Here is a 144,179-nt window from a genome sequence, read left to right on the forward strand (position 1 = left end):
CCCCCTCTCGTTCACTGACAGCCCTTTTGCCTTCTCTTATCTTTCCTGCTTTCTCACTGTGTCCCTCTGCCATCCCTTTTATCTGCTGTGAAGCTCCAAACCAAAAAAGCTGTTGATTCTGAAGATGAGATTTGCTTTGATTAGAGGACTTTCAGTACTCACTAATGGAGAAGAAGACGCCAGTGCTGAAGTTCCCTAAATGGGGAAGGTCAAGGAAAAGAGGATGGGTTAACCTGGGCAGGGTGAGCGGGCTCTGGAAAGCATGGATTTTGACTCTATCCTGGCTCTACCTAGAGACAGGCCTGGTCAGGGAGCAGTCCTGCTGCCCATTTTCCCTAAAGCCCCTCTTTCCTCTCTGTTCAGACAGTGGTTGCCCTTTCTTTCCCCTGCAGAGGGAGGCTGCTACTGCTGCCCATGTTGTTCCCAGACTCCTTTGCTGCTCCCCTCTCATTGGCTCCCATTTTATCCCTGAGGTTTCAGACCTCTCCCTGCACGTCTTGCTTCTCAGATTCCATCCTGACCACAGCCTTGCTTAGCTTCCAGCTCATAGTTGGAAGGGGTAGCCCCTGCCTCCATGTCAACCTTTCTAAGCCTCTTCTTGGTATTGGAACCACGCCTTATTTAGATACCACTATCCCTAGTAAAACCACCTCAGGGACTGATCAGGGGAGCCAGTTGATTCACACTGAATGTAAATGGAATTTCGAGACTCCTTAGGAGGCCTCAGTACCACTAGTGCAGGAGGCAGAGTACAGAGAAGGAAGGGAGCAAGCTTCAGTTCCTCAGCTGCATGGTGGGCATCAGATTCCCCTGGCTCTGGTCTAGCTCACCTGATGACTACCTTCTGCCCTCCTTCCTACCCTCCGGACTGTTAAGGAGACTTCTAGTGGAGTTCATTTGTTCACAGTAATTATTTCCAAGTGGCTAGGAAGGAAGAGAAAAAGGAACAAACCAACAAAGCAAAAAAAGTCCGAATCTCCTGAAATTTTCTCCAAGCTTATGAAAAGACTAACTGAAATGTGAATGAAACCTACTTGTTCAGAAAATCATGAATGCATCTATCATCTTCAATTTTAACATTTAAATTCCTTTGTACATAGTTTATGATAATTTTTTTTAGCTGCAAAATTGTAGCTAAACCAAGGGCTGGCTCAGCTAAGAAACCATGAAAGGCTATGAACCAACAGTGTAAGGTGCTCTTCCGGTGGCCCATTGAGCCATGTGTAGGGCCCAGGTTAACTAAAGTTGGGGAAAATAGAAATGCTGACATTTCTTTAAACAATAAAAATTACAAGTGATTGCCAAAGTGTCACGAGCTGACATTTACAGAGATTGTTCACCGATTATATATATGAAATATCATAAGTAATTAGCTCATAGCAATTACCTGCCCCTCGTTATTTTGCTTTTAGAATATTTTTAAAGCTTAGGTTACTAAAATTTCAAATAATCCTGGGCTATGCTGTCATGGGTCTTTATCCAAATGAATCGTGGTCTCTTGTAAACAGTCCTATGATCTGATTTCCATTGGGACAGGAGTTGTAAAAGGCCGGGGATTTTCGATGGATTTGCACATATACAGTTTCAGTTAAGTTACCAAGGTCGACTTAACAGCCCTTTTCCTCGGAGTCTTAAATACACTTGCCACCCAGTCTCTTTCTACCATGTTCGAGGGAATGGGTGATGAGATTAAGAGGGGCTTGAGGTGGGGGCGGGGGGAGGAGTCTGCCTCTGTGAAATTTCCAACTAGAATTTCTTTTACAGTTGGCGGTCTCAGTTAACTAGCTTGGTGGCATTTGTTGCTGGAGAGCAGACTCTTAAAGATCTGTCAATATGGAGGAAGTCGCTGGAGCATTCTCTGGAAAGCTTGTTCTACTGGTACCATTTTGCAAAGAAGGAGATGCTTGGGAAGAAAGCTGTTGACGAATTTGGTTGTCCCAGAAGGCATTGAAGCAGGGCGGCCTAGATCCTCCAACTTGGTTTCTCCCCACTTCCCAAACACAAAAGGAGATAGGCTGGCCTCCTTAAGATATGCTCAGCCCAGGCTGGAATCGTTACAAACAAATATTAATGACACTCCATTACTGGCTACATTTTCAATGAAGTTTAAATAGTCTGAGTTATGATGATTAGCGAGAAATGTACAGATAATAAAGGTAAATGAGATTCATACTTAATCCCCAACTCTAAATGACTGGTTTGATTGTCTCATTCACTTGGCAAACAATTTCGTTTCTAAATGTTATTTCAGCCCCAGATATAATTTCTTTAACACAGCAGAAAGGAGGAGATTAAAATATGAGATAGAGGCAGCACTTACCTTAGACTGATTAATAGGCTCAGGGTGGTCCCCTGCTGCCATGCTTAAAAGCATCAAGACATGCTTGCTATCCTAGCGATATATATTGATACTTACTGGGTGCCAGGAAAACCTCTTTGATCAGTCATACTAAACCATCACTTAAGTGGTGTGCATGCCGTGGACCTACACTCTCCTTAATCAAGTCATAAATTTGGGGACTCTCAGGAGCAGCATCCCCTGCCCTAAGGAGGGATGGAGGAGTCAGGTTCACTGGGACTACTCTCACCCTTAACCTGCCGTTCTCTCCTGACCTGACTGGCTGTATGGGCCAAATCATAGAGCAATTGGAATAAAAAGTCTATAGAATTTCATCCATATGGCTTGATGAAGCCAATGATTCAGACTAAAAAACCACCTTTGCGTTGATAGCAGAAGGGAGGTGAAGAGTTGGGGAATTCTAGATTTATCTTAAGTTTTACCTAAATTTTGCTGAAGTCACGGACACTGGGACCATTACTTATTGCTTAGAATCAGAAAGTTTGACAATGGTTTTCTAGCAAAACAAAATGATATGAGTGCTATGAGGTCTAATTCCTATCTTAGGGGAACTTCTAAACAACCTCATTTGTATTTACTGAGGCATGCCTTTCTAGGGCCTGTAGAAAGAAAATGCCTTTTAAAAAATTTCCTTGGAGCTTGCCTTTCCCTTTGGCTCCTAATCCTTAAAGTATAACAAGAGAGGAAGCTGGCTTTTTCCATCTCCCCACCCCCTCTCCTCTGTTTCTCTCCATGAAATTTTCCCATCAAGAGTATCTTTCCCTCCCATTTGGCATCTCTGAGAACAAAACATCAGCTCTGAGTAATCGTGACGTGCAAATAGAGCTTTGAACTCCCTTTGAGTATGAGAAGAGGGGGAAAACTATAAAGTATTCCTCAACCCCATGGTCAAAAATGACAACATTCTTTAAAACTCTGAATGAAATTCAATCTAATTCTTCCTTTCTCAGATTACAGGATCCATGGTGTAAAATATTACATTTTTTTAGCAAAAGTGCAAAGTTAATCTATTATAGTGCACCTCTAGGTGAGATTTATTACAGATTGCTTCTAAAAATGGTGTGCTCTCTCTGCATATGTGGGCCATATTCATTTTAGTATTATCCAGTTGAAAAATCCCCAGCGTATGCAACGCCTGAGATATAGGAGTAGGCAAGCCTACAGAATATGACACTTATGCTAATCTGTGCCCTGCTGTGGAAAAACATACACAAGGATTTCATTACCACATTCATTAGGCTGCAGCACACTCCATCCTGAATAGGGATTACGAACCACAATAGACTGAAAGCAGTTGATTGAGCCCACTTAGCCAAATCGTTCTGACATTGGCCAAAAATGTTGGCACCAGGAAGATCATCAGCTCAGACTTTGCAGAGGATGTTACTGGTTGAAAGTTTGTCTTTCCCTGTCACTGTAACATCAGTCAGCTCATGGCTTATACCCTGAGCTCAGACAGTCAAAGCTGGAACCTGCAATATATTTATGATTGGAGTCTGGAACGACAGTTTGAAAGGTGCTACCCGACTCACTCCATGCACCTGTTGTATGGTGCCTCTGACCCTCCCCATCCACACTTCTTTCCTGATTACATTCAGAGAATGAGTTGTGTGGTGAGAAAATTGTAGAGCTGGAAAAGAAATGAGAATCAGATGGAATGCCCGTGCAGCACGCAGCTTGCCCAAGTCTCTATCTGGGTTCCTGGCCTATTGGACGCAGTTGGTGCCTATCAGCCTGACCTTTCTGCAGGGGCAGAAATATTTGCCACTGGTGAGCTAAAAATATTTTAAATATTGTCAGAAATAATAAAGAAAGGAATACAAGTTATCACTCAGGAGATATCATGGAATCCGGCTACACAAGCAGAGGGAAAAGATTGAAATCACGTCCATGTACATCATTAAGAAGATAATAATAAAAACCTTCTGTGTGAAACAGGTTTGCAGCCTTAGGTTCTAGGGAACTTTTGTGTAGGCTTTTCTTTTTCAATTTGGGTGTTTCACAGGAAGTTAAGAGTAGTTGTACTCAACAACTTGATTTATATCGTTGATGCATTTCTGAAAAGCTGCAGATAAATCAAACTTTGTTTTGTAAACGGAATCTTATACATGCATCAGGTAGCTCCTTTTGGCCAAAGTGACTCTGCAGTGACTCCTTACGTGTGTAAAGTGAAGGATATAATCTTATGCTTGAAATGCAAATAATGACGACTGGGTCTACCATCCATTGGATATATTCCAAGTTTACCTTATTGAGCTTTCCAAAAGAGGAGTCACCCAGAAGAATGGAATCGGAATGAGGGGGCACTCGAAAAGAACTGAAATGATCGCAACTTTTAATTTTTTTCCCCTCTTGAGAAAACGGAAATGTCAGAGAGCGGCGAGCCTCATTTTTCTTTGCATGTTTAGGTTGCATCATGTATTTTGGAAAGGCATAACTAACCTCTGGAGTTTTCTAAACACAAACTCCATCAATACTGGCTTATGATGCCCATAAATCCAGGGGAGGAAATACGGCTGGCACACAGGCACCCTGTCTGCTTCTACAGCAGGGCCGGGGCATTGCTGAGAAGCTGCCGGCTCCGCCGTGCTCCTGCTGCCGCTCCCATTTTGGAAGTCTGTCCACACTTGGCCCTGAAAGCAGCTCTCGAACAGAACCAGACACACGTGGATAGGCGAAAAGAGGAGCTCCTGGAAAGGCTTTGGGGCTTTTCTCTTCCACGTGGTGCAGCTGCACAGTCCCGCTTTTCTGGACCATTCTCTTCATGGAGTCCTGCCCTGCATCTTCCAGCTCCCTAAGATGCCAGGATGCATCAAACAGGTTGAAGGAGGCTCTGTTTTCTTGCTAGGGGAACATGGCCCTTTGCACCGCGATTGTAATACAATCTTTCCTCTCTGGGGCTGGGAATGCTACAGTGCAAAACCGTGTTTGAAAACCTCTTTTATCATTCATCGTCTCCAGACTGAAATCATTTTTGACAACCTCTGCAGAAAACAAGCAGCTTTCTGGCTACTGGCGAGTCGATTAAAGGGAGGAAACACATGTTCACTGTCAGACGAAGCCCCTGGAGAAAGCACTGACAACCTTTTAACCCCCTTTCCCAGGGAAAGGGCCCAAATGTTTCTCTGGAACAAAATCACCACATTGTCTTAAGCATCTTTTCATTTCATGAATCTTTTTATTTCTTCCTAAGGCGAGACACGTAAGAATAATAATCTTTGGCACCTCCATTTTTATTTTGGGTGTTAACAGATCTGTTTCATACCCTACTCAGGAAGACAGGGAAAGAGTATCATTAATGAATGTCTTTTATGAACTAACCCCTCTCTTCATTTTTTTCACTGTCTGAACGCAGTTTAAATACCAACACACTGACGAGTTCACTCACCTCTTATAGCAATTCCTAGAAACCAGCCAAGAAGCCACAGGAGTGAAATTTTCTGAACAGTAGGAAGGCCCGGCTGGCCGATGTTATTAACAAGCTGAGCAATCGGACCGGGCTGTGGAAACTTTTGTGCAGCTCAAGATCCTGAGCCAGAGATACCCAGACATCACTCAGGCACGTGTTCTCAGCAGAGCCATTTCCATCGTGCCTAATGAGAAGGAACCAGGGCGGGAGGAGGAAGCTCTATGTAAGACTGAACGTGAGTGTTAGGTGCATGGGTTTGCTCCTTAAAAAAAGAAAAAAAAGGTAATAATTGTTTTTAAATGCCAGCCTTATAATCATCACAATTACAAAAAGTACCTAGCTCTCAGTTCCTTAACCTATAACCTTAATACTTTCTACCTCAGTATCAGTGGCCTGGGTGGTTTAGTCTGTTGTGAGAAAATGATCCACCTCACCCGCTCCCTCCTCAAGATTGCGTTTTGTTTTTGTTTTTTTTTTTAGGAAAATTAGCTCTGAGCTAACATCTGCTGCAATCTTCCTCTTTTGCTGAGGAAGACTGGCCCTGAGCTAACATCTGTGTCCACCTTCCTCTACTGTATATGTGGGATGCCTGCCACAGCATGGCTTGACAAGCGGTCTATAGGTCTGTACCTGGGATCCAAACTGGTGAACCCCAGGCCACTGAAGTGGAATGTAGGAACTTAACCACTGTGCCACCAGGCCGGCCCCAAGATTGCATATTTTTTTTTGCAGTCAAAAGACAGTTTTGGGGCTGGGGAGGGCAAGCTTTAAAGTTGCTGCCTGAGAAGCTGGCTGGGAGAGGAGGCTGTGCAGGGACCACCATGACCATAGAGGGCGTCTCCAATGAAAGGCCAGAGAGGAACAGCGCCACCCATAGGAACTGATACATGGGGCCTCGTGTCCGCCACATTCTACCAGCCCCCTTTTTGTTATTATTATTATTAGTTGTTTCTAAATTGATTTTTATTTATTTAATTATTGTTTGTATTGAGGTGAAATTTGCATAACATAAAATTAACATTTTAGAGTGAAGCATTCAATGACATTTAGTACAACTCGTAATGTTGTGCAAATACCACCTCTATCTAGTTCTGAAATATTTTCATCACCCCAAAATAAAACCTTGTACCTATTAAGCAGTTAATCCCTATTTCCCCCTACCCCAGCCCCTGGCAACACCAGTCCACTTTCTATGTCTATGGATTTATCTATTCTAGATATTTCCTATGGATAGAATCATACAGTGTCTAACCTTTCATGTCTGGTTTCTTTCACTTAGCATAATGTTTTTGAGGCTTGTCCACATTGTAGCTTGCATCAGTACTTCATTCCTTTTTATAGCGGAATTAATATTCCATTGCATGCGTATACCACAATTTGTTTATCCCTTCACTCAGTAATGAACATTTAGGCTGGCTATCGTGAACAGCATTCCTATGAACATTCACGTACAAATATTTATTTGAGAACAAATTGAAAATAGATGTTTTCAATTCTTTTTGGGATATACCTAGAAGTAGAATTGCTAGGTCATTGATCCCATGTTTCACTTTTTGAGGAGCTGCCAAAATGTTTCCCACGGTGGCTGAACCGTTTTATATTCCCACCAGCAACACGCAATTCCTCTACACCCTCACCAACACTTGTTACTTTTCTTTCTTTTTCTTTTTTTATTATAGCCATCCCAGAGGACATGAAGTGGTATCTCACAGTGGTTTGGATTCGCATTTTCCTAGTGACTAATAATGTTGAGCATCTTTTCGCATGCTTGTTGGCCATTTGTATATCTTCTCTGGAGAAATGTCTATTCAAGTCCTTTGCCCATGTTTGAAAAAAGTTGTTTGTCTTCTTGTTGTTGAGTTGCAAGAGTTATATATTCTGGATACTAGAGCCTTATCAGATGTATGATATTTTCTTCCATACAGCAGGTTGACCTTTCACTTTCTTGAGAATATCCTTTGATGCACAAAATTCTTAATTTTGAGTAAGTCCAATTTACTTATTTCTGCTCCTGCTTTGGAGATGTCATATGTAAGAATCTGTTGCCATATCCAAGGTCATGAAAATTTACCCCTATGGTTTCTTCTAAGTGTTTGATAATTTTAGCTCTTCTACTTAGATCTTTGATCCATTTTGAGTTAAACTTTGTACCTGGTCTGAGATAGGGGTCCTGCTTTATTCTATTGTGTGTGGATATCTAGCTGTCCCAGCACCCTTTGTTGAAAGTTCGGTTATTTTCCCACTAAACGGTTTTGACACTGCTGTTGAAAATCAATTGGCCATACATGTAAAGAGTCTCAATTCTATTCCATTGGTCTATATGTCTACCTTTATGCTAGTATCACACTTTTTTGATCACTCTAGCTTTGTAATAAGTTTTGTAATAAGTTTTGAAATCGAGAAGTGTGAGTCCTCCAACTTTCTACTAGCCTTCTCAATGAGCCTGACATTCAGGCCCAGACCTTTCACTCCTTCTCTGCTTCCCTGGAAAGTCTTTAGACCTAAACCTTGAATACATCTCCAAACATATTATCTTTAGTATATCATTAAAAAAATGTCTTTGACCCTTTAAAATTTTACAACCACACAATACTTCCTCACTAGAGGTTCTTTTTGTCTTCTTATAATTCTAAAGTGATATTTGTTAAGGAGTAGCTTCAAGAGCAGTTGACTTTCTATTATTTGAAAAATACATGCCCCAATTTTTTTCTAACACCACACTCAGGTTGCTTCCCTGAATGGCTTCAAAGAAACATTACTGGTGTTGGTCACTAGGAGCCTGCAGACATACTGATGGTTGTTTGGGAATGAACTATGTTGTAATGTTTTTACTATAATACTATTTTCTGCTCTCTCTATTGTCAGACAAACTGGGTATATCCCACTGTCTATGCTGAACTTAGCAAAAATTTCCTGGCTATGTGTCACATCACGTCCTGTAAAAATGTGCCATACATGCTCCACCGTGTTCTGGGTCTCCATTGGATTGCTCATGGACAGACCTCAAGGGCGTCTTGGCTTTGTTTCTGTCACGTCATTTGTGTCTCCAGAATTTGTGTACTCGTCCTCCTAGAAAGGGAATGAGGACCAACATTTCATCTCTCATATGTTGATGATGACTGAAATTACTCATAAAGCGCAAAGCCTCTTCCATAGTAAAAGATCAGCCTTAAAATACAGGCTTAAAACATTACCTTAGAGAGGTAGTATGTTGGCTTAGAGGGAAAAACAGAATAACTTCAACCACCACATAGAATATTCCAGGAGGAAGTAACATTACATCCTCCAAGCCCTGGTTTCACCCGAGGAAATGCGGCCCCGGGAACTGGAGTATGCTGCGCCCTCCGTTACTGTTGTTATCTGGCTAACAGACAATGTTTTCGAAGAGAGTTAGATGAAAGAGAAAGATATAAGTTCAGAGGGGGCCCACAAGAATTCAAGCCCTAGCGGTAGTTCAAATTCCTGGAATGAGATGGTCGACTGAAACCTTAGCCAAGGTTTGCTTGAGAAAAGCTGTGAGTGGTGAAGGGGAGACTGCCCAACTGTGAGGACAGAGTCAGTACATCAGAGGACGTGGATCCAGTTTCCAAACTCACTGATGCCAGGAGAAGTATGGGTGGCTGGTAATTCCTTTTCTTCTTCTTCTTTATTTTTGGTGAGGAAGATTGTCCCTGAGCTAACATCTGTGCCAATCTTCCTCCACTTTATGTGGGATGCCGCCACAGTGTGGCTTGATGAGCAGTGCTAGGTCCATACCTGGGATCCAAACCCACAAACTGCGGGCTGCTGAAGCAGAATGCGCAAACTTAACTGCTACGCCACGGGGCTGGCCCCTCTTTTTACTTCTCTCAGAAAAAACACCTAGGAAGTAAAGTTTGAGAAAGTGGCAAAGGTTGGAAGGAAGACCAAAGTGAGAAGAAGGACCTCTCTGATGGCATGCTTGGTCTTTTAGTGAACCTATTTCTTCTCCCTAGCTTCTTGAAAACTAAGAGGTCATTTTTATGATACTACAACAATAACCATTTGTTGTTTACTATATGCTTAAAAGTGTGCCTGTTTCTTTATAACTGCTATAGAACTCTGACGGTATATTAATCCCCCTCCTACAGATGAAGCAACTAAGGCACAAAGAAAGCACAACTGATAAGTGACAGGACCTTTTTTATTTTTTTGGACTAATATAAGTAACACATGCTGATTACAGAAAAATTGGAAAATGGAGGGAAAAAAGTAAGGATTGCAATAAAAATCAACCATAATACCACCATCCATGAATAACCCAAATTATCTCTTTTGATAAGGTTAACATGCTTTGAGCTCCAAAATGTCCAAGCGGTGGCAAACTGCTACGTGTGGAAGTCTCATCGTAATGCCTGTGAGTTCGTGTTGTTTTCTTCCTCTTTTGCTGTTCTCATTCTTTCTGTTCCCAAGTTTTCTTTTTCTTTCTGCATTTTCTACCCCTTGCCCCCAATTATTCTTCTCTTTATATCACCTCTTTAAAGTGGAAGCTGAAAGGAGTGTTCCAGTGGGTGGTAGGAAAGGCATTGCACTTCTTCCCCCCAGCTCTGTCCTCCGAGGTGCGTCAGTGTTCCTTCCCATCCTTGCCATAGTCCCCACGCTCTGCACCCTGGTTGGCCTATCAATAAATGACATGGAGGCTGTGCAAGATGGACTGACAGGGCTGTGTACGCATGTTTACAAGCAACAGACAATGGAAGTAAACACAGCCAAACCATCTTTCATCTATATCACATATTCTTGGTTTTCCTCTAATTAAAACAGTCACAGCTGTCATTGTTGTCATGCCCATGTTTCTCATCTTTTATGCTTTTAAATAGGAACCAGCTTGTGTGGTAAGAACCCAGCAATCCTCTTTCTTTCCTCCCTCTCCCTTCCTCTTGAAGACCGTCTCTTCTTAAGCGGTCTTTTTTGGATCTCTGGCACTTTTCTGAGGTAAATAGCTCCACTCTTGTCAATCTCCATTAAGTCTTCAGACTGTAGGCTTCCTCAGCAAAGCAAAGGGTGAATTGCGGGCCTTGGCACTGAACCCCCTTCACAGTCACCATAACTGGGAGCTTGAGGCATCTGTTTCTGTGATTCCTCCTTGTTGACTGTTATTCGCGTTAACAGCTGGCCTTGCAATCTGGGAGATTTCTTCATCAGCAGCGATGCCACAGGCTCTTCCCTGTCATCCCCTGTCCCCTGGTGGCCCAAAGAGAGCCAGAGACAATGGCGGAGGACAGAGAATTTCTGTCCCAGTCTGGAGAACAGGAGTGGAGTAGTTGGTCTCCAGCTCCTTTGGGAAATAAATGGTTCTGGGTGGAGACCTCGGAAAGGCACCTGATACCATATCTTTATATGAGACTGGAAATAATGGACCTGGGGGCTGGGCGCCAGGGACAAGCATGTTAAAAAGGAACTAATTTCCTGTTTGACGCATTAGGAAATAGAAAGAGTCCCTGAGGAATGGATTCATCTGCTGGTGAAGGCCTCTTGGTGGTTTGGCAGAGTGGAAAGAACACCAGAAACAGAGCCCTGGTATCCTTGCCACTAACTGGCTTTGTGGCCTTAGACCAACGCTAAACATTTCTGACCTTCGGTTTTGTCCTCTGTGAGAGGAAAAGATAGCACCTGTGAGCAGTTTTTAGCATTCCATAGAGTCCTTGGAGGATGGAGGAAAGGAAATGAGCAGACAGAAGGTTCTGGATCCTATAATGCTATAATCTGCAACAGTTTTATGCATAATTTCTAGGCCCTGGGTGTATATTGGTGAATGAGAGACATAAAATCCATAACTTGAAGGAGTTTACATCCTAGTGGGTGAGACAGACAATAGACAAAGAAACAAATATATAATATAATGTCAGGAAGTAATAAGCGACACACAGAAAGAAAGAACTGTTGGAGCCATCTCTGGGGCATGTAGAGCTCAGAGAAAATCATATTCTGTGAGCCCCACCTCCACACCTACCACCCAGCAGACATTTTTATAAATGAAAGACAGACTTGAGAGCAAAACTGCAGTGTATAAAGATCACGTGCACGATGAGTACATATGATTAGAACAGGGGAGCTGGTCCATCTGCTTTGCCCTGGAGACCAGAGGAAGTCGACAGTGATTTCAGGCTGAAGATACAGCAGCCTCAGGTGTCACCATATAGATAGCTCTCCTTTTTACTAAGGACTGTGTTTCTAAGCTACTGCCTTGTATGAGGTCCCCAATGTTTGGAGCCTGAGGCAATTGCCCATATTCCATGATGATTTATCACAAAAAGGTTAGATTAACAAGTTGTGATAGTTCAGGTCAAATCCATAAATTTGAGCAGAAATAACCACGTGTACTATCAGAAGGCAAAATATATTGAAGATCAGAAGTGCCTTTAACTCATCTCTTCCAATCTTTGTCTTTGAGCTGAAGACCTTGAAGGGCACAGGAGTTGGAGAAGCAAAGCCAAGATTCCACAGGTGCTTGGTCATTTCAGAGCTGAGCGACTCCAGGCCTAGCTGCTGACATTATCACGCCACTCAGTCATGGCCCTGGCTATTGACTTACATATCAGTTACACAAATAGCTAGAATCAAAGTTTTTTCCTAGGTGACTGGCCTGCTCAATTATCCAACAAGAATCAGTGGCTATTCACCCAAGCTTGGATCTCTAATACTCACCTAATTTAATTCTCTTCTGATTATTCACATTTGGGCTATTTGTTCCTCTTTACAATGGAATCTAAATTGTACATTCAGACCCATCTCATGAGTAGGACCGGGATCTGAGGCATTGAAGAATAGCGTGGCACTCACCTGGTACAATTGGACTATAAAGATTTTACATTTAAATGATGCAGAAAGAAAGAGAGAAAAATGCCTCTGGATGAATCAGGTACAGCAGACAGCCTTGATTTCAACTCTTCAGTTTACGGAGTTGAATCCTTTAAATATGCAAAACAAGCCGTGTTGAGATAATCTGTGCTTGGAAGGCTCCCAATTCTCTCTCTAACTGAAAAGAAGGGATATGGATCTTCTGGAGGGAGCGAAGACCCACCGCAAGAGATTACATGGACCGCTGAATTTAAATTCAGAAAACAATCCCTTATACGTACATGATCCTTTACAGTTTAGAAGACGCTTTATGGTCTCTTCAGTCCTTAGAATGGGGTGAGGATGTTTCTAGGGATGTAAGTGGCACATAGAAGTCCAAGAAACATTTATCCGAAATACAAGAGGCACATGTCAGAGGCTGAAGCCTAGAATGGTAAGATTTTTACTTTTGGAAAAGACCTCATAAATTGTTTGGTTAAAAACCCCTGAACCCCAGCAGTAACAGTGATTGCTTCACAACGTCTCTGACAGCTGCAGACATCTAGTCCGAACATGAGGGTCGCTCAGAATCCTGCAAAGCAGGTCATTCCACTTAAAACATAGTTCAATTTTTAAAGTTTTTAAAAAATTTGACCTCAACTCTAGCTCTTTGTGGCTCTTACTCATCGGTCAGGCGTTGAGTGTTATGCGGGGTAATAATACTAGCTACGACAAGGAAAGGGTTGACTATTTGCCAAGTATCGCATACATTGCTTCCAATTCTTATAACCTCTCTCAAGTTGGGTATTATCTTCCAGTTTTTAAAAATAAGGAAAAGGATGACCAAAGAGGTTAAATTAAGGTAAAAAGACACAAAACTGGTGGCAAAGCTAGCATTTGAACCCAGGTCTGTCTTGCTCTATGAGAACGCATTGCTCCAGTTAGGTCTAACCCTTTTATACAGTGTTGCTCCCCAATATTTGAAGACAATTTAGGAAATCCTGTCAACATCTCTGTCTCAAGTTGGATGGAGTACCCCTTTGTTTGTGGTAGTTTTTTGGTTTTTTTGGTGGGGAATCAGAAAAATGCACACTTGCACTTAAGTGTCCCTCATTTTATGTGGCGCCCAGAAGTGAGCACACTGCTCGAGGATACCTGTGCAGCCTACTGGATGGGAAGGTACTCCAAATTAGCACCACCACCGCTGCTGTTCCACAGTCTGTTCCCTTGAGCTCATCAAAGCTAAGTGACTTGAGCAAGGGCGTCTGTAATTCGTGCTTCCCTGGAAGACTCGACCTTTCAATTCCAGCTCCAGGGCTTTTCCCTCTAATAGGACGAAGTTCACACCTGGCTAATAAGTCTCCTTCTCAAGTAATATCCAAAGTCACGTAGAAATTTTCCTTGAATGCAGTGGAAATGGTTTTGGTTTATACTATTCCCTGATACTGCGGAAGAAAGATGCCTGTAGTAAACAAGCCCCCACGGAATCAAACCCCAAATTTTGCTGTAAATCCTGAAGGCTAGGAGCTTATCTCTCATTACTAAGTTTTCTTGGACTGACTGGTGTCTCACCTTTAGACAGATCCTGCTAGGATGGTTTTACTCACCTCTGTGCTCCTCACCAGGATGGGGAGAAGAAAGGAAGAGCAGAAAGAGGATGGAGTCCGTTTTCTTAGACAGATGAAACAATGCTGTTGGGTCTCATTCAAGAACTCAGTTGATCCCGACGTCACTCTCTCTTCCTTTCTTTACTTGGTTTCCAATACAACACTCTCTCTTGGTTTTCCCTCTATCTCACTGATTTTTCTTTCTCATTTTCTGTTAGTTTCTCCTGTTATTCCCAACGTTTCACTGCTGGAGTGCCTTGGGGTTTAGTCTCTGCTCCTCTCCTCTCTCTGTACTCATTCCCGTGGGGATTTCTTCCAATCTCATGGTTTTAAACACTATGCATATGCAGGTGACTCCCCAAATTATATCTTAAGTCCAGACCTCTCTCTTAAACTCCAGACACACGTACTCAACTGCCTACCTAAAATTTCCACTGGGATGTCTAACAGACTTCTCAAACTCAACATGTTCAAGACTGAATTCCTGATGTTACCACTAAAACGTGTGTCACTTGTAGCCTTCCCCACCTCAGCTCATCTTGACTTCACTCTTTCTCTTTCTCTCCAAGCCAACACGAAATTGTGAGCAAATCGGATTTGTTCTACCTTCAAAATATAAGCAGAATCTGACCCCTTCCCACCATTTTGTTCTATGTCACCATCATTTCTTGCTTGGAATATTTCAATACTCTCCTAACCAGTTTTCCTGCTCCTCCATGGCTCTCCCTTTAGTCTACTCTTAACCCAGCAGTTGGTGTGTTCTTCTTGAAACATTAAATCAGATCATGTCACTCTTCTGCTCAAAAGCCCTCAACAGCTCCCCATTTCACTCGGAGTAAAAGTCAAAGTCCTTACATTGATTTATATGATCTGCCCCCAAATTGCCTCTTGGTTTCCTATTTTACTCCTTTTCCTCGCTCGTTCTCCTCCAGGCACACTTGCCTCCTAATCCACTCCCTCAGCACCTTCACGTATTTGCTGAAATGTCACCTTGCCCCTGAAGTCTGCCATTCCTCCAAACAGTGCCTACACATCCCACACTCCTGATCCCCTCTCTCATCATTCTCTTTTCTTTTTGGTTTCCGATATGCCTAAAATTTGCTTGTCTGTTATGCTTATTGCTTATTGTCTGTCTTTCTCCACTAGAATGTAAACTCCACAAGGGCAGGGATATTTATCTGATTAGTTCATTTACATATCTGGGTAATGAGAACAGTGCCTGGTCCAGAGGAGACAATCAATAAATACTTATTGAATAAAGTAATTAACGAATAAATGGACAAAGATTTTGTAAACAAAGAGCAAGAGGGTCCAATTTCACTATTATTGGATATGCAAATTAGAAACTGCAATAGCACATCTGATTAAAAAAATAGTTGTCTGTATACTGTGGTGCTGTTTATGATGTGTGGTGTACCCATTCCATGCTTTCAAACTGGGGTACAAGTGTCCCCAGGTGACTATGGCAGTGTGCTCGAGATACCAAAGCCAAGAATAAGTATGGCATGTCTCCCTTTAGTTTCTAATTTTCTCAAAGATTTGGGCAAAAAATATTTCTTTCACGTTAATACAAACATGAAAAAAATGGAATACAAACTTTGCATGAATCCTAAAGATGAAATCCAAGATATCATAGAAACAGCTCTGCTCTAGATTCCTCCATCACATATGTTTGATTTCCTCTGCCCTAAATGGTAACATATGGAGAAATGCTGAATAGTATTTTAATATTAAGCCAAAGTCTCAACAGAGTAGTTGTCCCTATGTTCAAGACATTCACTGAGTTCCCCAAATACTTTGCAAAGCATCTTCTTCTCAGTCCTAAGGATCACAGAGCTTCCTATCATAACAATTAGCTTAGTATCCTCTTGGAAACATTCCTACTATAGGAAACCAAGGCCACGCCAAGGGCTGAACACCATTCAGTAAATCAGTAAAGGAGAACGCAAGCTCCCCCACTACTCAATGTTCTGAATCTTATACAGGACTCACGTCTGATTCTTTAACTTTTTCCCATCTGAAAAAAATGCAAGGTTTTTAAAATCTTTATTACATGAGGAATCCATACAAATCGTGAATTACAGCACAGAGTTCTTTTTTAAAATTATTTTATTAAGATCGTATTGGCTTATAACATTGTGTAAATTTCAGGTGTACATTATTATATATCGATTTCTATATAAACAGAATCATGTTTACCGCCAATAATCTAGTTTTTATCCATCACCATACATAAGTGCCCCTTTACCCCTTTCACCCTCCCCCAACACCCTTCCCCTCTGGTAACCACTAATCTGTTCTCATTCATGTGTTTGTTTATCTTCCACATATGAGTGAAGTCATCTAGTGTTTATCTTTCTTTGTCTGGCTAATTTTGCTTAGCATAATACCCTCAAGGTCCATCCATCTTGTTGCAAATGGCATGATTTTGTCTTTTTTATGGATGAGTAGTATTCCATTGTATACCACATCATCTTTATCCATTCATCCATTGATGGGCACTTGGTTGGCACTGTTGATGAGACTTCCATGTCTTGACTGCTGTGGTTAATGCTGCAATGAACACAGGGGTGCATAAATCTCTTTGAATTGTTGATTTCATCTTCTTCGGATAAATACCCAGTAGAGGGATAGCTGGATCCTATGGTATTTCTATTTTTAATTTTTTGAGAAATCTCCATACTGTTTTCTATAGTGGATGCACCAGTTTGCATTCCCACCAGCAGTATGTAGGTGTTCCCTTTTCTCCACATCCTCTCCAACATTTACTTCTTGTCTTGTTAATTATAGCCGTTCTGACGGATGTGAGGTAGTATCTCACTGTAGTTTTGATTTGCATTTCCCTAATAATTAGTGATGTTGAACATCTTTTCAGGTGCCTGTTGGCCATCTGTGTATTTTCTTAGGAAAAATGTCTGTTCATATCCTCTGGCCATTTTTCGGTCGGTTTGTTTGTTTGTTTGTTGTTAAGTTGTATGTGTTCTTTACATATTTTGGAAATTAGTCCCTTGTTGGATTTACGAATTGCAAGTATTTTTTCCCAATTTGTGGGTTGTCTTTTTGTTTTGTTCATGGTTTCCTTTGCCTTGCAGACATTTTTTATTCTGATGTCCCATTTATTTTTTCTTTTGTTTCCCTTGCCTGAGTAGACATGGTGTTCAAAAAGATACTGCTAGGACCAATGTCAAAGAGTGTACTACCTATATGTTCTTTGAGGAGCTTTATGGTTTCAGGTCTTATGTTCAAGTTTTTAATCATTTTGAGTTCATTTTCGTGTATAGTGAAAGACAGTGGTCTACTTTTGTTCTTTTGCATGTGGCTGTCCATTTTTCCCAAACACCATCTGTTGAAGAGACTTTCCTTTCTCCGTTGTATGTTCTTGGCTCCTTTGTCAAAGATTAGCTATCCTTAGATGTGTAGTCTTATTTCTGGGCTTCCAATTCAATTCTATTGATCTGTATGTCTGTTTTTCTGCCAGTACCATGCTATTTTGATTACCATAGCTTTGTAGTATATTTTGAAGTCTGGGATTGTGATATCTCCAGCTTTGTTCTTTTTTTCTCAGGATTGCTTTGGCTATTCGGGGTCTTTTGCTGTGCCATATAAATTTTAGGATTGTTTGTTCTATTGCCATGAAGAGTGTCATTGGGATTCTGATTGGGATCACACTGAATCTGTAGATTGCTTTAGATAATATGGACATTTTAACTATGTTTGATCTTCCAATCCATGAGCATGGAATATCTTTCCATGTCTTCATGTCTTCTTCAACTTCTTTCAATAATGTCTCATAGTTTTTAGTATATAGGTCTTTCACCTCCTTGGTTAAATTTATTCCTAGATATTTTATTCTTTTTACTGTGATTGTAAATGGGATTGTATTCGTGATTTCTCTTTCTGCTAGTTTGTTATTAGCATATAGAAATGCAACTGATTTTTGTATGTTGATTTTTGTACCCTGCAACTTTGCTACAGTTGTTGATTATTTCTAATAGTTTTCTAGTGGATTCTTTAGTGTTTTCTATGTATAGAATCATATTATATGCAAACAGCAAGAGTTTTACTTCTTCCTTAGAAATTTGGAAGCACAATTTGGAAGTTCTTAAAATGTAAAGGGGCAATAGATAGGAACCATTAAAAGTCCCACAGAAGAAACACAGCCAGTTAACTTATACGGAGGAAAAAAAGTTTGGCTGCCCCAAAACATAGGAAAGTAATGCAGTATTTTTCAGTAATCAAATCGGCAAAGATTTTTGCAGATGGTGACCTTGGGTGCAGGTATAGGTACAGTGAAACAGCCAATTTCACACATCGCTAGTGGTACTGTCAGGTGATGTTCCTACAGGTACTTTTGTTGGGAAACAATCACCCCACAACAACAATCATTTTATTATCTCTCACGGTTTCTGTGAGTCACGAAGGACACAACAGTAACAGTTTGCCCTTGCTACATGAAGGCTGAAGTCTGGAATCATCCGGAGGCGTCTCCACTCACACGTCTGTGGTCAATACTGTCTGTCGGTTGGGGCCTGGGCTGGGCCGTGGCCTCTCCATGTGGGTTCTCTGCATTGGCTCATTGCCTTAGAGAGCTATTTTCTTTTACACTTTTGAGTTTAATTATAACACATACCTTAAGAGCACAAATCTCAAGTGTACAGTTACATGAGATTTTATAGTGATGTAATTAGATACATCAGTAGTATCTAGTTCAAGATCAAGATCAAGATACAGAACATTGTCAGCAAACACAGAAGCCCCCCTCGTGCCTCCATTTCAGTCATTACCCCCACAGGTAGGTACTCTAATGATGTCTATCACCATAATTGTTTTTTTTAAGATTGGCCCCTGAGCTAACATCTGTTGCTAGTCTTCTTTTGCTTTTCCTTCTTCTTCTTCTTCTCCCCAAAGCCTCCCAGTACATAGCTGTATACTCTAGTTGTGAGTGCCTCTGGTTGTGCGATGTGGGACATTGCCTCAGCATGGCCTGACGGGCAGGGACATGTCTGCGCCCAGGATCCAAAACTGTGAAGCCCTGGGCAGCCAAAGTGGATCGTGTGAACTTCACCACTTGGCCACGGAGCTAGCCCCTATCATCATAATTTAGTGTTGCCTTTTCTGAACTTTATATAAAAAAGATATATGCACATGTACTCTTTAATGTCTGGCTTCTTTAGTTTAACCTTATGTCTATTTCTGTGACAAGTGGCAGAAGGTTATTCTTTTTCATGGCTGTGTAGTATTCCTTTGTATGAGTATCCCACAATTTATTTGTTCATTCTCCTGTTGTTTTTTTTGTTTTAGGCCACGTACTTAGATCTTTTTAAATTGCATTTAGCAATGTTTATAGCTTTCAAAGTAATGGCTTACACTCCCTTTGTTAAATTTATCCCTAAATAATTTCACATGTTTTAAAAAATTTGATTAACTGTGGCATTGTACTTTGAATTTCATTTTCTAAATATTTGTTGCCACTAAATACAAATACAATCTATTTTCACATATTAACCTTATAAGCTGTGACATTGCTAAATTCACTTCTTTGTTCTAGTAGTTTTTTTTTTGGAAATTTTTAAATATTTTCTTCATAAGTAATCTTGTAACCTGTGAAAAAGATAATTTTACTTTTTTCTCCTCAATTTTAATATTATTTTTTATTTATTATTTCAAAAATGTATGTCCTTGTTTATTTGCAGTGGTGAGAACAGACTTTCTTACCTTGTTCTCTCTCTTATGGAAAACATATTCAATGTTTTACCATTAATTATGGGTTTTAAAATGTGTGTATATATCCAAATACACACGCACACACACATACCAGAGTCTTTATCATACTGAGGAAATTTCCTTCCACTCCTTGTTTTCTGAGAGGTTTTGTTATGAATGGATGTTGACCCTTGTCAAATACTCTTTCTACATCTGTTGAAATTGACATGTTTTTCTTCTTTATGCTATTAATATGATGAATGACAGTGACTAATTTTTTAATATTAGGCCAACCTTGTGTTCCTGGAATAAACCCCACTTGTCATGACATATTATCTTCTTTGTATATTACAGAATTCATTTTGCTAATATTTAAAAAATATTTTTGCACCTAAGTTCCTGAGAAATAATACCCTGTGTGTTTTTTTTTTCTTGTAATGTTCTCATCATCCGTTGGTATCAGGTTTATGCTGGATTCATACAGTGAATTTGGAATTATTCTTTCCTCCATTTTATGAAAAAGTTTAGTAAGCTTGGTAGTATTTATTTACAAGTTTGATGGAATTTACTGATTAAGCCATTTGGGCTTAGTGTTTTCTTTGTGGGAAGGCTTTTAATTTCAAATGCAATTTCTTTAACAGAAATGGGGCAAATCAAGGCTATTTTGAGCCAATTTTCATCAACTATGTTTTTAAGGAATTTGGCCATGTCCTCTAACTTGGCTCTATTCATCGGCAAATGTTTTTCATAGTATTTCCTAGTTTTGTGTGTGTGTGTGTGTGTGTCTCAGATCTGTAACAATGCTCCTTTTCTCATTCCTGAAATTGGCAATCTATGTTTTCTCTATTTTATTTATTATTTTGTTTTATTTTTGGCTAGAGATGTACGAATTTTTTTGATTATTTAAGGAGCTAATTTTTGGCTACGTTGATTTTTGCTGTTTTTTGTCTACTTTCTATGTCATTGATTTCTTATCTTTTATCTTATCTCCTGTTTTATTTGCTCTTCTTCTTACGTGGGAAGCTTAAGTTATTGAGATGAAAGTTATTTTTTTTCCTAATACAAACATTTAAATCTATGACTTTCCCTTAGTATTCCCCCAGATATTAATATATTCTATTTTCATTATTATTCAGGTTAAAGTATGTTATAATTTTTCCTGTAATCTTTTCTTTGATCTATGGTTTTCTAGAAGTAAGTTTATTGATTTCCAAATATGTGCGAATATTTTAGATATCTGATTTTTGTCTACATCTAATTTAATTACACTTTACACTCTAATGTACACATTTTAAATTACACTCTAATTACAGAGAACACACTTCTTGTGACATTAATTCTTTGAAATTTATTGAGATTTATTTTTTAGTTCCGTGTATGATCTATACTGTTGATGGCTCCATTTACATTTGGAAAGAACGTGGATCCTGCAATTATCGGTTATAGTTTTCTATCAATATCAGTTAGGTTAAACTGGCTCATCGCATTGTCCAGGTCTTCTATATCCTTCCAGATTACTTTTCTACTTATTCTATCAAGTACTGAAAAAAAGTGTTAAAAATTCCTAACTACAATTATGGATTTATCTATTTGTCACTTAATTTCTGTCGATTTTTGACTTTCATGATTTGAAGCTCTGTTATTAGGGGCATACTTATCTATGGCTTCTTGATGAATTAACCCACTTATCATTATTAAGTATACCTCTTTGTTTTTGGTAATACTCCTTTTTCTGAATCTACTTTCTCCGATATTGATATAGTCATTCTAGCTTTTCTATGATTTGCATGAAGTTCTTTCCCTCCCTTTTACTTTAAAAACATCTGTATTGTTGTATTTAAAGTGCATTTCTTTCAAACAGCATATGATTGAGGTTTCCTTTTGCTCCAGTCTAGAAATTTATACTTATTAATTGTAGAGTGTATTCTATTTACATTTATTATAATTGTTGCTATGGTTGCGTCTACCATCTTGCTGTTTTTTCCTATTAGTTTTATCTGTTCCTTATTCCTTTGTTCCTCCTTTTCTGTCTCCTTTTGGCTATACATCTTTGTTTCAGTTTTAAAAACGATTTCTTTAGGAATTAAATATGCATTCTTAAGTTTTCAGTTTGCCTTGAACTAATGTTATACTACTTCAAGTATGATATAATAACTTTGTATCAGTATACATCCATTTACCTTTCTCTCATTTTTTGGTTATATTTTGCTTTGACACTATTATAAACTCCATAAAGTATTACTATTACTATTATTATAATTATTAGTTATGCTTTAGATGATTACCTTTTAAAGAATTTTAAAGAAAACAATTTATTTTTATTTACCCACAATTTTCCCGTCTCTGCTGTTCTCCATCCTTTCCTGTAGAGCTGATTCTCCGCTTAGTATTTCATTCAGCCCAAGGACTTTCTTGGGTTTTCTGGTGACAAATTCTCCCAGCTTTCCTTAATCTGACAATGACTTTATTCTGCTTCTGGTTTTGAGGAATATTTTTGCTGGATATATAATTCTGGTTTAAAGAGATTTTGTTTTTCAGTACTTTGGAGACATCTTCTGGTTTGGGTTATTTCTGATGAGAAGTCAACTATTTTTTCTCATCATTGTTTTCCAGTATGTAATGCATATACTTTTCCTCTGGCTGGCTTTTGCAACTTTTCTCTTTATCTTTGGTATTCAGCTATTTGGTAAGGATGTGCCTACGTGTACTTTTATTTGTTTGTTTTTATTCATCCTGCTTGGGGTTCATTGAAATTCTTCGGTCTTTTTCTTATTAAATTTGGAAAATTTTGGCAATTATTTCTTCAAATATATTTTTCTTCCTTATTCTTTTTCTCCTCTTCTTATGGGTCTTATAATATATGTATGTTAGACTGCTTGATGTTTTCTCAAAGATTACTGACACTCTATCCCTTCCTTTTTCTAATTCTTTATCCTGCCCTTCTTTAGTTTGGATAATTTCTACCGACCTGCCTTTAATCTCACTTCACCTGTATTCTGCACTGTCAAATCTGCTACAAGCTTATTCAGTGGATCTTTTATTCCAGCAATTATATTTTTCAGTTGAAAAACTTCCATTTGTTTCATTTTTATACTTTCTATTGCTTTCCTGAAATACTTCATCTCTTTACCCATTGTAACCACCTTTTCCTGTAAATTCTTTAACATATGTGTATTTAAAAAGTTCTTATCTACTAATTTTGATAATTGTGTCATACCTGGTTCTGCTTTTATTGACTATGTTTTCTTTTAATTATGGTTATATTTTCTTGCTTTTTTGCAAATTTTAGACTTTTAACTTTTATTTCAGACGTGTGAACAAAGGATTAGTCAAGATAAAAGTATACTATTGTTTTGTTTTATTACTTATTAGAGAGTGAAATTCCTTTCCTCTGTTTGGCAGTTAGGGTAAAGGGCTGATCATTTGGATTTCTCTTGGAACCAAACTGAATGGCGGCTTTAATTATATTCAGTTCACCTGTAAATAGTTCAACACCTAATTTCCTTTGTAGCTATCTTTTTGATCTTTTCATTACTGGAACTGAGAGGGGTTTGTGCTGCAGTTCAAGATACACTTGGTTTACCTTCGGATTCAACAGAATCCAATTAGTGTGAAAATGAGCAATACTAGACTTCCAAATGCCCTCCATTGTTGCCTTCTTGGCAAAAATTCAGGGACACGGTAAGGGGAAATATTTATCAAGTCAACCAATTTTGTTTTTGCACTTGAGGTTTTTCCAGTTTCCAGTGTGTCCTGCCAACTTAATAGTATTCTAACGTTTGTCTGATTTCTCCTTATCCATGCGAGGTCTGTCTGATTTTGGGGGGCTAGCTCTTCCATTCACTTGTCCCCAAATGGTCATACTTTAGGTATGGAAGATTCCACAGCTTTCTGCTCACTTATAAAGGAACAATTTCCCACTAGAACTCAGTGTATCAAGGGTTTCTTGTTTGTAGTATTCTTTGCTAGCTGGTTAAAATAATAAAACACGATTTTTATTTTATCTGGGTTATTCTTATTGTTACTACTGGAACAACAATCTTTTGTGTCCTTCTACATCCTAACCAAGATAAAAAGTATCTTGCATTTATTTTTGGAGAATATTTTATGTTGATTTAGAATTCTAGATTTTCAGTTATTTTCATGGAGCGCATTGAAGATGTCATTCCATTATCTTCTATTTTCCATATTTCCTGTTTCGTCAATCATATGTCTTACTGTTGTCCCTTGGAAGATAATGTCTTTTTTTCTCCCCTCCAGCTGCTGTATGAGTTTTTCTCTTTGGCTTTGGTTTTCAGCAGTTATACTAAGATAAGCCTAAATATGGTGCTACTATAATCATCCTAGGTGAGAATTTGTGGTGGACTTACATTACCATTCAACTGCCCTTGCAGCTTGTTAAAAAATTAATTGACCACATATGTGTGGATATATTTCTGGATTCTCTATCTTGTTGCATTGATCTATGTGTTCATGCTTTCACCATGACAAGTCTATTTTGATTATATTGCTACTATTTTATACTTTTATACACTGCTTCCATTTTGTTTTAGACAATTAATTTTGGAGCATTTATTGATTAGAAAAAAATGAATTTCACAATTACTTTCATTTTGACCATTTCCATAACTCTATAATGCTTTTTGAAGATCAAAGTTTCTTTCTTACATGATAGGAAAGTTGAAGGGTTTTTTTTTCCATAGAGGAGAGAGGTCTGGGCAGTGCCTGGTGCCCATCTCACAGTGAATTCTACTCTCCCCTACCAGGTCTGCACCAGGATGGAGGCTCTCTTTGGTCTCTTGCCCTATCCTCATTCTTTCTCATGAGCACGTGGATAAGTTCCTGGGTGAAACTGATGGAGAGGATCCTGTGATTGGGTGTGAATTACCCTTGTATTTTATGGCTCACGGTGACTCTACATTCTCACAGTAGCCCACACTCAACCTTCACCAATTCTTTAAAAATATTAGTTAAATATTTCTTACACACTTGTGTGATTGTCCTGTCTTCCTCCTGTGCTCTAGGTAAGTCAGTTTTTGTAGCCTACTTTCTGTGTGGAAGCACTTGTCTTTCCTTAGATGTTTGTCCTGCAACCTCATCTCTCTCTTGGATTCAAGAAAAGTTATAATTTTAAAGGTATTCCATATATTCCCTGTTATAGCAAGAGCAACAATCTTTCCAGCTTTCTATATCCCAAGCAATAGCTGGATGCCCCTCTTTTATAATCTTTTAGAATATTTGCATACTACAGATGGTTCCCAACTTATGGTGGTTTGACTTACAATTTTTTGGCTTTAAAATGATGCAAAAACGATACACATTCAGTAGAAACTATGCTTCAAATTTCGAATTTTGATCTCTTCCTGGGTTAGCAATATTTGGTACAATACTCTCTTATGATGCTGGGCAGTGGAAGCGAACTACAGCTCCCAGTCAGTCACGCGATCGCAAGAGTAAACAACCATTCTATACCCACACAACTATCTGTCACTTTCAGTACAGTGTTCGACAAATTACGTGAGATATTCAACACTTTATTACAAAATAGGCTCTGTGTTAGATGATTTTGCCCAACTGCAGGCTAATGTAAGTGTTCTGAGCACGTTTAAGGTAGGCTAGGCCAAGCTATGATGTTCACTGAGTTGGGGGTGTGTTAATTAAATGCATTTTCAACTTACGATATTTTCAACTTAGGATGGGTTTATTGGGACAGAACCCAATCATAAGTTGAGGAAGATCCGTATTCCTCTAATGAATAATAATAATAAATTTTAAAGCAAAACATTTTTTAAGCAAATGTCTTGTCCCTTCCTGAAATTAGTGACCGAAGTTCACCTAAATTGTAACTGTTGTACAATTTCTAAGATATAGGTTGGCTGTCATTTGTTAAGGGTTTACTATTTCTCTGGTTTGGGGAGGAACTGTGAACACCCTGATTCATAACAAAGTCCAACATCCCAGCCTGGCTTTCAAAGGTCTCCTTTCCTGGCCCCTAACCACACTTCAGGGCTCCGTATTATCATAGTCCTCTACAGGAATGTTCAGGAACATACAGGATGCCCTCCTTAAACATGCCCATCCTGCATCTTTTCTAACTCTGATTTCCTTTTATTCAGAATGCCTTTCCATATTGCTGCTGCCTTTTTTCCCTTTTTTACTCCATCAAGGCTCAGCTCGACTTTATGTATATATTATTTGCTAATCAACAAACAATTGTTGAGCATGAGCGCCCACTTTCTGCTGAGCTCTATACTAACTGACAGAAATACAGTGGTAACTGCCACCACACTTGCTCTCAGGGAGCCCACAGTGTTCAGTTATGTTCTTCTCTGAACAAGTGATTTGTCTGCGATGGTGATGATGGTGATGATGGAAATGATGATGGTGATGATGATCACAACTAACTTTTATTGAGTACTTACTCTGTGCCAAGAATGTTTCTTAATCTTTTGTATGTATAGGCTTTTTAAATCATCACAACAACCCCAGGAGATAGCTACTATTTTTATCCTGATTTTACCATGGAGAAATTGAGGCATAAAGAATTAATAAATGAATATGTGAATAAATGAATGCATTTTGCTTCCTAAAAAATTCAGCCACATTAAAGAAGGCACTGACGCTTTGGAAAGTCTTTGAATCTGAACTATTCCTTCTTTCCTGATACCTCCCTCTTGATAACACTAAAGAGAAAATACTGGCTTCTTCAAGCATTTGGTGTTCTGCTCTCCTTTTTATAAGTTTATACTCTTCTCCTGGAATTCTTTTTCACTCTGTGAACCCTTTGAGTAAGAAAAGGGACAAGGAGATGGTGAAGGCAAGACCTACAGTCTCCCCTCCCAACCTCATGTCACTTCAGTTAAGAGTCTCTGTTGCAACCACAGTTTTGCGTCTGCTGTGGCTACAGACCTGAGCAGCTCTATAAAGCAGGCAGGGTGCCCATCAGCAGTATTAGGTTAGGTCTTAATATCAGAGAAATAATATAGGCATGGCTAGTAGAGGAAGGGAGCAGTCTGAATATTTATTTGTTCTTTTCCACAAACGTTTATTGAATGTCTGCTGTGTATTTGGTCTTACGTGGAGTGCCTGGCATATAAATGGCAAACAAATAGACATAGTCTCTGCCCTCATAGTACTTACAGCCTTGAGAATAATCCAAGACTCGGTCCTTGCATAATTGAGAACACTGATTGCAGTTGTGTTACACCCTGAATTGCTCATATTCCAGTAGTAATCACGATAGACTTTCAAGCTTCTAGTCCTTCATCCAACCAGTCTGACCGAAGACGCTAGTGCTTCAGGAGACTCAAATCACAGCAGTGGAACTAGTCTCTAGTTCTAAGGCTAGAGTCCTAAGTGGGCTTAGAGACAATCCCAGCCTTCCTGTGCCTTCTTCCTCCTGAGATGGACTTGCTCAGGTCCCATGATCTGCACTCCAGCCATTCAGTTGAGAGTCTGCCCTGAACCCCAGCTCATTTGGATGAGAGATGGATATCTTACCTTGTTCTTCATTATTGTACCCAAAATATGTCAGAGACAGTTCTAGTTCTTGCGAGCTTCTTCCCCTAAGAGCTGAACCCTGTTTCTGGTAACTCCAGCTGCCGACTGGGGTCTTATTCCAAAGCAGATGGACCACCCAGAACCATGACATTGTCGGCTTCCTGACTTCAGGCATCACTGCTGTCTGGATGCTGCTGCTGCCGTGCCATGTCCTCCAGCTCCAAATCCCCCCGAATGTTAGCAAGTGCCTGGTGAGAGACTGTTTGCTACACTTCTTAGTGCTGGTGGCCACGCCCCCATGGGACCAACTCTTCAGATTGGGTAAAGCTTCCAACACCAGTCCTGTCTTTTACCACTTCTTCCTGGTCCCCGACAGCCGGTTGCTAAGTCCCAGCATGCCTCTCATCAAAGCCCTCCAGAGATGTGACCAGCTTTTGTTCCTGGTTGTTAATCCTGGTTTTTATTGTCTTGTGATCTCATATGCCAATGTCTGGCACTTTATCCGTTTACCTCTTCTTATTTTCCCACAGCAACACAAAGATTTTCCGTAGAAACTCTTTCGATTCTTGTTGCATGTCTTTTCACAGAATGCTTTCTCCCAAGGTCCGATGGTGAAGGCTGGAGTCAGTGTGTGTCAGAACCTGGGTTTCCTTGCTGTATCATTATGTGGCTGTGGCCTTGGGAAATTCAATTCCCTTTGCTGTGACTCAGTTTCCTAGTTGGTAAAATGAAAGGGGTTGGCTATAAGGTTTCTGGTTCCTTCCATCTCCCAAATTTGTTGACAGTAAGTTGGTGGAGGATAAGGATAACTTTTTCAAGCAGCTCCCAACTTGTTTTTCTGTCTCAATTGCTCGTCAGGAAGTAGTATCCACTCAGCTAACACTTCTCACTTTTCTCCAGCTTTGGATGAAGTATATTCCTAAATAAGATTTACATATCCCTTAATCTTGACTTCCATTATACTTTATACGTTAGTAGTATCTTGAATTTATAGAATATTTTATAGTTTCTAAGCCCTTTCATGATGATTACCCTACTGGATCTTTATAATGACCCTATTTATTAGGAAGAAAAGGTTTTCCATTCTCTCTCTCTCTCTCTCTCATTTCTTTTTAAGAATCGGGCATCTGATACATTAAGAAGTAAGATATTTCTTTGCCCAAGGAAACACAACTAGTTGGTGGCAGATCCTGAGCTACAATGCAGGTCTCCTGACAGCTAGTTTAATAGATCTTTGACTTTTCCATACTCCCTCCCCTCCTCATTGAGCTTTTTTACAGCTACTGTATTTAATTCCTCCAATATTGCTAATGTTCTGCCTTCTTACACGACCCAGGAGAGTCCAAGTACTAAAAGAATGGATGAAATAAATTCTTTCCTTCTCCAAGTAGAAGGTCTCTAGCAGCCAGTGTGAACCATTTTTGCAAGGTACCTATCTCTCTGGGCTGTAAAGAATGTCAACATGTGGTTCTCTGGTCAGCTATTCTGACGTTTCATCATGTTTAATCAACTCAGCAATTTGATGAAGCCTAAGCTGCAGGAAGAGAAGAAGTCAAAGAGGAGTTTTAGGCAACAACAATGGCCTAGTTTCACTGGCTGGGCCATAAGCTACCAACGTTGCATAACTGAGAATTTTCCCAAGAGCTGAAAGAACTGCGTGTGTTCCCTACTCTTCGGTATCAGGAAGGAGGGATTAAGTGAATGTTTTCAGTTTCACAGGAAAAGGTAATAAAAATACAAGTATATTTTGGGTCAAGTTCAATTTCTGCTTGGTTCTTCCAAATCTCTCTGAAGAAAATAGATTGTAGCACAACAGAAATGTTAACACCCAAGCAGATAAGATCCTTTACCACACGCCAGGTAGTTATCAGCTCCCCAATACAAACCTAATTACATACAACGACTAATATTGCAAGCCTAATAAAATGGGGGGAAAGTTAAAGATAGTGGGTCAGGTCTGTCAGTCATAGTAAGACCATCATTAGTTACTATTTCAATGGCTCATTTGATTAAATGCTAAGCTATTGTCTTGTAATTATGTGTATTCAAGGGAAAAATACTCAAGTTCAATTAGGAATGTATCTTTTACTGCACTATGTTTAATGAAGTTGCAACATCACCATAATCAGCAAGGAATAACGAAAATCTTCTTTTGAAATTGCAATAGAAGTATTTGCAGAGAAGTAGCTGGCATGTGTAATATGAGGAGTTCCCTTAAATGGCTCAACTGTTGATCAAAAAAGCAAATTATATAAGTGGATACTGCGAGGCAGAAACATGTGGACACAGCTGGAGTGTCATGTGTCACGGTTCCAGTCATTGCCAGCTGGCGGTCACACAAAGGCAGGCCAAGCCAAACAATTACTGTTATTCATAAGAGCAAATGTGCATTCCAAACACACAGTGCAGGCTTTATGAAATAACTGAGCATTCAGATGCATCCAGACAGCCGAGCTGTTTTTTCATCACACGTCCCTGGGTGCCAGGCCAATATGGCAAACTGACTCTGCTATTCAGAAACCCTTATCTTTACCCAATTAACCAAATCACTGTGACGTTTGAGAGTTCTTCATGCACTTTGCTGACCGCGTCAAACCAGCAGGCTTACCGGGCAGCAGATGCACAGCTTCTGGAAGCAATCTGCTTTCTTTCTATTTTTTTCTCTTCAGCTGTAAATACCATGTTAGACCACTGCCCGTTACGAGCCAGAGCTGGGAGTCCGACTCTAACATCTGAACATACATCTGAGGATCCACTGGTCCCCCTTGTTCTCAATTCTGTGTGCCTGTGTGATGGAGGTGTTCCAAGAAGTTGCCTTGGGAGGGTCAAGGATGACTGAGAGGCAGGCAGTAGGGATTCCTACTCTTGTTTAGGGGAAAAAATGAATTAAATGGGAGAACATTCTTGAAGACAGTCTGGTAGTGGACTGAAATGAAAATCCTCGGATTGTCCAAATATGGACAATAAAAGAACGAGAAGTAAAATGGAGCTGTTTTTGTCATAATTTTCGTCTATTTTCTTCAAGTAAAATGTAGCCACAGCTCTCTGCTTATTATTTCTTTCAATAGGCAAGGTCACGGGCATCCGTGAAAACGTGTGCCATCACTTTCCTGCACACAGCTGTGTCAGAACAGGAAGAGCGCGGGACAGGAAGATCTACGATTGAAAGGGAAGTTGCAGTGCAATAAAAAGTGGATGGTTCAATCTTAATCCCCCAAAGAAGAGACAGGGTACTCTGTCTAGACGAGCACTGTCCATTAGAAGCATAATGTGAGGCATATTTGAGACTTTAAATTTTCTAGTAGCCACATTCAATAAAGTAAAAAAGAAACAAGTAAAATTAATCTTAATAATATATTTTATTTAATCCAATAACTCTAAGATATTACCATTTCTACATATAATCGGTATAAGATATTGAGATATTTTACATTCTTTTTTTGGACTAAGTCTCGAAATCTGCTGTGTATTTTACACCACGTTAATTTGGACTAGCCACAGTTCAAGTGTTTAATAGCCACAAGTGGCCCACGAACACCGTTTTGGACAGCGCAGTGCTAGACTTTTGGCAGTGGGACTTTCAAGTGCGCCCAGCACACTCCATCCAGCACCGTGGAGGAGTGTCTTAACACTGAATGAAGAGTCGGATATTCTGTTTCTCATCATAGCTCTACATTCAATCTTCCTCCTCCTCAGTTAATGCATCCATAGAATGGAGATGATAGCATCTACCTTACCACCTCCATTAAGCTTTCTATAAGAGTTCAAATTAGATAACAGATGTCTATTTTGAGACATACACAGTGTTCTATAAATATTAGATTAAGCAAACATCTGAAATCTTGTTGACAGTAGCTGTAAATTCTACGAAGTGGGGAAAGCCGTTCTTTTCCTCAATTCTCTGTGTCCCATTATTCCTGTCACAGGATAGGCTTTAAAATCAGATATGATTTTAAAGGATAAAGTCTCCTGCATTACTTATAAAGGTCTGTGGAGGATTTTCTAAATGTCCGAGATTTTTAAAACCAGCAAGATATAGTCACCATCCTTTTGTATGAGGGACTTTCCCTCAGTGGCTGATGCCACTTAGGAATGGATTCCAGTTTTCCTCTGAAACCCAAGACAACCCTGGCAGCACATTGTCCAAGAGGTGCTAGGCCTGTGAGGTGCACCTTGACCGTTGTGTTTCATTTGTGATGCTAAGTGGCTTAGAGGCCTGCCACCATTTTCCTCAGCCATGGCTGGCTCAGAGCCCACTGCCTCTTGCACCTCCTCTGTTGTGTTGGTTGTGTGAAGACAAGGGAACTATTCGCCTTTGGATTCTCCACGTTGAAGTATATTGGCCCACAGGAAAACTGGCAGTTCCAGCCCATAAGGCACCACATCAAAGCCCATCAACCCAGACCTGCCATAGTGACAATACTTAGCAATAAATGTTTGCAAAGACTAAGACTGCTCATAACAGTGACAAACATCTTTGTATGTGTAGGACTAATTTCTTGTTTAAATTCAAAATCATAATCATAATGGTAATGCTTCCACACAGATCTTTGAATTTTAAAAGGATTTTCAGATTGGTTAAATTTATTCCCAAGCATTTTATTCTTTTTGATGCTATTGTAATTGAGATAGCTTTCTTAATTTCTCTCTCTGATAGTTCATTGTTAGTGTATAGAAATACAACTGATTTCGTGTTCTGCAACTTTACTGAATTTATTTATCAGTTCCGACAGCTTTGGGGTGGATTCTCTAGGATTTTCTCTATATAGAAGCATGTCACCTGCAAATAGAGACAGCTTTACTTCTTCCTTTCCAATGTGGATGCCTTTTATTTCTTTTTCTTGCCTAGTTATTCTGGCTAGGAATTCCAGTACTACGTCAAATAGAATTGACATCCTCGTCTTGTTCCTGATCTTAGAGGAAAAGCTTTCAGTTTTTCACTGTTGTGTATGATGTTAGCTGTGGGCTTGTCATATATGGCCTTTATTATGTTGAGGTATGCTACTTCTGCTCCAGTTTCTTGAGAGTTTTTATCATGAAAGTATATTGAATTTTATCCAATGCTTTTTCTGCACCTTTTGAGATGATCATATGATTTTTATTCTTCATTTTGTTAATGTAGTGTATCTCATTGATTTGTAGATGCTGACCCACATTTGCATCCCTGGAATAAATCCCACTTGATCATGGTGTATGAATCTTTTAATGTATCGGTGAATTCGACTTGCTGACATTTTGTTGAGAATTTTTGCATCTATGTTAACCAGGGATATTGGCCTGTAACTTTCTTTTCTTGTAGTGTCCTTGTCTGACTTTGGTAGCAGAGTGATGTTGGCCTTGTAAAGTGAGTTCGGAAGTGTTCTCTCCTTTTCTATTTTTTGGAAGAGTTTAAGAAGGATTGGTATTACTTTCTCTTTAAATCTTTTCTAAAATTCACCATTGAAGCTATCTGGTCCTGAACTTTTCTTTGTTGGGAGGTTTTTTGATTACTGGTTCAATCTCCTAACTAGTAATTGGTCTGTTAAGATTTTCTGTTTCTTCATGATTCAGTCTTGGTTGGGTGTATGTTTTAGGAATTTATCCATTTCTTCTAGGTTCTCAATTTGTTGACATATAATTAATTGTTCATAGTAGCCTCTTATGATCCTTTGTGTTTGTATGGTGTCGGTTGCAATGTCTCCTCTTTCATTACTAATTTTATCTGAGTCTTCTCTCATTTTTTCTTGGTAAGTCTGGCTAAAAGGTTTGTCTGTCTGCCAAAAAAACCCAGTTTTTTAGTTTCCGTGATCTTTTATATTTTCTTTTTAGTCTGTATTTCATTTATTTCTTGTTTTATTTTTCTTTCCTAGGTTTTGAAGTGTAAAGTTAGGTTATTTACTTAAGATCTTTCTTTTTTCTTAATGTAGGTATTTATTGGTATAAACTTCCCTCTTAGAATGACTTTTGCTACATCCAATAATTTTTGGTATGTTGTGTTTCCATTTTCATTTGTCTCAGATATTTTTTGATTGCTTTTCTGATTTCTTTCTTGCCCCATTGGTTGTTCAAGAGCATGTTGTTTAATCCGTACATATTTGCGTATTTTCCAGTTTTCTTCTTGTAATTTATTTCTAGTTTCATATTATTGTGGTTGGAAAAGATGCTTGACATGATTTCAGACTTCTTAAACTTATTAAGACTTGTTTTGTGGTCTAACATATGATCTATGCTGGAGAATGTTCCATGTGTGTTTGAGAAAAACCTGTATTCTGCTGCTGTTAGACGGAATGTTTTACAAATGTCTGTTAGGTCCATCTGATCTAACAAGTAGTTTAAGTCCTGTGTTTCCTTATTGATTTTCTGTCTGGATGATCTATCCATTGTTGAAAGTAGGATATGGAATCCCCTACTATTATTGTATTATTGTCTGTTTCTCCCTTCAGATCTGTTAGTATTTGCCTAAGATATTTAAGTGCTCTGATGTTGGGTGCATAAGTATTTACTAATGTTATATCCTCTTGATGAATTGACCCTTTAATCATTATAAATACCTTCTTTGTCTCTAGTTACAGTCTTTGGATTAAAGTCTATTTTGTCTGATGTAAGCACAGCTACCTCTGTTTCTTTTGATTTCCGTTTGAATGAAATATCTTTTCCATTCCTTTACTTTCAGTCTATATCTGTCCTTAAAGCTGAAGTGAGTCTCTTCTAGGTCGCATATAGTTGGGTCTTGTTTTTGACCCATTTGGCCACTCTATGTCTTTTGACTGGAGAATTTAATCCTTTTATATTTAAAATAATTATTGATAGGTATGGACTTACTATTGCCATTTTGTTAATTGTTTCCTGGTTGTTCAGTATTTCTTGAATGAGTAAATGGATGAATAAATGAATTAAATACTTATTAAACTGAAATTTCTTTTATTATTTATTTTCCCAAATGCTGAGTACAAAGTTTTAATCGAATGGTTGCTTTTTTCCCTCAAGTGATTACAATGCAAAGACACTCATCTTTGAAACATTATGCCTCAGTTTGTAAAAAGGCTTTAAACCTAGAGGTAGACCAACAGGAGGCAGACAAATTGCCAGTGGTTGCTCTGCCGGAAGAGTTTAACACCTTAAGCTGTGTGGTCTGTGGCCTAAAACATGGGGCACTCATGATTCTTGTGGTCACTCGTTCATTCAACAAATACTACTTGAGTATGCTGTATGTGTCAAGGTCTCCACTGGACACTGGGGAACACTGACAATCAAAATCCCCAACATGTTCCCTGTCTACATTGGGCTTACTATCTAGTTGTTTCCTTTAGAATCTTGGGCACAAGATATGATGAAATTTCTGGGTTTTTGTCAGTCACAAGGTGAAGATGAAGCTTCTTTTGCTTTTTGCATTAAGAAACTAAAATCTCACTTTTAATTCTCCCTTCCCCACCCTTACCATCCCCTGATTTTACAAGTTTTATTACTAGCCCTCATCCATGGAACTACTCTAATAGTCATTTCTGACACACGTCCAAGTTCATTAGAAATGTCTCCCCTCCTTCACCTTTTCCAGTAAGGAATAGCCAAGGAGACTGAAGGAGAGGTTCACACTTAAACTGCTGTGGAAGGACCCCAAACGCACATCAGACATCCTGACTCCCGGGTCTGTGCATGTGCCATGTGCTGTCTCTGGCTAAAAGCTAAACTGTTTTAGCCACCTCTCAGGATGCCCAAGGCTCAATCAGAAACTTGAGCTTGGTGAGGACAGCCCACCTCCAAGTGCTCCTTCTCTTTTTTCACATTTTTTTCCATGGTTCCTGACACTTCTTGGCCACCCATCATTTTCCATTTAGTTGCGGGCAGTCGTCTTATCTTCAAAGTGTTTTCCTTTGCCTTGCAGAGGGAAGCCTACCCCTAAATAAAGTTCTTGGTTTTCTGTGTGTGCAGGGAAGCTTTGCCAGGAGCCCAGCTGCTTTCAGACCTTTGCCACCCAGCCCCAGCCGGCATTTCCGAGTTTCCACTACGGGAATTGATTCCTTGGAAGGAGACTTGCTTCTTTTGGGCCATGACGCCTCTTTTCTGAGAGGGAAGACAGAGTGAGAAAGCCCAGGGGATAGCTGGCTCAGAGGTTCCATGAAAAATGTTCTTCAGGCCTGGCTTGAACGGTGGTTTTGTGTGACAGAAGAATCCCTCAGTCTTTCTGGTTTTGGCCAAGGCTCCCCGCTTCTTCGTGGGATGTTGATGAATTTGTGCCTGGTTCCTCTCTTACGATTACCTCTGTGTTTACACTGCGGTGCCTCGGAGTCACTGCTGTATCTTGAATGCTCATTCAAGGAGAGTAACTCAAGGGCTGACAGCTGGTGAGGTCATTCCGCAGTCTAGCCAAGGCCCGTGTGCCATTACAATGAAGTAATAATGTATTTATAACACACCTAACCGCTGATGGCTTCTATTGCTGTGGCTTTTCCCCCTGCATTTGCACAGATGTTTTTTGAGAACTCAAGAATTGGCCTCTAGAAACAACCTCCTAGCAAACAAACTCTGTCTGTTGACTCTGGCGGGTGCTTATAACGAGAGTTGTTAGCACGCGGGATTTATGTTTCAAATATCATTTTAATTTCTCAGGCAGCATTTTTACCACAAGATGTTAATTCACTGTGCACTTGAATCCCAGAGCCTTTCTCTCTCTCGCTCATGTACTTTCTCTCTCTTTCTTTTTTACGGAAAATATGGACTTGGTTTCTAAGGAAATCTTCTCAGTGCCTGATTCATTGAGTGCATTCATTTGCCATGGATTGACTCTGAAATGTCGTAGTCTTTTTACTCGATAAATGATGTAACTTTGTGATTCATTAAGCCCATCTCCTTATCCTCTAGTAGCACCCTCTTTGTCACACACAAGGACCCTGAAATTAGTCCCAACAGGAGCAGTTGGTCTTCCTGAGAGACACAAGCTGCTTTTAACATTTATCAGAAAATGATAGGAAAGCATTTAAAGACGATGGTGCACACAACAGGTTGACATCTAGCATGGATTCCTATGAGAACTGTTAAATCAACCTTGTAAACTTAATGTTTCCTGATTGTGGTGAGTTCGAGATAACGCTCCTAATTGATTCCACAATTACCATTCAGATATTAACAAAATCAAAACAGTTGGAGTCTTTTGTTCTTGCCAAACTTTTGTCTCTTGTGTTGTCCGTTCTTCTTCCTCTCCTGCAGTTCTGATGCGTTTTATCTCTGCTGCTTGGTCATCTGGCTGGATGAGCTCTGGAAGGTATTCCCTTACATAAGGGCATCCACATGCCTCACAAGCCCCCTTCCAACCCTCCAAGGCGGGAGTAAATACTCCTAAATTCACACACATCCTTCCTGTTTTGTCACCAGCTCTGAAATCGGTGCCATCAACACTGAGACTTGAGACGAGAGGGTGAAAGGCTTCCTCCTCTCCTTCACCTCCCCGTGCGCTCTGTAACCAGGGCAGCTGGCTTTGACACACAGCTGCTCCACTCATGCTTCCTCACAGACAACTCCAAAGCCTCTGCTTGGTCCTGACCCTTGACCTCTGTGACATTCTAGACTCTATGGAGCCTACCCTTCTGGAGCCTTCTCCCCGTTGATTTCTCCCACATTCCCCTGGCTAGATCCTCCCCAGCTTCTCTCATCACTCTTTTTCCTCTTTTGTTACCTGGTAAATCTTGGGTTACCTCCCAGGTCTGGCTCAACACACTCTGCTGGGCAATCTTTTCCAATACCCCCTAGTCCATGGTTTCAAGCAGATTTTTGTTTCTAGCTCTGACCGACCCTCACTTCTCTCTGTCTACTGAGCGTGCATGTCACTGGATGTCCAGGAAGTGGTGAATTTCCCATCCACTGCCGGATTTGTCCTTTTTCCTCCTGTAGTGAGTGCTGGTTCACCAAACATCCCAGCTGTTCCCTCAGGAGGCCCGGTCAGAAACCTTAACATCATTTTTGTCTTCTCCTCCTCCTTTGCCCCCAGCCCTTCTTGCATACTGATCTACTCCACTGTGTCTTGTAGATTCGTCCTCTTTACTATCATGAGAAATGTCACAGTCACCTGAGTGCTTCTGAAACAAACTTGCTGGGCCCCTCCCTGGAGACTGTGATTCAGTACGTCTAGGGCGGGGCCGCACATCCATGTTTTGATGAAGCTCTGAGGGATCTGGACGTGCAGCCAGGTGAAGAAACGCAGCTGGAGCGACTGGTTCTTTCCACAAGGCCTGGCCTAGGTCAGGCAGGCCCCTCATTATCCTCCACCTGGGCTTGTCCCTGCCTCCCTGGCTTCCTTCTTCCAATCAGACACACTGCTACAGCCAGAAGAGCTCTCTAGACACACATCCAGTCATGCCATTCCCTAGTTTAAAAATGTCAGCTGCTGCTTTTCACTTGCAGGTTCCACATCCCTAATCGTGATTTCCCATTGACGTTTTTTCCCCCTGCCTGGGTACCTTCCCGATACCTTTACCACTTTTGGGAATACACTCCTCCCCTTTCTGTGCCCTGTGGATCATTCTTGCAGCACATATATTAGAGCTGGAGCAGTTTTTCAAAAATCAGCTCCAAAGGCAGCTCTCTCACCTGCCAGGGGAAGCCCCTCCTGGCCAGAGACCCTCCCTCCTCTGTGTCCCCACAGCATTGTGAACCGCTCCTGCCCCAGGCCTGGTGCTTCCCAGGTTCATTGTATGTGAGCCTACTGGTCCTCTTCCCACCGCACACAGGAGAGGGCTTCCTTCAAGGCAGCGGCTGCAGCCCATTGCCCCCCAGTGCCTCCCTCAGTGCCTGGACACGGATGGTGCATGCAGAGACAAACGGACATTGGTTCTCTCAGAGACTTACATAGTGTTGGTTCAAGGTAAGGGATAAGGCAGGGTTTTTGACACAAAAGCCTTAGGCATAATGAACATTTTTCCCTTTGTTAGAACCTTTCCCCTCTTAATAGCCTACTCAGTGTGTGGTAACCATTGGTATCTATGTTGATTTCCTACTAGACTCCCACTGCTGTAGGAGAAGGACAAGGACACAGAGAGAACAGACTTCAAACTCCAGCCCTGCCCTTTCCCTCCATGTCACCTGGACTAGGCATTTAACGTCTTTGTGCCTTCACTCCTTCATCTGTAAAATGAGGTTAATTATACCTACTTCACTGGGTTGAAATGAGAAAGAGTTGGGATAACCTATAAGAAAGTGCCCAGTCCACAGAGGCTACCTAACAACTGTTATTTTCCCTTTCCTCTCCAGGAACTGGTGGGCATTTTTGTCAGTCAAAGAGGACACAGAGGACAGTCCTCAATTCCCAGAGTCCACCTATCTGCTTTCTCTTGGCTTTTTCAGCCTTTCACCCCTCCTTCCTAGCTGCAGACTCCAGTGTGTGGGGTAAAGCCACGAACGGAAGGCACAATTTGGACTCAGACTATTTTAGTTATTGTCTGACCAGAGAGAAATTACTTAATCTCTGTAGACCTCAGTTTTCTTTTCTGTAAAATGGGATAACAACAACAATAATAATAACACCATCTCACAGTTTTGTCATGGGAAATTAGTGATACAACACACATAGAGCGCTTAGTACTGTCTGACACAGAAGGGCTCAGTATATATTTAGTGGTTACTATTATTAGGAAAGGGAGGCAAGAGCGCTGTGAAGTCCTAACTGAGCTGTCAATATTTGGGGGCATAACCAAGAAAACAAAAGATATCCCTCTCTCACTGATCTTTCTTTTCATGTTGCCTCCCAGGGCATTGGGGTTTCCATTTCATCACCTGACAGAGAGTGACTTAAACGCCTGCTATCCTCTAGTAAATTTTCATTGTGCTATGCAGCTTAATGCAATTAATTATAGGGTTTACTATAATTATACTTAGGCAATTAATTTAATAATCCCCAACTCAATTTAAATTGTCCCTTTTTTGTATAGAGCGTGTACCTCCTCATCCAAGCCATAGGTTTAGGCTTCCAGGAGAACACTCAGCTCTCTGCCTCTCTTCAGTGTTTTGGAAAACAGGAGGGGAGAGCCTTCAAGGTGTTATTGGGTCAACTCCCTTCTTGGATAATTCCAACTTGAGGCTGCAAAGTAGCCTGTGTTTCTGACTGTATTCTTGTCTGGGTTTTTCTACCTTTGGAAAACGACAGAGGGCCAAGTCCTAGGGGCCAATCAGGTGAAGCTTGAATGACTGGGCTTGGTTGGGAACTCCCGTGTAAGCCACAGCAATCCTCTCCTCCTCATGTGGACAAAGGCCATGTGGCTTGGGTCTTTCTCTGTGGGATTTGGAATCCTAGAAAATTTTTTTCAACTTTAGACAGCCTCGTAATGAAGGATTACTCAATAATTCTTAAACGTGAAGGACCTAGAAAAAGGGGGGGCCAAGACTCACAGAACCATATTACACCATATTACATGTTGAACAACCTGCCCGCACCCCCGAATCCCATCTGGTTTCCCTTAAAGCCAAGGGGAGTTTGCCCCTCAGATTGGGGTGAATTTGAAGTTGGGGTATTTTTTCCTGATTCTTGTTTCTCTGAAGGAGTAATCAGGCTTGATGCTGTGGCCGGTAAGGTTCAAAGCGCGTGCAATGCTGCTCCCTGTGGAAAGAGAATCTTTTCTCTTTTAGAAGTTGCACAGACTGAGGAAGACCCAGAAATCATGATGATTGTTCATGGGCTCTGTCATGGTAAAGACTATTTTAAATCTATCAATATTTACCATGTTTCTAGCCCTATAATTAAATAGCCTTCAGTAGAAAGAACTATTTAGTCAAGGTAACCACATGAGTCACAGACACCCAACAATTAGCATTTATTCTCCTTTATGCATCTGTGGATGAGCTTGCATTGATCTGATTTATGCTTGCTTTAGCTGGGCTTGGTGTCAAGCTCCTGATTGGGTCTAGGTCTGTTCCACATGCTTCTAATCTGCTTTGGTCCAGTGGTTGGCCAAGGCACACCAAGAGCAGTCCAACTCTGTAAGCATATTTCATGTCTGCGCTTGGGGTTGCACCTATTAACATCCCATTGGCCAAGGAAACAACATCGCCAAGCCCAAAATTGCATGGATGTAACTCCACCCATCATGAGGCCAAATCAGTCACAGAGTGGGGAATGGAGGTAGAGGAGATAGGAGGAAGTGTTTATTTGCTGGGCAATGATATAAGCTACCACAGTAACCTATTTACTTTATGTGTAGGGCAAGAAATTCAAACTTGTCTCTTTTTATTGCTTTAGTTAAATAGTATATGAGCATAGGGGTAGAAACTACCTTAAATAATTTGCATTGTGAATCTTTAGTTTAGAAGGAGTAGCAAAGGGGCTGTAGACAGAAGACCAAATCCCGTCTCTGTGACTTCCTCAGAGGGTGACCTGTGGACAAATGACTTTACCACCCCAGGCCTTAGGGCCCTTGTTATAAAATGCAGACAATCCTTCAGCCTGGCTCCCAGTATTTCCATGAGAATAAAGTGAAGTAATGATGGTGGAAGTACTTTGAAAACTGTCAAGTGCCGCTGAAATTTTTGGGTTTTGTTCTAATTAGCAGAACCTGAACCCCTCCGCTAAAGTGGTGCTCATGCTTTTTTACATAGGGAACAGGTAGCTGGTCTTGGGATAGAAAACTTGGGCTGGAACTTGACTCCATCAATTACTTGGCCTTTATGAACCTCCGTTCCCTTCTCTGTAAAACACGGATCATAACCTCAGCTCTGCTTACTCCTAGTGTTTTGGAGACATCAGATGGAACAATGATGAAAAACACTTCATAAACTGCAAAATGCCACGTCACATGCAATGGGAGCTCAGAGCTTCATCTTCTGTAACGTTAATATTTATTTGTCATCTGAATGAGGGGGAGTCACAGAGAATTACAGGTTCGAAGCGGTTATTCTCTACAGGCAAATGTGGGTTTGGAAGGAGAGGTGGTTTTTGAGATAAAAGTTGGAGGAAAACGGTGTCTTACAAATCTGTAGGCATACAGAGAAATCCCGTGGTACAGCAGGCAGCTTTTGGGGGAAAGTGAAAGGCTGATTCCCCTCTGGGAAAAGGTAAGCAGAGCGGTTACAGGCGTGCCAAGGGACTTGTTTTGTGGGCACCTTATTGCAAGTGATTCAGGTTGCATTCCAACTGTCTTTTCTTTAGATCTTCATAAACTTTGAGTTTAAACCAGGCTACTGAACTAAAGGGGAGGAGGTGAGGCTAGTGGTTAAGAGCATGGGAAGATAGGTCTGGATTTACAGCCCAGTTGTGCTATGTACAGTGGAGCAGTAGGACCTTGGGAAAACCACGTGGACCTGGATATTCTTGGCTATACAGTGGGGATGAGCATCCTTGCCTAACTAATAGAGAGTGTTCAGCAGCTAATTGATGGGTAATATGGCCACCCAGCCCCGTAGCCTTGCGCCGATACCTGGCAGGCCTGAGAGAAGAGCAGAAATAGAAGATGGAGTACTTTCTTGGAGTAATATGATGGACTGACTGGTGCCCCAGGCTGTACCATCACATAGGCTGATCCTCCACCCTCAGGAACTTCCTCTAGGTTCTCAATTTAGCTCCCCTGGGCAGCCTTTAGATAGCGAAATGTCCAGACTGTTTTCCAGACCAATGAATAAGAATTGCTTGGGTTTTGGTCCACACATCAGCATCTTCTAGCTCCCACTCCCACTCCCAGGTGATTCTCATGCGCAGGCAGGCTGAGGACCGCTGCTCTGGTGCAACAGGCAGCTTCCTTCCATAGGGCGGGTTAATGAGGGAGTCAGGAGCACGGGGATTTGGAATTAGACACTTCTGGGTTGGAATCCTGGCTCTGCTGCCTGCTAGCTGTGGACCTTGGACCTCAACTTTTGATCTGTAAATGGAGACCACAGTCCTTACTTCATGAGGCTGTCGCAAACATGAAATGAAATAACAAATGTGACCTGATTGGCATATAATGAGTGTTCCAAAAATTGTAGCTGTTCTTATGAAAAGAAGCCTTCTCTGAGCTATCACTCCACTTAATTTGTCTCCCTTCTGACTGCACTCTACTCTCTACCATATTATCTTTTGATTTTACTTCCAGTGTAGCATATAAGAGGATCTGAAGTCACTTTTGTTTGTTTATCGTAATTTAGGGACTATCGTGATGGCAACATTGTCTGTCTTGCTTGCCTCTGTGTTCCCAGTACCTAGAACAGTGCCTGGTATACAGTAGGCCTTCAATAAACACTTGAAGGAATGAGTGAATACGTGAATGTTACCTCCCAAATAGTCTCCCTTCTTGTCCAATTGGGAGTTTTTAACTGTTGAGTTCCCATCGAAAGAGATAATTGATTGCAACTGCAGAAAAAAATATTTTGGAAACTCCTGGTTCTTGGCCTAGCGTGGTTCTGGAGGGCATTCTGGAGAAGCCTGCTTCTGAGAGCCCTCTCCTTTTGCTGCCCTGGAGGCTGGAGAGAGCACACCTGCTTGTCTTTTACTCTCTGACTACAGACAGAGAGGTTTGGCAAAGGCTCCCTTCCCCCAAAATGAACTCCATCCTGGGTCACACGGAGTGGGTGGGGGTGAGAAGCAGGCATTGTTTTCTCTCCCATCCTCCCTATCTTCCACCTGTGCCCTCAGGAGCCCGCCTATATCTGTCAAACATGCACTCACCTTTTGTTAACCCTTGGGCTTTTCAGAGCAAACAAGCCTCCTAAAGAGGAAGAAATGCTTCCAGGCAGTTTACCTGAATACTTAAATGCAAAACTTACAAGTTTGTGCTCGTTGGTAAACTCAGGTGGATGACTTTTAGAGTTGATTTAACCCAAAGAGAAGGGTCAGGCGAAGTCAAGGCTGTTGAATAATCACACTTGGAGGGTGGCTTCCCTCAGGACCTTGGACCAGCGCTCCAGATGGTGGCCTCTGTGCCTGGTAGACTCCCCCCTGCGAAACTGGAGCAGCACTTTCTTTCTTGCATCAAAGATTACACACCTGGGAAGGACTTCAAAATTTACCTGGTAAGGAACAACCCCTTCAGTTTTAAAAATGTGGCAACTGAGGCTCATGGTGTGTAAAGCACACGTCCCAGCTGGTTACTGGGGACCCAAGGCTGGAATCTCAGTATCTCCACTCCTCGTTCGCTTGAGTGTCCACAACCTCATATTTGTCCTCCACATTTATTCAAAAAGAGCGGAGACAGACAAGAGAGTTTGATATCTTGACTGAAACAGAGACTAAAGAGCCTGGACCTTCTAAAAGCTGAAGTTGAAAAGTAGGGAGAAAGGACAAGGGTTTGAGCAAAGCATGCTGCTCACATGAGTGAGTGTCTGAAACTTGAAGTGACTTCCTGGCCAACTCAAGCAACAGAGAGAGGTTTTTTTCTGCCCCTCTCTAAAGAACATTCTAGGCTATGTGGGAAAACACAGTTTATTGTTGTTATTTGTTTCCCTGTTGCCTAGAGCCATACTTGGGCATGGAGAATTTGTACTTGTCGGAAATTCAATAGAACCTTTAATATTTCATTTGAGTGAATCTCTAGGAAGGTTGGGACTTGAGCAAGGGTGTGAGCTAAACCAGGGCAAGTGTTCACTGTCTGTGTTTTGCTTTCCTTACCTCATAGTTCATACCTATATTTGCTGGTTTGTCAGGTTAGTAATTTCTTCTGGATAAGAAAATGTCCTGTACATTTGGTGCCCATGCATTATTTAGTATGAGGTAGTTGTTTAGCTCAGTGCATTTACGAAGTGCTCTAGAATCATTTTTGTTAGATATTCTTCACTGAGCCACCAGGGAGAGCCTTGAAACGTAGACTCAGAGACAGTGGAAATTGCACAGTCACACAGCAATCTGTCATCCTAATCAACATAGAATTCAAGCTGATTAAATCTATATTTTATGAGTTCCATTGATTCATGTTGTTTTGGAGTCCATCAGAAAGGGGAATTTTATGGGTAAGTTGTTGTTATTATTCCTGGAGTGAGACCATCTTATGATTCCTCTGATTCCCGGAAAATACAAATAACTAAAATTGACTCAAGAAGAGCTGTAAACCAAAATGGAGCAATAAATAAGAAATAAATTAAAAATGCTTTTGAAAAAGACTTCAGCCCACATGATTATTGCAAGTGACTTTTCTCAGTTTTAATGAAAATTCCCATTATATAAAAACCGTTCTAAAGAAAAGGAAGAAAACCATTATAATCGATTTTCCAAGGCAGGCATATTCCTGATATCAAAACCTGACAAAAATGGCATTGAAAAAAGCCACAAATCAATCTCACCCATGAACAGCAAGAAGTAATGATTCTTAATAAAACACTAGTAAATCAAATCTAGGAGTGTATTAAAGAATGATTCACCATGAATAAATAGAGTTTGTTAAACAAATTAAAAACGTTTTAATACAGGCAATCTACTAACATAATAGGTCAAAGAAGAAAAAATATAATATGACAATTCCTACAGGTTTTGAAAAGCTAAAATTGAACATTCGTTAGTGATTCTCCAGTATCAGAAATTCCTAAGAATAAAGGGAATTTTTATTCATTTAATATGGAAAATCGAACAGAAACCAAGAGGCAATACCACTTGTGAGGGTAAAATGAGGAAAGCATTCTTACTAAAAAAGTCAGGAACAAGGAAGCAGGCTTGACATCACCATCGATAGCTCACACTTGTTCTGGAAATTCGGACAAATGAAATTGGTGATAAAGAATGAGTGTCCTTATTGGAAAGGAGCATAAAAGACATCATTATTTGTGCATTACAGAAATGTCTACCAGGAACAAATTAGCAAGTGCAAAATATACAAAATATTATAAAGTGCATTTATAATAGAAAAATTCTTAGAAAATATAGAGCAAAAAGATTATGGTTACAATAATAGCAATAAAATATAAACTAACTAGGAATAAATTACAGGGTAACTCGGATCTATTTGGGAAAAAACCCATAAAACTTCACCGAGTGTCATAAAAGGAAAGTGAATAGATAGAATGATATTGGTATAGCTATATACTTGCTGACTAAATGTTACAAAATTTCAGTTTCTTTAAATTAACATGTAAGTTGAATGTAATTACAAAAAGAGGACAGATTATGATTCTCATGTTATTCTGGAGGTGAGATTTGACAAAAGAGTCTAAAATTTATCTGGAATGGAATCAAAGATGGATAAAATCCTCAAAGAAATTTTGAAAAACAGAAAGTAATGGAGGGGAGCATTTGCATTGCACAATGTGAAAATATTTTAATTTTACCATAATAAAATGGTTTTTAAACCAGTTCACAAATTGACAAAAAGATCTCTGGAAGGAAATAAAGAGTCCAAAAACTATATTTAAGAAAGGTGGCATTTTGAATAAGTAGGGAAAGGAAATTTTTTTTCTCAAAAGGACTCTCAGAAAGTTGATTAACTATTTGAAAAAATACTACAAAATAAGCAAGAATTTGATTAAAAATTGAATGCAAGAGAATGGTAAATATCTGAATTTGAGATGTAAAAGAATTTTTGTTTATTAAATCATTCTGGAAAAGACTGATGGTATTGACTATAAAAATTTAAGAGCATATGTAAAAAAAATTGTCAAAAGCAACGTTTCCAGAACTCCACCCCAGGATCACAGTAGCCTTAAAAATCTGTCAGAACCAGCTCAGTGTGAACAGGCTTTGTCCTGGGACATTTGTCAAAAATTATCAGCAGTAATAGTTTAACACAACAACTTCCTGGGACAGCAATAACAATTAGAGAAAACAATTTGAAAAACTTAAAGCTGAAAATCTTAAAAAAAAGAACGGGAGGATGAGATGTCCATAGAGGGCTTTGAAAAGCTCCAGTATGTTCCTGGGAATCTAGAGGGTCACGTGCATGAGAAGGCGCATGCCCAGGAACGGCCTGAAAAGGTCCCGATCTTTCATCTCTGGCTGACCTTGAGGCCCTGCACAAGCAGGGAGTAAGGCTAAGGCAGAGTTGTTAACTGCCCAAGTGCTGAAGACGTGCCTCAACATGCACATGTCCCCATGACAATGGCTGGGGGACTTATTCTTTCAAGGCATTTGAAAAATCTTTGTCCAATCATTAGTTGACCACTATGCGAACGTGGCTGCTCATGCAGAATACAGATGTTACAGGATTTGTTCATCAAAGTCTCTAAACAAACATTAACAAGAGACTGCAGTGACAACAAACCTTTGGGTGATGGAATCTCATTTCCAGAGTTGCCACATGATGTTAGTTAAAATGTTCAGTTTCAACAAAAATTTATGAGTCCTAAATGTAAGAGCTAAAACTGTAAAACTCTTAAAAGAAAATATAGGCTTAAGTCCTCATGAGCTTGGATTAACCAATGGTCTCTTAGATATAACAGCAAAATAGCAAGCAACAAGAGAAAAACACAGGTAAACTGGACTTCATCAAAATGGAAAACTTTTGCCTTTCAAAGGATACCATCAAGAAAGTGAGGGGACAGCCCACAAAATGGGAGAGTGACTGCTAATGTCTACAGGGCTTCTTTCTGCGGTGCTGAAGTGTTCTGAAATTAGATAGTGATGATGGTTGTACATGTGATTATACTAAAAAGCACTGAATTAAAAAAAGATTATGGGGGAAATTGTTGGAATAAATTTCATTTCATTGTAGTTGTGTCTCCGTTTCCCTGAATCACCCATCCAGTGTGTCTTTTTGATTTTTCTACATTGTTATTGTCTAAAAGATATAAAGAAAAAGCATTCAAAAAGGAATTTTCCTGAAGTTAATACAATATATAGATAAACCTTAAGTCAACTCCTGATCAGTGTATATGTACCGAGTTATCATAATCCAAGTGGCAAGTTATCCCTGAAAGCTTTATATTCCGTTTCAAAGCAGAAACACAAGAGAAGGAGATGGCTAGAACATTTGAAATGATGAAGTCAGCATCTCTTTTTTTAGAGACCAAACAGGGAGCGGTTGCTCTTGGATGGATGGAGAGCTCTATATAAGTATTACATCAGTTCTAGTAGAAGTGACTCCTTGCCTGTGAACCCACTTGGACTGTAAAACTCACTTGGATTGAAAAGGATTGGGCAAAGCAGATAAGGGAAAAAAGAAGGGGAATAGCCCTGGATCTCTGATCCCTATGCTTCATTAATAGCCTGGTTAGCAGGAAAGGGAGTTAATAACAGAACCAACCTGGTATAAACTATAGTTATAATTGCATATTTGTAGTTGTAGCCTATTAACTATTTGTTAGTAAGTTTTATCAAGTTCGTTCTATAGTTTACACTCGACTCTTCGCAATTATTTACTTGATCTTTATGAAATTCCCACTCACTTGGCTTTTTTCCCACCATGCTAAACTGACTGGTGTTTTTCAATTTCCTTTTTCTCTCTTCCTCATCACTAAATGTTGTTCTTTTTTCCCATCTACACTCTCTTTTTGAGTGACCTCATCCAATTTCACTGCTTTGAATACCAGTCTATATCTTGATGATTCTCAAATGTACATGTCTAGCCTGGTCCTCCTGTGATTTCCCTTAAACAGTCACACTTAGTATCCAACAGATATTTAACCCTTAACATGTCTAAAAAAGAAATATTAATTCCTATTTCAACAAATTTACTTCCCTTCTCCTTCTCCGTTTCAGTAAATGGCACCACCAGTCACACAGTTACTCAGATCAAAGACCTGTGAGTAATTATTTCTCTCTTTTCTCACACTCCCATCAGTGAATCCCATTGACTCCGCCTGCACTGTGACCCTCTTCTCCCCGTCTGCACTGCTACAACGCTAACTTAGCTGTCGCCATCTCTCACCCTGACAGTCATAAAATAACAAGGGGGCCAGCCCAGGGGCCAAGTGGTTAAGATCACACGCTCGGCTTCGGGCGGCCCAGGGTTTCACAGGTTCGGATCCTGGGCACCGACCTGGTACCGCTCATCAGGCCATGCTGAGGCGGAGTCCCACATAGCACAACCAGAGACACTCACAATTAGAATATACAACTATGTACTGCGGGGCTTTGGGGAGAAGAAGAAGAAAAAAAAGATTGGCAACTGTAGTTAGCTCAGATGCCAATCTTTAAAAGAAAAAAATCAACTGGTACAACCTCGTTTGAAAACTGTTCACTAACAGCATCTACTAAAGCTGAATAGACCATACCTTACGACCCAGAAGTTCAACTCCTATGTATACACACAGCAGAAATGTATACTACATTCACCAAAAGACATGAACTAGAATGTCCTTATTCATAATAGCCCCGAATTGGGAACTATCCAAATGTCCATCTACAGTAGAATGGATAAATTAATTTGTGGTGTAATCACAAAATTGTATACTATACTGCAAAGAAAATGAATAACTCATGACTAGATACAACAATGTGGATAAATCCCATAAACATAAGGTCAAGCTAAAGAAAATTGGCAGTAATGAGAATATACAGCATGATTGCATTCATATAGAGTGCAAAAATATGGAAGGTTAAGCTATGCTTTTAGAAGGCAGGGTACCCTTGAAAAGTATGTGTGCGTGGGGGTGGGGGCAGTGACCATGAGAAGAGAAAATTCTGGGGTACTGGCGATGTTATGTTTCTTGATTTGGGTGCTAGTTACATAGGAATGTTTAGTTTGTGAAAATTTAGCAACTTGAATACTTGTGTGCGTTTTCTGTATGTATACCATATTTCGATGAGAACTTAAAAAAAGTTTCCTAAAAAATAATTCACAGACCTAAATGTAAGACATAAAACTGTAAGACTCTTAGAAGAAAACAAAGACATACAATTTCATGACCTTGGATTAGGAAATAATTTTTTATTTGTATTTTTTTAATTTAGTTTTTTTTGAAGAAGATTAGCCCTGCACTAACTACTGCCAATCTTCCTCTTTTTTGCTGAGGAAGACTGGCCCTGAGCTAACATCTGTGCCCATTTTCCTCTACTTTGTACGTGGGATGCCTACTACTGCATGGCTTTTGCCAAGCCGTGCTATGTCCGCACCCGGGATCCGAACTGGCAAACCCTGGGCCGCCGAGAAGCCGAACCTGCAAACTTAACCGCTACACCATGGAGTCGGCCCCAGGAAATAATTTTTTACATATGACAGCAAAAGCACAGGCACACAAGAGAAAAACACAGATAAACTGGACTTCATCAAAGCTTAAAATTTTTGTGCTTTAAAGGACATTATCATAAAGTGACAAGACGATCTACAGAATGGGAAAAAATATTTACAACTCAGATGTCTGATCAGATTTGTATCAAGAATTTTTAAAGGATTTATACAACTCAACAGTAAAAATAAATAACCCATTTAAAAATGGCCGAGAATTTGAATATATCTTTCTCAAAGAATATATACAAATGGCCAATAAACACATGTTCAACATGTTTCATTAGGGAAATGCAAATAAAAATCACAATGAGATACCAGTTCACATCCACTAGGATGGCTATAAAGTAAAAAATATAATATCATATAAAGAAACACAATAACAAGTATTGATGAGGATGTAGATAAATTGGAACATCGTTGGTGAGAATGTAAAATGGTGCATTCACTTTGGGAAACACTTTGGCAGTTTCTCAAAGAGTTAAACATAGAGTTAGCATATGACCTGGCAATTCCACTCTTGAGTATATATGCAAGATCGTTGAAAACATATGCCCACATAAAATCTTGCACAAAATGTTCATAGTAGCATTATTCATAATAACCAAAAACGTAAACAACTCAAATGCCAACCCAATGATGAACAGACAATAAAATGTGGTATGTCCATACAATGAAATATTACACAGCCATATAAAAATAAATGAAGTACTGATACACACAACAGCATGAATGAGCCTTGAAAGTATACTAAGTGAAAGAAGCCAGACACCAAAGGATAAATATTGTATGATTCTGCTTATACGAAATTTCCCAAATGGGAAAATCTGTGGAGATAGAATGTAGTTTAGTGGTTGTCAGGGGCTAGAAAGAAAAGGATATGAGAAGTGACTCAATGTGTACAGAATTTATTGTAGGAGGTGATGAAATTATACAGGGGTGATGGTTGTACAACTCTGTGAATATAGTAAAAACTCCTTAATTATAGTTTAAAAGAGTGAACTTTTTGGCTCATGAATTTTATCTCAACAAAGGTCTTACTTTAAAAATATCCTATGAGATATGCTGCTTTGGGTAAATCAAATTAACAATTAAAAAAAAAGACAATAACCAGTGTTGACAAAGACGTGGTGAAACAGTCATTCTTACATGCTGCTTCTTGGAGTTCTGGAGAGTATTTTTCCATATGGATCAATAACCATAAAAATATTCATACTCTCTCACCTAGTGTTTGTATATGATATTCTATATAAATGATCAAATGGTTAGAACCTCTCATCCCACATTTTGCATAAGTGTGTTCACTGAAAAATTAGAAATAATCTGTATGATTTTTTAATGGAAATTGGCAAAATAATTTTGTGTATAGCTCTATGCTAGAACTCCATGTGATCGTTAAAATCATACTGTCAAAGAATATCTAATGACTTAGTAAAATGCTTTGATGCAGTGTTAAGTGAAAAAAAAACAGCATAAAGAAGTTTCTGGTTCTTATTTGTAGGAGAGAGAGTAGAGAGAGAGAGAGAGAAGGAAAGTGAAACTAATACGAAGTATTTAAAATAGACTTCTACTCACTCCAGAATTGATCAATCCATCCCTTAAAATGTGGAACTAAAAAATGGGCAAAATAAAGTACTCTAGGCATAGGCTGTGTAACACAACAAAGAAGGACTGTTAGATGCTGTGTTTTATAATTGGTATTCCACTTGCTGTGTCTATTATTAGATTTCTTTTTCCAACTCCATTCAATTCAGTTCAATTAAACAAATACTTACTGAGTACATCCAGCCCTCCATAGCCAAGTTCTGCATCCGCAGATTCAAACAACCCTAGATTGAAAGGTCTACAACAGTTGCGTGCGTACTGAACACCTACAGACTTTCTCTTCTTGTCATTTTTCCCTGAACAATACAGTACAACTACTTGCATAGTATTTACATTGTATTAGGTATTATAAGTAATCTAGAGATGATTTAAAGTATAGGGGAGGATGTGTGTAGGTTATATGCAAATATTATGCCGTTTTATATAAGGGACTTGAGCATCTGTGGATTTTGGTATCTGCAAGGGGACCCTAGAACCAATCCCCTGAAGATACTGAGGGATGACTGTACCGCCCAACGGAAGAACTTGCTTTAGGTGCAAGGTAAAGTAGCAGAAGTAAAGGTGAACATGTAAGTAAGAGAGAGAAGCATTGACCGCTGGGTCCAGGCTGAGGAAGAAGACAGAAAGAGTAAAGACGAGGTGAGGGTAAAGATGAGACTGAAGTGCAGGTGCAGTAGTTGGGAGAGAGAGGAAGAAGAAAGGGAAGATGGTTGTTGCTTCAGTCCTTTGGAACATTTTTGAGTGTTGATGAGAGTCATTATGGCCTGCCCATTTCCAAAATAGAGAAATGACTGAAGGAGCAGAGGCAGTGAGGCACTTCCAGAGCTTACACTGGGACGCTGAAGTCCCGGGGATGAAAACAGGCGATGTGCTAGGAAGGAGGGCTGCACACCTGCTGTTGAAATCTACGCACCTGGCATGTAGTAGATATGTAATGAACGTCCGCTGAATGAATGAATGAATAGCAAGTGTAGAAAATGATAGAGAAAATTGGGGAGGAATTATAAATAGATCATGTGGACCTTCTAGAAGGAAGTTTGTGAGGGACAGTGAAAGTTCAAAGGGTCTGGAAGTGGCAATGGGAATTTAAGTGCATGCCAACCCCTGTCTGCCGCCTATTGGCCTGAAGAAGGAGGAAAGACAGCTTTTCGCCCGGAAAGGTTTGCCCGGGAACTGGTGCAGTCAGGGGTCAGTTAAGGGGAGGAAGTTGGGAAGAATCTTAGAAGGAAAACTGAAGATGCAGGGCTGTCATGAGGCTCCTGGGAAGGACTTTGTTCCAGCATGATCTAGAGTAAAGATGGAGGTGGGACTACACAGAAGAGCAGTGAGAGGACGGGGAGAGATAGAGGGAAGGAACTGGGAAAAGGAAAGAAACAGAAAGCTGGGAGCTAAGCCTGGAAGCGGGGAGAGGGTCAAATGAGAAGAACTGAAATCAATCCTCACTTCTCTTGATCCACTTCCTTATGGCTGGTTTGGTTGGATGAGACCTTGCACCATCTCCACTGGAAATGAAATGGGATGATCAATCATGATGATTTTTTCTAAGAAGTTGGGCTTGTGCTTTGGAACAATAACCATTATAAAATTATGGCTTACCTCTTGACCCTTGTCACTCACTTGGCCCACCCCAATCCTCCTCCCCTTGACAACCACCAATCTCTTCTCTGTATCTATGAGTTTTGTTTTGTCTTTTAGACTCCACAAATAAGTGAAATCACACCATATTCATCTTTCTCTGACTTACTTCACTTAGTATAATACCCTCAAGCTTCATCCAAATTGTCACAAAGGGCAAGACTTCATTCTTTTTTATGGCTGAGTAGTTTTCCACTGTATATACGTGTCACATCTTCTTTATCCATTCATCTATCAATGGACACTTCAGTTGTTTCCACATAGTGATTATAGTGAGTGATATTGCATTGCATATTTGAAAGTAGTGAAGAGAGTAAATCTTAAAAGTTCTCATCACAAGAAAAAAAATTTGCAACTTTGTAAGGTGATGGATGGTAACTAAACTTATAGTGGTGATCATTTTGCAGTGTATACAAATATCGAATCACTGTTTCACTCCTGAAACTAATATAATGTTAAATGTCATTTGTACCTCATTTTTTAAAAAAAATATCTAGCTTACGCTTGCAAAGCATTTACTCAGTGCTGGGCAATGTTCTAACCTGTTACGTATGTTAATTGATTTAATCCTCTCAACAACTCCATTGAGGTAGATACTATTAACAGCCTCATTTTACAGATGTGATGACACAGATAGGTTAAGCAACTTGCCCAAGATTCCACAGCTGGCAAATGGGGAGTTGAGAATCTAACTCAGGCAGTCTGGTGCTAGAATCTGGGCTCTTATTCCTCTGCTATTCTGCCTCTCCAAGTGGTATGTGGAGGTATTATTATCCTATGACAATATCTCATACGTTAGCAAATCAATGGGCTGGCTCCCACAATGATATAGAATGTATTTAATAAATGAGCCAACTAGGATATGATCTTTGGATGATCGGACCCATTGGGGATCTGGATGCTGTATCTATGCCCCTGTTAAGGATATGCAGTGAATGCAGCAGCATATCATAGCCCTGAGACATTCTGCAAGAAGAAACTCCCTTTAACTTTGCTTCCCCAGGCATTTCCTAAATTTATTTTTCTATAGACCCCTTTTTTATGTAGTATATATAAACGTGCTTCAGAACTGCTGTTTCATGAAAAACACTTTGGGGATTTGCAGATATGGAACCTACCGAGCGCCAGGGAGGGAAGCAGGCTCTAGAGATATCACCAAGTACCTGCAGTGAAATTCCCGAGACCAATATGGAGTTTACTTATTTGTCACAGGCAAAATTTGAACTGATTTACCTAGTCGGTGTTTCTTCCAATATTAGCTTAGAATCAGAAAATTAGAGGGTAAGGGATGAATGTTGGAGGCAAGTACTATGTCAATAGCAAGAAATGACAATTAAAGGCAAAATAGAAGTCATAAAAAAATGAGGAAATGAAAATACAAAAACTTGAAATCTTCCTGGATAAAGCACATGAAATGCAAAGCGAGGCCATGATGATGGGTTGGAAGGAGGCAACGAACGTAACTCAGTGCTCTGTAAGAAATGAATAAGCATCTGCAATGGGTTGAGCAGTGAAAGAGGGTCCAGCAACGAGCTTAGCACACAGTGGACCAGGACAGGGAGGCATAAAGAATTCTTAAGAATGGGGATAGCTAACATCCAACTCTACTTGGTGTGCTTTCTGTAACGTAAAAGCCCTCCGTGGACTCAAACCTTCAGTAAAGGCTAAGACACACGTAGAGCTTGTGGGATTACATTTTGGGAGGAATTAAAAAGGCTGAGAGGAGTCTGCATGACTTGGAGAACATTCAAGGGAAGATAGACCCAAAGGAGATCAAGAACTCAGTGGAAGCAGAAGGTTGGCACCAAGAATGGATGAACATGAGAATCTGCAGACCCTGTAATTTCACAGAAATCTTAGGGCATTCCTCTTCCATTGAACATGGGATATGGGGCTTAAGTTGATTTTACAGAGATCTGAAAGGATGAGGACGCCTTGGCTCCCTCTGATTTGTCCTTGCTCTTTACTAGATTAGTTTTTGACTGTGATAGTCATCAGTGCTGGTGAGCTGAAGGGCAGTGAATAATAGGGAGGGTATATAAGATTAAGTAGGAGAAGTAATTACAGGCCACATCCCATAAGATTTTCTTGTCTGCAACACAGGGTTTGGGATTTTTTTTCCCTAAGTACGAGGGGAAGCCTTTGGAGAGTTTTCAGCATAGGAGAGACGGGACTTGTGTGATGTTTTAAGAGGATCGCTAGGCTGCCTCGTGGAGGTATCCAGGAGTGGAATCAGGAAGACTAGTTAGGAGGCTATTGTAGTCAACCAGGTGAGAGAAGGTGGGGACTTGGAGTAAGGTTCTGGCAGAGAAAGTGGTCTGATTCAGGGTATATTTTGGATTTAGAGTCAATAGGATCCACTGATGAACTAGAAATTGTGGTTAAGAGAAAGAGACGATGCCTAGAGTTTTGACTTTAGCAAATGGGGACAGAGGCTGCATTTGCTATGAATGGAAAACCAGGAGAAGAGAAGGCATGGTTAAGAGAAATGAGTTTCATTCATGTTAACGTGGCAGGCTACTTTTCAAATCTGGGTGTGAGCTAAGGGCTTGGAAATGGAGTAGAGACCAAAAGAACTATAAAACATGGGTTAGAGAGGCCTCCTCAAAGGAAAGAATGGAAGAGACTAGAAGATGAGGGATGTGAAAACGATGCAGAGAAGTCACACTCAGCTAACCGCGGTGACTGCGTAGGCCAAACTATTTTGCCTGATGAAGGATCTTGTCTTAGAGAGGTTAGAGGATTTGTCCAAAGCCAGCTAGTCAGAGGCAGACTTCACACTGGAACCCAGGTGTCCTGACTCCTGCTGACAGGCAGCACTGGTGCGGGGCACTGGGCTTCACAGGCTTTATCTAATTCAACGCTTGTTAACAACCCTAGGCCCCGAGAGCATTATCATCTTATTTTTTGGATAAAGAAATTGAGTCTTAGAGAGTTAAATAACTTGTTCCTTATGCAAACACATGTAGTAAGTGAAATTTCTAGGTCAATAGTAAAATAATTCCAGACCTTAGACATGTCCAACTTCCTCCTATTACAGGTCAGGAATCCAGCACCCAGGGAGGCAAAGTAACTTGCCTATGGTTCCTCAATGGTGGAGCTAAGATTTGAACCTACGTCTCACGACTCTTTGATCTATGTTTAAAATAATAGGATTTCTAAATATAATTTTTCCAAATAATTGGTTAAAACGTCATGTTGGAGAGAATCAAACATATTATTAAAACCAATATAGATTGCATTTCTTAATTTCTCTCAGTTTACTGTATTTTATACCATCGGAGGAAGAGACTTTAATAGTCTTTGTAATATCATAGTGCTTACTGCCTAATACCCTCTTCTAGTCTATGTGTTGAAGAATTGATTTTGTGATGATTCTTTCCTGTGTCTAATCAGGTCAATAAATTAAAGTTATAGGTCTGTTATTCTAGGTCATTCTCTTTCCCCTACAAAGAGCTTTAGCCATTGCCTCTTTCCATATATTACTCTCAAGCTTTTGTTTGCCTATTCGGAATCGAACGTCTGCAGCTCGGTGCTGCACACTGATGATTTCCCTTCCCTAACCCTGGCCGCGATTATTGCCTTTGTTGTTTCCGAAGACAATGTGACATGACTACTATTTCCTTGTATTCCACAGAAGGAGATGTTGCTTCTGTTCTCCGATTGACAAAAGCTCATATTGGGGAATACCAAAATATCCTGATCGGATTCCTCATTCTGGGCCCCATTCCCAGTTCGGGGAACTGTATTAAATATGCCAGAAAATCACATTCTTCCAATGATTCCCAAATTTACTCCACAGTTACCTAGGATAAAGATAAGCTTTCCAGATCATGCAAATCCAAGATGAAACATTATTATTTAGAACATGTGTTTGGTTCTTTAAAAGAAATAAATTCGGGGTAATTGGAGTACAAATCCTGCTACTGTAATTTCCTATTTAAAGTAAGCAGATTAGCTCTCCTTTTCAAATATACCACTCAACCTCAGCCCTGCTCTGATAATAAGAAATGGGGAAAAGAAGTATCTACCTTTTAAAATATGTGCCAATCATATGCTTAGCCACTCGATATGCTGTTTCCAAATAGTGTTACTCCAACTTGGAGCTGTTATTACCACCAGTGATTAATTAATGGATTATTTACTAACGTGAGTTTCCTTTCTTCTCTCCTTCTGAAAAAGACACAGGAGACAAGTGAAGAAAAGCCAGACATGTGGATTCCATTTGAAATCCATGATTAAAAAGCTTAAAAATTCAAACCAACGTAAAAAACTGTTTTATTTTAATACTCTGGAAGGTTTCAGTGAACTCCATTATTTTCACTCACTATTTGCTTGAATAATTTAGGCAAGAAAGCTAAATTATACATAAAGTGTACAGTTAGAAGAAAAAGTTCATGCACAGCCCTAGGCTATAGCCTCCCCTAATGATGTCTGAAGTCAGTGAAAAGAACTCGTTAGACTGAGAGTAATTTCTCAGGGTTTAATTTTTTTTCTTAAAGCAATAATGTTCTTATAAAAATCTGACAAATAATACACTAAAAGAAAAGCCACAAAAGAGAGTCTCCCGGTTAAAGTCCTAGCCCCTGTAAACTTTCATTTAATTCCATGTAAATGTTGGCTTTCCGCACACCACAATACATGGTTATTGGCAGCCTTGAGTGATCTGATTCAACAAGGAAAAGACAAGTCTTGATTGAATAGAGTTGCTATTTGGCCTCATTTGAATTGTGAAGTTATGGAGTTAAAAGGAGATGCTTCAGGCTTGGAGACAAAATCTAAATCTTCTGTGGGAAGGGGATCGGCACCCACTCAGTGTTCCATCGTTTGGGCAAGTAGTTACCACTTGCTGGGGTATTGTACTTCAGCAGCAACCCATATCGTTAAACATTTACGGATTCACTAAAATGTTCACATTCCCTTTAAGTGTAACAACAGAGAACCCGACTGCTGTAAGATGACAGGAGCATCAAAATGGCGCTGTAGTCACCTTTGATTTCTGAGCTGCCTTTGTTCTTTCCTTAAAGTCACACAATTGTAGAATTTGAAGAATCCAGTTCAGCCCCTTCATTTTACCGTTGAGGACCCTGAGACCCAGAGAGGGGAGGTGGTGAGCTCCAGGCTGTGCAGCTAATGTATTTGTTCATTCATTCCCACATGTTTGTACATTTAGAGACAGAGAAAGGAATTCCAAGTAGAGAGACCAGCCATATGGAAAGGTAAAAAGTTGGGAACCAGAATGATGCCTTGGGGAACAAGTGGTGCCAATCACTGTCTGGTCACCTCTCCCCTCACCCCCACTTCTAAGGGAACCTGCCCCATGGCAGTATAAGCTGGCAGGTAAGAGCACAGAGAGTCTGGAGACAGATTGTCTGAGGTTGAATCCTGACTGTGCCTTGTAATAGCTGTAAGATCACAGGCAGGTCACTTTCTTCTCTCTAATTTATTCTCCCCAACAGTAAAATGATGGAGGTAATAATAGAACTTACTTCTTATGGTTGTTTTGAAAGGATATTAATGCATATAAAGTTTTTACAGACAACATCTAGCACTTAACAGTTATATAAATATTACTTATTATCATTAATATTAATAGAACATAATCTTACCCATATGAATTAGGTCTCCTGGCCATAGTTGATCACATAAGGGGCAGTGGGCAGCTGACCTGGGTGGAGCATTTGTCAAGCAGCCAATGTCCTATAACTTATGTTGTCTGCATTTGAAGGGATAAATTGGGCCATCAAAGTAGGGCCATTAAGTAAGTGAGAAATGGGCAACCAAAGATTTGGGCTAGTTAACCAAGAGTCTGAGAGGAGAGACGATCGTGAAGGCTCAGGGGGAGGGCAGGCATTATGGTCCCAAGTGAAAAATGAAGTTATGAAGTTTTGAGGAAGCCAGTTGGTTGGAGAGAAGAATGGGGCATACATACACACACATGCACGTACAGACACACATGCACACACAGAAACTCAGTTCCTGAAAACTTTATATGTCTAGTCCAATTCCATGGGCAAACAATTTTCACCAAACTCTCTTTTCTTAGAGGTAACTGGAGTGAGTTTCAGGTCCTTGCAATCAGAATAAACTACCAAACACTTATAGACAGTTCTGTGAAGCAGATATACGACACTGGGATATAGACAGTGCCAATTGCGAAAGGCCAGTCGTGTCAAAGTGAGTTTAAACCATCTCTTGAAAGCCACTGGAGGTTCCTGAAGATTGACATAGGTGAGTCATGTCTGATCAAATTTGTCATCAGCTCTGTAAGATCGTCTATGCAGCAAGGACAAAGATAAATTTGAGGGAGCAGAAGAACAGAGGACGGAGGCTAGTCAAGAGGCTGGGGTATAATGCAGGCCAGAACTCATCAGGATCTCAGCTAAGGGAATAGTGGTAGAAATAGAAAGAAAAATATAGACAAGGAAGATATTAAAAACTTGGTGACTTGTTGTGGGGCACAAGGCAGCTGCTGGAGTCCAGGCAAAATTTCTGACTTGAGTGTTGAGATAAATCAAATCAGAAACATAGTTTTGGGAGAAGAAACTGAGAGGCTCTCCTTTGTATGTGCTGAGTTTGAGGCATCTGTGGGAAATCCAAGTGAAGATGTTTCATTGCATTTGGATATGTGATTTTGGAGCTCAGCAAAAAATTTGGGATGATAGATTGAGGAGTGAATAGGATAACAATAGTAGTTGAGACTAGGAGTTTGATCTTTCAAGGTAAGTATAGATGATAAGAAGAGACGATCAAGGTTATAGTCTGGGGACCACCAGTATGTGAGGGGTGAGCCAGCAGAAGGGCCTCTGCAAGAGTCCAAGAAGGAAGGGATGGAGAGATGGAAGAGATTCAGGAGCAAGTGGGAGAGTGGGCCTGAGGAAGCAAGAGAGGAAGACATTTCAAGGTGAAGAGAATGATCAGTAACGTCAAGTGCAGAAGAAAGTTCATATTAGCAAAGGGCACAAAACCATCCATTGAATGTAGCAGCCTGGAAGTTATTTGAGACCTAAAGGAGTGAGAACAAAATAAAGATGACAATGGATTGAGATGTAAACGGGAGGGAAAATAAGGGAAGAAAGTAGGTAGTCTCCAACTGTAAAAGGAAGAAAGGTGAAGAGAATGCGGGATCAAATAAGGATTACTTGTTTAGTGCAGAATAGACGACACGTTGATGAACTGAGCCAGAAAAGAGAAGTTAGTGATACAGGAAGAAGGATGCTGATGGAGTAGGGTGCCTGCTGAGGAGGTAGAGAACACAAGATCTAGGGCACAGGTGGAAGGATAAGCCTTGCACAGCATGAGGGACAATGCTTCCCTGGAAACAAGAGGGAAGGAGGAAAGGATGGAGGCCAGTAAAGATAAGTTTGTAGTTGAAGATTCAGCAAGTTGAAAGAGCTTTGTGTTTGAGAGAGTTGTTTCTCTCCAGAAAGTAGGAAGCAAGAACGTTTGCTGAGAACAGGGGAGAAGCTATGGTGCAAGGAGTTTGAAGAGAAAAGGGAATGTTAAAAAAAAAAAAAAAAAAAAAAAAGCAAACAACTCTGCAAGGACCAAGAGGGGGCTGAACAGGAACTCATAGAATTGTAGGGCCATTTAAGAGCCCAGCTGAGCCTGAAGACCACTGGTGTCTGGTGGCACCAATTCACGTGGTAGTTCGATTTCTCCAGCAGTAGGCCACATCCCATATGTAGGAGGAGAGAAACCAAAAGACTGGAGGATGCAGGACAGGTTTGATGGAAAACCAAGAAGACAAGGGAACCCAGAGAGATGGTAAAAGAAAGATGGTGTGATCTAGGCTTCAAAAAGACAGACATGAGTCAAGAAGGGTGTCAGCTTGAGAGGAAAGAGAGTGGGGTTTGGGTTGGAAGCTTTGGGCTGGGTGGTTAAAAAGTGGGAATCATAAGAAAAGAACAGTAACAAACAGGACAGGAGTTTGTTGTCAGTGTGTGGGATACCAGAGTTTAAGATTTCAGAAATAAAGCAGTTAATTGTTGTCCCAACCAGGACCAAAACCCAGGTTCGCTAATTCAGTCTTGGATTTTCTTTTCCTGGAATGCCTCTGGCTTCTCTGAAAAGTCCCTGAGCCATAACTAGAAGGCCAAACTTGTTACAGCCTGGCACGAAGCTTTGCCGGGGTAATTTATCCTCTTTTGTCACTGGAGTTCTAACTGAGGCTGGAAAAGATTGAGAAAGTTTAATCATACTGTTCTTCAGAGTCCATTGCGAGGCATTAATAACTTGCTGTGATATTAGCAGTTTTTCATCTTACACTGGCATCATTTTGTCACATTAGTTTAATATTGCCACCATGTAGCTTAGTATTAACGTGATACAAAAGTAAAATTACATGTGCACTTTTCATATTGTTATATTGAAATCTAGTACGTATGTGACACTAATACTATTCAAATTCCGTAAAATATACAGCTTCTAATACAAAGACATTTTAATGTTATGTTAGAATAAGAATGCAGATCATTACACTTCCAGAACCATGCGGCAGAGGAGGAGGAACTGAAGGGCTTGCCATTTGAGAGCCCTGGGGAAAACACTCAGGATAGTTCCTACGCATGACCACCCCAACCTTGCCGGCCCCGGCAATCCGGGCAGTGCTCATCGCAGTTTGAACAGAGTCAGAAAACTTTCTCTCTAAGAGGTCAGTTCATAAATATTTTAGCTCCATGGACCCTAGGTGGCAACCCCTCAGGTCTGCTTTGGTGGTGCAAAAGCAACCCCAGGCAATACGGAAATGAATCAGTGTGGCTGTGTTTTGATAAAACTTTCTTTACAGATGTTGAAATTTGAGTTTCATGTATTTTTCACGTCATGAAATAATATACTTCTTTTGATTTTCTTTTCAACCATTTAAAAATGCAAAAACTACTTTTAGCTTGGGGGCCATATGAAAGCACGTGGAGGGTCGGATTTGGCATTCAGGCCACAGTTTGCTGACCCCTGTGTTGGAAGGTCATGAATCTGCACGGGCACCAATGTGAGATTTCCTGATGAGAACCAGTGGATTCGAGCTCTCTTGCAGAGCTTATATATGCTAACATGTACATTCTCAAACTGACTTTGAGGGGGAGTAGACATTTTTTCCTTTCCAGATTTTCCATTTCCCCTCCTCCCCACACAGAGAGCGGGCTTTGGCTGACTCCCACAGTGGCACGTGCTCTGAATGCCTGGCCACAGCATTGAAGGAGGCATTACCTTGTTTATCAAAAATAAAAGGACTTAATTCTTTAGTTTAGGCCAAGCCTTCGGATGTCCTTCCCTTTCTATTTAGTAACAAAATATTTCCCAAGCAGAAGGCCAAAATTATGCTAGCAAATGCAATACGTTATTTTTGAGCTACCACATATATAATTTCAAAAATTGTACTTACTTTTAGTTAGATGTCATGTCAGGTAGCAGGCTTCAAATCAAATTCAAGACCATTTGAATCCATTTTGAAGGAACATTGTAAAATTTATCTTACCCGTGCCCTATCAGGGAACTAAACAACTCCCCTCACCTTCTTGTTTTTTGACTTACATCCAAAAGAGAAGGGCAGAGATAATCCCAATAGATCTTTGAATCACCAGAAGGACTAGGTAAGACTCAGACACACGTTAGAAGGAAACGTGGACTTCGACTACCTGGAGCATTTCACTAATGGAGAAAGAAGGACACTGGGGCTCATGGGTGGTGAAGGGTGAGGAACCATGTAGGAGCGTGAGGGGACAAGGGAGGGAGCAAAAAGTCTCTTTTCTTCATGTTGCTACCTCCAGTCCAGCCATCACAGACCTGGCCCTCTAGCCTTCCTGTGATGAGGCAGAGGCAGAAGAGGTGCCAGGGGTACTGCTATGTGACGGGCGCTGCGGCAACAGTGGAAGCTTATCACAAAAGGAACATGATTAGAGACTGATGTTCCGCTTCCAGAGGTGGATCTAGAATCATGTTCTTTTGTCACTTAAGCCTTGACCCAGAGACAAGGATTCATTGCCATCACATCTGCCCTGCACATGCAGTAGGAAGAAAGAGTAAGATCCCTATCAAAAGAGGGGAGTTAAGGTTTAGAGCTTCTGATTGTTTCTGAGGAGGGTGGATGGAATGCTTCTAACATCCTGTAGGGCTCCAGGACACTGAATCCTTCCCATCCCTTCTGGGAGAAGGATCTATTTCTGGTAATGTGTTTTGGTAGGTGCAACAGTAGACTTGGTGCCATATCTGGTTGGCCCAGGCTGTCCTGGAGAGATGGGCATTGGGGTCATTCTCTATGAAGCCAGTTGGGTGTGGTCCTGACTCTTGTTGAGGGTGGCTAAGCTTGAGAGGGGAGATTGCCTAGTTACAAAGAATACATTCATCCTTTGAAAACATACATCTAAATGAATAGGCTCACCATAGAACCCTGCTTGCCTGGGATGATCCTGGACATTTATATTCTGACATTATTAATAGTGCCCCTTCCTTTTAACTATCAGATTGGATAATAAACTGTATCGCCACCCTAACTAAAAGTTACTACATTCCAAGTCTAGCTTTCTGTGTCCTTATCTTATATTGAAAGCTTATAATCCTCAGCTAGTTTAAGGTACAGTCTATTTGAAAGGGCATTTGCTAGCCAGCTGGCCAATGTGAGGAGGGCCATACTATTTGAGGAACAAAGTGGGGAGGAGCAGAAGGAAAGGTATATTCAACTCTGTTGCTGTAGGGGGACAGGAAAGGCTTCACAAAGAAAATATTTTGAGCAAAAGGGGAAGAGTGTTGCAGGAAGAGGGAACAGTGGAGCAGAGCAAAGGATCAGGAGCGAGGAATAGCATTGAAACCTTTGGGGAATTGTAAGGCCATGAGAATGACTGAAGTGCAGGGAGCAAGCTGGGTGGAGGAGCTGTAAGAAAAGAGACTGACTGGAGGGAGAGGTGGTTTCTGGATCACACAGGGCTGGGGAGTTTCAACTTTATCTTATAGGTTACTGGAACTCCTACTTGGCTGACCATCTGAAAACTTGGAAAGAGTTTTAAATGTAGATTTATTCCAAGACAAAAAAGCACAAAAATTTTTTATGTAATTAAGGAAATGTAAATATGGACTAAGTATTGATTACATTAAAGAACCATCACTACATTCGTAGTTTTGCACAAAAAAAAAAAAAAAATTAAAAAGTCCTTAATTTTTCTTTCTTGAGATGTATAACTAACCACATAGGGATCAGACTATATAATGTCTGGGATTGGCCTTGAAATACTCCAGCAGAAGAAAAAAGGAGGGGAGAGTGGGAATCCTGAAGAAACAATGGGGATGGGTATAGGGAAATGTTGATGGCTGTTGAAGATGGGGGACAGGGATGGGCATAAGGGAACTGATTTCTTGTATTTTCCACCTTTGAGAATGTTTAGAAATTTTCATAACAAGAAGTTAAAAAAGTGAAATGCGTATTCCCTGGGTCTCACCCCAGATCTACTGAATCACGATCTCTGGGTAATACGATCAGCTGTAAATGTTGGATTGAAGGATGGTGGGAGACGGGCGGGAGGCATGTGGACCATCTGGAAAGCCCAAGCAATTGTGCAGGAGAGAGACAATGAAGGGTTGAATCTCAGCAGTGGAGGTGGGGAGAGGAGGAGGGACGTGAGACATACGTTGTAGTTCACTAGACAGGACCCAGTGTCTAATTAGATGGAGAAGGTGAAGTTTAAGGTGACTCTTGGGAGACTGAATGAATGGGAAATATGTAAGGAGCAGATACGAATAAGGAAAACTAGAGGATTCAGAGTTTTGGTTATTCCAAGTATTAAAAATATTTGAGTCTCCTCTGTTAATAGCATTTCAATATTTTTGCCACTTTTCTTATTACTTAAGATCACCTCAAGACTTGAATTCTATGCAAATAATACAGTTTCTCTGCTCTATTTTCCAGAAATACGTCTTTATTCAGAGATTCCAGCAGGGCTGCCTTTGAGTTACTCTGACCTGGTTCACTACTGACAAAGGCACATGCCCTTGACCTTCCAGCATCTCCAGGTCTTTTGTGTTTTTCCTCTCTGCCTTTCTCCACTATCTTATGGTGTCTTCTCCTTAGCAAATAAGAAACAGGCCAAGTTTTTTTGGCACACAAAGTACAGTGTCCTCTCTTCCCTTTAATCCTCCCAAGAGTGTGAAGTAGTGTGTAAACACACCCAGAGGAACCGAGACCCCAAGATCAGCCGCATCTGTGCTCTCAGCATTTTTGTCTTTTTTCCAGTCATTTCTTTTTTTTCAGTCATAAGAACCTGAGCCTGAGACATGACATCTTTTAGGAAATCCAGTTAAACCCCAAGCTTTCAAACAACTAGGTTTAGATTTGCCCAAGGGACATGAGGAAGTGGCCTGCCAGCTCCTTCTGTATTGGGAACTCTCTGGAGACCTGGCTCTTTCCTGTAATCTCCACGGGCTCTTTGCAGAAAGCCATATTTCTTCCAAGTCTTTCTTTTCATCCCTGTCTGAACCTGCCTTCATCTTCCTAATGGCTAATTAAAAAATTACAACCAAGAGCATTAAATAGTAAACCCCTTCCCTGCTGTTCTCGCTTTAATTTCTGAGGGCCCAAGCAAGATGCCTTTAAAAGAATTAGATAAGGCCACCTTTCTGCTTGCAAACAGCATGATAAACAGCATTCCAGTCGGGAGACGCCTTCATTCTGATGGGTAGTCCTTCAAGGCAGGGTATGCATGGGCGTTATTCGCATCTTATTCCAGGAAGATAAAGTTTAGGAGCGGCACAGTCTCTCCAACATTATGACTTTTCACTTGCGCCTGATACAGAATTTTGGGTGTGTGTGTGTGTGCGTGTGTGTGTTTGTGTGCGCATGTGCATGTGCAAGTGTTTCCTCCTCCCTTGGTGCCTGTGTTTTCCATTCCACACTGAAGCAACTATGAGTTTTAAAACTCACAATTATTTCTCTTTCATTTAAGTTAGGAGTCTGAGCTTGATGGAAACCCATCCCAATTCATGATGTGCTCACTTAAGCTGCTGCTTGATCCCATTTGCAAAAAGACATCTTGGAAGCGGTGTCTAAATAATAATCAACATAGTGCTCTCCTTGCATTTGTTTATACATTATCTTAACACTTTATGACGTATTTTAATAGAACAAGAGTTTAGAAGCCGGAATCAGACATCGCCGGCTCGGTCTGCTTTAGATTGTTCTTCATCAATTGTTTTTTCTCGTGATTATACAGTTTTACTTTATCATCCCTTTGATAACAATTTCTGCATGAAAATTGACTTTATATTTCATTTTTCCCGTCTGTTATCTTAGCGGCATTCATACGCAAACACCCTTTGTGGGGCACTGGTAATATAACTGATCAGGCGAAGCTGTGCCATAAGAAATCAAAACCATAATAATGTCTTTGGGTTTTGCATTTTAAATACTGCGTTCATTGTTGAACTGAGGTTTCTGATCCCTTTCCAGACATTACAGAGATTACCTTTGGTAATGCCTATTTCATTGTACTTTGATATAAAATAATGTGTGTCATAAATCATCCGAGTGACTGTCATTAAACAGAAAAGCACCTACTTAGAATACGTAACAATTTGCTTTTCTAATTTGAAGAAGATTGAGGCATTTTAATTATAAAAGGTCTTTGTAAATGAGACTAGAATTCAATATAAAATTGTAATTCTTTATGGAATTGTAGATTAGAAATAATAAAATCCTTATTGATTAATTTTACATTATTTTTTGCAAGTGCTAAATAAAAACACTCAGAAGTGTTTGTGAAATACAGCCCTAGACTTTTGTCACCCTTAATCTGAGAAAAACTTGTGTTTATTCATTTCAGAAAAAGGCACAAGAGAATCAGTTGTTATTGCGGGTTAATTTGCAATTGTAAATTTGAGAAATTTTTCAATTAAAGCTGGGAACGTCATGTCTAAAAAGTTGAGAAAAGACGAAGGGGTATAAAGCCACCAGGGGCGGGGGAGAGCTATTTAAAACTATCGGTGTGCTTCAGAGTCTCAAGATTGTTTCCATTTAGAAGAGGATGAAGGTTTGGAGCCTTCTCAGCAAAGAACAATTCAAAATTATTGGAGCCCTCCTCTTTAAAGGTGATCAGGCTTCTGCACACGGACACCAAAGCGAATTGAAAATTATGAGAGCTCTTCACATTGTTTCAAACATTGATTTTTTATAAAATGGATTTCCACATTTTATTTCTTCAGTGACTGGGTAATTACAGCGGCCTAGAAACTGAGGTACTTCATTCTGAAACTAGTATTTTCTCTTTGGCTCTTCCCCTTTTCTTTCTTTCTGCCTTTTTCTCCCCCCTTAATAAGTTTTCTGGTTTCCCTTGCTGCTGGGATAGACACATCATTCTTTGTTCTTGCTCGTAAATCACTGTGTGACCAAGGAACCAGGAAGTTATTAGAGGTGAGGGGAAGGTCAGGTCGAAAATTCAGATTGATCTAACCTATTCTCACAAAATAGTACTTTGCCTACCTCAAACCCAAAGCGAAGCACCAACGCAAGGCTGCTCCACCATGACTCAGTCATGCTTCATGAGGGAAGAGACGTCCGCAGCGTTAACAGGGAGCGTTACAAAGAGTCACAGGAACCATGAAGTTGTCATCAGTATGCATTTAGTTACGATGACGTTTGCCCATGCACATCATTTCGAGTGCATTTTTTTCCTCCTTCTCTCTTGTCTTCTCTTCCCCTCTTCCTTTTCTCTCATTAAATGGGCAGATAGAAATGAAATTCTAAAGATTCACTGCAGAGGCTGACCAAATTGGAAAGTGGTCCTTTAGTTGGGAATTCTGGAGGTTTCTCTCCTTGTGTTAGAAATTGGTCTTGTGTATACACACCGACGTACACACACACACACAGTCTTGTACAGACTATTGAGGGATGTGATGGGAGACAATTAATTCAAGGACTCTAGTTTGGATAACAAATACGACTTTTTCCCAGTTTTTCCCTCCGTTCCAAAGGGAAAGTTCCCTTCCCCTTGCTCAGTCCTCCTCCCTGTCGGTTCAGCTATTTGGTAAAGGGCAGAAGCAGTGTTCCACGTGTTTTGTAAAAAGCTGTAGCAAAGTGAATTGAATATAGTATTAAGTTTTTGTCAGCCTGAACTCACACCTGCCACACGCAAGGTTTTTTGGCCTTTCGTACAAATCATAACTTGAGTCTAAATCTAAAGGAACAGGGAAAGCAATAGAGCAAAGCTATCCAGATATCCAGATGTTGCTCAGTCTGTGTGATTGTAAATTTCAAAGTACCAGCTTTCCATCCCACTTATAGTGCATTGGGAACTACATGAAAATTCCAAGACATACTGGTTTATTGAAATGTCTGGCCATTTCTATATGAATTGTGGAACTGATGTACTGAGGTAGGCAATATAATTGTGATAATAAGGAACATTTCCACATCAACTCACTGAACTACTAACCTATAATGAGGAGTATAACTCAGCAATGGAGGAGGGTGATTTTCATTATTTTTTTTTTTTAACTCAGTGTCAATTATTCAAATTCTTCCTTGACTATAGTTTTGGACAAGTTTTCAAGGGCTTTGAGGCTGATATATATATATATATATAAGAACAGGTTATAGGTTTTTGAATTTGTCTTTACAAGAGATTGTTATCATTTTATCATTATATGTAAGACCCAAGAAGCCCAAATCAGGTGCTTAGAGTCTCTTTGGATTTTGAAGTTTAGGTCTGATTCTCAGGATCTTTGCTGGGAGTAGAGTATCACACCCCCAAAGCTGGGGGCTTGGTTTGGGCATGCCTCTGGTGTGACCATTGACTTTACAACTCACACCTCTGGATGGAGAAGAAGGTGCACCATCTTGATTGATTGTTCTTTCTGCCTTCTCATTCTTAGTTACTTCCCAGCTCCTTGACTCCTCCATTTGAAGATGAACAGAACATTCTAGGATGCAGTCCCAGGAATGAGAATCCTGGGGTTGATGCTAAATCATTTGTATCCCTTTAAAGATTTGCAAAGTGGTGCAACTAAGGTATTGGAAGTAATGGAGCTCCCCTGAATTCCTGACCATTTCTCCCACCAAGACTGACTGTTGATCAAACAGCTCTGACAATGGAAGGAAAGATTAAACAATTAAACAAAATGAAAACTTAAACGTGACTTATTTGATAGTGTGTGACTTTATAAAAACTCTTTCTTAGCCCTTCCTATACGAAACTGTGGTAATTGGAAATTAGATTTTTTTAAATGATTATTTTGACTCTCTGATGCGACTAGGAAGATGACAGGAGACTTTGGAAGTAAAGGAAGCATTCTATGGGAAAAGGAAGGAAGGGGAGGCAGGTCCATAAAAGACACAGGCTGTCCACATGTAAACGAATGAAAATTGACCATTCCTTTTCACCATTCACAAAAATAAACTAAAAATGGATCAAAGACTTAAAGGTAAGACCCGAAACCATAAGGCTTCTAGAAGAAAATGTAGGCAGTACACTCTTTGACATCAGTATTAAGAGGATCTTTTTGGACACTACGTCTTCTCAGACAAGGGAAACAATAGAAAGAATAAACAAATGGGACTTCATCAGACTAAAGATCTTCTTCAAGGCAAGGGAAAACAGGATTGAAACAAAAAAACAGCCCAATTGGGAAAAAATATTTGCGAGTCACATATCTGACAAAGGGTTAATCTCCATAATAAATAAAGAAGTCACACAACTCAACAACAAAAAATCAAACAAACCAATCAAAAAATGGGCAGGAGACATGAACAGACATTTCTCCAAAGAAGATATACAGATGGCCAATAGGCACATGAAAAGATGCTCATCATCATCACTAATCATTAGGGAAATGCAAATCCAAACTACACTAAGATATCACCTTACACCTGTTAGAATGGCAAAAATAACCAAAACAAAAAGTAACAAATGTGGGAGAGGTTGTGGAGAAAAAGGAACCCTCATACACTGCTGGTGAGAATGGAAACTGGTGCAGCCACTATGGAAAACAGTATGGAGATTTCTCAAAAAATTAAAAATAGAAATACCATATGACCCAGCCATCCCACTACTGGGTATCTATCCAAAGAACTTGAAATCAGCAATACCAAAAGTCCCAGGCACCCCTATGTTCATCGCAGCATTATTTACAATAGCCAAGACATGGAAGCAACCTAAATCCCCATCAGCTGATGATTGGATAAAGAAGATATGGTATATATACACAATAGAATACTACTCAGCCATAAAAAAGGATAAATGGTCTCATTCACAACAACATGGATGAACCTTGAGGGAATTATGTTAAGTGAAATAAGCCAGATAGAGAAAGACGAACTCTGTATGACTCCATTCACATGTGGAAGTTAAACATGTAGACAAAGAGAACAGATTAGTGGCTACCAGGGGAAAGGGGGTAGGGGGTGGGCACAAAGTGTGAAGTGGTGCACCTACAACACGACTGACAGACAATAATGTACAACTGAAATTTCACAAGGTTGTCAACTATCATAATGTCAATAAAAAGTTAAAAATAAAATAAGAGACTTCCTTCTGTCAAAATAAAAAAAAAAGACACAGGCTGTTACTACACGGGAGCCACCTGAAAGACAGGGCTGTGGGGCAGCTGACAAACAAGCCAGTCATGGAACGTGTTTAAAGCGTTGTTATGGAGGCATCATTCTCCTTAAGCTCTTATTTTGGGTCACATTTGGAAAATATTAAAGCTATTAAGGTCTCATTTGCTTTTCTCTGGAATTTTAGAAATTGTTTTCCCTGGCATTACTCAGTTTCCCCAAAGCAGGTTTTCTTTATTTCATTTTTTTTTTTTTTTTTTACTATAACATAGTCCTCACTGGTCACTTCTATCTTTTCCTGTTATTTACTTTGAAAGAGTCCTGCAGCCCCAGGAAAACAAAGGATGACAAACAGTGGGAGGAGGCGGTAGATACAAGAAGAAGAAAATGTTAGCGACCTCTAGTTACTGAGAAAATCAGCTCCGTTTCCTCCGAGCAGGGCCTCTTAGAGGCCGAGAGAGAGGCCCAGGACGCTGCCTTTCTTGCTGTTTTTTTGTTTGTTTTTCTTTGGAGACCCTTGTTACAGCAAAAAGCAAGCACGGTCAAATATGGATTGAAAACTGCGGCGTACTTCAAATATTTACATTTAATAAATTTGTAATTGTGAAACACAGAAGTACAATGACCAGATGTTTATCAAAGTCAAAATTTGAGGCTTTCATGAATGTGAGCCCTGGGACAATGGCCCATTCCCAACAACCTTCTCACTGCCCAGCTCCAAGCGGGATCCGTGCCGATCTCTGAATACGTTACCTGCATATTGTGGACCAGCTACCTCACTTAGGGCCTGGCAGTAGCAGAGCTCAAAAAAATATGAGTGTCCTTCTCCTCCTTTCTGCCATTATTCCACTTTATGTAGACCCGAACCCGGCAGATGGTCTTAAGGCAGTGTTTGCCAATGATGAATAAACTTAAGTGAAATTCTTCTTGCCTTGCAAACGCTGGTCAGGGTGAAGGGAAGACGCGGTCCAGCGAGGAAACCTGGGTCACGTGCAGCCCTGATGGTCAAATGCTCACAAGGAAGGAAAAAAGCCTGTAGTTTTGAGGTGCCCGAGGAACTGCAGGCTTTATTCTGCCATCCTATTTTCTTCTGCTGTCTTCATGGGATATTTCTGTCTGGGAATCAGAAGCAGCATTGATGTACTTTATTTTGTCAGCTTTGTTCTTTTTTTTAATTTAGTTTTTATTATGGGGAATTTCAAACATACACAAAAATAGAGAGAATAATATGAGGAAGGAACCCCGTGTGCCCATCACCAGTCTTCAATGATGATCAGTTTAAAATACACATCTGGGGAAATGGCTGGAGGAAGTGGAGGCAGGGGCTTTTGCTCCATGACAGTCTTTGGTTTCCACCTGTGCATTCATGCAACTAAACCTCACACACCTGCATCCACAGAAGGTCTCATAATTGCTTTTGAATCAGAACACGGTATCATTGCCATGGAAAAGAGGATTCAAAGCCAACGAGGCTAGAATGACTTACTCTTAAATTGATGTTTTCTTCATCCTTAATTTAAGGCTTGTAGGCAGCTTAAAGATGTTTATTAACAACTAAGGGCAAGAGAGGGAAAAACCACTGACCAAAAACCGAATCGTTTTCTGCTTAGCTGCTTGCTTTGAGAGAGGCCAGACTCCGTGTGCGTGTGTGTGTGTGTGTGTGTGTGTGTATAAAAATGGGAAGAAACACCAAGTCAGAGAAATAGAAACGCCTCAAGAAAAGCAAAATTACAGCCTTCATAATCCCTAGACCGGCTCTTGCAGAGCACACCTGGCTTCTGGAAAGGAGGTTTTTCTTACTATCAATGATAATGCCAAGTCTAGGGTACAACAAAGAATATTTCACGGGGTCATTGATGTATCCCCTCGTGTAAAGGGAAGTCATACAGCTCTGTATGCAGGTTTTCCTTTGATATTATCATCACATGATGATATGGTTTCCAGTTAAAAACTGGTGCCAAAGATGCAGCAGAACTGACTTGGCAAGGAGAGCGTTTATTTATATGATGTTAGTAAGTGCCAGGCTTTACTAAGTAGAAGGACAGGGTTGCAGGCAGCTTTGGTGGTAACTGGGAATTAATTGTGATACCCACTTCAGGGCTTCACCACCTGTAACTGAAGGATCTAGCTTGGGGGAAATTACTTAATCTCTGCGTATTTCAGTTTACCCACCTGTGAGAGCCTAAAGACAATGCCTGCTTTTGAGGTGGATGGGTGCCAAGAATGTTGAAAGGAAAAGCTGATGAGTGGTGGTGAATGCACAGTGCTTTGGGATCCTCAAAAAAAAGAGATACCCTATTTAGTCCATATGATGGCGTTTGTCACTGAAGGCTCCAGAAGCCAGGCTGGCTTCAACAGGTGTGTGACCTGAGCAGGCAAAAGGGCCCCACACTTGTTTAATGCACTGTTGTCGCCATCTTGAAATTCTTGATTTTTGAACAAGGAAGACTTCTGAGTCCCAAATTGCACATCAGGAAAGCTAAGATTTTAAAATCCTCTGAGAGGAAAACTTGAGGTCAACAGGACCTCACAGAAGTTCTTTAAGAAATACCTACCCTGAGAAAATTAAAGCGGATCTCCTACAGACTGTCATTTCTCGCTGTCACACTGACATTTCAAGGGTTCATCTTTTTCCTTCTGTTGCATCATTTCTCTGTCAAGCATTATTCAAGTTCAATGATTTTTATAGTCTTTGAAAACACTCCATTCTATAACATTGGTTAGGTTTTGTTGGTTAGAGTTTGAAAAAACCTTGTTCTCAATAACAGCAAATTTTTCTTAATTTGTGGTTTCTCCTAAAATTTGGGTTTTTACTCATTTGACTTTTGGGAGAACAGCATTGTCTGTCTCTTTGTTCATGTTTGTCTGCTAAGAGCTTATAGGCCTAGGGGTCATAAACACTTTGGATTATGTGGAGGCACATGAAACTGTCTTTAGTCATTTCTGAAAAACGGCCAAGGAAGGAATACCATCTATCTTTAAGAAAGTTTTTAACAACACCTGTACATCTCAGTATTCTGAGGGGAAGAGATTTCACCCTCAGGAAAACAGCTGGAGAGGAGCCTGAGGCCTGGTTTAGCAGCGCCCCCGGTGGGAACAGCACTTGGTGGGCAATGGGAGGTTGGGAGGTGTGAGGGGCGGGGGTGGGGGGGGGCGGGGAGGCCGGCAGGGCCAGAGTGGAGGTCTTCTATGGAATCTGCTTATGAAGGCTGTAAGGATGTTGTCGCCTCTCTTTAGCACTTGAGCCTCTCTGCCACGTTTCCCTGGGCTACAAAATGCCTGGATTTGTACTTTGCCGGAGGGTTTTGATTTACTTCTTGTGTAGGAAGCAGGACCTCAAATATCAAAACACCTGGTGTCCTACCAGGAGAATAGACACAGAGTGGGGTTTCCTTCCACCCACAAATTGTATAGCACTTGATGTATGTTCCAATTGGAAGAGGTAAAAAACGATTCTCCCTTTTGTTCCTGCTCCAGTTTAGCACAAATTGAAAGAGAGATACAGAAGTCAGACAGACGGAAATCAAAGTATGAGCTTTGAGAACGAGGCTTAGGTCCGGGCGCACCTGGGCTTGCTAACGTTTTACCTCTGTATTAGAGTCACACTCTCCAGGTCACTGCCAGGGCAGCCTAGGCTGTGGGCGTCCCTGCGGCATGAGAAGTCACAGCAGGTGCACCTGGCAAGACAGAACCAGCAAGCGCTGGCCATCCTGCTAAGTTCCTTCTCTCCAACTTGCCAATCTGAGCAAGGGAGGGAGAGAGAGACGCTAAGAAAACAACACTAATTGTGAAAACTCCTTCACGTGAAATCATGAGGAGTAAGCAATATGTTCCCCAACGATAAATAGAAGAATATAGTTCTTTCTACTGAGTTTAATGTATGATAGTAAAAAGTAAAATGTCATGAATTCACATTGTAATAATTGCAAAATTTTTTTAAATGTCAAAAATAACATTTGCTAGCTCAAAAAGAACATTTTACTAAGTTTGAGAATGTTTACTAGCTCAAAAAACTCTTCAGTCATTTAAGGCAGGAAAAAGGATTTCAAGGATTTTTAAACTTGCTTTAATAGCATAAAACAATGGCTATATTAATAATTTCTTATTTCTTTCTTATGAAAATTTTCATTAGAGAGTCTACCTGGCTATCCTACAGGAGACTTGTTTAAGGGTCTATACATTCTTGGAGGTAGAGACCGGTATTTCTTTCAAACAGTCTCTAATTCATGATTGTAACAGCAATGAATTCAACAAGTACGGCTCCCTATTTGCCTGAACTAGGGATGCATTACCAAGTTAGCAATTCCAGGCTGGTGGCACGGGGAGAGAAATGTGGCCACCCAAGGACCTTGCATGGTTTTTGTCACTGGGCTGCCTGTTCCCCGGAGAGGTCTGTTTCCACTCCATCCCTTCCTTAATGAAACTATTCATTTAGCTAAGGCTCTAAGAGACTGGAGGTAGGAGGGCCTGCAATGGCCAGCCCGAGATGCTGGCCCTTTAAGACTGGCTTGCACAGAAGCCCATTCAGGCTAAGCTGAAACGCAGCACTGCCAGGAGGAGACTCAGTTCTGGTTTGAGTTAAGCTGGATGAGAGATTCCCTTCCTTCGCACAGAACATTTGCAAATGTTAAAAAGTGAACTGGCCTTCTTATTTCAGGGTTAAAGCTTTATGGTGTTACAGGACAAAGGGGAAGATAATTCGGTTAGGGAGTAACACAATCGCCTTTGATAAACTACATTTTTAGGTCATCTTGGATGCAAAAAGGATATTGGATGGGGGCAGGGTGGTCTCCCTAATTTATTCCTGAAGTTTGCCAGGGCTGAGAAAGAAGGGTACCTGGGTGTCTGTGGGTTAGGGTCTCTCTGGAGGAACACAGCCCAGTGGAGGGAAAGGTTTTGCCCATTCAGAGAGGGCAACGTCCTCCCTTTTGGGTGATTTGTTGTAATGACGATGATTATTGTTGGATTGTTATAGGCGCCCACTGGCAGGATCATAGTTAAAAATTTGGCAGTGTTTGCATTATAAATGACTATTTTTACAGCTCAGCTATAAAAGTTTACTTAGGTCTGAAATTTGATATACAAGCTCTCTGTCCAGGAGTGCTTTCCTTTCAAATAGAATTTTAAAAAATGGTTAATAAAATTGGTCTGTCTAATTTTCCTGAGTTATATGAGCATTTTGGAAAAACAGAAATGTATCATTTGTACAGGCTTTCTAACACTTTTTTGCAGTTGGCCTTGAGTTTAAACAAGATGCTATAAAGTTTAAATTATTCAAACTGAGCTTGGATGGATCGAGAAGAAATGATATTATGCACCAGGCTAGACTAGAGAAAAGGAGAAGCCCAGACAGTTTTTATATTTAACTTTAAAAACTCTGTCTGTGGCCGAGAAGTGGAAGCCCTTCTGGAAGAATTATCACTGTGCATTTTCATTATGCATTTTATACCTCTAAGTACATAATCATCTGCTCATGTCTATCTGATAAATAATGAGGTTTTTATTTCACATTTGCATTGTTAATTACAGTATATTACAGAGGTAAGATACTAGGCATCTGCTATTAATAGAATGTAATTTTTTTTCTAAATGACGAGGGCACTTTAAATAGACAAAGAGAAAGCACTCTTTCCTGGAGGCCACCCAGATCTGTTGACGGCTTTTTGTTTGGACTTTAAGGAATATGCGGCGGGAATGGAGGAGAAATACCACATGAATTAAAGCTATCAAGAGAAAATATAACGTGATTTATAGTCTGGCAAGAGTTTACGTCCTTACCCTTGGGGAAGGAGTCCCAAGTTTTGTAAATGTAAAAGCAATAAGAATATATTTAATGTTTGGATGAAAAATCCAACCCATAAGTTCCCTCTAAGAGTCTGACAGCTTCTGGTCACAATATGAAGGTCCAATTGGAAGAGCCACTTCTAGGGGTCCAGGATCATTATCTTCGCTACCCAAAGATGGTTCTTCTGAGCAGGGCTCACTTCCTCCCCCAACATCCATGCCCGGGGCCTTGTTGAGAGGTGGTGTGGTGACAACAGCAACAGACTAAAAATCTAGGAGTCCAGGAATTCTCCATCTGTTCATTACAATAACCACGCAGGTCGTGGTTACGTCTCTGAGTAAACGAGGAGTACTGGCGTTGCCTTCCACCCTCCGAGGGCTGCACTAAGAATCAAAGTGTAATAAACACACTGTGAAAAGCAGCTGCATGATTAAAATGCAAGTAATCAACTAATGACTGCCCTTTGGGAAAGGCTCTGCACAGGTCAGTGTCAGAGGCCCATTCTTTTTGACAATAGATTTTACAGCCTTGTCAGCCACCACAGTTGGGATACAGAACTGTTCTAGCACCACAAAGAAACTCCCTCAAATTACTTCTTAATAATCATACCCTCCATCCAAGGCCAACCTGATCTATTCTCCATCATTATAATTTTGTCACTTTGAGAATGTTCTATAAATAGAACCACACAATATGTAACCCTTTGAGATTGGTTTTACACTCACTCAGCATAATGCTTTTAAGGTTCATCTAAGTTGTTGCATGTATCAGCAGTTTATTCCTTTATATTGCTGAGTAGCTTTCCATTGTATGGATGTACCACTATTTGTTTACCCATTAACTCATCGAAGGACCACTGGGTTGTTTCTAGTTTTTGGCTATTATAAATAAAGTTGCTGTAAACATTCATTTGCAGGTTTTTGTATGAACACAAGTTTTCATTTCCTTAGGAGAAATATGCAGAAGCACAATGGCTGGGTCATATGGCAGGTATATGTTTAACTATATAAGAAACTTCCAAACTCTTTTCTAGAAAAACTTTATCATCTTACATTCCTACCAGCAATGTATGAAAGATTTAGTTGTCCTGTGTCCACAGCAGCATTTGGTATTATCAGTATTTTTCCTTTAGCCGTTTTATTAGGCGTGTAGCAGTAAATGTCTTTGTAGCTTTAATTTGTGTCTCTCTATTGGCTAATGACATTGAACAACTTTGCATGTATTATTTGTTATCCATATGGCCTCTTTGGTGAACTGTCTGTTCAAATCATTTGCCCATTTTCTAGTAGGAAATGGGCTTGTGAAGAGGTTTAGCTCTTTGTTATGACTGTACTCTCCCTATGGTAACTTCATGAGAAGCTGTAGTAATGAATTAAATTGATTTCCAAGTCTTGTGAATTCTGGCCACGCTGTGACAGGCCACAAGGCAGCACTCAAGAAAAAACATCCTGTCATTTTCTTCTAATATATCTTTTCTTGGTTCCGTATTCCATGTCTGTATGCCAGGAATATTCCTTTTTGGTTTTTCACCAGGGACAGGAAAGTCTCACTAATTCAGAATGAGGAAGGGAAGAGAGAGGGCAGAGCAGGATGCCTCAAAGGAAATCACAGGTGAAAAGATGTTTTTAAAGAAAGGTAGCTGGATTAGAAGTCTGACTTCTGTGGAGCAATCAAGAAAGTCTGATGTATAAATATTAAATACAACATACAATTCATTTAGGTGGTGACTAACTCCACTTAAAAAATAGAATAATTGAGAATTGACTTTATAAAAGGAATCTTTTGTTCAGGTTTAGTGAGCGTTCAAAATATTAGTTGACTTGATTACTTTTCTAGATCTGAATCTTTTTCTTCAATTAAGATATTTCTGAAAATTCCTAGGGAAGTGCATTTTAAAATTTTACATGCATAAATACTAAAAAATAAAGTAATCTAAGTAAAATAAAATTTATAATAATCTTACTTTGAAAAATCTAATCAAAGCACAAATTTCCCTTCAAAGAGAAGAAAATATGTAACTTAAGAAGTTGAGGGCTATTGGAAAACCTTTAATATGAAGAATATTTATTTTGAAGGACTTTTATATTGGAATTCCTTTCTTTTAAAGCTACCGCCTTAGACCCGGGCACTGGGGCCGCTGCCTTGGGTCCTACGCTTTAGAGACCTGCTTTGGCCCAGTCCAGGTGCTGCCCTCCCTTCAAGCAGAGGATTCTGAGCAGTCAGTGGAATACCCACTTGAGCTTGCACTATACCATCCCCCTTCAGGGACATCTCAGGTGCCAGGGACCTGGAATTCCCTGCCCAGAGGGACCGAGCCTGCTTCCAGAGCCTGCACAGGCCTCTTCCTCGGCACTTCTTTCATCTTCCTCAGGGCTAACCAGGTTTCTGGTGTGCTCGTTGATAGTCCTCAAGGGAGCCAGGGTGGCTGTTTTGTAGGGTGTGATTGAGGACTGAGTTTGCATTGCCTGCTGGGGTTCCCTATTCATGCATGTAAGGCTTTTCCTGTCCAGGATGGAGCCAGGGGTGGGAAGAGATGCTGAACAGCAATGGGCCAGGGTTGGGGGGAAGAGGTGGGGAGCATTTGTATTGTACCCCTTGGCCCTACAAACGCTAGGGCCAGGCCTGCTTGTAAGAATGAGCCTACAAGTTTTCAGAAGAAATACATTTCAAGCTCCAACTCAAAATTCACTTATGCCACAACTGAAATATTTCCATTTTTTAACTAGTGTGGTGCATTTCACATCCTAACAGACGCTCTTTCTGACAACTCCTATAATACTTAGTCTGTACTGTGCAGTTTAGAACTTAATTCTATTCTGTCATGCACAGTAGGCTGTTGTTTTATATGTTTTATTTTATTTTATCTCAACTAGACTGTAAGTCCCTAGAGATAAAAAATAATATGTATGCCTCTGTGGTATGTACCCACAATGTCTAGTAGAATTTTGAATACAGAGTAGATAATAAATACTTGTTGCTTGATCGATAAGCCTACAATGCCTAACAAATATGTTAAACAAGACTTGGGCTAATAGTTTTAAAACTTGAGGTTATTGAGAAAAAGAAGCAGTTTCTCCGGTATAAAAGAAAACAATATAAAATTGGGGAAGGGAGGGGGAAGGTAAAGGAAGTCATGTGAGCGTCTGGCTCCGCTCAGGGCCTGAACCTGCAGAAGGAGCTTTCACAGACCCTTTCCCCTTCCCCACGTCCCACCATCGCCTCAGAGTCTCGCAAATTGATAGGCAGGCCTAGGTGGGCTAGGTGGGATCCAGGAGACAGGGCCGTTGTAAAAACAGTGGTAAGCAAGGGATTTCATGAGCTCTGCCATTTCACAGCAAATAGCTTATTTGTGCCAGATCAACAGCCAATAACCAGAATGGTTTTGTGTGTGATTAGGAGGATCACATGTTGGAGAATCTGCTTTTCCTATTAAGGCACAATCAACAGTAACCTCCTCTGCCCATCTGCTCTGACACGACCATGTTTTCTCATAAAAATATCAGCAAAAGTCAGCTTATTCTCAAAATGAGCTTCTATCATATTTCTAAGATTGATGGCATGGGCGCTTTGACGGTTAAAGGCTTTAATTCGCCTTACACTGTAGCATGGTTTGATTTGGCCATTCTTAGACTAGACTAGACTGCTTACCAACTGCCTGTACATTCAGGTTTACTCTGAGAATAGGGCTGTGCTTCCCGTAAAACAGAGAATCTCACAGTGTGGTCCAGAGACCATGGGGAGCCCTGAGACTCTCAGGATGTCTGCAGTGTCTATATTATTTTTATAATAATACTAACATGTGATTTGCTCTCTCACTCTCATTCTCTTGTGAGCATACAGTGGAGTTTTCCAGAGGCCACGTGCTGTGTGATGACATCATTGCTCTGATGGATAATGGACTGTATACTTGCATATTCTGTAGTCTTAAAGACTTCTCAGTCTTAATTTCTAATATAGCAAATACCAATAGATATAACCCACAGAAGCAAAAGCTTTTTTAGGGTCCACAGTTTCTAAGAGTGGGGTCCTGAGAGTAGAAAGTTTGAGAAGCACTGGCTTCAAGACACAAATGACTACCCATATCTCCAGTTAATCTTTGAGTCTACCAAAGTTCAGTGGAAAGCCACAGAGGTGATTAAAAGTTAAGAAAGTTAGATTTATAAAAAGAGGTGAAAGGAATTAGGATTGCTCAGCCCAGACAAGAGAAGCTGGAGGGATGCCTTAATAATGATCTTCAGGTATGTGAAAGGTTGATGTACGGAACAACAAGAAATTGGCTTGAAGCGCAGTGTGTGCGATTTAAGCTGGAGATAAAGAGGGATTCTCTGACAGGGGTTGTTAAACAGCAGAGTGGGTGACTGACGGCTGTGGAATCTCCTCCTCTGGAGGTCTTTAAAAACCGGATAGATTTCCATCTGTCTGGGATGATTTAAATGCGGCTGTGCCAGAAAGCCGAGGGGATGGAACAGATGATGTCTTGGGCTCCTCTTCCAGCCCCTTGGTTCTATAATTAACTTGATGAAAGGAGCTGTGGCGATTTGCAGTGAAGAGTTGAGACAGGAATGCACTTGCTCATCTTAGGATGGGTCTTGTGTGGGAAAGCCAGAGGCTCGCCTGCTTCGTGGCTGGTGGCAATCCCAGATCATGCAGCAAAATGACTGATGCCCAGAGAAGTCCATTTGAGGTCAGAGTTAGAAGGATTGGGTCCTAGCTCCCTGCTGAACCTTTCTCACTGTCTAGGAACAGTGAGAAAGGAGATTTGGTAGGTTGATTTTAGTTAGCGTAAGTGGGACCTGGAAAATTTCAAATATTAGACGTAGGTATTTGGGCATGGAATGCTCATGATTCTAAAGGGGGGAAAATGGAATCCTTAATTCTACAGAAGGACCGTCAGAAAGTCCAAATGGAAAATATGAGAATAATACTCTTCACGGACAGTCTTTCAATTTTATGATGTGTGGGTGATTTATTTTTTCTTACAGAACTAGTGGAATTTCATTGCTTTCAGTTTTGCATTTTGAAGATTACTGTGTGAAGTTTCCCTGTACTAGGTCAGACATCCAGAGAATCAGCCAAATTCCAAGGTAGTTTGTTTCCTTTGCTTATCACTTGAATTTCCATGAACATCGTGCCTGGGCCAGAGCAAGAGGAAGGAAAGAATGCAAATTTGCAGGAGTTTCTGTTGGATTCTGACATTAGGAACAACTCAGTAGAAATCAGTAGAATCTTTTGGGATAATTAGCTGGATTAGAGAATATAAATGAGCTTTTACTAAATGTAGACACAATCATCATGGTCTATGTTGACACTTAAAAAATATTTGGATCATGCATTATCTTGGCTTGGGTTGATTGATAGAAAGCAGAGAAAGAAGATAGAGCTGAGAAGACCCCCTTGGGTACTTCTAGAGACCGAAAGGTAGCTTGATCAGATATCATTCAGAAAAACAACCCCGGCAGATAGCAGATAACCCCATTGTGGGAAATGATTACCAGGCTCTATCTATCTCTTGACAAAGCCTTGGTGTTGAAAAAGATGGAAAGACCAAGCCTGGGGCACAATGGGAAATATGCATTCAATCCCAGAGAAGAGGAAAGTGGGAGAATTTCATGGAAGCTATAAAACAATAAGCCTCTTTGATTTTTAAGACCCATATCATTCAAATACTCAGCTAAAAGAAGTGTCTTCCAAACTTATTTTGTGTCTCAAATTCATGCCCCTTGATATTGAAAGAAAGAGAGAGAAAGGCAGAGAGGGAGAGAGGAAGGGAGGAAACGAATTCCTGTTTTTAGAAAGCATGGAATTAACCCAGGAAAAGTATTATCCAAAAGATACCTAGGAAAATATCACAGATGACATTTTAAAATGAGCTTGATGATGTCTTTGCTGCTTCTAATCATCCTGGAAGCTAACAGCTAGCTAAAACAAGGAAGGTGAGGATAAGCTTTGGGGTAAAAGCTTATTACCTTTGTGGATTAAGAAGGAAGTTTTTTCTTCTTGGGCTCAGCAAATTTGTGATTAAGAAGATCTGAACAAGACTTTGTGGCTAGAAAAGAGAAACATTGCATCGCTGCTTTGATGCCTTTTTTTTAAAAGCCCTATTCTAAGCCAGTCAATGGCAGTCCCAGCTAGAGGTCCTGGGTGCGCACTAAGGAACTTCAAGGTGGGTGCTTTGACCTTCCTTTTCTTTATCCAAATTGTCCTTCAAGCAATCCCCTCTGCCTTCTGTGTTCCTCACTCTGCTTTCCCCCAGTTGTCTTCCAGTCAAAGTTTGACTCATTTTCCAAGACTCAGCTCTCATTCCACTATGGGCGCTCTATCTCCCCAGAGCCCCGGAGTGCCACCCACTCCCCTATAACCCAGTGCTAAGACTTACGGCTATTTATCTTGCACTAGAGTTGTGTGTATGTCCATGTTTGCCACTTAACTGTGTGTCCCCATAGGACAGGGGTCAAGTTACTTTTTCCAGATCCGAGCCTTATAGCTAGCAGTTGCTCGATTCATGTTTACTACTGAGTTGACTTAATTTAACACATCTTTTCTAGAAAAGGAACCAGATCCAGATGCTACTAGTGCATTTCACTTCTGGAAATATATTTATTAGATTAAATATTCAGTAAAATAACATAACTTATGCATTCAAAAATAGAAGTGATGGGAAAACTCATTTCTACATGCATATTTATTCAATTAATTGTAATTCTATATGACAGTGACTGAAAGAATGCACATACATGCATGCACATATACATATACATATGTTTATGTATGAATGCAAACAATTCATATCTACATTTTAGCTTTTCGGCCACAAACCACATAAAATCAAGAAGCACTAAAATTGAAGAAAACGTTTAAAACGTCAGATTAAAATTCTTGGTGAATAATATGCTGATTTTGACATGGAAACAAAATGAGGAAGAGTAGAACAACAAGTAAAATTATCACCATATCTTCCTAACAGAATTTTCTTATTTTTATAAAAATACTGTGCTTGGAAAGACTGATATATTTTCTAAATTTTTATACTAATAGTCACCTACTGAAAAAATATGTAAAGACACCATCTAAAAAGTAATACAGTCACTGGTTTTATTTTTTCTATTGTCCTTTATGTGGGGAAAGTAACAAATTATTTTTAAGGGAGGAACATGACATTTCCACAGATGGATACTTCCTAATACAAATGTAAATTGCAGAGCAGATCATTTTTTTTCCATGGAAAATGGTCTCTCTAGTTGTACAAAGCATACTTTAAAAAGAACAGAAATATGAAAAACACTGAATAATTGCTGTTGGAGAAGATGTAATTGTGTTTTAAGTTTCTGCATTACCCATGTATTTATTCTTTCTGTTTCTGATTCCTCCACCAAATTTCTTTTTCGAATCAAGTTTCAAACTTGAATTAATTTCTACTCTGTGAGAATGTAGATGTGTGAGAGTGTGTGCAAACATATTTTGCACCATATTTTTTAAAGCTTCTTTTGAGAGATTTGTTTTTGTGAAATTCACTATACTTGATTGCGTAGATTCTTTTCCTTGTTAGGGGCGGAAATCAACCATTCTGATTCCTGTGTTTTAATGTGTAGGACCAGAAACCCAGAGTGCGTCCCATAGCCTGGCAGTGACAGAACTTGGGCTGAATCTTGGGGTTATTTCCTATATTCTACTTTTAAGAAAGCATTTCACACTGATTATTTTTCAGTAAAATCATGCCCTTCGTAGAAACCATGTTGATTGCAATATTAGTGGAAAGTACAGAATGTGTGATCTAAAGAACACATGCTCCAGAAAGTTTCACTTCTTGACATGAGCAGGATTCTCAGTGCAGAATGGACTCCAGGTTTGGTTAGACCACAATGAAGTGTGTTGAAAGCCATTAGCAATTAAGAGCATGGCTCTGTGCTGATTTGCTTTATGGTATATTTCATGCTGCTCATGCACAGTAGGTAATACACATGGATTCAGCATAAATTTAATTTTGCACATTAAGTGAAGTGCAATAGATAAATTATGCCTGAAGAGGAGCCACCAGCTGCTGTAGCCACTTCAACTAATGTACCCCGGAGGTGCCTGAGCACATCAGTTGTGTCGAACCACTAATGCATCCTGGATATCTGGGTGGATACATTTGCTGTGTGGAGCCAGGAGTAGCCTCCTGGCTCTCAGGGAGGGGCCAGGGAAGGGAACTGGTCCAGCTTCCTGGGGCTGAGCTACTCCCCCATCCCCCACCCTCCCAGCTCTTGAGAGTGCATTGCTATGCCTTGCTTCATTCGAGGGCTCAGTGGAAGGGTCCTAGACAAGATTTTCCCATGACCTGGGGAAGTGAGAAGGAGCGAGAGAGACCCCAAATATTCCTCCCCTGGCTTAGTGGAAGGATCCAGAGTCCATATGAAGTGGGCATTCCACTGAGGATTCAGAAATCGGAAAGGATGCATTACTGCAAAGATGGCTGAGTTAGAACTGCCGGGGGAACACTTACTTCTGAATTTCTTGGCATCCTTGGACCCCATTTCTCAGCCTTAATGTTCACTTTATGGTCATTTTCTGTGTGTGTTTAATATATCTACATCCCATGCAGGGAATTGAAGCAGAACACTCCGAGAGCTTTAAGGAAGAAAACAGATCCCCACTCTGTGGCAGGCTTCATTCCTGCGGCCGGGAATGGTGATGACATGCTTTAAGTTATTTGAGATGAGTAAGCAGTTACAAGTTCCACTGGAGATGTGGCTCTGATGGTTTTCAGCCAAACCCTGATAATGGAAGTTTCATCCTCTTGGCCATCCCCTCCTGGGGCTCCTGTGACTGCACCTGTTCCAGGCATGTGCTCTTTCCCACGAGGTGGGGAGGAATGCCTCGTTGGTGCCTGTCATCGTGTTCTTTTGCCCATGGAAAGCACTCTGCTAGGACTGGCTTTCTCCTAACCACCCATTTACCATTCCTTTTTCTGGGGTGAATGGACTCTAATGGCTGCTGCCACATCTTAGAAAAGGAAACCCAAACACGCCAAGCCAGTGACAAGGGCAGACTGGACAATCACGGAGTAGTAACAGGAACAAGTTACCACAAGTCAGGCCCTGTGCTAAGTCCTTTATTTGCATTGTCTATCTAAGTTTTCATGGAGACTCTATTATCATTTCCATCTTGCAGAGGAGCAACCTGAGGTTTTGAAACCCAAGTTACTGGCCCAAGGGCAGATGCTCCTGGTAAAAAGCAGAGCTGGCGTTCATATCCAGAGAGCTGGAGTTAGGACCCATGCTCTTCACCATCACTTGACTGCCTCATAGTGCACTTCCAGACACTTTGCCTTTGAGCTGGGATTTTTTTCCTGCAATATAACATAGCGTTTCTTCAACTCATTTGGATTTTTGTTTGTTTTGTTTACAGACAAAGCAGATCACTGCCTTTAAATGCAAACTTTCTCTTGAAAGGAAACTAAAGATGTTCTTCCTATAAGACATTCATTCATGATGAATCACTTCTGTTCCTTCTGATGTTCCAGAGGAAGATTCTCAGATAGGAGAAGAGAGAGAGACTCCTATTGCCCATTGGTTAGTTGACTGATTTACAGACAGCAGCCTCCAGAAGAACATATGTCATAAAAGTAACAGATGGTTGGGTCCTTCAAGGTCCTTCCTTGGGCTCAGCTGAAGGAGAAGTATCTAGAAAAACCTTCCAGTGGTGCACTGGAGCCTGTTTGCACCAGCTTTGAGAGCTCTTGGTGCATATCTCTTCCCAATTCCACGTGCAGTGACATCATGCTGGTAGCTCGACCTTGGCCATGGTAGGAGTCTTCATACCACCGAAATGTGTAAGCACTACGAATCAGGGCTTTGTTTTTCTTCTTTCTCTTTTGGAGAGTCTGTTGTGAAACATTTACCAGGACACCACTGGGCACATGCCCTGTGGCTTCATGGGCCCTCCCCACTGCTCTGGATACTCAATAGTTCTTATTCCATTAGCTTTTCAGCCCAGAACTCTTAAAGGGGGAAATAATTCTCATCAGAAACACTAAACTCTTTATAAAATATAAAGCATTATTCACTCACGTGTTGGGTTTTAATAATGTTGAAGTTAGGCATTACCTATCAGGGCAAACAGAAGGTGTCATGACATTAATAACAATGTTTAGGTCTGATACTGAAAGTGGGTGTCTGGCGGTACAGTGCTCCAAAATCTTTTCTTAAATACATCCATGCCCTGCAGAGGAAAGAGAACTACTAAGAGCTTTGATGAAGAGGGAAAATACATACTCTTTGGCAGATATTCTTGCTGTAGACAGAAATGTTCTTCACCAATGACTATTTCCACTTTAGATAGTTTGCACTGAGTAGAATGACAATGGCCATAAACTGGGCATTAGATTCTCAGGGTTCCACACTTAACTTTACCAAAAATTCCCAATGGGGCCCAGCCGTGTCATTTAACCCATCTGCATTTGAGTTGCCTGGCCTATCTGTATTTCATTTAGTGTTCTGTAGTTGCAGGCCACTGAACTTAACTTGAGCAGAAAAGAAATTTACTGGATGATTCTTGGATGGCTTAAAGAACTGATGAGAAAGCGGGAGAACGAGGCTCTGAGAAGAACTGGAAACAGGGCACTAGTGCAAACCAGTCACTTTGTTGGTAGCACACAACCGCTGGGAGGGAAGCAGTCAGAGCCATTTCCCCCTCCTGCCATGGCACAGTCTGCTTAAGGTTTAGTATTGCTGCGAACTTGGGAGGGGTAGAGACAGAGCACCCTTCAAAATAGGGAGAAGGCAATTCCCCAAAAGGGAATCAGGATGCATTCCCAAAATATTCAAACGTAGATGCAGCGCGGTCAACCTTTGCCTCCCCAATGATCACCACAGCATTCAATGGAGGAGACTAGAAAGTATCTGGCTCACAAATCAGTAATTTATAAAATGTTTTCAACTTGCATGAAGTTCTGAAAACCTCTGTCATTCATGAGCATATAATCTTGTGCAGGTTTTCGCTTTCACCTTAAAACTACTAAACCCAAGACTCAAATTTGTGCTTCATTTATAGATAACTGTGAGCTTCTGTTAGATCCATTCCTGCTTCCATTTATGTCTTTATCCTGGTGTTTTCTTTTTTGCTTTATGCCTTCTTCTAATTGACATTATGTAACTATATTTTATATATGCTCCTAGATTGCCTAGAATTCTTTTTGCAACACGGCCGTGCATAAATAGATACATGCAATCATTTCTTAGGCTTCTTTTCTAATTCTTAATATCCTATTGTTCTCATTCAAAAAGACTGGATATTCAAGTGAACAGAATATATTCTCTTAAATTCAAATATAATATCAGAGTCACACTGTCTTGATTGATACTTACTCAAAACACAGAGTTGCTTTTAAAATCTTTTTACTTAAATTCACATGCAGAGGAAAGCAATACCATAGAAGTAAGAGGAATGGTAATTATTTCCCTGGAGAACAATAATTTTGCAATAAATTTCAAAAACAGCACTATTTAGCAAATTAAGCTTAGAGCCAAGGATATTAAATAGAGTTAACTTTGTAGAAATAAATTCTGATACCACAGGCTTCAAACATTACATTAAATGTGTTCATTTTGAAAAAGGCTAGTGAAGGAGCCCTTAAGGCTTTGGTTTGGGATGTTGGGTTTTATTTTTAAAGACCAGAGGAGTAAAACCTTTTTCATACCAGGCAGGATATAATGAATATATATCTATATGTGTGCTTTATTTTGACGTTACTAGACTGCTGAGTAAGCAATATCGATAGCAACATCCCCTTCAAAGGAAACTTGTACTTTGCAGCCATGCTTCTGTGCTTTGGCAACTCCACATGGAAAAAATATTTCTTTGATCCTATATTTAGCACTGATATTGTTTATGTTTAAATGTTAAAAATAACTCTTTAAAGCTACATGCCCTAAGGTTAATAATAAAGGCACTTTCTCACCTTTTAGAAGAGTTTGCAAGAAATCTTGAGCCACCTTCTGGAGCCATATACTTTGCTACAACATCTGAGACGGCTTGAATTGAGTGATAATTCATTATGGAAACCTCCCCTTTTAACTCTCTCCTCAATGTATGTGCTCTAGCCAGCTGAATTGTTACTTGGACTTTTTTCTTTTCTTGGCCCAGTCTTAGCTGAAGAGAATCAAAGCATCAATCTTAAAAAAAGGAAAAAAGAAAAGAAAAAGACACACAACAGACAACACACACACACCCTCTCTCTCCATCCATCTATCTAATAGCTAGTGTCTTTTTCTCTGCTTTAATCCAAGGGAAGAGTTCACAAATGGAAAGACAGAAGTTGGCCCTCTCTTGCCTAAGTTAGAAGCATTCCTCCCAAAGTGCTGATGCTGGGCTATTGTCAGACTCCACTGTACCCTCTCATTAATATTAACCATTTCCTCTAAAGTGTCTTACTCTTTGACTCTGTTTTAAGGAGACATTATTTTTATAGTGGTTGCTAAGTCACCATCAAAGAATTCTAAGGTCTTTGAAGCATGAACACACAGGAAATCAACATTATCAGTTCCTGGGTCTTTGCAGGTAGTATGAAGTAATTTTTGAAAGTCCTGGAGAAATTGTGGTTGAAACTTAAGTTGAAATACATTCTACCTTAGAAATGCATTTCTCTGAAGAATTAACCGCACCGTTATCAATATTGCTGTGCTACAGTACAGCACATCTGTACTATAGAAGACTATCTAAATGGCTATGTGTGTCTGTGCATGGTGTTACTCAAAATACGTTCTATTTGTAGGTAGTATAATTTTGTAGAAGAAAATTGGCACTGCGTATACGTGGCCACCTCAGTCTAATCAAGTTGGGAGATTGTTTCTTCTCAGTCTATTTATTGGTTGATAGTCAGGCCGGGTGGCTGCTAGGTGGAGATGGGAAAGGCTCTCACTGTTTAGTTTTCGTTTGGTTTTGTTTTGTTTTCTGATGAAGTCAAAGAGTGGCTGTGTGGCTTAGTAATCAGAGATGAACTATTCATAAAAGTGTCTGGGCGAATGCTTTCTTTGATTGCTGCTGATTAATTAAATCTCTTTAGTCTAACCTTGGCCTCCAAATCAAACTCACTCCAAACTTGCTTCTACAATACCACGTGCGGCAAATCTGTGATCTTGCCAAACCACCTGAAAATAATTATTTTCCTTGCACACAAAAAATAATTGTCAGTTCTTTAAAGTTCAGACTGTAGAGGTTTTGAATAATTAAAACCTTTTCTACACCTCAGTAGCACTCCCAAAGGTTAAATATGTTTCTGTTCTTGCATCTACGGGATAATTATGGGAAAGCAAATGAGTTTCTTCTCTGAAAAGACATGGAAACCAAGTAGTTATTTGTGCCTGAAATCCTTTTGAGTCTAAAGAACCAGCAAGATAATAAATTGTTTTGCTAAAAACAGGAAGTTTGGCAAAGATGCAAAAGTACAGCTAAATGTTGGCCAGGCAACCCAAAACATTGTGTTCTTCTTTGAAAGTATTTCCAGCAAGGAAAAAGTGGAGTGACTTGAATACATAGTTTAAGAAACAGAGAAGGCATCTGGCAGCATGAACTGCTTGCCAAACTTGTGGTTGTGCTGTGCTTGCTGATGGAAAGATGTGCCAGTTTTCAACAACTTATGTCATGCACAGCTGGAAACCCACGCATAAATAAGACCTCGGGTGTTGTGAAGTCCAAAAAGATTCGAACAAATATTCCCCTTTTTCTCTTCCTTCATCCAAACTGTAAAAAATATTAAACAAAAGAAAAGGAATTACTCGGCGTTCAGATAGAGAAAAGCCAACATCAAATTTCTCAGGAAAACTTGTTTCTAAGCAGGAGCGTTCAATTGGTTGAGACACACTCTGGAAGTTGTTAGTTTCTTTCTCCCCCCTCCCCCCGCCCCCCACGCTCCCCTAAATTCTTCATAATCACTCTTGCCAGCTTTATTAATATGATTGTGATTATGTGGCATCTGTTTTGGACAGAGCCAATGGAATTGTAATTTCCACTTTAGTCCATCAGTCTGGAAAGACTTCAAAATGTGGGCCAGCAAAAATAAGGAAATTAACCCAAGACGTCTGGAAAGGAGAGTATTGTGCTTCTGTCAGTTCAAACTGTGGGGAATCCTGGGACATCTTGATTGGAGGAGAACATGGTGGGGAAATGGTGCTCCTGGGGCTGTGGGGCTGCAGGGCTGCTTCCAGCTGGCAATGGCGTTGGGACTCTTTTTGTTCTCATTCTGCGCTGAGAGATTCGGTTTGTAGTTTTGATTTTAGGATTCAAGGAGAGGAACTCCCAATTTTAGCTTTTACCACTAATTTGGGACTAGAGGTAATTGTCTCACTCCCTTATTTGAGTAGTGGGAGCAGGAGACGGAGCATCCCTTAAGGGTCAACTAATGGAGTCAGCAGCTCAGGCCAGGAGCCTTGGGGACACCTGTTCCGTGGAACCAGAAGCAGGCACAGAGGAAAATGGCCCCTTTCTTTCTTCTTATGAGACAGGCTTTCTCTGGTCACTATTCGCTCTCTGCCTACTCTTTCCTGATTGGCTTTACCTTTGAGGCACCGTTTGATTTTATTAAAATCAAACCGTTTTCTCTTGGGGAAAATACTGAGGTGGCCAACAGCCTAGTGTACCATGGAGTCGGGATATGAACCTCTGGCCCTGCCACTGCAGCTGATGACCCAGACGATTCTGTGTCTCTAAACCATGGTTTCTTCATCTGTTGATGAGTCATTATAATGCAGAGAGGACCAAACAGGTGAATGTAAGCAAGGCATGGACTGCAGTCCTGAGCTGCATTGACCGGTACGTGATCAACAAATGTTGGCTGCTATGGGGATGGAGAGAGCCCGCAGTGTGATTTCCGCCACCCTGGAGCCAGGCAGAAATGCTTTCACTTTTCTTAGCACAAATTTGTTCTGTTAGGGACAAATGACACCAGCTCTGAGATGGTCATATTTAAAAAAATATTAATATATTCGGTCTTATTTGCTGATTATAAAATGATTGATGTTTATTTTAGAGATTTTGAAGAGAGTAAAGAAACAAATGAGAATATCCTTTAATTTACTACCTGGAAATAACCATTATTTGCATGTTGACATAATTCTTTTGAGTCTTTTTTCTATGATTTTGTTTGGAATGATTAAATTGGCACACTACTATATACCCGAAATATTTACTATACATTATTTTGTAAACATTTTCTCACTTCATTACATACTATTTTAAAAAGGCCTAAAAATGTTAAAGAGCGTCATAACATTCCATATATGGATATTCTTATTGGAATTAAGGTTTTTCCGTTTTTCACATCATGGTGAATGTCTTTGTCTGCATTTGTATTTCCTTGGGGTAGAATTATTGGATTTTAGAAAAAAGTCTTTTAAAGGACTCTTGATAAGTGATGGCTATGCTTTGAAATTATGAGGGATTTACTTTCTCTAGAAAGAGTGGAGGGAGAGATCTTGACACATAAAGCAGGGAAGGCTGGCCAAAGCAGATGGGTTGGGGAGTTTGAAGTGGCTTCTTGCAGAACCGGCAGGCCAGAGCCCCTGCTTCCCCAATAAATATGTTTATATATATATATGTACACACTATGGATACACTCTACATCTATGAACACTCACATATATATATATATACTAATGTGTGTACAGATATATAGAGTGTATAGATATGTGTGTGTATGTATATATGTATATCGAACAAGGAGAGAAGAGAGGAGATCTCTGCTTCTCTCCCACCCCCACCCCACTCACCCTGGATTGGTTTTGGTCTCCAGCGAGGAGGGAGCGAGGCTGGAAGATGGAGGAGTTCCTTTCGGGCAGACTTAGTGATCCTGTGGGCACAAGGAGCGCTGCCTGGGAGACCTGAGTAGCAGAGCAGAGGAGAGAGGCATTCTCTCCACTTCTGCATGGAACCCTGCTGCACGCTTGCCCCTTGAGGACTGACAGCTTCGGCAGGCAGCACCTCTGCCTAGACATGACTGTTTTCACGGTTAGTGTGGGCCATGGTGGAAACTGCGAAGCTTCCTGGGGCTGAGGGAGGCTGCGCAGTGGGAAGCGCACAGAGCAGACACCTGCGGTGACAGTGATGCTCCCGGGTTGGTGAGTGGGGAAGTGGGGATCCCAGAAACAAAATTTGTTAGGGGGGGTCGCAAGGAATAGACTTCCTGTTTGAGCATACAGGGCTTTTGCCAGTGAGAGGTGGGTTTAACTATTAATGTGACTTTATTTCTGTCCGCAGCCTTGTCAAGCTGGGGATTGTTGGCTTTTGCATATGCGGCGCCCTAGTCAATGAGGTGAAGAAAATGGAATGGGAACTGAGAAGAGGGGAAACTGTGATTAAAGGGAAAAAATGAAGCCATTGAAATCTAAAGCTTTAAGAAATTGGAGCCTGGAGCAGAGAAAGTTTACTCAGAGTTATAGAATGTGCAGGCTGGACGGGACAGTAGAGGTCTTCCATTTCAACCCCCTCATTTGATAGAGGAGTGAGTTGTGGCCAGGTGTAGTTGTCACTTCCTCCAGGTCACACAGTGAATCAGTCTGAGCCAAAGCAGAGCTCTGCTGGCTCTTCCCTCAGAGGCTCCTTCCACTGCCTCCTGCTGTTTCTCTTATCAATGCCTTTGAGCAGTGGGTGCTATTAATGAGGGGACACTACTTCCCAGTTGTTCCCTTAGTCTTAGTCCGTTTGGGCTGCTCTAACAGAATAGCTTAGACTGGGTGGCTTAAACAACAGAAGTTTATTTCTCACAGTCTTGGAAGCTGGAGGTCCAAGATTTGGGGGCCAACATGGTAGAGTGCTGGTAAGAACTGTCTTCTGGGTTGCACCTAGCTGACTTCTCACTGTAGCCTGATACGGCAGAATGAGAGAGGAAGCAAGATCTCTCTTGACTCTCCTTATAAGAGCACTAATCCCATTCATGAGGGCTCCACCCTCATGACCTCCTTTAATCCTAATCACCCTCCAAAGGCCCCATTTCCTGATACTATCACCTTGGCGGGGGTTGCGTTTCAACATATGAATTTGAGGGGGACGCAAACATTCAGTTCATCGCCTTCCCCATAGAAAGCACTCAGGTATGGGCTTCAATGTTCCATTCTCCTGCCTGGCCTTCGAATCTCCTGGCAACTTTCTCCAGTCCTGATGGCCAGGCTGCACCCCAGACTGCAGGATTTCTGAGGGTGAGACCCGCACCCCATCAGTATTGTGTAAAGCTCCCCAGGGAATTCCGATGGCAGCCAGGGTCAAGGACCCCTGCATCAGAGGAGTGGCAGTGAGAGGGCCCTCAACAGCAGGGCCCAGGCTTGGTTTTCACATAGCATCAGCAGCTGTGTGACCTGTATCACCAGCGTGTTTGTTACATGGTAATTACAATATGCAAAGTCACGGGGCTGGCCCCACTGCTTTCTGAAGCCCCTCTCAGTTCTAGAAGCAGAGATTCTAAGTAAAAACAAGTAGACATTTTATTAGAATTGCTTCAATTCAGCACACCTTTTCTTTGTCCTCTAATTCTTTTCTCTTTACCCCCTGCCTCAAAGAGTCCCACAACCTCTTCATCACTCCTCAAAGAAAAAGAAATGAAAACGCGTTGGGCCTTGAAATCACTGAAAAGCCACAGCTATCTGGTGGTTTTGGTGATGACTGAGGCACGGGAACTTTCTCACTCTGTACAGCTCAGTCCTTGCTCTCGGCCCCTCCACCCCCACTCCCTCGTCACGCTCCCCCCCAGCCTCACAAGACCCAGTTTTGGAAACACCAGCGTCATGCTTATGAAGTCACGCCCCATGAGGTTTGGTCTTGGAGAAGTGTTACGGCTGAAAGAACACAGTCCATGCAATCAGGAGTAATTTCAAAATAAATCAAGCCCTCTCCTTGCACTTCTCAAATGCCCTGTGTGAACGGGAAACAGGGGCTCTGACAAGTCTCACAGTCTCCCTTTTTCTTCTTCTATCCGTGGCTCCCGCAGGCTACAACCGCTTTCTGAAGCACTCCGACAAGTCCCTCCAGCCTCCCACACTTCTCTGGTCATTTTCTCCTGCTCATTTTTACCCACATCTCTATCTGAAGCCCAAGAGTGTCCCTTCAGAAAACCGGACTGACCTTAGAGGGCTGAAGGGGGCCAACACTGGAAAGCCAGATTGCTCCTGGTCCCCCTGGGGAGCACGGCGGAGAGAAAGGCGAGGAACACTCACGTGCTAACGATTGTTGTCCCTTTACACTCAAGTGGCTGGTGAGGCTGTTGGGTCTCCAAACAGGTCATTGCTGAGAGTCATGGGGTTCCTGCTGCTGAAGGGGACGAGGAGGGAAAGAGGGAGTGTGGCCTTGGCTTCTTGGAAGCAGAGCGCTGACTTGGGTGACCTCCTGCGGCTCTTTCCCACTGCAGCCTTTCCTCCTCTCACTTTTCGCACACAAGAGAGCGTATTTGGCAGCATCTCACCTTGGGCTCTGTGAGTGGAGTGTCACTGTCTTCACACACAACTGGCTGTAGAACGCCAGCTCCGTTAGGCTCACTGACTGCAGTTTTTTGGTGAAGATGTTAGAAACAGACCGAGTGAGCTTGGTTTAATGTTTCCTCAGAGTTTTCCTGAACTTGGGGAAGAGAGCTCTCTTTTCTTCTTGGTTTATTTATTGCCCCAGCTTTCTTTTTCTTTTACTGTAGCACTTGGGGTCAAGGCTGAGAGGCTCCAGAGAAAGCTCTATTGCTGTGAGGTAATTTTATGGACAGAAAGCTCCATTCTCCTCCTCTGTGAATGGTGAGGATATCCTGGAGCATGACACGGGGCCATGCTCAGAAGAGGTCTCTGAGCACTTTTGGAGGAACACAGGAGGGAAGGAGCTGTGTGGAGAGTCATCAGACACACTGTATGTAAAGGGGAAGGAGCTGTTGAAGCTGTCTTGAAAACCCAGTTGCTGGGTAGGACAGTACTTGTTCAAACATACTCTGAGAGTGCTCATTGTTCTGATATGGAAGGAGGGGCCAGAGCCATGGGTGCTCAGTTCATCCACCATGTGCGTGTTTGTATCAGTGTCGTGTTGCCTAGGATTTGTTTGTCCGTCCCATTGACAGCAGCCTCAGGAGCAGCGTAGGAAACCTAGAGCTTAGAAAGACACTCGTGGAGGCCCAAAGCCAGTGGCCCCAGGGACTTAGGGGAGCAGGAAAATCTTATCTTACAAAAACCCAATTCTCTACTTGACAAGTCTTTCAGTGAAAAGGTGGAAAGGATGGGTTTTGGAGCCAGAGTGACCTGGGCTTTCATGATTCATTAACTGTGTGAGTTCAAGCTGCTAAGTTTTTGCATCTGTACAAAATGCATATTAATTTTCCCTACGTTATCCACCCAGTGAAGGATTCAATGAGCTAACATTTGTAGTGTGTCTGGCATGGTACCTGGCTCATAGAAGATGCACAATAAATGCCACATTTCTCTCCTTCCTCAGATACATGTGTGCACACTCCTGGAGTAACACTTTGAAGGAGTTTTTTCAAAGAATTGACTACTTTTGTTCTGAAGCACTAGTTCCTAGCAGGCTGAAATAATCAGTGTATGGGATTGAGTTCTTCCCAAAACGTGGGTGAATGCATAGTCTCTAAGTAAATAAATTGGTGTTGGGTGTCTTCGTTATGTGGGGCTAAAGAAATGGAAAGCTCACTCCTGCCCTCCCTGAGATTACAGTGATGCTGGGAAGACAACATACATAAACTGAACATTCAGAGATGAGGAATAAAAACATTTGAGTCCTGTCCCCATCTATTTGGTTATTAAGGCTCCCAAACAAGCCGTCGGCCACCCTAAGGCAGCTGGTCCCTGCAGTCCTCTTGTGTAGGGCCATGTGTAGCCTCTCTTACCCCAGGTAATTCAGCTGCTGCTGGGAACACCACCATTATAGCTCCCCCAGACACCCCACACCACCGCTGCTGCGGGCTCTGCTCTGGCTCTCCATCCACTCTCAGTTTTGCTACAGCCAATCCCTGTGGAGGCTGAGGATTCCAGCCTGCCTGGGCTCCAGCTGCTCCACTGAGAGCTGTTAGTTCGCCCCTGCACCAAGGAGAAGGTTCTACATGTGACACCTGTTTCAACCATCCTTAGACAGTAATGTTAGTGATTTCCAGCTTAGACTTTGGAGTCAGAATGCATGGGTTCAAATTCAACTTCCACAACCTCCTAACTATGACTTTGTGCAAATTAATAATTAAGACTCAATTTCCATGCTGGGAAAATTGGGGCTAATAAATGAGTACCCACCTCATTTTGAAGACCAAATGAGATGACATGCATTTAGGGTGGCACATAGTAGGCTACTAGGAAGTGTTTGCTACTATTATCTAATATAGCAGTTTTGGGGTGTTCGATGTGTGCCTAATTTACCTTTTCTTTGTCATATTTCCCCCTGAGTCTGGGCCACTGGTCCTCTGTCACCTGGTATTCCTCCCCAACTCTCTGTTTGTGTCACAGGATGGGACATACAATCTTCAACTTGGCCATGCATTTGGGAAAACTGCTTTTCTCCAACGATCATTTCTTTTTTTACCAAGACTTTGCCATAGTTTTAAAATCCCTGTGCTAGTTTGAGACTCTTAATCTTAGCATCTAGGAAAGTACTCGAAGTACTCAGCATCATTTCTTCCTAACAGCTTGGGGTCTTTCACACAGTCAAGGAGCCAGTAAAACCTGCTGGGCACCTCTGAATTCCAAGAATGGATACAAAGACCAGGCACCCTTGAGATCCTTATTAAAACCAACTATGGGAGCCATTTTGTCGCAAGACTGATGAAAATGATAAATGCTCTTGGAGTTCATAGAAAGAGCTTTCGACTCATGTAAGGTGGTCACCAGTATAACATTCTAGGGCTTGAGTTTTGTCAGCCATGGCCTTAAAGAAGTCACTCTGGGTTGGAATTTTCCAATTATAAAATGGAGGTACCAGGGAAAGGTAATCTTGACTAGAGAAATCTTCAAATATAGGCTGCAGGTCAGCTTTTTGCACTGAACCCCAGATGGGGAAGAACAGGGGCGGGGGTAGCAAGAGTTTGGTAATTCCATGGGGAGCTAGAAAGGTCAATCAGAGAGAGGGCAAACAGTGCCTTGGACAAACAAAGAGAACAAAAGTGAAGAAGATGAAATGCAAGGCAGAGGAGTAAGAGGACAGAGGAGAGGAGGAAAGAAAAGTAACAGGTGAAGGTAGCTATTTAAGATAATGAAGAAAGGTGAAAACAAGACTGAAGGAAAAAAACTTGCTCAGGTCTCTTAGATTAAGCAACTTCAACCAACTGTAAAGCACAAAGAGCATCTTGTCTCAAGTGTTTGATACTTAGAAGTCGATTTTAACACTAAACGAGCACATAGGTGAGATATTGTGGGACCTGGAAATGACATCACGTGTGTCCAGTTTAGATGCTTGCTCTCTGGACACTCAGACTTTAATTTGATGAAAATGAGCACTTGATTCTCCACTATGATCTCATCCTTGAACCACAATGGCACTTTTTGGAATGACTTCCATAGGTTTCCTTCTTATAAGGTAAGACTGATTTGCTTAAGGAAAGTGATTTAAAAATATATCATTGATCTTGGGAAATCTTTTAAAGTCTATGACATTTCTTGGCTCAGCAAGGTCGATTTTTGTTCCAAAGTTTCTAAAGAAAAACTTTTATCTCTAAAGGGTTGATTGATTTATTTTAAATAGCAATATGATTCCTTCTTATACCTTGTAAGCCATATTTGTTATAAATTTCATTCTCTAAGCTCTCTAAACTCATTGGACCCATAAGAGCATCAATCTCTCTTCTCTAATTCCTTTTGATGGCCTCAAATCTACAGGTGCTCCAACAGTCGTGCTAATGAGTAAGGTGGCATTGCCTCAAGGTGTGACTGGACTCTTGTTTGGGGCCTTGTAGAGTGACCTGTACCTTTTGTACTCTTCCAGGCAAAGAGAAGGTGAGAGGCTATGTTGAGACTCAACCTAGTATGTGGCCTCTGGGATGATTTTAAACCTAATATATAAATATCAAACACAAACAACTAAGAAGTTGTTAGGTCACTTACTTAAGTGACAAAAGATAAGTAAATCAAGGACAATGATGTTAAGTGATGGATCTGATATTTAGAGTTTGACTTTCTTTAAGTCATAGGAATTCTTGGGTCTGGGCCTTCCACCTGTGCAGCCCTCCATGGTTCCCCCTCTGCGTGCCCCCCTAATTCTTCTCTGCCCACAACCAAAGCATCTCAAAAGCAGGGGACTCCTCCCAGACTTTTGTGCTGCACCACTTACATGAGAGGCCAAAGCTCCATCCCCCACGGCGATGACCTCACTGTGATTTTGATTTACTAACCCAGATCCGGAGTTCCTCCTGCCTGGAAGAGGTAAACCAACACTGCTGGTTGCCTGTGTGATTCTGGATATGTCATCAAACCCTCTGGGGACACGGTTGTTTGCTTTTTTCTGTGAATTGGGGTGATTGGGAGGATTTGATGACATCATGTATGAAAGAGCTTCTAAGTTGTAAAGTGCCAGATCAAGCTGAGGGCTGCCCCTACGTCATGTGGGGTGTGAGGCAAGAGTACCACTAGAGGCCCACACACCGCATGTCTAAATCTTTATAAGTTAGGAAAACTGATAAGTTCAAAGTTCAATCTTTGTGATTTCATAAAGACCTGAAACCCCTGGTTTAAATTTAGAATTTTTGAACTCCTTGAACTTCTATGCTGCATTGTGACTCCTTCCCACATCACTCCCCTTTTCTTTCCATCTGCCTCTGTCCTAGCACAAAGCACCTGGTGTGGGCATCTTCATTCACTGGTCCGAGCTCTCAAACTCCCCTCCAAGCAGCTGCTTCTTGGCTACTAACCTCATGGCCGAGAGATGCTCCAGGATGCAGAAGAGGGAACCAAGAATGGTTCTGGTTACGATGCTCCTGATGAACCATGGGGCCTTTTCTTTTCTCTTCTTTCCTTTGCATTGACAGTGAGCTAAACCTGTAATTGTCAAAATGCAAGGCCTGTTGGTTTGAGATCCAAGAAGTCAATTTATTCAGATCATTATCCTTTTAGCATTTTCCTAGCATAGATGATCATATACCAAAAATATTTAATGGCTGAAGAATAAATTTGTCTTTATGATTTTGTTGTTTTTATACTTCTGGAATCCAAAAACAAGTCCACATCCTCTCACCCTTTTCTCCTTTTTCCAGTTTTTGTTTCTATTTTAAACAAGCTGCAGTTGAGTAATGCAATTGAGACGTGTTATAGTCTCAATGCAAAGTACCCTCCACTGACATTTGGGTACTAGTAGTATTACTATCGGTTATTATATTTAGTTACCTCCACTGACATTTGGGTACTAGTAGTATTACTATCGGTTATTATATTTAGTTAATAAAGGGCCCTGAGAATACCTACCAGGTTTTGGGGATGCAATTTGAAATTTACCTTGAGACTGCTTATTCCCTTATCAAATATTTAAGTGGCTTCCTCTCCATAGTGTGATGGTTTAAGATGCAAAATGTACAGGAAGACATTAATGTAGGAAAGTATTGATCTGATGCAATTGAAACTTTGACCACTACAGAGGGAAATATTAGCACAGTTAGCAGGAGTTTGGTTGTTAACTGGAGGTCAGAACTTAGAAAATGAAAGATCATTTGCAATTACTGTTGTTAGACATTTTGCGTTAGTAATATTAGCCCCCAGCCTACTTACACGGTACTTGGATGCCTAGGATAAAAATACGACCTAACTTGGAATATCCCAGGCCATGACATGACTCATAACATCTCCTGTGAAAGTCCTGCAGCAGATTCATAACCACGATTCAGAGTGGGTGAACATGGAGCAATGTTGGGTCTGAGATGAGCATCAGGAGATATGGTCACCCAGGACTAGAGGGAATCCTAAGGGGTAGTCACTGGATATTCAGCTGATGATTCTTAAAGGAAGGACTTGTAGTACCTGTCACCAAATATTGGAGTCTAGCCTTATGGGGGTCAGAAAAGGCTGAGATGAAACCGGAGATGCTTTAAAAGGTTACCCGCCCAGGCTCCCCACCAACTGATTGATGCTAGAAATTCCACCCATAGGGCTCAAACCATTAAGTCTAAGGCTTTTTCTCTTTTCTGGTCAGAAGTTTGGGAACCAAGAGGAATATTTTGATGACACCACTTTATTGCAGCTATTTTGTCATCAAGGACCTCTCATGACACCAATAATAGCTAACATTGACAGAGTAATTGTTGTGTTTGGTTTTGTACTAAATCCTCCAGAGGAATTTCCTCATTTAATCCTTATAATCGCTTTATGAGATAATATTGTCATATCTCCAACACAAAAGAGAAAATCGAGGCACAGAGAGGTTAAATAACTTACTGAAATCACAGAGCTGTGAGACGGTGAGACCAGGTTTCAAATATAGAGCGGGATCAGAAATGAATCCACCGTCTGGGTCCTTCTTCATATCTAATTTACAGAATTTTTAGTGAGGGCTTTGGACTTTGCGGAGTTTGGAAGGGAGATCTGAGCTGGTCTTCTGTAGACTCTATGGGATCAGAGACCTAGCTAACATCTGTTTTACACTTGATAATAAAGAGAAGGGAAAGGGTGAAAATTTGATTGATTTCTTGGAGGTAATATAACAGAGTTCTGGGAGCTCTGAGTTTGAGGTTCAAGGGAACAAAAGGATGCCCCCATCATCTGCAATCCAAAGGCTGTAAGAAAAGGAAACAATTGTCCCATCTGTGTAAGAATTCAGGACCCTGGTCCTGGTCTGGTAACAGGCAGTGACTGATGCACGCTGAGCTTCAGAGACGTTTGTCCTTTACCAGAGTCCATGGCTGTTGGTTGCATCAGAGCCTGGAACAGCTCCAGAGACAGGCTGGTCTCTGGCACTGATCCGCCAGCACACCCCTACCTCCCCCACAACCCGGGGCTTTTGGATTGAATGTCCAAGGAACCGTCGTCATACTGGCCTTAAGTTTCCAGTTCTACAAATCTGATCTCTCCCCAAGGCTTACCTTGATGTTGATTCCAAGTCTAGTGGACGGGGCTGACGATGATGTAAGAGACAAATGCTTGAAAACTGAACTTGGATCTTTTTCCGGCTGTGGCAGAGCTGAGGGCGAGGGTTGGCTTTAGATGTCTGAGGGACTGAGTGGATGGTGAGGGAAAAAGTCAAATGAAGTATATGCCAGATTCCTAGTGTGCGTTCCTGCAAACTTGAATGCATGTGCTACTGCTACAGAGCAACAGAGGCATCCTTTTCAAATTCGTACCTAATGCAAAATGTGGTATCCTCAAATGCAATATGTGGATAATAATCATAGGTGTTTTGGTGAACCTTAGACGCACGGTGGTAACAAACAAGTTTGCAAGATTTTATTATACATGAAATATTACAACACTGAGTTTCAAAGAATTAATATTTCATTCATTTAAATGACGTAAATGAAAGTCATGGTATTGCACTTAAAATATTAAACTAGTTTTTACACTATCCTTTTAGAGTGAGTGCATGATTATTATGACGATAATTATTAAAGATGACCTTTTTGTGCACTTTATCATGCTCATAGAATCTTTGCCTTGACTCTAATCTAGCCCAGTGTGCCCAGATTTTCATAGCCTGGTAAAATTAATTATAAATGATAATAATAACAAGTATGATAAATGTAATAATAATAAAAGGGGACTGACATAAGGTTTGGAACTTTAAAACTTTTAATTTATTTTCAAATTCCATAAGTAGTGGCTAAACATATTCTTCTTATTTAAAAATGTCAAACTATATTGATAAAGCAAAAGTCTCTGGTGACATCCATCTAACCTTAGTATCTTCCAAAGTGGGAACCACTCTTATCTGTTTGCTATGCCTCCTTCCAGAACTTTCTCTGCACATTTATATACATACATAGGTCCATATAGAAGTAAATCCTTTGGATGCTTTGTTTAAATAGCATCATATTCTACTTTAGGTTTTCTTTTCCTAATCTCTGTGATTTTCTATATCAGTGCAGCTCTGTTTAATTCATTTTTGACTGCTGTACCTAATTTCATAATATGACTCTATCATAGTTTATCTGGTTTCTTTTTGCACGTGTGTGGGCGTGCTAGACAAATATTCTCACATACGCACAGAGATATGTATGCAGCTTGCCATTTTTTCCAAATAAGCGTTTTAATAAAAAGTAAATTTGCATTTACTCCCCCCACTATTTCCTAAAATATAAAAGGGCAATCACATATTTTGAAACGGACATACTTATAGGAAAAAAAGGAGTCAATGGAAACCTTACCATGTTTCACTACAGATCGGTGGAAACGTCATTAGGGATGAGCCCTGGAGCCAGAATCTGATTTGGAGAACCACTGTTCCAGTCTAACCTCAAAAATGAGCTCGTCTGCCATCTAGTAACTTCCAAAGAAAACAACAGAAGACTCATAACCGTGGATTCCACACCATGGCAGCTGATTTCCCGTGTCTACTGAGCTGCCTGCTGCCCCCACCCCGCTACTTCCCGTAGGAGGCACTAAAGGGGAGCGAGTTAGCTGTGGGCCAGTCTGTGTACTGCCTGGGAGGGCATGCTCACACCCCTTATTGCCCTCAAGAACTGTTGGTCTTTAGTGTGGAACTGCTTCCTAAATTGTGGCTGGTGTTCCTGGGAGTATGCAAGATGAATTGATGAGGTGGCAGATAGGTAAACCTTCTTCAGTTTAATAACCATGTGTTAGTTTAACATTCATTGCGGAAAAAAAACAGATATTTAACATCTAATGCAAAGACATGGGTTGACTGACAGAAAAATATTAGAAATTGGATCTGAATGTATTAACATAGAAAAATCACCAAGGCTTAAGTAAAGTAAGTACAGTCTGTGTGATCCTGAGCAATTTACTCAGCCTTTTGAATCCCAGTCTCTACGTCTTTCAAATGGGCTCAGTAATACCTACTCACTGGAATGTCACGAGGTTATATGATACAGAGTGGAGAAAGTGCCTAGCATGTAACAGGATGTGAATAAGTGTAGGTCTGACTCCGCTTTTTCCACTTTCTTCTCTTGCTCCCTCAGGATTCCCTTTTCTGTCCTAATCTAGGTCTTGAAACTTCATTAATAGAGTCTTACTAGGGTGTTAACTGTCAACCAATTGTATTTGTATTCATATTGTGCAAGTTCTGAAAACTAGCATATCTTCTACACACAAATGAATGAATCTCTCAGTGATGGAATTTCAGGCCCAGAGAGGACGTTCTTGAGGAGCGAGATATTTCTAGAGATAGAAAAAAGCACCACGCAGACCATTTGTTGGGCCTTAATGCGGTCCAGAAGAATCCACGTTTGTCATATTCCAATTAATAGTTGTCCTTTCCTCTGGGCCATAGTATTTACTTTCTGACATGCAAGGCCAAGACAAAAATCTATTAAGATCTGAAAAGAAATTTTGTTTGTTGGAAAAAAAAATGAAACCAGCTATAACTGTTCATCAAGGAATAATCTGGGGGAAGTGAAAGCTACCAGTTCAGTTTTGAAACTGGGTTTTATTTTCCAGTGGACTGGAATGTACAAAGAAGACTGGCTTGCAGGAATCTCCCACGGGCCTCCCTGAGATCCTTTGTGCAAATGTAAGTTATACTTATTCTCACCCAGAGTGAGAGCGTTGTGCATTGTCTGGAAACAATTAGAGGTATTTTTCCATCTTGATCTGACAACCTCAGACACATGGGCAATTGTGGGTGGGGGTGGGGGTGGTTTGAAGTCTAAGTTCTGCTATTAACTATTTAAACAGTTAAAGTATTAGAACTAATTAAGTTGAATATGTTTGGAGCCCCAAAGGGTGGGCACTGATGGAACAGGGAGGCTCAGAGTGGTTTAAAAGTCACCAGGAAGAAAAGTCTTGGAGCTCTGGAAAATATTTTGTCGCTGCTAATGGTTTTCCAAGATCTTTCAGGAAAATAATGTGACAAGGAAAGGCTGTTCAGGAGGACGACTGAACTGACATCAGAGGCTGCCTGGGGACCTGGGGGACTGCAGGTGAGCCTGGCATCACGTTGCTGAAGGTGTGGCACCAGTGCTGCAGCCCCTGACCAGGCTAGACAGAGGGATTCCAGAGAGAGAGGAGGCAGAGTGATAGGGCTTTTTGTCACAATGTGCCAGTTTCCTGGAAACTGCATTTGGATTATTAAAAAGAGAAGTTATGCTGGCTTATCTATTGGTTTATTTTGAAAGGAAGCTGGAGTAGAAAGAGAGGTCAGAAAGGGGTCAAGGCAGCCTGAGAAGGCGCTCCAGGGAACGCGGGCCAGTGTGGATGAGAGATATGCAAAACCAGAGACAACCTCATTTGTCAAGTTTTGTGAAAAACCTTTTAAACTTTATTTTAAGACTGAAGTTAGAGGCAAATGTTGCCACCTTTCTCCTGTTTGTCAGCAAAGTCCAAATTGCCAAGTGAGTGCCATAAAGGACAATTGTGTCAACAGAACAGGGCTTTGCATCTGCCAAATGGTAACCCGCAAACAAGTCTCCTGCTTGTGTAGGGGCCTAACACTTCGCCACGTGTTTTCACAGCTATGGTTTAGTGGATCCTTATGGCAAACCTGGGAGAAGAAGGAAGGCGTCGCCATTTCAAAGTTGGGGAAATGTGGGTTGGAGAGTGGAGGATCTTGTATGTATCTCAGAGCCTGCAAGTGGTGGAGCGAGGATTCGCACCTGGTGCTGCCCCTGCACTCAGTCCCTGTCCCCACACCATGTGTGGCTGCTGGGCAGCTCTCCAGCAAAGAGCTTGGGCGACTCAGCGAGCTCCTGGGGTGGGGAGGTGAGATTGTGACTAACATCCGCTGCCCGTTAGGATGCAGCTGTCCATTTCTTTTCCTGCCTTCCTTTCCGTTTTCTCCTGCATGTGTCTGCAACCTCCAGATGGAAATGAGCAAGAGGGACATGCCTTCAGCTCAGGAGCAGAAGCAGAATACAAAAGCTCTGGCATGAGATGCCTGGGGTCCTCAGGCTCACAACAGAAAGGCAGCGTGCTTCCCTTGGGCTTCAGAATAAACTTTCTAAGATGTAAAAGTCAACAGAAAAATCTCCGCCTGTAGATCCATCAGTCGATTGGGTCAGGAATGAGAAGATATCTCATTTTTCTCCACTGAGCATCACTGAAGACCTGAAGAGTTCTTGAGACTATACCTTCTTCTTTAAAAATACCAGCTTTTTTTTTTTCAAGGATAGAATAAATTCTTTCCTTATTCAATAAGAAGCAAAGTAGCATTAAATTCTAGAGATATTAATAACGCTGATTCTATGTTGAAGAAAGCTGGTCAGTCTTTTCTTAGAAGATGGATTTATATTTACTCACAGAGTCTCTTGATTCTGGTCAGAGATGAACCTCAGAGTTGATAGTTGATAGTATTTGTGCTTATGGTTCTCGAGATGGGTCGATAATAAACCTCTGCCTTTCCCATTCAGGATTCCAGAGCCGGCAATGCTGCCCATGCCCAACCCTGCGGAAAGATGAGCATTGGTAAACACAGCAGCCTTCCAAGAAGAGAAAAGCAGGAGTGCCGGAGACCAGATCTGAAAGGTCAGGTGATTAGCAGGGCCTTTTGGTCCCTGATTCTGCGTGTCGTTATCCTTATTTTGTGCACAACTTGAAGTAATGTGTCGAACACATTTCCTCAACACATTTGGAGGAGGTAAGAGACTGGCCCACAGAAAAGAAGAGAGAGTTGAGAGCCTGACAACAAAAGCAGCATAAAACCCACAAGACACAGACTTAAGAAGCATGTATATTCATCATTCTGGGGCCATTTGTCTAAGGGGAAATACTATCACCCACCTCAACAGGCTTCGAAGCCAATACTATTCTACTCTCCTGTACAATATTTGAACTTCCAAAGGAGGAGTCAAATTAGATTCAGAAGATACTCTTTGAGGAAACAGAAAATGTACAGTGTTACTGAAAAATTATTTTTATCCAAATGATAATAAAGCTGTCAGGCTCTTTTTCTTTTAATTTATGTAGTGAAAAACACTTAACATAAAATTTACTGGCTTAGTCATTTTTAAGTGTACGGTTCAGTAGCATTAAGTGTATTCACATGATTGTGAAACATATCTCCAGAACTTTTGCATCTTGCAAAACTGAACCTCCAAGTGTGTGAAACAACTCATTCTCCACCCTCCCAGCGCCTGGTAAGCACCATTCTACTTTCTGTGTCTGTGAATTTGACTACTTTAGATACCTCATATAAGTGGGATCATACAGTATTTGTCTTTTTGTGACTAGCTATTTCACTCAGCAGAATGTCCTTGAGGTTCATCCATATTGTAGCATGTAACAGGATTTCCTTCATTTTTATGGCTGGATAATATTCCATTGCGTATAAATACCACGTTTCGTTTATCCATCCATCTGTAGATGGAAATTTGGGTTGCTTCCACCTCTTGGCTACCGTGAATAATGCTGTTATGAACATGGGTGTGCATACATCTCTTTGAGATGCGGCTTTTATTAGTTTTTAAAGAGGTAATTCCTCTCCTATTCAGAAAACATGACTATCAAAAATAACTTTTAAATGAGCCCTTTTTTGGTTTAAATTATTTACAGAGAGCTGAGTTTTCTTCACAATAAATGCCCTTGCTCGGTACCTTAAATAGTTGGGTTAGCGATCTTCCAGGCCTGGCAATCTTCCTCTCTGTCTCTGATAGCTGCATCCTAACGGGCATTTCATTCTCAGCCATGGCTAACCCATTTTCCTCCCATCAGAAGTTTTGGGTGCGAATGCTCATTCTTTCCTTTCCACGTGCCTCTGCTTCCACCCTATGACCTTCTTTTCCCTTAACAGAGAAAAGTCCTGACCTGTCCAGGGCCCACCCCCGTCCTTACCTGGAGGGGACAACCACCCGCCTCACCTCATTGGTTATCATTATTATGTCATCCAGATCAATCACTGGGCACTCGCACTGCGGTAACTGTCGCTTTGATCATTCGTTCCACTTTGTTAGTCCTCATCAGATCCAGGTCCCACTAATCGGAAACAGCGGCCTTCCAAAAGCAAGGCAACCTGGTGACCAGGGGCAATTACCACATTGTTTGGTTTTTAAATTAGTCCCTTCTTGGTGCTCTGATCACCATCAGGAGGCTGTGGTTCAGAAACCCAGGGGGTGCCTGCTGCTCCTGCCTCCCACAGCCAGGCTGGGTTCACACACCCCCTGTCAGTGGTTCCAAGAGGAGGGCAATCCCAGTGGGCCTGGAAAACACAGTCTGAGACCTCCTCATAACGCTTAGCCTCCTTCTAAAGGGGAGTCCTTGCTGGGCATTTTCACCCATGGGCGTTTATACATAAGATGTTTCTGGTTGTAGCCTACTTCCTCTGTGAGGAGGTATGGAATCTTAGCACAGCTTAGGACCGAACCACACAACAGCGGAGCCCTATGGCTCAATGGAAGCCTGTTTTCTTCTGGCCCACACCCAGGATAGTGCTGGAACTGGGACTGAGGGGGGCGCGGCAGACATCTCATGGGTTTTCACATAAGTGAGTGAGGAGCTCCAGCTTCCAGCTCAGACACCTGTGGCTGGCCCTGGAGAAAGGTGGGATAGGGTCATCGGGCAGGAAATTAAAGGCAAATCTCTGCCATCTTCCAGTGCATCAATTTCCTTAATGTCAGTGTTTCCTGAACTTCAGGCATTTATATACTATTTTCATGATTTTTGCCATGCCCAATCCTCTTGTTTATTTTAAAAGAATTATTTTAAGGGGAATATTTCATACTTTGAATGGAAAACAAATATTTCTTGTCTTCCTTTCAGCAATGATGTCTAAAAATGTTGGTTTTTCCCACCCCAAAGAGCACCCAGCCCCAGCCGTTAGCCCACAGACGAACACCCCTCATCTGCCTGCTAGTCCAGTTGTAGCTTCTGTCATAATTTGGGGTGGGATAGCTTGGCAGACCCTGAATAGTAGGAAATGGATTTGGCAGATTATTATTTCTAATGAGCAGCCATAGCTTCTTCCTGTCAAGGACTTTTATTATATAGGTGTGGTATTGCCTTATCTTGGAGGAATGACTGATGGTTCAAATGACAGGCTGTCCGGAATAGGATGGGAGGTTTTCAGGTAGGGCACTTTGGCTCATATCAGGTGCAGTGTTATCTTCTCATGCTTGATGGGTGCCCACTGGAGCTGATGTCCATTCTTCTCATCCTCTCTCTACATGCTCTGCCCACTCTTTCCTGAAACATGCAACAACTCTCATACTTTGGCCAGAAGAGTGACATTCTTCTGTATCAAAGCTTTTACTCCCAAATGTCTACTTGGGGACCTTCAAACTGTATCCCAGCACATCCCGTTTGCTGTCTTGGATTTCCGTGGTGCAACTGTAGCCAAAATAGGAGCATTCTTAGGCTACCTTTGATGACCTCTTGGATAGAGGGGTTTAAGTTCTTAAGAGCAAGTTTCAGAGGAAGTAAGTTAGAAGAAATGCGTATGGCTCCTGCTTTCCCTCTTCCATCTCAGAAGCTGCAGTTATCAGGAGGGACATAGCTCAAGCATGCCTTTTGATTTAAGGTAAAAAAGGAGATATTTTGTTTTTCAGTAAGGCAGAATATATCTTAATGTAGTAATTGAATTTAGTTCTATTTAGTCTAGTTTGATGGGGGTAGATCGAGAGTTGGGAGGGAAGAATTGACATTGTTTAATACTTAACAGATGGATAGAAAACAAAAAGTTTAGGAGATAAGAATGTCAGAAGGTTACCAGCTGCTGTGAGTATACAGTAAAATGGAACTTATTTGAAAGGTTAGGCTTATGTTTATTAATACATGTCTCTCTTTCTATTATATTTTAGATTTACAAATTATTCAGAGGGAGAGCTGTCTTTTTGTCTAAATCTGGGTGGATTACTGTGTTCCAAAAAGGTATCTTTGTGTTTCATGTGAGCTGTACCTTATTATGCAAGAAGATGTTTCTACTCTTCTTGAATGGTAGAGAATTTGGAGTAGTAATTTGTGAGCATGTTAACTCTATGAAGCAGATTTCTTTCCATTCTCAAATCGGCATGTCTGAAGATCATTAATTATAGGAGGGTAAGTAAACTCCTCAACATGTGCATTAATTTTCATGTCACGAGACATGAAATTCTACTTCTAAGAAAGCTCATTAGGCAAGGGCCACCTTTATACTCGGGAAAGGGTAATTCACCATTGAAAATGGAGGGAATTACTCCACTGAAAGTTTTCTCATAGAAGTCTCTTGGCACTACTTCCTCATGCATTGCGTCTTATATCTAATGTGAAGTGGGTCAAAATGACTGCAAGTGTTGAGGGATGATGTGAGCCTGACAGGAGAAGCTTAGCCTTTGGAACCTCACAGAGTCTGGAGCAGTGACTTCCTCAGAGACGCTGGTCGATGCTTAATGCATGGATTGGGTCTCCCTAACTTCCCAGTGGAGAGTCAGTTGCTTAACTGTTTAGCAGGGGTTCTTTCAAAAGCAGTGAATTAGTTATTGTCCGAAAAGCTATTTGAAGATATACTAAGTACTATTATGGTTAAATTGAGGAAGGCTACTTTTATACACACCTTCTGTAAAAACCATTATATAATTCTTTGGGTCAAAAGGACAATGCATTAGGATAAATAAGAAGGAAATAAGAGAAGTCATCGAATAGAAAGTGGAACACTTGACAGGAACTCCACGTGTGGTAGGATGGATTGGTTCTAGGGTTACATAGGCTTGCCAAAGGAAAATAGATTTGTGGGGAGGGCAGTGGGGGGAAGGATGGGTAGGCTATTGATGGGAACCTGGTGAAACAATTGAAGCTCCAGGAACTTAAATATAAAACCAAACATGATATTTCCTTACAGTACCAGCTCTTTCTATCTTGTAAGCAAGTCATATCCAATCAATAATCATTTGTTGGGTGTCTGCTACACATTTATTACTATATTAGGATTTGTGAGAAAAATTGAAGTCTGAGAAATAAAGAGTCCTAGACCTCAAGGAGTTTATAAACTTACTGGGGAGCCAGGGTTTAGATCAGTAAGAGACTCAAAGAGAGCAATACAAGCAAGCAACGTAATCAAGGGCAAATGGTAAGTTTAAGGGAAAGGGTGCATCAACAAAGGCTAGGGTTCTTCATAATAGACACTTTGGGATAATTGCTGAAGGCTTTATAGGAAGGCGGCATTTGATCTAGGTCTTGAAGTGTTTTATTGTTTACCAATTTTAGATGGAAAATTCTTCCGCTTTAAGCCATTTCCATTTCAGATCAAGACTGCTATTTCTCACTCTTTCTTTACAGATTCTTCTACTTCCCCCTTACATGTTGGTATCCTTCAAGTTTTGTACTTGATCATCCTCCTTTTCTACTCACAACCAAACACTATCAATGTTATGGATTGAAAATTCAAATGAGAACAAAGACTGGCAAGGCCACATAAAAATGTAAGTCCAATAGATGGGATACAATAATGAATTATGGGGCTTGTGGTAAATGAAGACTTTTTGCCTGCCTAAAGGCATTCAAATTTATTTATTCTGTTCTTGCTCAACAAATCACCTTTTCTAGCTGGGATTTAGGTTGCCAGTGGGTGATCTATCATCTATCTACTGACTTCTCCTAAACTTTGTTTTCTAAGCCTGAGCTCTTCTGAGTTTCAGATTGATTTTTCTGAGTATCTAATAGTCACCTGCATGGAAGTCCCCCAGATATCTTAAACCAGGGGTTGGTAAGTTATAGCCTATGAGCCAAATCCAACCCACACACCTGCCCCACCTATTGGAACACAGCCACATTCCTTTCCATATTATCTATGGCTACTTTTACCCTGCAGAGGCAGACTTGAGTAGTTGTGACAGAGACCAAATGGCCAACAAAGCCTAAAATATTTGCTATCTGACCCTTTATAGGAAAAGTTTGCCAAACCCTGCCTTAAACCAACATATTTCCAAATGAACTTATCCTCTTCTCCCCCGACCCAACCATCCATTTACTTTGGAATCCCCTGGTTCCTTCCTCCACCTCACCTCCCTCATCTAAGACCTGTCCCTGAGACCTGACATTGCTCATACCTCTCCCCACCTCTACACTTCTCCCACCACAGCCCTGGCTCAGGTCCTCCCCATTTCTCAGCCCTCTTAGGATCTGTTATCTCTACATGAACATCAGATTTACATTTTTATCAAAACAAATCTGATCCTGTCACTTCCCTACTTAGAATCCTCCAGTGATGCCCCATTTCCTCACGGATACAGTACTCCTTTCTAATCACACAATCCCCTTTCTCATTTATACCCCTACCTGCATGTTTAGCCTTATCTCCTTCCATCCTCTCACTTGCTCCCTAAAGTCTGTCTTACTAATGTATTTGTCTTTGCTTTGAATGAATCATTCTCTCCTTCATGCCTCTGAGAGATGCACATGCTGTTCTCCTTTTATCTCTTGGTTTCATAGTTAGGGAACTTAATTGTCAAAATTCAACTTCAGCATCATTGCCTTTGTAGCATTGTCCCACCCCAATCTATCTTCCCCTGCCCAGCACCCCCGACACTCAGAGTCAAGGCCCCCTTCTTCTGATTCGGGACTGTATTATATATATAATTCTGTTAGAGTACGTCTCAAATTACATTCAGTTCTAATTACATTTAGTTCTCTCTCTTTCTGCTTTAGGTGTGAACTCCCTGAGAGATCCTGTCTTATATATATATTTATATCCCTAGAAGCTATCATAATGTTTGCCAGAGATTAGGTGCTCAATAAATGTTCAGAGAATTCCTGAAGCTTGTTACAAGTCAATAAGTTTTTAACAAGCAAGGACTAATCCCTAACCGATACACAGAACCTTTGCTGGAGGACCACCAGCCTTGGGCATAAATTGTAAATACAAGTCCGTGATTGATTAAATGATGGGTTAATTCAGGAGCAGAGAGACTCTTTTGAAAGGCAAATCATATTATGCTACGCACACTCTTAAAACCTTCCATCGTTTCCATTGCACGTAGAATAAAACTCCAAATCTTTGAGGTGACCAACATCAAGCTTGATTCAGCAGTCCAGCCTCTTACCACCCGCTCCCTGACTCACCACACTCTAGGCACGCTGACCTTTCTCCAGTTTCTCAAAAGCACCACTGTTTTCTGCTTTGGGGTCTTAGTACCTGCTTTCCATCTTCCAGGCAGACTCCTCTACTCTTCCTCTGACCAAATCCTATTAATTTGCCTGTCACAGTCCAAAGGTCACGTCCTCTGAGGGGCTTCCCCAACCTAGAATTCTCTGCTCATAGTGCCTGTTCTTTTCCATTACAGCACTCACTGCTGTTTATAATAGTATGCTTGTTTGTTGGTTGGTGAGTTTAACATCTGTCACTCTTCCATGTGAATGGAAAGTTCATATTGGTCATATTGGTTTTGTTCACTACTGGCATCACCTGGTACATGCTGGGCGCTCCATACGGATTTTCTGAATTAACTAATAAATGAAAAGGGAAACAGTCTGGGTGTTTTTGAAAAGAGAGGCGGTTAGATCTGTCAGCAGTCTGTAGGATAGATTGGAGGGAGGAGTAACAGGGGCCCACAGAAGCATTAGGAAGCCCTTGCCTCTGTGTGAGGCGCAGGTGTTTCAGAACAACTGTGATCAAGAGGGGATAGGAGGGAAGAGGCAAAAGTATCACTCTTTTCAAATTCTGTTCTTTCCTACCAGGAAAACTCAAGAGAGAAACCTCTAAGGATGAATAAAAAGGTTAAATAAGTTGGCCATTTTCAAAAATATGTGTACTAAAATCATAGCTTTCCTACAAACTGAAAAAATACCCTGGGAAAAATATCCCATTCAAAACAGCAAACAAAAAATTTAAAAATTGTGAATAAACTAAGTGAGAAGTATATGAAAGACCTTAAAGAATCACAGCAAAGTTATAAAGAAGACTTCAATAAATCTTTGAATTACCATATTCTTTAATGAGAAGCCTCAATCTTATTAAAGGTGAATTGTACCTATATTAATCTATAAATGTAAGGCAATTCTTTTCAAAGTGCTCAGTTGATTTTTACAAAATGATTTTAAAGTTCTCCTAGATGAATAAACGTTTGAGAAGCAAAAACACCTTTGAAAAAAAAAGAAAGAAACAATGAAGAGGAAGCTGTCTTTTTATATATTAATAATTTTAAGCTATAATAATTAAAACAGTATAATAAGCAGTGTAAGAACAGCCAAAGAAACTATTGAAGCCAAGAGAAAATTGAGAAATGGATCTAGTATTTATAAAAGTTTTGGATATGATAAATAAGATATTTCGAATCACTGAGGCAAGGATAAATTATTCAATAAACAATTTTGATACACTGTAAAAATAGTGGAAAAATGGAAATTAAATTTCTACCTATACCCAAATCATTTAAAAAAGTATTTAAATATATATAATATATTACATATACTATATACTATAATATATAATATGTATAAATGAAACCGTTAAGATATTATGAGAAAATATTCATCTGATCTTTGAGGGAGGAAGTACTTTCCATAATGACAGCAAAGACAGAAATCTCAAAGGAAAAGACTGATATACGCAATTACGTAAACTTTTAATTATTTTTGTTAAAAAACAACAATAAGGTTAAAAGTTAAATGGTAATCTAGAAAAATATTTGCAACATTTATAGTAAACAAAATTTAATATCCCTAATAGATAAAGAGCTCTTAAAAATCAAATCTTTAAAATGACTAACTTTCTCAACAAAGCGTGATAAGAATAAGCAATTAACATATACACACACATACAGGAAAAGAAATACAGATGTCTCACAATGTAAGAAAAAGTTTAATTTCTCTAGTCATCAAAAAAATGCAAATCATATCAATAGTAAGATATCATTTTCACTCGCCTACCTGACAAAATCAACATTAAATGGTAAGTTAATGTTCATTAATATCCACACTGTAGGGGGGTGATATAAATTGCCGAAACTTCCCTAGAGGATAGTACATGTCAAAAGCCTCAAAAATATCTAAAAATTATCAGCTTCCTGAATCACAAAATCCCATTTCCAGAAAACTGTCCTCCCCAAAGTAATACTATACCCCAAAACTATAAATAAAATCATTTGTAACTTTCACTTACACATTACATCTTTATTGAGCACCCGCCAGGTTCCAGGTACGGTAACTAAGGGCTGAGACTCAGGAATAAACAAGACAGATGTAATTCCTGCCCTCAAAGAGCTTGCATTCTCATAGGAAGAACAGACAGTAAATACGGAACTAACTCAATAAATATAATAATTAGGAATTGTTGAACATGCTGTGAAGAAAATAAGCGTGAAAGCATCACAGTCAGGGGAGACTTTTCGTAAAAGATGCCATTTAAGCTAAGAACTGATAGCTATAAAGGAAATATTTATACAAAGAGCAAGGCACAGAAAGCAGCAATATAAAAACCTCTGGCAGGAAAAAGTTTAGTACATTTAAGAACTGACAGAAGCCCAGGAAGCTGAAGAAGAGTAACCCCGAGGCTGGAGGTTGGGGAGTGAGGTGGGGGGAATCGTAGGGGATGGGAAGTAGGGGTGGAGGTACTAGTGTGTGTTGATAGTGGTGAGGAGTGCAGTAGGCATTGGCCTCTCAGACAGGACTTTGTGGGGCATGATACACAGTTTGGATTCTGTTCTACCTGCAGTGGGAAGCCATTGAAGGTTTTTATGGAGCGAAGAGATGGGACCTCATTTGTACTCTAAAAACATTTCTTTGCTTAGTAGGTGGAGAATGGATTTAAGGAGGGCAAGTGAAAAAGCAGGAACATTGTTTCGGAGGTGATTATAAAGTCACAGAGAGAGGTGGTGGTGGGTTGAATTTGTGAGATGGTGGAGATGTGAAGAGGTAACAGAGATGATTCGCACTGGGAAAAATTTTGGAAACAACCCCACATTCTGTGACAGAGGATGTACTAAATAAAATTGTGAGCTCCTAAGCTACCATTAAGGCTGAGTTGTCAGAAACAACATTGACACAGCAGACACCTTTTGAATCTTAGGTGAATAAATTGATGGAGGAACAAAATGAAAAAAAATAAGGGGGTTGGCCTGGGGATGTAGTGGTTAAGTTTGCACGTTCTGCTTCTGCAGCCTGGGGCTCACAGCTTCTGATCCTGGACATGGACCTGCACACTGTTCATTAAGCCACACTGTGGCAGCGACCCACATACAAAATAGATAAGGATTAGCACAGCTCAGGGACAACCTGCCTCAAACAAAAAGAGGAAGATTGACAACAAATGTAAACTCAGGGCCAATCTTTCTCACACACACAAAAAGGAAATAATTGGTGGGACCAAGTCTTGGAGAAGACGAGGGGTACAATCAAAAGCAGAAGGAGAGCACTACATCTTGGCAAAGAAAGCTGCTTCTTCCCAGGATGACCACAGGTTCTGGCTTGCCCAGATGTATGCTGTGCATCTACAGTTCTAGTGTATTGTATCCTTGTGTCAGGATTATTGGGTTCCCTTTCACTCTCAGAAGTGTCCCGGGTTTGAGTGAGAAGTTATGTGTTCACTCCACAGAGCTTCACCAGTAACAGGAATGAAGGGAGAAAGGAAGTTCTATTAAACAAGTGGAGAGGTGTTCAGTTAGAGTAGTCAGTGAGCTCTGTCACCGCAGTGAAGTAGGTTAGGTCATCAGGGTGCCTGGGGTGGAGGTGGGCTCGGGTCTTGAGGACAGTAGAAGACATTGGTATCACCAGTGAAGTGGACCTTATAGGGAGCCTAGAGATGAGTGGAAAGATGCTCAGAAGTCTCCAAGGCTGGGCAGATGTCATCTATGTCACCTACATCCCTGACTGTATTCTTTGAGTTCATTATTTAGACTCAACAAAGAAAGATTTTATGATCTTAGTGTCATGTTCGTGTTAAACTTATTTTATCGTAGTCTTTGAAAACTAGAAAGCCATGTATCTGAAATTCTTTTCGTTAGAATCCTCACAAAATCAGAACCTGCCATTCAGTCCTTTCAAATAAAACCAATTCCTTATATTAATTGGGTCATGGATTTCATTTTTTATCTTTTTGTGTATTCAACAAACATTTGTGAATCACAGTACTTCCCTATGTGTCAGGCACAGCATTGGGAGATGCGGACACAATCCTCGTTATGCACAACCAGGATTGTGTTCCCATGAGACAGCATGACAACCGGTCCCACCAACTACTGCCAGTGTGTCTACAGTCCCACCCTCCTCCCAGTGAGAAAGGCTGTAAATACAGTATTCTTTCCAACAGTCCTTGTCTTTCCATCCTCATGCACCAATTCTCTCTGTCTCCTCCATCTCCCAGTCTCAGCCTCTCTCCAACAAGCATACATTAGCTTTTCCTCTTTTAATATTTCTTTGCTTTCCTACATCCTCACAGGCTAATATATTAAATATTTTTTTAAAAGCTGTGCACGCAAAGATTTGATGCAAGTGTTTATAGAAGCTTTATTCATAAATTCCAAAAGTTGGAAACCACCCGTATGTCCATTAATGAATAAATGAATAATGGTATATCCACACAATGGAAGTGTACTCATCAGGATAAAGGAACTGATATGTGGAACAACATGGATGAGTCTCAAAACATTATGCTGCATGAAAGAAGTCAGATTGCAAGGGTTGTATACTCTGTGATTCCATCTACATGACACTGTGTGGAAGGCAAACCTGGAACCATAAAACAGATTAGCTGGGGCCGAGGCAGGGAGAGGGGCTGGACTACAAAGGGGTGTGAGGGAAATTTGGGGGTGATTTAAATACTCTGTATCTCGATTGTGACATGACTGTATATATTTCTCAAAATACAATGATCTGTATGTCCAGAAAGGATGAATTTTGTTGTTTGTAAATTATACCTTAATAAACCTGACAGCTGAAAACTTCTGGCAGATTGGGCTTTGTTTTTCTGCACACCTACACACACACACATACTCTCACAGAAAACAAGAGAAGAGACGAAACAAGAGAAGAGAGGAGAGAAGAGAAGAGACTGATATGATGGAAAACGGAGGGAGACTTTGTTAAGAGTCTTTGATAAGGCAATGTAATTCCTAGTTGACCATAATAGAAGTATGGTGCTTAATTGCCTAAAATTGCCAGCTACATGTCAAAGACGTATTAGAGAAAGAAAAGATCTACCGTAAAATCTGAGAAGGTCTCCAAAATAAGAGCAAATAAAGTATATTTAAAATAAAAGTTATGCCATTACAGAGTAAAACAAAAAATTAGTGCTTCTCTCCACTTATGACAGAGCTCTTTTGTGAATGCCCTTCAGGCCAGAAAGCTTGTATGCATCTGCATAGGTGTCTTAGAACAAAATAGGTATATTGAGGTCATCACCACCCTCACCCCTGAAAGCCAAGGAGATAGCAGTGGCTAACTCTGCTCCCAGCACTAACTTCTTCAGAGACACAGCCGTGCAAAGGCATTGTCCAGTTCAAGCCATGGTCAGCAAAAAAGAGGGAGCGACTTGTGTTTTTGCCATTTAGAGAGTGTGAGTAAAATTAATATATAGGATTACATTTGAAATCCACATATGGCATTAGATTCATTTTCCAATCAGAAAGGGGAGCCACGCTTGCAGAACATTTGGGCCAGTTGGTACGCATGAGTACAAAGACAGAACCGAAAATACTGGTATTGAGGCAAATAATGGTAATTATTACAGAAAGAGGTGGGCTAAATTATGAGAAGAGTAGACTTCAGGAAGGCCAAGTCTTCACTGTGTAAAATCCATCCCTTCTCCATCCCATCTCCCACCCCCAACCCCAAACCTCTCTTTTGAACGCTCACATTAGGTTCTGGCTTCTTGCCCAAGAACTTGAAAATGAAAGAATAAAAAGTGAGCTTAATGTCCTTTGCTAGGCATAAGTCCCCTTTCTTCTTCAACATGGGCCCAGGAGCTCCAGTAGGGATTAAAGAGGAAGACTCCAGTAATTTTAATGGAATGATTTGAGGGCAGCATCATAAGGATTTAGTGGCAGCCATAAGAATAGGGGCCCCTTTCGGTCTCTGGGGTCTGTTCCCCAGATTTTGGCCATGCTGTTTTCACATATGGGAAAATGCAGGTAGAGTTTTCTTTCCAACCTTAACATCCTCTGGTTAAATCATATGCTTGCATTTCTCAGCCACTTCTGTCCAAATATGTTTTCCTAATGAGGCATTATATTCCTATGAAATCAAGCTGCTTTTCCTCAAAAAGAATATTTTGTTAAAAAAACACACAAACTCTATTAGTTTGTGGACAATAACATTATGTTATTTTAAAAATAGTATATGATGATACTTCCAAATGCTGGCAGTCACAAATTAGAATTTACGTGTGTTTCAAAAACATTTTGGAACACAGTTCCCCATAGAATTTATAACATGTGATAGTTTTCCAGGCTAGCCCATACTGCCATGGTGTTAGCCCATAGTGCCAAATTAACTGAAAAAAAAGTCTATAATAATACTTTTGTAATAGTCAAAGAAAAATAAAACTGAAAACTTTAGAAATTATTGGGAAAAAATGACAATGAAAGAGAAGAAACAAAAACCAGAAAGATTATAGAAAAAAATACCAATAATTAAACATATAAAAACAGAAATCCCAACAATCATTTATCTCAAATATGAGTAGTTAAGAAAAAGTGAGTAAATTGGAGAAACATTTTTAGATTGAGTTATATGGAGATTTTGAGGGGAATTTCCAGGCACTTTCAGGGGTTGAGAAATTAATGGCATAGTTCTTTATTAAATTACATTGCTATCAAAATGAACAAATTTTCTTTTCTTTTTTTACTGTTTATTTTTTTTTATTTTTTTAAAGATTGGCCCTGAGCTAACATCTGTTGCCAGTCTTCCTTGGTCTGCTCCCCAAACCCCCCAGTACATAGTTGCATATTCTAGCTGTAGGTCCTTCTGGTTCTGCTACGTTCATGCCTCAGCATGGCTTGATGAGTGGTGCTAGGTCTGTGCCCAGGATGTGAACCAGAGAAACCCTGGGCTGCTGAAGCAGAGCATGTGAACTTAACCACTTGGCCACAGGGCCAGCCCCAGGTTTTCTTTTCTTGATATTGCTAATATCAGGCTTCATTTAGGGGCTCACAAAGGGGAAGCTGATAGGAAGAGAAAAACTGAAAAGCAGAGATTTTCCTGAGGCAAGAGGAAATAGTGGGTTTCTTGCAATCTTTTTCTCATTTTATGAAAAACAAAGTCCCTTCCCATCCTCTCTACACATTTTTCCCCAGGTGGCCTCTCCCTCCCCCATGGATTTACCTACTGATTATAAACTGATGATTCTTGGGGCTGGCACCATGGCCTATCGGTTAAGTTTGACGCACTTCGCTTCAGTGGCCCAGGTTTGGCTGCCAGGTGCAGACCTACACCACTCATCAGCAGCCATGCTGTGGCAGTGACCCACATACAAAATAGAGGAAGATTGGCACAGATGTTAGCTCAGGGTGAATCTTCCCCAGCAAAAAATAAATAAACTGATAATTCTCAAATTTGTTCCTCAAGTTCACGCCATCTTTCTGAACTTCACTCCAACCTCATGCCTCCCATCAAGTTGTCCTCCAGATGAATCAAGTGATATTTGTCCAGAAAATACACTCAGTCCCCAAAGAATTCCTTTCTAATCCCACCCAGCCACAGAGGATCAAAGGAAAAAAGCTCTTCTCTTCTTCTTATCTTGATTGACAGTACCTCTCCCCTCACCTGCCCAGTCACCTGGGCCAGAAGTGTTCGGGTCACTAGGACTTTTCTCCCGGAGCCGCTATGTAATCAGCCCTCGTATCCTCTCCAATTTCCCTATCCAATGTCACTCAACCTTATTCCTTCAGTTCCATCACCAGCACTCCTGTGGTAATTCAGCTATTACAATAACTGCTCTCCCTTCCTGCCGTCTTGCCCCTTGCAGTCCATTTTCCAGGTTGCCAACAAAGTGATCATTGCTCTGTTCAAAATCCTTCAGGAGCTCCCCATCACTTACAGCAGGCCTGCTCAAAGGGAGACCACCTGCCTCAAAGTCAGTGCAGGCGTGAGGGGAGGTGGTGCCCTATTGTGTTGGTTAAAATGCAGGTTCCTGGGCTCTTCCCTGGGAAAATGGAATCTGAATCTTTAGGGGAAGAGGAGTTGATAAGACCCAGAAATATGCATTTTTAAGCAAGTTGGGGTGATTTTTTAAGTGTACTTATGTTTGGAAACCGCTGACTTAGGAGATGACGTCCACTCCCTTGCACCGGGCGAAAAGTCACCCACACTTTTCAGCCTGTCCGCTCTCAAGCCCCCTCTCCCTCTACGCCGACACTTCTCTCTCTTCCCCACACACGCTCTTGTTTCCTAGCTTCCTTTGCCTGTGTCTTTGCCCTGCCTAGAATGTCCCTCTGGCCCTCATCTCCCTGGAAAACATGATTCACCTTTCAAATCCCAGCAGAAGCTGGCAAAATAAAGTAGAAGAAAAGTAATCATTTGTTCCAAGGTTCCTGAAGGTGCTCATGGCAATTCTTAGGGTGCATGTTAATAGCCATTTTCTGCGTCTCCTTTGGTTACCATTAAAGCAATCACCGGAAATCCTCTGTTCCCCAATCCTTATTTAAGAATCAAACCAGCTATCCCATTAAAAAAGAGGACAAAAATAAGCTCACACCTGCCCCTTTTGACATTTACACAGGGGCCACGTCTGAGCCACGTGGAAACAGGCTTTTTTAAATGGCTTTGTAAAAGGAAAGATTCCCCCGAAAGCAAGAATAATCATTATTATTTGTTCTAAAATCCAAATGTATATTTTTCCATCCTTTTTATTTACAATATAAAGTGCTTTTCTCAGTAAATCAACAAATATGAGTATTCATGTCACCAAGTGCTGATGATTAAAAATAATTACTTTAATGGTAGCTGGCCCGATGCCAAACATGATCAGGTTTTGCATTTCAAGCATGATCGTGGATAATTTACATCTCCTTTCACACCAATACCCCACCACTCTTAATGGATTCTATTTTAGTTTTTATGAATTAATAGAAATTTAGTGCCTAATTCTCTATATTATAGTCCACCATTTGCTTTTAGAATCTATGGAATTATCTTTTTTTTAAAAAGCAGGGTGGCGCAGCATCACATAATTCTTCAAGTTACTTATTTAAAATGTTTAGCTGTCTGCTCTCCATAAGTCATGAGTGGAAGCACAGGAATGGGACAAAGTGGAAAGTAAAAACAGGACCAGGTCTCATGCCTCCCAGGGGGCTCTTATTTACTCAGGGGGACCACTATGACCAAGTCGGCATGCAGTCTCTTCCACAAACAGCACACGGGACCTCTCAAAGTCCAGTCACAGCCTGAGGGGCGTGGGGTCTTAAGTAGGTGGGGGCCTCACAGTCTGAGAGAAGATGAGGCCACCCTTTTTCCTTTCTTTCTTATTCCTTTGAGGTTTCATCTATAATGAAGATATGTCAAAACAGGTTTACAAAGAATTGTAGCAGGTTTTTTAATGTTTACATTTAACAAATTAACACTTTTAAGAAAAACACGCAATATAATTTTATTATTCAGAAGATAATTATAGGATTTATTAACAAGATGTGTATTAATACCTGATGCCCTAAAGGCAGTGTGGCCCAGTAATATGCATCCGATTTCAGTTTGTATAATTATTTTCAATCCTATCTCTGTGACACTATGTAGACAAATGACAGTATATAGTCCTTTGAAGATAATATCAAAAGTAAAAATTTGATGTTCTAGGTGAATATAAGGACTGACCCCGGGTCTCCCCGCTGGACAGATTTGTAAATATATGTCAAGTACACGCACCTTAAAATGTATTAGTTGTCAATAAGATCAGAGGGAAAAGGAGGTATTCTCAAGGATTTGTCTCTAGTAAGCAAAGAAGACCCTAAAGTGTCACCAGGTTGAGAGGAGGCCCTATTGGTGCTGGGGAGAGGGGGCAGAAGAGTTAAATGAGTAAAGGTGCTTCAGGCATATAAAGACGCGGGGCAATTCCTTGCATAGCTTGCTCCTGCTAGCCAATGGTAGGCATGGAGAAGACGTGGCTTTATTTGCGTACTCTGATTTATGTGTTACCTGTACGAGTCTCTTTGACAGTGGGGAAATGTAACTGTAATTTGTATAGTACCTTCATTTGTAATATCTCCTTTGACCCTCCTTACGAAAGCTCAAGATAGCTTTGGAGAAAAGAACAATGGCAGCATTTTGCAGGAAAACCTGATTGGGATTCAAGACGTGAGACTAGACACACTTTTTACACGGTAGGAAGAAACGACTGAAGTCATTCCATTGCTTTGGGAAGGAAGTCAATGTACGTCAGATTATTAGGTTGGCCACCAAGGAAGGAAGCCCTTTCACATACCTATAAAAAGTTACTCAATTCCCTAGAGTCAGTGGGCTTTCCCATTTTGCCTGGCTTAGAATGTGTCCCTTGGTCTGAAAATGGCCTTGGACAGTGATGCTACTTAGTCCTCAGTCTACCCAAATTGCAGGATCTTGTGACTGCCATCCAACTGGACAGTCAGTATGCAGGAAAGAGCCCTTACGCCTGTGTGATAGGCAAGGTGAGACAGGTGTGGAGCACCAATGACAGCCACCTGTAAGTTCTCCTACCAAGTCACCTGTACCTTTTACAGAAACCTCTCAAATTCTAGAAAAGCGACACACACACACACACACGAGAAGAAATAGAGGAAGGAGGAGAGAGGAGAGATGTAGAGAGAGCCATACCCAGACTACAACTACAGAACTTTCTGGTTGACTTTCCTGTGGATTCTCAGACTATCCCTGACCAAGAAATCAGGATGCTCAGGAGCCACCTGGAAGGATATCCTAAGAAATATTTCTGATGCAATAATAGCACTTACTTTTCATTTTCACTCAGCAAACATTTGTTTACCATCTACAGTGCTGTGGGTATCAAGCTAGGTGTCAGAGATACAACTGGTCCATAAGACAGTCTTTACTGTTAAAGAGATGGTACTTCAGTGGAGAAGGAGATGTGAAAATAGACCATTACAGTATAGTGTGGAAGGTGTTATAAGTCCGTTACATGCAGGGCAGAGAGGGAAGGGAAATGCGAGTAGGGGTGGAGCTGTGCAGGGCGGGAGTGGTCCAGCAGAGGCAAAACTCATGACCTTTACCTAGGAAGACCTGTAATCCTATTAGGAGAAGGGCCTAATTAATTAATGAGTAAAGCGGCATTAGATAAGTAAGTCTTGTGCTCTTAAAGTGAAATCGTAATTGCAACGGTTCAGGCAATCGGAAGAGGAGGCTTTGTGTGATTCAAGGGACACACCAGGGGACATTCAATGACAGTGAACACAGTTAGGAACCACTGCTGTCCTCTTAGCACAGAGCCCTGTACTTTTTCTTTCTGTCATGACAACACTTAAAATGAACTGAGTTGTTACCGGCCTAGCACTTTCAATTTATTATCCCATTTAATCCTTACAATACTAGTTTGAGGAGGGCACAACGATTACACCCATTTTAGGAAAGGCCTAGTGAGGTTTGCGGATTTATCTTACAGCTGGAAGTGATGGAGGCTGGATTTGAACACAGGCAGTCAGACACCACAACCCATAAGCCCCTTTTCTTGAGGCCCATTCTGCCCACATCCCTGGTGGCTTTTCTTCTATTCCCTGAAGCTGTGAAATAGCGCCAGACTCAATGGCTCAGGGAAGAGGACCGAGACAGTGACCATCCTTCCTGTGCATGCGCACAGCTGGGTCAACTGAGCTTCCTGAGCTTGCTGCTGCGGCAGCTTCATTGGAGGGGAAGTGACTCTGGGTGACCCAGTGGTGCATGGACAATAGTTCTCTTCTCTAGTTCTCTCCTCTGTCACCCTGGACAAGTGTGATTTGACAGCTTAAGCAGTGTGTGAGGTTTGTGTGTGTGTGTAAAGGAGGGAAGCAGGAGGTGAGCACACAATGGGACTTGCTCTCAGAGCCAATTCTGCTGCTGGCTACTCTCCCTCCCTGCTCAACCCACTGGCTTGGGAGAGCCAGACCTTCTGGTCCTCAAGCTCTACTTACTAAAGAGCACCTTTCTCTGACTTCTCATGATTAAACTTCAAATGCCTGAGATCTTGGCCTTCTTCTCTCTTCTGCCTTATGGCCTGGTTGCTTCAAACTTCGTGGCGCCACTGCTGATCCAAAAGGCAGCTTTCTGACTAAGTGGGGAATGAAAAGAAAAAAAGAAAGGAAATCACAAACTCCCTTTGTAAGGAAGCCCATTCCAAATATACAGTGGCAGATTAGAGCTGGGCTGTGAGAACCCTGGAACCTATTATTCAGGCCCATGACTTATGTAGGTCAGTGTAAACAACCCCAGGCACAAAATAGTTAACTTTTACGATGGGAGAGGCATCCAGTTGAAATGGATGGTTCAACATGCTTTATTGTGGTTCAAGCCAATTTTTGATTGGGAATAAGGCACAAGATTGGGGTAGCAATTGAACCTCATTCACCTTCATGTAAAGGAAGTCAGTGGGATCACTCAGACTTCCTAGGAGTGCCGGTTTTACCAATTTTGATGTCCGTCTGAGTACTTTGGAACTGGGAGAAGTTACTTTGGTGCCTTGTTTATGGATTTGTGGTCTGAAGAGTTAAGTACATCAAATATATGGTTAATTGGGAGAGAATTGATTATGCTTCATTTTTTAAAATTTTTTCTTTTAAGGAAGATTAGCCCTGAGCTAACATCTGCTGCCAATCCTCCTCTTTTTGCTGATGAAGACTGGCCCTGAGCTAATATCTGTGCCCATCTTCCACTTTATTTGTGGGACGCCAGCCACAGCATGGCTTGCCAAGCAGTGCCATGTCCGCACCTGGCATCTGAACCGGCAAACCCCGGGCTGCCAAAGCGGAACGTGTGCACTTAACCACTGTGGCACCAGGCCAGCCCCTGATTATCCTTCCCTTTTAATAGTTAGCCTTAGTAATCTATTAGTAACTACTATTATTGATCTTTTTAAAAGCATATTCAATCAGAACAAGATTCAAAGATATAGTAAGTTCTACTGATTAGTAAACTGTTTGCTAATTGTTGATTAATTTGCTCTTACTAACTGTTGCTTAGCATAAATGGTTTTAACCAGTGTAGAACGCTTCTTTCAACCCATCATTTGTATTTAAACAGAATCAAAAGCTTTTCCAGAGGTATTTCTCTTAAACTCCAATTGATGGTGATATTCCTATAGGTTCAGATATTCGTTCCTGATCCTGGTGATATAAAAGAAATTCATAGTGCATATTGGTGGGCTAGTGATTAAGAATCAGTGCTCTCACCACTGTGGCCTGGGGTCCTTTCCCAGTCAGGGAACCACACTAACCATCTGTCGGTTGTTATACTGTTGTGGCTGCCTGTTGCTGTGATGCTGAAAGATATGCCACTGGTATTTCAAATACCAGCAGGGTCACCCATGGTGGACAGGTTTCAGCAGAGCTTCCAGACTAAGATAGACTAGGAAGAAACACCTGGCCACCCACTTCCGAAAAAACTGGCCATGAAAACCCTATGACTAGCAGCAGAGCATTGTCTGATGTAGCACCAGAAGGTGGGAGGATGGCGCAAAAAGACCTGGCAGGGTTCCGCTCTGCTGTACACAGGGTCACAAGGATCGGAACTGACTCCAGGGCACTAACAACAACAAAGTGCATATATTGTCTTGCTTAAAATCATACCACATTCGGTGTTGGCTCTTGCCTTGTTTCTATTACTTTTCCTGGACAACACACACATGGTACCCACTCCTCACTCCCATCCCCAGGTATTTCTTGTTTCTCTGACAATTCCTAACCAGTGTCATCTGCTGACCTGTGGCTCTGGTTGTTGATTGGTGTCTGGACCCCTAACCCATCCTACTGAGATGGTAACTGATTATTTGAGGGCCTCTTGCCATGATCATGCGGATGCCTACATCCTTGATTGATTGTGCTCTTTTACAGTTTCCCTTACCCTATTCTGAGGATTCCATTTCTCCTGATAGCCACACTTGGGTGTGACGAAGATAGGAAATATATCAAGTTGGTATGATGTCACTGATCTGCTTGAACTTGTGATGTCTGTTTGTGGATTAAAATGGAGGGATTCTCCATCCGCCCACCTCTCATCTTTAGCTTTACATTCTTGGAAAGTTTAACTTAATTATTCTTTGAATTTATAGTAACTGCTCCCGTAATAGTCATCTTTCTTACAGCCTTCTTCAGAAAGTCTCCTTAACCTGCTTTAATTTTCTTGATATCATTTATATCTTCTTGATTTTATGTTTATTTATTTGTTTATTTTCTACTTCTACCATTCGATGCAAGTTCCATGAGAGTAGGGATTATACCTTTGGTACTTAGAATAGTGCCTGGCACACAGTTGGCAGTCAATATGTATTTGTGAAATAAATGTTGAGTGGATGAATTAGCCATGGGCAAGAAGAGTTTGCAATATTCAGGAGAGGATATTGCTGATTATCAGTATAATGTGCTGATATCCCCTCTACAGGAATCTTTAGGACTAAGATCTCTAGGATGTTTTGCTATAGTCTTGCCTGATATTGGGAGATGGATGAGGCATTGTGGCACAGTGACTAAAGGCATGGATTCTGGATTCAGACTGCGTAGGTTTGAATCTGGTTTTAACCTTTACCATCTGTTCAAAATTTCTGGCAAATTACTTAATTTGTTTGTGACTCAATTTTGTCTGTTTAGAGTGGGGATGATAACAGTGCCCCTTAAGGTTATTCAAAGGGTTATTGTGAAGAAGAAATAAAATAATATATCTAAAGCTCTTGCAATAGTGATTTGCTCATAGTAACCACACAATAAGTACTATGTGTTACTGGTTAGGATATGGTTGCAAATAAAGAAAACTCAATTCAAGTTGACAGTTGACTTACATGATACAGGGAATTTATTGGTTGGTTCATGTAACTGAAAAGTTCAGAGGCCAGACGTGACTTAAACATGTTTTGATAGGGACTCTGTGTATGTTTTTCTGCAATTCACTCCATTGTACCCTCCTGCCTTTGAAGACTTCATTCTTCATGGCAGTAAGGTGTTGCAATAATTTTTGACCTTACAGACACATTGTACACTACCAAAAGGAAGAGAAATTCTCTTTAGATACCCTCATTGGAAGGCTGTGGACATTCTTGCCTAGAAGCAATAACTCCTGACATCGCCCTGGGAGAACTGTATCACATGCCCATCTTGATCCAATCACTGTAGCCTCTGCAATTAGATATATTGATTGTCAGATGCTAATCACGTATAACCTCTTGGCCTGGAGATGGAGTCAGCTTGCATTGAAGCGCTTGGACTTTGTGGTGGAGGAATAGAAACCCAGACCAAAATTGGGGCACTATTAACAAGAGGAAGAGAAAATGGATGTCAAAAATAGCAAAAGTATTCTATTCATGAATAAACTATAGAGAACTTCTTCAATCCCATTGACGCTGTAAAATGGGCAGAAAGAGAGGAAATTTCATCAACACCACCGTCACCTTCACAAACATTCATTTTGGTGAAATGGTTTACCCAACGTGCTGCAATGGACAGAGTGCTCCTCCAAGCTCACGGCCTGCTAAAAAAAAATTTTTTTCACTCCAATCTCTCCCTCTTCAACAGTCCCTCCACCAACAAACACATTCTTTTATTTTATATTTTCTGGAATCTTTGGATGTCCTGTGTACAATAGGGATGAGAAGACTAACTCCCTTATAATCTAGGATTATATTCTTAATTTTATAAAATAAAAACATCTTTTGCAGTTAATTCTCTTATATAAAATAAAACTAATAATAGTGAGTGAATTTAAAATGGAAAGGTAATACATTTTATGTGACGTTTTTGTGGATTTGCATAAGATATTGAAATATAACCATAATTTTATCACAGTGACAAAGGTTCATGAGACAGTGTCGAGCATCTTGTTATGGAAACTATTCAGGCCATTTGTATTCTTGCTTTTTTTGTTGTAATGATATACACAAAAGATACTGCTTTCATTATAACTTTCTGTATAAAACACTATATTGACATCAGAGGATTAAGTTTTAATTGAAGTAAGATTTCAAATGGTCTATTATCTGTGATCCCTATATAATGATCACAGAGACATCCTAGAGCAGGCAATGAAACAGATAAATATGTTGAAAAGACAACTAATAGCTCCATTTAGCTCTCCCACGCTTGCTAAACTTGACACACACAATTTATCCCAGACTGATGGAACAGGAGCATAAAATACAGACAGATTGTGATACTGTATGTTTCTCAGATGGTGTTTCCTTGGACTGAAAATCAGGTATCTCATATGCCCAGATACGGTAGTCAGATAGCTGTGGATGGGCTTTTTGCCCAAACTCATCACGTTTTTTATGCTTCAGTTTGGAACTTTCTTGAGAGCAATGTTAATGGGGAGTCTCTCATCTGTATAACATCTTGGATGAAATGAGTGCTCACTCCTCTCCAGAGCGAAGAGAGAGTGGAGAGACACTCATGATTAAACCCAAACTAACTCCTAGGGGAAAGTGAAAAATGAATCCAACAAATATTTAACAAAAATAAGAGTTTGTGACAATGATTGTAAACGTTAGGAAGTAAAAGATTTGCTGTGCGCATGGATCGAAATGGAAATAACCTGCCACTTCCCAACACCCCTGTCCTGTTTTATTTAGGACACTGGAGACACAGAAGTTGAGAAAGTGTGGATGAGGAGGTCAAGGGAACCTGTTGTCTCTTGGCTCCAGTGAGGGTTTTAGTGGTATCACACTGACAGCCAAGGATGTTCTTGGTGCTGTCACTCATCCCCTTGCTTCTACTTCTCCTCTGGTCCAAATGTCTCATTTTCCACCCTCACCAAATGAGGCAGGCTGGAGGTAGAATTTGGGATATAAACCCCCAGCAATTTCTAAACAGAGCCTCCTCAAGTAAAACCAGTGCAAGGTCTTTGCTTTTGCTTTCCACAGGAGGGCATGATGAAAAGGGTAGTGGAGACAGAGATGTTATGAATAGGTAATAAACTATACTAAATAGCCAATTATGAATAGGCAATATACCATACTAAAATGGTCGGAAACACAGGAGGTTCAGACAAGCAATAGTTACCAAGTGGCAGCATTTTCAGAGAGATCTGAGTATTGGTAGGAAGCCTGGCAGCAGGACCAGGACGAGCCACTTTGCTCATGGGTGGCAGAGCTGGGTATGCAGACATAAGAGAAAGAAAAATGTTTGTTTGCTTTTTTCCATTTGCTTTCTGGGAAGCAGCTTACCCACCCTCTAATGCAATCGGTCTCACCACTTCTTGGAAAAACACAGTTGCCTCTCCTCCTCCCTTGGCTGCACCACCCTCCCTGGGAATGTGGCTCTGCTCTCTGAGCTCTGCATGGCCCCAGGATGCCCCCAGGAGAGCTCTCAAGGACTACAGAGTTCACTAGAAGAGTCCCTAGCATGCAGCCAAGAGCCAGGGCAGAGCAGAAAGAACAGGTTTCAACTGAACAGAAGGGAGTGAGGCCAACTAAAGGAAGGCAGCATCAGGATTGCTAACCAGAGAGGGCTCTTCCTGCAGCCGGAGACCACTTTCTCTCTTCTCCACCTGGAAAACACCCCCTCCGTTGCTGAAACCCAGCTCCAAATCCTCCTTCCCCAGGAGCCCCCTCCAGACTCTCCCAGTCAGAGTGCGTGGCGCTTTCCCACTACAGCAGTTCTCGCCTCCTCCTTCGCTGTTCACCTGCATGCTTTCTCTAGCCAGGCTGTGCACATTTAGAGGAAGAGGTCTTGTCTTATTTCTATGTTCCCCAAATCTGGAGTAATAATGGTACCGATGATGATGATGATGATGAAAGCTAGCACTGATATAGCACTTACTATGAGCGGGCCATGGTTCTGAATGGTTCACATATTTTCACCCGTTAATCTTCACAACCCTATGAGGCAGCTTCTATTATTCCACTTGTTTTACAAATGACAAAACTGAGACGTAGACTGGTGAAAGAGCTCCTTAAAGATTAAGAAACAGGGAGACACAGCTTCTGAGTGTTGGGCCTGCTGGCAGACAAACTCAGCATTCTGTCTGTCTTCCCTGTTACTGGAGCACATAGTAGGGAGTCTGCACATGATTTTTCCATGAATGAATGGACTGGGAAAGGAACCTGAAACAAATGCGACCTAAGAATGGCTTAAATGATTTTGTTTTGTCTATGAGATACATAGAGACCATCTCTTCTTCTCAAACTCTTAGTCCAACAAAAGATTGATTTCTTGATTAATGAATTTCTTAATATGAACAATCTTAGAGAAATGTAAAAATAAATACTACTTAGTTATATATAAACATACTGGCATGTGTGCATGTGTGTGTGTGTGTGTGTGTATTTAACATTTGGAACTGAAATGAGTATTGAATCAAATAATCTCAGTTATAAAAGTCATCTACATCAATCACCAATCTTGTGTTTGTGTCCCCTCTACAGAGTATCGTTAATAATGATTATCTAGCCTTGGATTGAACTCCTCCAGAGATGGGAGACTCACTACCTTTCAGTACAACATATTGAGTGTAATTGTAACTCTGCTCGTTTCCTGTAGCATCTGCCCGCTGATTTTATTAGAAGGCAAGGTGCTGAGCCAGAAGACATCTTTGGCTCCCTTTTCTCTGTATATTTCCAAGTTGTTAAACATTAATCCCTCTGTCAGAAAGGAATTAATCACTTAGATTTTACTTGTTGTACCTGTATCTTATTGTGTAGCATTGTTTCATTTTGTTGGGTTTTGGGAACCTAGAAAAGAGGGGAATGAGACTTCTAAAAAAAACCCCGAATATGGCAAGGATCTGTAAGTCACTTAGAATGATGCTTGTCAAAATCTAACATGCGCACAAATCTCCTGGGGATCTTGAAATTTGTAGGTTCTGATTCAGTAGTTCTATGTAGGGCCTGAGATTCCATATTTCTATTAAGTTCCCAGTTGACGACAACGCAGCGGGTACAGGGACCAGACTTTAAGTAGCAAAGAATCAGAACTTATGAAGACGTGAGACTGCATTTGCAATAATTCTCCTGTTCTTGGCATTTTCCATTAAATTAGGACCTCTGCTTGTTTAAGAACTCTAGTTTGTCCATTCTCCTGACAGTAAGATTTCTCAAACGTTAATGAGTATAAAGAATCATGTGGGAGAATTCTTTTAAAATGCAGATTTTTGGTCCTTTCCAGATATTCTAATTTGGTAGATTTAGAATGGGGCAGGAAATCTGAATTTTTCACCAAGTGTGTCCCCCACATGTGATTCTGACGCAGATAGCCTTTAGCTCAGGCTTCAGGAAGCGCTGCCTGGAATGAGTAAGTTAAGAGGAAACATTGGTTTCTATGTAGCTCATCATTCTTAATCATCAGAGTAAAGGATGCCAACAAAATGGTGACCATATTTTGCAGGGGTTGGTAATGAAAGCCCAGAGTCACACTGTTTGGTCAAACTACACTCTCACAGCCACAAGGACATGCCCGGCGAACACCTCCCTGGCTGCAGAATCCAGTCCACATACTTTTGTTACAGGAAAACGTCAATAAACAATACCATTCAGAGAGCAAATGATGTAGTGGACATATGGATACCATTTATTATTGAATTAGCTAGGCCAAGGTGCCATTTGTCTGGGTTCTGCCTCTTAACAAATGGCATCTTCATAAAATGAAATGGTGCTACAAGGCCTCTCAGTGGCATTCTTGTTTTAATCTGGATTGTTAGAAAATCATCCAGCTCCCACAGGGCCCAGAAGAAAATTAGCCACAATTGAAAATACCCAAGACTACGAACTCACAGCTCTGGTTTTCCAATCTGTTTTCTTCCCAGAGGATGTGCAGGAAACAAGTAAGTGAGGTCAGCGATCTTCACTAAGCCCTGGAAATAAACTGTCCAGGGGAGACCAGTAAGAAGCAGGGAGCATTGGGAAGGAAGAATTGGTGAGATATGTGATCTCTGCATAACAGAGCTAAGACCACGGAAACTTCCAAGTTGATTTCTTGAGATGCTGGGAGGTAGGTAGGATTTCTGCCATAAATATTTCTTAGGAAACCAAGAATCCAATTTGCTTCCTTCTCAAACAGGCAAAATGCCACTAAGCTCAAGCATATACTAAGTAAAGCTAATGAGTGGAATGTGAATATCCTCATTCTCATACCATGTGTGTATCACCAGAGCCCTTGGCGCATTCACACATGCTTATATAATTATTCTTAAATGACCCTGTTGCATTGAAAGCTTGCTAAGGTTGTGGTAAGATGGTGAAATGAAATCTGTGCTGCCTAGGGGGAAAACACTAAGGAAGCACAAATTTTAAATGTGAATTGTGTGTGTGTGCATTTTTGTGTTGACAATGGGATGGAACAATATGACTTTTGCTATCGGGATAACTGGCAATGTGCCAATAACATTTTGAAAAATAAAATTGCTGGAAAATTATTGCAAAACACAGATTTGCATATGGGAATCCTTGGTAAATGATATGCACATCCACACACATCAGCAGAATTTGTGCTCTTTCCACTCCCAAGTTCCCGCCGACGAGGCAGGCTGATTGGATACGGTGATAGGGGATCAAAGGGGTTTTCAGGATGGCCATCCTCTGACCTTTCCAAAGCAGACAAACACTCAGGGTTGCACGGAGACATAACAACATACGGTGACGTGGAGACTTTTGTAACAAGACACAGATGTAAACAACCAAAAACGTGCCCAACTTTGCCCCCTTGATTAGTGCAGGCTTCATCCTTTTTTTCCCTAACTAACTGATATTTCTTGGTCTTCTGAGAATCCGTAGGCTTCTTAAGAAAGGATTTCCATATTATTGACATTTGGGGACCATATAGTCCAAACCCTATGGTTAAGATTGCTAAAAGTGGCCTGTTCAAAAATCACATGCAGTGAGTTGATTGCAGAATCAGAAAGTTGAGAATAAGGCTCTGGACTGACACTTTCGACTTTGGCTCTTGCCCTGCTTGTCATCTATGCAGGATTTGTGTCACCCTGGTTATTCAACCTTGACACATTTACATGGATGACGATATTTCTAACTTGTGTCTCGTACATCCTCAGTCCCTGGTCTGGAAGAAAGCAAATAGTCAGAAAACATTTCTAACAATATTTGAGGAATGAATGAATGAATGAATGAGTCTTGTATGTCAATTATCTTTTCAGATTTGCTGTCTATTTTTTACACCACTGTATTCTTTTTGAATATAAACTGTTATTTTAAAAAAATATAAACTGCCATTTAAATTTCCATTTTCTACACACACTGCAATCAGCAATAGCACCACCAATGGCACCCTCATGATGACTCATCCTTAACACCCCCAGAGTCTACATTCTAAGCCATTCACATTCAGTTTTACATTCTAAGGGTCAGCTTTTTTTTTTTTTTTTTTTGAGGAAGAGTAGCCCTGAGCTAACTGCTGCCAATCCTCCTCTTTTCGCAGAGGAAGACTGACCCTGAGCTAACATCCATGCCCATCTTCCTCCACTTTATACGTGGGACGCCTACCACAGCATGGCGTGCCAAGAGGTGCCATGTCCACACTGGGATCTGAACCGGGCCGCCAAATCAGAACATGCGAACTTAACCGCTGCGCCACTGGGCCAGCCCCTAAGGGTGAGCTTCTCAGGAGGCCCAATTACAAACGGCGAATAATGCCTCATTGGGTACCATGCATATGGAGACCTTAGAATCCATTTTCTCCAAAGGTAGTCTTTCTGATTGGATTACTATTTGTGGCTGTGGCTAAAATGAATCACCACAGATTATGTGAACTTTTCTATCCTTCTCACACCGTACACACACACACGTCTCACACTGCATAAAACATGCCAGTGTGTTTTCTAATCCTTCTTCCATTTTCAGTTTCTCTTCTTCTCCTTAAAACCCCTGCGTTATTTTAACAGTTCATGATTGTTTCCTGCTTCTTCTTCTGTTGCCTTTCTGATGCTCCTGACTATTATCTGCCACTGCTGGCTACCCCGGAATCCAGGGCCTGCCTTACTTTCCTCTCTAGTGGACTTGCAAAGGCCTGGTTTTAAGACAGAAAGCTGACGAATGCCGTTTTTTTCCCTTCGAGCTCGGAGAAGCACCCTCGGCACTGTGGAGCTGGGGTCAAAGGAGAGGGAGCCAAGCTCCCTCACTCCCCGGTGAATCTAACTTGTTCTGAATTGAACTGGAAAGTCTTTAGCTGCCCCTGGTAACTCTCTTTTGGTCTCCTATTGGTCCAGGGCATGGGATGGGCTGCTTCCAACAGAGTGAAATAAAACTGTGAGGAGAAAACTGCAGGGAGAGTGGGCCCCATGGAGAGGAAGGTTTCCAGTCGCCCCTCCTCCCCTTAGCCCACGTGCTCCCCAGTGTTTGTAGAATGTGTGTGTGCGTGCGTGTGTGCATGTGTGTGTTTGAGGAGGGACATTGAAACAAAAGGGAGGTAGACTTGAGCTTGTGTAGCCTGAAAGCCTCTTTACCAAGAGAGTGCCTTTTACACGATCTGTGTCAGACACACTGTGTGGGGATGCCCTGTGGTCCTCTACGATGACAGTTAGAAAATCTAACAGAAAAAAAACCAGAACAAAATAAAACCCACAATCCCTATGGATACCAAGAAACATTCCCCAAGAGTTAGATTTGAAATGCTAAAAATATTTCAAACGAAATGACTCAGTGTCTGCTCCTATACGTAATGTATCATAGGAATACAAGTGTGTCTGCAAATCTGAACATAGATGCTCATCTCTGTGGCGACATCACATCAGGTTTTACTCATCTGTCGACAACCCAGTGTTCTCAATACCCCAGCGCAGGTTCTGATGCAGAAAGCAGAGCGCAGAGAGGGGAAATATGTGGCGAGGGGCCCAGCAGGTCTGATGTGGCGCAGCTCGGTATGCAGGGGAGCCGAGGCCCGATGAAATCTGAGAGCTGTTTCTACTCAGCTTGCTTGAAGTGCTTCCTCTGAATCATCTCACCAGATCCGTGGACCAAAAAAGATGGCCTTGACTCCCACCTATCTCTGCTTTGAAAATGTAAACCTAAGGGATCCCGGATGGCCGGGCTTTGCCTGCTTTTTGGTTTTCTGACTTTCTTTTGATGCCAAGCATGATAAAAGAAATAATAAAAGAGCTCTGGGTTCTTTGATAGGCTGGCACATTCAGGTTGGGACAAGCAGTTTGTGAAATCCTCCACCCGCCCCTCTGAGGCACCATCCCCACCCTGCACAGAGGCCTCAGGACTGCTTTGGCTGAACAACTTTGGCTCCTCTCATTTCTGGTCTCAACTCCTTTTTTGCCCCGGAGAGTCTATGTGAGGCAATCGTTGCTACCTGTTACGATGAGCCAGTGCCCTAGAGAATATTTCCTAACCCAGCTCCACCCTCCCTGAGAATGAGTTTAACTCTAGAAAGTTCCGTGAAGAGGCCCCAAAGGAGTCCTGAGAAACCACCACAGAGGGAAGGGATTCTGACCTGTGGATGGAAGGCCACAAGGAAGGAATGTGAAGCAGAAGAGACACTCCCTCCTCTATCTTGATGGATGACTTAAATACATTAGATGCCTTTTAAAAATAAGTACATATTCTCAATGCCTCCTTTGCTGGCCCCTGCCACACATGCACAGCTTTTTTTCTGGTTTACACACACACAGACACACACACCCTACTACCGGGACCACCACCACCAGCACCATGCAGCATCACTGAATAGATCCACTCTTAACTCCTGGTGTGCTATTTGAGAGTTGCGTGGCCTTAGAAATGTTGTTTGACTTCACCTGCCTCAGTTTCCTCAGGTGATGAGAAGAAATACTAACAGTTCCCTCACATGGGAGACTGTGGGGTTAAGAGAGGAGATGAAGTTCCTCACGCAGAATCTCGCGGAATACCTGTCCCTCTGTAAAGGTAAACGTCAGTCCACCTTCCCCGGCACCCCCCCACCTTTGTTGCTCCTGGAGGGAATCCTAAATGCTGTCCTCAAAACTTCTCCGTTTCAGATGCCTTCACGTTCATAAACCGTCCTTCTTTCCTCACATCTGAAGGAGCTTGCCTTCTCAGACTGTAACGGTCACCCTACCCCACCTCGAACGCCTGTTTCAGGCCAGACCTGAGAGCGAGATTCTTAGGAAGTTTTCCTCCTTTCTCCCCTCAATCTCTCCGGCTTCACTTAAAAAATATCTGGATGAAATGGCAGATAGCTGGAAGTGCTTTCCTCAGCAAGACGGCTTTCCTCTGGATCTCTGTGCAGCCATCCAAATGCAGTCTTCACAGATTAAAATCGAGTGCCACAGAGGGGCTCTCCCAGCGACGGCTCAGCTGCCTTCCTCTTTGGGGTCCAGGGTCTGCACTCCCTGAATGAAGATCCTTTTGACTTCAACAAATTGGAATAACACCTATTTCAAATATATTATTTGATGAAAGCAGATGTCAGCAGATACTGCCTATGTAATTGATATTTGATTTATTCAAGATTTATGCATGCTGTGCCTTAGATTTATTAATGATAATCCCCGGCTCTTGTGTTTAATATAGTGGAACCAAAACATAATTTGCTGGGATCAGTCAGAAATGCATCAAAGTGATTAACTCTACATGCAAACCATTATCCAGTGACATCCCTACTGTGCACAGTGCAAAAGGAGGCAATAATACAGTAATTGGCTTCACTTATGCAAGTTAGATATTTGCCGTGATTGCTAGTCAAATTTGATCCCTTTTATCTCTGATTCCGCATCTCCATATCCCTTGTCATCCTTTGATGCTCTTTTTCAGGCAGGATTCTGAAATGAGTGGGTGCATGAACACACACATATGCGAGATCCCATCCCAGCAGTGACGTGTTAAGGAAGGTGCAGAATCTTACTAAAACAGATAGGAGGGGAACTGTCCTTCTCAGGAGGCCCTCTGGTGGGGCACTGCCTCTGGTGGAGACGAAGGACCACCTCTTTCCCTTGGGGGAATGCCAGCCAATGGAAGCCATATTCCAGCACTGCACTCTATCCACATCTGTCACCTGTGCCAATACCCAGACAGGCTCCGAAACCATTGCCATCTTGGAGTGGACATTTTGGGGTTATGCAAGCAATCACTAAGATAACTTTTTCTGGAAAAACGCTGATTCATTTACATTTGTTTTCTCTTTTGTTTTGTTTCTGCTAATTAAAACTTAATTGTATGGACAACCCTTATTACGAGACTATCCTTCCTACTTTTTTGTTTTAAAATATCTTTTCTATTATTAATTGTTGATAGTAAATGAGAGCAGTTTTTACTGAAAAAGTTTGAAAGTAAAAGTAGTATACACGTGGGGCAAAATATTCGAAGTCTATGAAAATGTGTGAAATGAAAAACAGAAGTCTCTTCTCTGTTTCAGCCTCTGTCTCTAGTCCTTCTCCCCAAAGGCAGTGATTGTAATAGCTTGTAGTATAGCCTTCCAGAAAATGTAAACAGTATATCTACATATATACGCACCGTATGTTTTTCATTTAGTACTATAACTCAGAGATGTTTCCCTGTTTGCACCTAGAGAGCTACCTGATCGTTTTCCATTGCTATCTATGATCATTTTTAACAGTTTAGAGCTGCCTGGCCTGGCAATGCTGTATGGTAAGCTTTCTACTTGGAAATGATTGCAAAATTCCAGCCTGGGAACTAGGGCGGCTATTTAGAATGAAGTAGCAGCTTGTGAGGATTTATAGCAAGATGGAAATGCGTACTGCGTCCCACAATTTACAGCTATAGTAAATAGTATTTTACAGTAAACAGTCCTTGATTTCTCTGTTGCCCAGAATGTGCCATCTGTCTTCAGGGAACGCGTCAGTGCGTCAGCCTGTCATCTTGATAGGCGAGGGCATTTCTGACTTCTGCACCTAAAGTCAGATGTCTATTGGAGTTTTAGCATATTCAGTAACACATTGGTAAACACCGCTTACACCATCTACCTCATGGATCTAACCTCATTCACAACTAATTAAAAATGAAGTCCCAGGATGCTTTCCTTTGGCATCTTCAGGGAACAACACCAATTGTCCTACATCAGTGTCTCTTTTGCTCCCCAGTATTAGCAGTATTTGAGGTATCTTAAGAATACACAGAGACAGCTCACAGAGAGCATTCTTTTGCATTTTTAATGCCATTAGGGAGTTGCCCCGAATCAAATGAGTATCTCCTGATGTTTTCTAGCTCATCTTTTTCAGTCATTGTGAACAATGCCCTGTGTTCTGAATGGTGTTCTGCATGGGCTAGGCCTGTCGATACACATCCCAGGCCTTGGTCATTAAGAGCACTCTCTACTCCGCAAACCCACTGCCTTCCTGAGCCGTGGATGCAGCAGTTCGCTCTCTGGACTCGTTTCTCTTAGCTGCTACAGACGCGATTCCTGCTTCAGCAATCCAAGTGATCTATTTTCCTGTCCTAAAAGTTAATTGATTCCTGCTTCTGAGTGCTGTGGACTATGAAGAGCTATGTCTTTGCCGGGCAGCAGTCTATCAGACGAGGTCCAGCTGGACTCACTTGGAAAGGCTGCCACAGCCGGGCGCAGCCCGAGGACCCTGGGCCTGAAGTCTAAGAGAAATTAGGACAGGGCTAAAAGAAACCTGAGGGAGTGATTTCAAAATGTGAAGTACGGCCGCCAGTCTTCATAGTGTAAATCTTCAGACTCCCAGGAGATAAGGGGACCATTGCCATTACAGAAGGGAGGGACCAGTGGGCAGTTTGCAAGCTGATAACCATTATGGTGAGCTGATCCTTGAGTAAGGCTCACGGGGGTGCAAATCCCAATTAGATATGCTTCTCCTAGCTGAGAGTCCTCAGGAATAGCACTTAACCACTCTGAGCCTCAGTTTCTTGTTCTGGCGAAAAACAGTCTACCTTGGGTATTATGAAGAGAACTAGGAAAATGTATGTGAGGAAATGTGTCTTAGGAAAATGATACACGATGCTAGCAGAGTGCTTGGTACCAATACCTGATGGACAATGATATCAATAATAGTAACATTTATTGCTATTCAACAAGGTCCCCAAATTCAGGCCACTAGCAATTTTCTCAGGGAAAGGCTGTGAGGGCTTCAGACACCTAAACTATGCTCTGGAGGGCATCTGAAGTCTACTAGGTCACCTCCCGCTCACCTCTACTGCCATGGGCTTTAGGCTCACTACCTCCCAAAACTCTCTTATGCTTCTTGCGAGCCTATGGTATTAACAATCACAAAGGGATTGTTTTGCTGGTGTTTATTGAATGCAGGTCCAACACCTAGACCTGAGGAGGATAATAAGGAGGAAATGCATGGAGACCCTGAAGCAGCAAATGCTTAACTAACTTCAAAGTACCAGGGGAAAGGCTGGCTGAGGCTACTTAAATTTCAAAAAACATCAGCTCCCCTCCTGGAAGCAAGACTTTTCCTTCCGGAGAGCACTGTTCCTGTTCAACTTTTTGAAATGACACATGATGCTGAGTTTGGGTGCTTTACACTTATGAAAGCTCCCTTACTTCTGAGGCAGGCTTAAACTTAAGGCACATTGACAATTTTTGGATTATCCTTGACATTCAGTTGGGCCTGCACAATACCAGGGTATCAGGATGAAAAGATGTTCAGGTTCTTTTGGGCCAAGAAGTCACGGACATTTGTAGAAGGTTAGAGTCCAAAGGATCTTAGAAATCCTCTTAGTATCTTGGCTTTCAAACTTATCTGGGGTGGATGCAGAACAGGTTTTATCAAATAAATTCTTGTGCAGGATACCAATAAATGCAACCAATAGAAGTGTAGTTACTTTTATCAGAGGAGGAGAAGAGAATTCCCCTCTGAGAAACTCTGGGATCTGAAACACCTTTGAAAACCACATCTGTCTAATTTAATTTTCACCCAATAGGAGAGGACTATAAGGCGGTGCGCTCTTACAGCCTGGTGTTCTGAGTACAGCATCAGTCTCACTGGGAGCTAGTTAGTAATTTAAGTTCTCAGGTCTACCCCACACCTACTGGTGGTGGAGTTGAGGCATTTGTGCCTTAACACAAATCCTTCTAGATGATTCTGATGCATACTCACTCAAGAACCAGTCCTTGAAGAGCCTTTCAGTGAATACCGCAGGCTCACTTAATAAAATTCGGCTTTGGTAGATGGCAAGGCTGCCCTCTGCAAATCTCATGAGATTCTAGGGCACGCGGCCTGTCTGGGGCGTGGGTCTCTTCTACCCCATACACTTTTGTAGCACTGCAGAGAACTCTAGGTCTATCAAACTTTGGAAACAATTCAAACGGTGGTTGTTTTAGACAAATGGCTTATAATGAAAAGATTTTGATCCCTATAATAGACTATTTTAAGTGTATTTGGCCAGTAGCCCAAACCATTACAATGGGATTACACCCAAATATATGCTATTCCACAGAGATTATAATTTGTCAGTTACAAAAATAGAGCATGCTTTGAATTTAAAGAAATGATTTTTAGTTTTCAAAACACATTTCCCATACACTGTCTCACTTGATAGCGCCCTCTCCTGACACTCTACAACTTCCCCCTTCCCATTTTCCGGGGGTGAAAGAGTGGAGCCCAGAGAAGTTAGTTGAGTTTTCCGAGGCCACGCACCTTGACAGCAGTAGCATGAGCATTGGGATCCCGTTCTCCTGACACCTAGTCCATTGTTTTTTCTGCTGTTCCAGGAAATACATTAGACAAATTCCTAAGATGCAGATTTACAGCCAGATCAGTTTCCTTCACAGAGTTTCATTCTTTTCCCTCTCTTCTGTTGCTCATAATTGACAGTGATAAACTTCATAAAGGGCCTAAAATTGGTAAATCCCCACTTCAGTGATTAGTTAGGGAGCTCCCTGCCCCATCCTGGTGACAGGTGAGATGTGAGGTGTCACAACTAAGGCAACAATTCTCTTCTGATCCTATTGGTGGGCATCTGTTTCTACTTGTAACTGGCCAAACACTCCCTTTGCAGGAAAACTAATAACATCCTAACATATGGTCTTGAATCTGGGCCACCTAATGACCTTGCATGGAGATTAATTGAAGGTGTTAATGGCATAGTTCCCAGCCAGGAATGTCAAAATACTGGCTTGGCCTCCTATGTACATGTTTTAAGAGGATTTGCTATTGATACTGAACTGGATTAACCCTAAATATAAAGAAAAATACTATAACTTCAGTAACCACCTGTGAAGCAAGTTTCTGTAGCTAAGGAGTCTGGATTAGTGCTCCAAGCGGGGTGCAGGGTAATGAATTTGACATCCCATTTTGACTCCCTGGGAAAAATTCCCAGGATACAGTCTTCTTAGGTGGGGGAATTAGAGGACGGAAAATTCTGTTCAGGGCAGAAATTTCGTTCTATGATCTTCTATAAGACCGTGCATGGAAAATGCCATTAGAGGTTAGAATTGATTTATGATTGTTGTGTACTGTTACTGCCCCCTCCCCCACCTCACCCAGGCAGGAGAAACAGGCAAAAAACCAGCGAAAAGATCTACACTTTTAACTATATTTCCTTAAGTATTTACATAGAAATGTATTCAACTTCCAGGAAGCTTCAAGCTTCGTTATCGTAATTATCTCACACATTGATCCTGATACAATCTCCCCTTCTCTCTATCGGTTCTATTTTCTTTTTTTATTTCTATTTTAACTACCCTAGTGCTTGTGTGCTTGTGTATGTGTGTGTTTATTATAATTCACCTTAAAGGCTTCTTGTGGAATATAAATTATAAAGACATAAAAGTAAACATAGAATAATCTCCTTTCATGCATATATTTACAAACCCATAAACTCTACGGAACAGTGAATTGGATTTTAAAAACATTGAGAACTACTGTTGCTGGGCTTTTCTTTGCCCAGTGTACTCAGCTATTTTGGCCAAAGGAACCATAAAAAATATGTCAAAACCAGATCAACTGCTGGCTGCATAACTGACTAGAAAGTAAAAATTTTTGACTCAAACAGAGCACCACCAATTCAATCACGCCTTAGGGAGCAGGCCCTTGAAATTACAATTTCACAAGTCTTTCTGGAGGAATTATCCAGTGCCTAGTTCTTGGAGTATTCCTTCTCTGTGCTCTTGTAACACTCTGTACATACAAGTCTCTGTACCACATTGTATAGTATTTGTGTGTATTTTCTCTGTCCTCATTTGTCCTGACAAACTGTGAGCTTCCTGAGGGTAGTCCTGTATCTCATTTATCTTTTTAACACCCAACGTTTCAAGCAATGACTGACATGTGATAGGCCTCAGAACATATTTTTGTAGATCAATAATTCTGTGAGATTTACAAACAAGGTCTTAGGTACCATCCTGAATGCAAGAAAGTTATAATATTCTTGTGGTGTTTGTACTTACTTACCTGGAACAAGCAGAATGGACTTAATTCATAGTATTACTGATCACATTATACATTTGGTTTCACAAATTCACTGAAGCCAGCTAGGTAGTTTTCTTTAGGCCACCCAATAACACATATTTGTGCTATTAAGAAACATTTTGTAGCATATTAAAAAAAAAAACCATCTAGGGGCTGGCCCCGTGGCCGAGTGGTTAAGTTCGCACGCTCCACTGCAGGTGGCCCAGTGTTTCGTTGGTTCGAATCCTGGGCGCGGACATGGCACTGCTCATCAAGCCACGCTGGGGCAGCATCCCACATGCCACAACTAGAAGGACCCACAACGAAGAATATACAACTATGTACTGGGGGGCTTTGGGGAAAAAAGGAAAAAAATAAAATCTTAAAAAAAACCCCTCTAAATGCTTAATTAATCATTCTTACAAACTTAGCAAATTTTCTGCTCATGTACTTGTGCCAACAAGATACCACATGTATATTTTGATTTTTCCCTAAATAAAATTTTCCGAATTCTTAAAAGAAAACCAAAAGACCTTAACCCACTATATTCAGATGAAAGAAGTAGAGAATGGAGTGGACCAGCTTTATCTAATTTTCCAAATTGAATAAAATGAAAAACAAATCAATGGATGATGAAAAGCAATGCATGTCTGATTGACTTGGCTTTCCTGTTGGTGAAACTGCTCAGGTAATTCTGTTGGGCAGGACGAAATTCCTTGCACATTTAACTTTCACGATCAGGCAGAATGGCATGCCGTCCACTGGGCAGCCCACAGCAGAGAGAGCCACTCAGACAGTAAAACGAAGGAATGCTGAGTTCAACTATCGTTGGAGTGCCAGGCTTAGGTATCTGTGAGCTGTGAAACACAAGCAGAATTATAAAGAGATTATGTGGCCCTGGATACTGCAAATGCACTATAGACTGTTTCCCCTGGCTAAAATGAGGCGATGGAGAAATACCTCAGTGGAAAAAGCAATTCGTGGTAGGGAATGAAGCCCCTTACTTTTCTTTCCTCATTCTCTCCCTCCCAATCCTTTCAAGTCTCCTTTGGGTCCAATTTTGGAATTCTTGCAAAGGCTAGAGTCCAGCAGTTTAACAGCTATTAAACATGGTCGTAAAGTGAAGATGCAGCTCTTGATTTGGACTCTTGGCAGCGTCAGAGGATGGCAAATGGCGCAACTCTTTTGCCGAAAGGAAATAATGGAAGAGATGAAGGAAAGGGGTGTGGATAAACCAGATTGGGCCTTTGAGAGGATGACCCATAGGGCATACTAACCCACTCTGGTATTGCTCTTTAGTACCTGTGAAGTCTACCATTATGCATTATTAAATTCATGTATTATTGAATCATGAATCCTTGTTCCCTGATAAGAAATGGAGATGATTTCTTAGTTTAAATTAAAGCCCTGCCTCCTTATTTAAATAAAACTGCATTACTGGCTGCCTAGCATGCTAATCAGAAAACTGCATTAAGCAGGTAGGACTATATGAATTAAAAAATAATGAAACAAGACTTTTCAGCCAGACATTGTTCCCTCGCCTGCTTTTCATGACAGCGGATTTCCTACTTGGAGTTGATAAGACAACGGCAAATGAAGATAACAACATGAGAGGGAAATCATTCACTCTAATGGGCTCCACCTGTGCAGACTTCAGCTCATTTACATGGCTGCAGAAAAATTAGAAATCATGCAGCAATTAGTCTGTTCTAGATTATGCAGTGTGTCAACTGATACCACTCAGGAGAGCACTAGTGCTAAAATGGTTTCAGAAGATAAATCTACTCTCCTATACAAACAGTTTTAATTACCTGGAAAACGGCGTTGCCTATTGAGAAATCTCCATTGTGAACCTGGGCTGCTCTCCTCTATTGGAATCAGATGTTGGGAAATTCCACTGTTTATGTAATTGACT

General features: G+C 41.0%; 2 long non-coding RNA genes across 2 annotated transcripts; both read left to right on the forward strand.

Annotated features, from left to right (window-relative positions):
• Positions 1 to 43,211: 43,211 nt before the first annotated feature.
• LOC138917850 (uncharacterized) lies at positions 43,212 to 111,829 on the forward strand. Its single transcript, XR_011426416.1, has 7 exons — positions 43,212 to 43,318; positions 103,472 to 103,544; positions 103,862 to 103,953; positions 105,379 to 105,493; positions 108,760 to 108,829; positions 110,213 to 110,355; positions 111,581 to 111,829. It is a non-coding gene; the product is annotated as an uncharacterized lncRNA (long non-coding RNA).
• LOC106781696 (uncharacterized) lies at positions 62,535 to 68,748 on the forward strand. The gene is made up of 3 exons (XR_001378381.3): positions 62,535 to 62,651; positions 64,529 to 64,632; positions 68,485 to 68,748. It is a non-coding gene; the product is annotated as an uncharacterized lncRNA (long non-coding RNA).
• Positions 111,830 to 144,179: the final 32,350 nt, after the last annotated feature.

The sequence above is a fragment of the Equus caballus genome, chromosome 15 (assembly GCF_041296265.1).
Source record: "Equus caballus isolate H_3958 breed thoroughbred chromosome 15, TB-T2T, whole genome shotgun sequence".
Taxonomy (NCBI): Eukaryota; Metazoa; Chordata; class Mammalia; order Perissodactyla; family Equidae; genus Equus; species Equus caballus.